This window comes from Actinia tenebrosa, unplaced genomic scaffold (assembly GCF_029948245.1).
Source record: "Actinia tenebrosa isolate PJP-AT-01 unplaced genomic scaffold, QUT_ActTen_1.0 PGA_scaffold4__44_contigs__length_22323623, whole genome shotgun sequence".
Classification (NCBI taxonomy): Eukaryota; Metazoa; Cnidaria; class Anthozoa; order Actiniaria; family Actiniidae; genus Actinia; species Actinia tenebrosa.
The window spans coordinates 14,520,148-14,654,538 of record NW_028292581.1 but is presented as its reverse complement, the minus strand read 5'-3'; the positions used below and the strand labels follow the sequence as shown (position 1 = coordinate 14,654,538).

Sequence of the window (134,391 nt, the reverse complement as noted above, 5' to 3'; positions counted from 1 at the left end):
CACTCCTGGGGTATTTTTGTTATTATGTATATTTAGTTTAAGAGGTTGATGACTTGGGATTTTTCTTGTTGTCTTCACGTCTTATCAGGTTAATTAATATTCACATATTACCTTTTCAATCTAGTCTGCCTTTGTTGACTTATGATGTGGTGCAAAACATGGTGTCAACCCAGGGGAACGTTTTTTCCACAAACTTCAAACAGATTGAATGAGCGTTGTGCAGAAGGGTTTTCTTCTTCACGAACGCCGCAAGAAGCATGAATACCTAGGTTTCCTTACCTCCTTTTGTGATGGCCATGATCAAAATCTATTTAGTCAGCAAGGTTCTTAAAATATTCTTGTTGTTTCGTCTTTTTTCGGAGTGGCTTTGGCAACAGTATTCGCAAAGAAAAATTCAAATACTTAAAGCTCTTTTTCGTAAAAAGCATCACAGAAGTGAAAGAAACATCTTCGAGGACTTCCTTTACCCATATGACTGGTTCATAAAGCTATATCTTTGAGATTTTTTTGGGAAAACGAAGATAAACACTATCGTTTGAACTCTTTCCTCTTGCCACCATTGTGAATCGCTGACCACGGCGTGACGTCATACTGTCATACTGTCATACATTACTCCTTCATTGTTTACCTTGGAGAAACGTCTTTACCTCCTGGTTCGTAGAAACACAAGTAGTTGAATGTACTGATTACATAGATTATTACCCGTACAAGTGAATAATGTAAGCAAAAGGAGTATGAATGCAAATATAATCGCATCTAAGAAACTTAGACTGTTATATATGAGTTTTAATATGGTCTCAAAATTGGAAATAATGATTTTGTTTTCGTCGCGTATTAGTGAATCTGTGACGTTCTCAATACCGTGACAACAAGACATGAATGGGACCTGAGTGCCCTGGGTAGGTTTTGGGCTCTGATTTTTATTTATTTTAGTAGCCCAAATTTTTTGAATAATTGTATAGAAGAACATCAGTCTTCCTCAGGAATAAAGTGCTCGTAAGCCCCAGGTATGTACCAATTTGCATTTTGTCCTTCGAAATTAGGTCGATTTTTTTTTGGGCTTCAAAAGTAGGCCAAAAAATGCTAATTATTTAAAAAAAATTCGGTAAATGAAACCATAACCGCACCAAAATCATAGCAACTATATGTTTTTATGGCTGGACTTTCATTATTCGATTTTAATCTTAGTGTTATTTTTTGGACGATTTTTAATTAGTATATGGTGAAGAGTCCTTGAAAGCCGGCCAAAGAGCCTTCAACCATTTATGGCGCGGTCGCAAATATTCTCGTGATCGGCTAAAAGTTTATTCTGATATAGTCATATTTCTTGACAAAGTTGAGGATTTTTGATTTTTCCATGTTGCACACCCCCAGTCGATATTTACAGACAGCCGCTCTTAGGTTATATAAACTAATATTTACTGTATTCTATAAAACCTCAGATCATTTGGTGGCCATTCAAGCGAATTCGAGAAGAACATTAACATTAACTTCGATCTTAAATCTCACCTCGAAGTTGATCTTTACTGATTTCAGATTCGGAAACAAACAGACCCCAGATCTCAATGCACAAGTCCACATACGAAGACGTGACCATTTCTTAAAGAACATCCTCGTCCAGTCTTGGTATCTCTTCAGGTAGTAATAGTCCACCATCGTTAGCGTATCCCATAAAAATCGCCCTCTTCGAATGTTAAGCCACCAACTTTACCCCTCGAGTGCTGTTGAACTTCATTTTTGAAAAGTAAATTAAAATATTGGAGTTTGGGCTTGCTTTGCTTTTCATCACACACAGGGATCCCAACTTTGGAACATATGCACTGTACCAGTTTTCGTATAGACCCCAATTACCGCCTATGTTTCTTGATTACAGACTCTTTGCACAGGGTTAGCCTCGAGTTTGTGCAGAATATTGCTTACTATCAATCACGTGACTTTTTGGAGTTGACTGTGGGGGCAAACAAGCGGTTGACTGGGGGGCAAATATAGCGGATGCTAAGTCAAAACATATCAAAATAAGTCCTCAAACTATTGTATTTAACTATTTTCCACGACCATCAAACCAGAAAACGAGAGATCAAAAACTTCCAGGATTCTACGGAGCATCAAAAAGATCTATTACCGGAAGTGACGTCTATTGATAGCAACCTATTCACGTGTTCCAAGTCAAGGTCCGTCGAGATACAAATGTTTGTATTGTTGAAGTTAGTGCATTCTTTACTTTTCTGTTGGTATTTTCCTTTTTTTTTTTTTTTTTTTTTTGATATTTCTGTTGGTAGTGGTCAGTGTTGGGGGAACACAAAACACGGGGAAACACAAAACGCTGTCACACCACCAGCTTTTCACAGTCATACGAAATTTCCTAAAGTGGCCGATACGACTTGCCAAAAATTAGGACGGATATGACGTCGTTACTCAGACCAACATGAACTCAATGCTGGGCATTCAAATGTTTGACTATGGGGAAATACACATAAAAATTTGAATGCCCTCTTATTCGAATTCTTAGCGAAACCTACAAAATGTGTAGCAAAATCTATTTACTACATACATTTTTGTATGAGAGGATAGCCTGAGTGAATGTTCGTGGACGGAGCCTTCATAGCCTTCTTCTCTCTCGTCTCGCTCTTCTCTTCTCTTCTCTTTCTTCTCTCTTCTTCTCTTCTCTTCTCTTCTCTTCTACATCCGTCTATTCTTTTACACATGATCTATCCATATCAGACAACACTACGAGCTCCTGGTCATTCTTAAGATTACTTTACAACCCTGCCCAGTGATCAGTATGTCATCAAGGTCTTTAACCTACTGGTTGGATGTATGGAATATTTTAATCACTGTTTTGATAAACTGATACAACTGGAGGGCACGAAACCAGACCCTGCCTTAATATGGAAATTATAAAGATTACAAAAAATATTCCAAGCCTTTAAAAAGTACACGTTATTCTGAAACAGAAAAGAATGGACATTTGCAATGTGTTTATAACTATATGCATAAGGTTTTCAATTTTGTAGAACAATGGTGAACGGCATTTGATTTCAATTTTTTCCTGAGAGGTTAAAGGGGCGGGGAAGGGGGGAATACGACAGCATTTTTAAAAACTAGACCTGTTTCTCCCAGGCCCTATAGCACACGACCAGTCACTGAGCTCTGCAGGCACACACACGCAATACGACTACTGTCTTAGAATATTTTAATATCCAATATTTAATATCCGGACTCCAAGTACCAAAGTAAGAGACCATTGGCCTTGATCTTGAACAGCGAACTTTTCGTCTCAATAACTAAAGCGAGAGTTGGCGACTAATTGGCTGAATTCAATCGAAACTTTGACTGCAGTCAAGACCTTTGAAACTTGCCGACAAAAAGACGATGAAATAGGGCTGTGTAAAAGTGATACCTAGACTAAAAAAGAATTTACTATTTGTAAAGTAGACGCAGATATCTAAGTCACGTCAACGCTTGGTTCTTGTGCTCCGTTGGGAAAGAATTTCCAACATCCAGAATTACTAAAGATTTGAAGATTTCGATAACATTAGAGCAACTTTTCAGCGAGATGAGTGGATGGATGGCTAAAAATACATGGATTTTGTGAGCTGCTGTTTGTTAATTTAGAAATATACGTCCTTGGCGACAACAGACGCACATCTGATACCTCAGGGATGATGAATAAGTGTCAAAACTTTAAGTAGACATCACTGAGAGAACACCACGAGTATTTGCTTCATGCAGTAGAAACTATTATCCGAAAAAAATGGCAGAAATCCCCCAAGAACAGGAAAGTGAAATAAGTTCACAGAGTAATGAAATCGAAATGCGAACCATTGAGCTAGAAGTCGTGCTTTCAAAGATTGTATTCCATGCTTCTTGTAGTGCTGATGACCTAGATTTAGACGTGCCCGGCTGCTCAACAAAACATCTTTCTAGCCCAGCAAAGATAGAATTCATGGAAGAACCAAGCAGCGAGTCTAAATGTCCCAAGACTAGAAAGTTTAAGAATATTGCTCTACCTCACTGGCTCATCAAGCCACACGTTGTCAAGCAGAGGTCTCACGATGAAGGATTGTTTCGCAAACATCTGCAAGGTAAAAAACGAATATTTCGAACAAACTCTGCTCCGAAAACCCTTGGAACTTCTAGTTCATTGAAACTTGGATTAAGAGAACAACAATATAATACAATATTAGAGACGAAAGAAGAGGGACTCGCTACGCCAGAAAACTTTCACGAGCCGCCTAAAAATCCTGTCATGAAAAGACAGCCTACCGAAGATGTTAAGGAGAAATCCAAGAAAAAATCTTGGGGCAGAAGGGCTTCGCTTCCCAGTCATGTTGGTAACAATTTTAATGAGATCGAAGTTAATGAATCAACTCAACAAATAGCAAGTTCACTGACCCCGAAAGCCGAGAGAAAACAATTTAATTCGCAAGACAAATTGGAAAAGGACGTACTAAAAGCTTTGCTGTTTGGGAGGTCAAACACGGGCATTACTACTGAAAACCGAACTGTCAATCCAGAATCAAAGAAATCCCAGTCAACAGACACTAACCATGAAGATGATACAAGCATTGAAGACGGTCAAAATACTGACAGCGATCGCCATAGCAACGTGAAACAAACCCCTCGCTTGCAACTTCACCGCCTCGAGAGCCCGGATTTATTTTTTGTCCCCGTTTCTGAAGAAGAAAGTGATACAACAGTGTCTTTGGACAGGAAGATTTCCAGCTCTGCAGGCGAGCTTTGTACTGCCACTAAAATCGATAGCGAAGTGGTGGAACTGAATGGGCTCATTAAAACACTGATCTGTCAGGATTTGAAAAACTACCTTGAAGGGAAAGCATTCACCTCAGAGTTATGTCAGAAGTGGTGTCTTGACATTAGTCAGAACATCAAGACAGCGGTGCAGAATTTCATCGGTGATAATCATAAACTAGTCTGTAATGTGTATATTGCTGCTTTGCGAGGGAAAGGCATTCATTCTGCAGTGCAATGCTTATGGACTCCTGATCAAGATAACTTTGCGACGGCGAGTTATAAGAACGACAGCTTGTATGCATTTGCAACTATCATCGCTACAAAGTACGAGTAGGAATCATGTCTATCATATAGGTGGCTTTTTCAGAATGCAAACTTGATTTCTTTATTCCTCCCTCCCCTGCGGCGGTGGAGGAGGTAAAGAAAGATCTGCATGATCTCGGGGTGTTCTTTTTTTATCGGCCTTCCCCTTCCTTCCTTCCTTCCTTCCTTCCTTCCTTCCTTCCTTCCTTCCTTCCTTCCTTTTCCTAAATTAATATATTGATTTCTAAATTATGCCATTATGTCATTATTTTTCTTTCTTTTCTTTACTTTCTATGAACTATGATATTCGTCTTTAATCTCTTGTCATGAGATTCTATTCTACTGTTTTGGGTAAAAGTAATTAAAACGAGAGAGGTACAAAAGGCAGAATAATTCACTAAAGCTACAGATAGCCTACAGCCTGCAATAGGCTGCTATATATAGTCATTGATATATATACTTGTAATCATAAAAATGTCGCAGAGACTGAAAACTAAAACTGATTTTTTGCTACATTTTTTGCTCTCGCAGAGCATAGCGGTCGCAATTGTTGCAAGCCAGTCATGTCTTAAGAAAATTTCTCATCCCGGCAGAAAACACATGCACATTCGCACATTTTGTATCAGAAGCCCGATAAAGCTATGCGACGGTAAGAGAATCAAATATGTATGGTCTAAAAGATAACGGTAGAGCTGTTAAGCAAAATAAGACACATTGGCTATTAAAAAAAGATTGATAATCTACTAAAACTATTAATTCTCGTATCGCGAGACGTTTGTAGGCTGTGATAATGTAACCGGCGGCAAGGCACTCAGCTATGAATCAGATTGCAAGTGGTTTTGACAAAAGAATTTATTGAAAAATTCACACAACTTTACAATACATGAAAAAAAAACGGGAACGAGATTACAGGATATCTCTAATGAAAACAAGAAAAATATTTACAATGAGATAAAATAAATTTGTAGCTTATCTAAATAGCTAAAAGTTATGAATAAAATACAGTTTTGCTAGATATAACTAGAAACGGAAATACGTAAATTACGTCACAGGTAATTTGAATATTGCATACTGATTAGCAGTGTTTACAATACGCGAGTGAAAATTACTAGGTTGCAAAGTTTAATGTACAAGTCGGTAAACCGTTTAAAATGAACTAAACCAATGGAAAAAGCAATAGGAAAAATTGACTAGAGGTTAACTATGGCTTTAGGTAAGTATTTTAACCTTTGTTTATGACAAACTAAGAATTACACGGTTTACTGAACACGCGGTCGCGACAATGACCTTGAGTGTAGAGTTTAAGTAGCGAACAAATTAAAGGTTGGAAAGAAAAGGTCTTTTATCCCGCAGTTAAGGCTATTTATCGTAGTAAAAAGGTTAAACAAGCGAGTAAGGCGGTAGCGATCCTATAGTAAACGTTTTAAAGAGTTTAAAAGACAAGATACACTCAGCGTGATTACTAAATTACTACTGCGTGAATAACTTTGTACTAAATTACGCGCTAATGCGACTAGAATTACTACAACATGAAACGAATGCTTAACAAATATGTAGAAAATCTAAGCTATAAAATATAACGACTAGTTAACGATATTAACATAGATTTGTCCTAAATCTATCCTAGGTATAAGTGTAAAAGGCTTCAAAGATTCATACCTTTACATCGTAGAGAATTCCTTGTCTTGATATGTGCAACGTCTTCAAGAACTTTTACTACACTGATTTAAGCTTAGTTTGGGCCTATTTTTATGGAAAAACCTGCATTCTTAAGACCTTACACATCCTATGCAATGTTGCACGCCCTAGGCGCAAACAGGATGTCCCAAACACGAACTTACGTAAACAAGCGCCAAACCTAGGCATGACTCACTGTAATGTAATTACGTACGGAAATTATTTCTTGCTTACGCACTTTCCACGCAAACAGTTAACTAAATAATTACATTCCTATGTGTACACGAGGCATTCCTAATTAAAAATATAGATTTATGACTAAATAATTACTGTCCAAAATAGTGTCTTTTGACTCTGTCACAATAAGATAAGAACCCTTAACAAAACGAGCGTATAGATCTTCTCGTCCATTCCACAGAAGCAAGAGGTCTGATAAATTCCCGAGAGATTGCGACAAGCTCGGATTTATTTGATATTTTCCACTTCAATAAAGATCCCAAAGTTCAAAGCTCTTAGGTCTATGGAATGACAGGAATGGTTGTTAATTGACTGTAGTGGACGTCTGTGCAAGATTAAAACGGCACTTAAGGAGCTAGTTACATGATGGAGTGCTTGAGTGTGACCAGTAGTGTTGATTGTGTGTATAACCTTACCAAAAATACCAGTGATCTTCAACTTAATCACCATGTTTGTTTATAACATTAACTTCTCAGTTTCAAATTGTCTGCTGCTCAGGGCTAGCCTCGATTTTGTGAAGAATATTAAGGTGTTCCAGTGAAGGTCCGTGGAATTTTAAAAGTGTATGAGTTCCTGAGTTTGGGAACTGAATTTGGGGTAAGCCTGTGTAAATGAGTCTGTTATCAAGGAACACAGCGGTTAGCCTTAAAAGGGTCTATTCCTTTGAGAATTTTGTTTTTCGTTCATACACACTAATTTCTTCTCGAACATTTACTGCTACGTACTGGCAAAGGAAATAATACTCAAGGGATTGCGTGAACAGTATTTAATCATGGAAATGGCTGTTTTAATAAACAAATGTTAACACAGTAATACCATTAGCATTTTTAGGTTAAACCAGATTTTTGATGGAGAATATGTTCGTACTTTTAAGTTAATCTGTCCAAAATGTCGTAAATTTAATGCATTCACTATTTTTTCATGTTGATTTCTTGTAGCTTTTATTATACTTATACACTTATTTCAATAAAGTTAGTCACCAAAAACCTAGAAAGCTGAGATCACTGAGCATCATGGGAAACTTTTCATATCAAAAAAGCATATATATACAAAGCTTTTTTTAATACAAACTGCAGCTCGATCGATGATGCTCAGAAGAGGTGAGACTGTAACTGTAAAAGATTCGCAAGTCCATGAACCGTTATCAAGCGGTTGAACGTGTAAAATGGATCTACCAATAATCCTTGTCGGCCTCAGCTTTATAGCTTTTCAGGTGACTAACTTTATTGAAATAAGTGTATACGTATTCGTGTTTTTCGCCCGGGGGGGGGGGGGGGGGTACTACCACCCCAACTTGGGTAGGGGTGTGCCGCCAGGACCTTAAAACCCTGACCCTATCCCAGACCTAAAATTTTGATTTTACATACCCTACCCCAGACTAAAACTAAGAATTATACACCCTATCCCAGACTAAAAGACGGAAAAGACGGTTTTACAATCGATTGCAATCAATATTTACTAACATTTTTGTTGTTCTTGGTCGGCAGAAAGCTTAGCCTATTTGCCAGACAAAAACGACCAAATCGTTAACCCTATCCCAGACTAAAATGATACCCTATCCCAGACAAAATGTCAAAAAATGATACCCTACCCCGGACCCAAAAGCCGAAAAACCATACCCTATAGGGCGGCACATACCAGTATAGCAAATATAGGGGAGTACCCCCCCCCCCCCAGGGTTTTTCGATGGGTTGGGTTTTTCATAGTTAATAGACCTTTCCCGAATTAGCTTGACTGGTCACGAAACAATGGTTTCAAGTCGAGGTTGAACTTGATGAATAAAAGAATCAAGTTCAGTCTCGACTTAAAACCATTGTTTCGTGGTCAGTCAAGCGAATTCGAGATAGGTCTATTCAATTATATTTTAGGGGTTGGGATCTTTGGTGTAAATACCTTAGTAGGGGACTTGCAGTCCTATTGTATTTTACACCTACCTTCGGGTGAATCTTTAAATTATGACATGCATGTCGTCAGAATCAGCATTACATCTAGCTGGTTTGTCACGAGCTTGTGAAAATAGCGCAGCGCATTGATTCTAAAAATAGCTTAAAGATTCGGACAAACATTGCATTCTGTTTAACCGCTACGAGGATTATACGAACCGATTTTATTATTTTTACTTAAAGTTACAATAATAACCCATGTAAACTAAGCTCAACTGCGATCGGCTGTGAAAATAATCTGCTGAAAGTAAACTTAATTGTAAGTTTGTTTGTCCGAATTTCGCCTTTGTCTACGTTTTTATGACGTCACGGTTGCGCTGCGCTATTGACCAACGAAAAATAAAAACCTGTCCAACATTGCAATAAAAATGGAAAACTTATTAGTTATTGTGTTACTTTTATAAACCTCTTATTATCAAGGTTTTTTTTTATTTGGTGGGCTGGAAATTATTAGTTTCAAGAGGAAAAGTGACACCACAGTTTTGCAAATGTTCTCGGTTCTGATTGGCTTATATTTTCTCTCAGATCAGTATTACATGAAAAAACGCTTACTCGCTAAGACAGTCTGAAGGAAGCACGGATGGTCTGCGTTGATAATTTGCTGCCTCTCGCCGCTTAAATTTCGGCCTTTAAAAAATACGCCATGCCGTAAACACCTGCATACGAGAATAGTCCATTTTTATGTTCCATGCATACCGCTAATTTTTAAGATTACAGACTCATTTGAACAGGTTTAGCCTCGTTTATAAGTCAGCTATTCAACAAATAGTATTAAGAGTCCGTGAGATTTCAAATCATTGGTATTGTTTAACTTGCACACATCTCTTTACTTTGACATTGACTTTGGCAAAATATTTACTCTTGAATAATGAGCCTTTAGTCATGTAACACAGCGGTATTTACCAAATAAGAAAAGGGACTATTGGACCCGTGGTTAGAAGTAATCTATACAGTATGAGTGGCCGCGCGTGTTGTATCCGATATACAAATTGAGGCGTAGCCGAGAGTTTGTATATCTGATACAACACGGACACGAATACTGTATAGATTACTTATCAAACGTCTAGGTTAGTTCCTTTGTGTTTCGCTAAAATTTTCAAGATAAAAGTGAATCTGGCCAAGAAAATCCATCTTAAAGTTTATGCAAATGAACAGGATTCTGTATCTGATTTACGAAACTCTTCACGGTCGTGATTTCTGTTGTGTTTTCTTCATGTATTATTAATGAGTTTAATAATATTACATATAGGATGGGTAGTGAGATATCAGCCTGAAGAGGTTCTTAAAGATGTTTTTATTTCATATTTTTGATATGTACACTATATTTGACTTAAGGTTGCTGCCTACTATACTTGAAAAATGAAGCTACTGCGCACGCTCGTTCGTAACGTAGGTGTACATTTTTTGCACTCGTTTTAAACAAACGTTTAGCAAGTCAAAAAGAAGTTGTTGCTGAAAGAGCAGCCATATTGAATTTCATTGATGCTGAGCGTTTCTCCGCCTTTGCGAGCGTGTTTCTGGGCTTGATCCCTAGTGGTCAGTGGAAAACCTGATGGTAAAGGTCTCTATTATCTCGAATAAACGACCTTGTTGGCAATAAATTTACATTAAAAAATAAGCGATTCAAAAACTTTTTCATGTTTGTTTTTTCTATAGTAGGCAGCATTTTTAATTAGTGAAATATTGAACCTGACAGGCCTGATAATAATGGGTACTTGGGTCTGCACCAGAATTTTTTAAGTCATTATAAATTTTTCTAAAAAGAACTCGCTTCCTTTGTCAGGCTAAAATGAATCTTACATTAATCAATACATTAGCTGTAAAACGCTCGCCTCTCATCTCTGAGGTCCAGTGTTCGCATTCCAGTCCCCCGGCCCATGTGAGCTGAGTTGGTTGTTTCTCTTTCTGACTCCGAAGGTTTTTCCGGTCATCCGGTCATCCGGTTTTTTCTCCCTCCTCTCAAATCAACCCTAACTAAGAAGATATAACTAGCTAAAAACTAGTGTGAGCTGCGTCGGTGTTTCTAATGAAACAGTAATGATGAAAAGGTAAATTATACACCGTGAAAAGATGAAAAAACTTACTGACGTTTCGGACGCTAGTCCTTCGTCGGAGTAAAAAAAACCCTAACTAATGCAAATTCAAACTGGTTAGAGCTGTGCTCCGGGATGATACATGGACTGTATAGCGGCTGCCAGAGGCGCCTTCACATGCTTTCAGTTCGACTCCGTAGAGCTGCGCCAAAACGCGGTCTTCCCTGAAGCAGTTCTTAGTATCGTCACACAACGTTCCTTAAAAACGGCTGCGGAGTAGACTATACTAAACGGGGCTCATTGGCCTAAACGCAGTCTTCCCTGCAGCAGCTCTAGTCGTCACACAACGCTCCCAAAGCCGGCTGCGGAGGAGACTATACTAAACGGAGCTCATTGGACGACTAAACGCAGTCATCCCTGCAGCAGGTCTTAGTATCGTCACACAACGCTCCCTAAGAACGGCTGCGGAGGAGACTATACTAAACGTGGCTCATTGGACTAAACGCAGTCTTCCCTACAGCAGTACTAGGTGTCGTCACACAACGCTCCCTAAGAACGGTTGCGGAGGAGACTATATTAAATGTGAAATCTGAATACGAACAGAATGGGCTTGGTTGGTACCTGCATGGCTATATGACCAGATAATGAACCTTCTTCCTCGTGTTGTATTTCAGAAATAATTGAATGCTCTACCGATTCCTTTCGAGATGGCGTAGCTGGGAAATAGGAAAGGGACAATTCCAAAAAGGGCTGCATACTCTAAATCATCTTGGTTTTGTACTTTTTTCAGCTTAATACTGATATAAAGCATCTGATTTGAAATCAGATACTTGATATCAGTAGAAAGTTGAGAAAAATGGATTATATCCTTGCCTTGGCTTTAGACCGGAATTTCCGACGATTAACTGGCAAATGGCATCTTTGATTTCCGACATCTAGATTCTTTTCATGAACCTGTTATTAAGAATATCATAAAAATAATAAAAGTAATAAAGAGATGGAGTCACGTGAAAACTTAGAATTTCGTCAAGTGTATCCGCCCCGACCGGCTCCATCGTCTATTGGCTAAGGATTCTTTGGTAGCCATCTAATTGTAAAGAAGGCTGCACTAAACCATCTTGTCTTTCATTTTCCCTTTTTAACCCATTGTGATACAAAGCATCTGATTTAAAATCCAACACTGACTTAGTATCAATATAGAAGGCGAGAAAGGCGAATCATTTCCTTGTACATGGAAGACGCGCCGGTGATTTCCAAAAATGGCATCCCCTATAAAAGGGTCAGAGATTTACAAATTACACGCTAGAAAATCAATAGATATCTATTGTTCACTGAGCCGAACACTGAACACATGCTATGGAAACGTGAAAATTTTAATAATTTTACTTTTTAATTCGTTGCAAAAAAGAACCATACTTCCAGACATCGAGTGCTGAACCTTCGTATGGCAGCGCGAAGCATCTCCAAGAGCCTGCCCAAAGCCCTTTAGATTTCTCTTTATTAATCTTAGCCCCAGATGCCTTTTCATATTCCTCATAGATGGAGAAGACAGTGCATATTTCATCGTCATCTGTACATAACAGGGTCGTGTAATCAGCGTATTGGGAAATAAGTGCTGGTTCATAATCAGGGTGCGGAAGAACCAAACCTCTTAAATAGATTGACGCACGGATACGACACGCTAAAGATTCGGCAATCAGTACGTAAAGGGGCGCTGACAGTGGACAACCTTGTCTTACACCCCTCGATAAATTTATAAAAGGTGTAAAGAAGCCATTTACCAATACCGAAGACTGAGGTCCAGTATAGAACAAGCGTACCCACGAGCAAAAGGAAGGTCCAAACCCCATGCCTTCAAGGACTCTGAGCATGTAGGACCATTCCACCCTGTCAAAAGCTTTTTCCTGATCCAAAGACAATAAGGCCAGAGGTGAATTAGTTATTTTGCCATATGTAACAGCATCTTGAAGAAGCCTGATGTTTTCACCAATAAATCTGCCAGGTACCGAACAGGTCTGGTCAGGAGATACAACATAAGCGATCACTTTTCGTAGACGGCCCGCGATTGATCTTGAAGCTATCTTGTAGTCTGTACATAATAGGGAGATGGGACGCCAGTTTTTCATCAAAAATCTATCTCCCTTTTTATATGAGAGCGTTATAATCCCTCTCCTCTGAGAAACTGATAGTACACCACACCTAAAGGCATAATTAAGTACAGCTACCAGGTCCTTTCCAATGAGATCCCAAAACTTTAGATAAAATTCTTTGGGAAGACCATCAAAACCAGGCGTTTTACCTGACGGCATCCCCTCAAGAGCCTCAAGACATTCCTTCATGGTCAAAGGACCCTCACACACATCTTTCACTTCTAAAGGAATTCTACGTTCCAAGTTAGAAATAAAATCATCTGCAATGGTTTCATCAGTTTCTTGTGAAGTAAATAAACCCTTGTAAAAAGAGAACCAAGCCTGCCTCAAATTCTCAGGATCAGAAACGTATTGATCATTGCTATCTAGAATAAGATCAATCATTTTGTTGGCCCTATTCTTCTTTCCCATACGGAAGAAAAAGGAAGTGGATCTCTCACCCTCTTCAGTCCATTTGGTACGAGCTCTTATTTCTGCCGCCTTGGCTGCCTCTCGATCAAACAATTCTAATTCATTGAGTACACTATGGTATTGATTTAGAACAGAGAGGTCTCCCCCATCTACCAGAACTTTTAATGATCTTGCTTGAGCTTCCAAGGAATGCCTGGATGCCCGTCGTTTGAAAGATAACTTGGAACAAAACCTACTGGTGGCTTGTTGGATCTTTCTTTTACCTATATCCCACCAAACAAGCAATGACGTACATGACTCTTTCTGAGGTTGCCAGGACTTCCATAAGTCCCTTACGAGCTCCACGTATGCATCATTATCCAAAATACTAACATTGAGTTTCCAAAAATAAGGGCCTCTGGGTGGAACTTCAGGCAATATGAAATCAAGGAAAACAGTAGAGTGATCAGAATGCGGACAAGGTAAAATACTGCACTCAGAAACATGAGGAACAAAACGCAATGGAAGTCCGATCATATCAATGCGGGACGCAGCCATGCCATTAGTACTGATATAAGTAAATTCTTTGGTTCTAGGATGACAGTGCCTCCAAATGTCAATCAAGCGATTTTCATGGAATAAGATGGGAAGGACAGTAACACTGTCATAACTAGCAGGTAGTACAGAATTAAAGGATCGACGATCCAGAATAGGTGTAAAAACCGTATTGAAATCCCCTAAGAGGAGAATGTCAGACGTAGGATCAAGCCTATCATTTACTTGTGTCAAAAAACCATCTCTTTCAGGATTGTGATTGGGAGCATACAGGGAGACGATAGAAACTTTGCAAGAGTCATATTGGACATCTAAATAAGTGAAGCGGCCATTGATACCCGAGTACTGTTTAAGTACAGAAAAAGGAGAGGCACGCTTTAACAAAATTGCAGTACCACCAGAATGCTTTGTGTTGAAATCTCCAAAAGCTAGATAAGGAGAATTATCAAACCAATTATTGAGTTCTTGTTGTGAAATACAGTGAATTTCTTGGATGCTCACAATATCAGGCGGGCGAGATAAGGAAGACAGCCAAAAAATAAATGTTGTTCTTTTCACATACTCTCACAGACCATTTATGTTTATAGTGAGAGCCCTCATTTTAAACAAAAATCAACAAGTATTTATGATAGTTTCAATATTCTGAATAACTGCTTATTAATAAACCATCAATTTCAACATTTTCACTAATCATAACATTATTTGTAACATTATTCATATAACACATGACATTACGTAAACAATTCATACTTCAATACAAATCCTTCAATATATGATTAGAAATATAGATAACTATGTAAATACGCAAGAAAAATTAGGGTTTCTTTTTAGAACGTTGAGTAATAACCTCCTTTGGATCCACAGATCTTTTGAGGTTACGTAAATTAGTAAAGCAAATGTCCATCCCTTCAGCAGGTTTTTCCTTCGTCGTGTTTTGTTTGACCATATGACTAAATGAAGGAGAGGACAAAGATGTTCCCAAGGAAATTGAAGAGTTAGAATCACACGACAGAGATAGTACTTCAACATTTTGAAGAGAATCCTGAGAAGAAGGATTAGGAAAAAGCGGTTGCGAAGAAATAACTTCTGAGGAGGAATCCTTTTGCAAAGAAGAACGCAAATCTGTAGGTTCCTGTACAACTTCAGTGATCACACCTGACTGAGATATATTTTCTGTCAACTCTTGAGACTCCTCTGGGAGAGAAAGAGCAGGATGTTGCGGAAAGTCCTGTCCTTCTGGACGATCTATAGCGTAACGAGGGGGTTCAATAAGATCCTTCGAGCAAGCATAAGAATGGTGACCTTGCGCACCACAGCGGTTGCAGACACCTTTTAGGGGACATCTTGTATTTGAATGTCCCCACCAGTTGCATGAGAAGCAACATAATGGTTGACTACGGTATCTAATATGAGCAATAAACGGGTCCAAAAGAACACTCGTAGGAATATGCTCATTTAATGTCACAAAAAGCCGTCTATCTCCAGTTTCAAAGCCAAATTTGTCTAAATTTCTCACCACTTGATTTACGCTCCCATATTTTTCAAAGTATTCCTTGATGTCGTCATCCTCCACCTCACAAGGGAGGTTTGAAACCGTCACAACTTGTTGAGGTGATTCAACCCCATTGAAAAAGCAAAAACAGCCCCTAATATAGATTCCTTTCGTAAATAACTGTTCCCTTTGTCTATGAGATTCCTCCTTAAACGTTACTCTACAAGAATAACCTGTATTAGACACCTGAACACATTTTATGGCAGTACGCAATTCATTTCCAAGAACTTTTCCAATGGCCGCAATAATTTCATCCCTGGTGACCGGCTGTCTAAGTCTCTGTAATTGACGTGGAAGCCCTAATTCTAATGTATTTGGCCTATGTACAGAAAACATATTTGACCAAAAAATAATATACCAAAAATATTAATAATCAGTGCCCTTGAAGGAAATATTCCTAGGTTGTCGAAGTAGGACAAACCTAGGGAATAATCCAACAGGGGGAGGAGGATACAACTCCAGCTCTTGACTTCAGAAATCTTGATTCTTGAGTCTTGAGAATCTTGAGCCTTGAATCTTGAACTGTGAATCTCAGATCTTGGACTTGAATTTCTACACCGACTTGTAAAGAAAAACTTCACCAACTATCGGCAATCGTGAGCTTACTTGCAAAAGATAATTAACCCCTTGCTATGACCAGCAAACTCAAAAATATTCATTGTGACAATGATGACTTTGAGCGCATACTCACTGATTTCCATGTGGGATGCGATTAGAAAGCTAAACGATACGTGCAATATAGTAAATCAAACTGAAGTCTATTAAGCAAAGGACAATGGCTAGATGTTTTTTTACAAAGATAGAGAAGTTAGTTTAAAAATCGTCGAGAATCTAGCTAAGCTCCTCTGGAACTAAATACCAATAGAGGTTTTGCACCATCACATGACGGCAGCCATGTTATTAGATGGCACGAACAATAAAAAACGTTTTACATGAAAAAGAATTCAATCCCCGAGAGAAAAGGGAATCTATTGTTCTGCCATCTAACCGCAGGCAGTCCAAGCTGTATTGTGGGGCGCCGGCACGTGATTGACCAAAACCTCTATTTAAAAGACAAAAACTTACTTCGCATTCAACGCCGCTCTCCATTTTCTACTTTTCGGGGGAATGCGCGGCAAAGTAGAAGTCGAGAGGGGACTAGTTCTAACCCATGCAGACGCTAAAGTTACGTGACAATCATCGCAATTAAATAAAAAATAAATCATGTCTTTAATTTAATAAAAGAGTATTGATTTTTTATCTGAGTCTGTTACGCAGGTCCCGCCGTTCCGTCAATCCACGGTTTTCTAACACTCACAAAAACATGGTGGAAACAGAGGACATAATATCAAGCCATTAAAGAATGGAGCAATCGCGGTATAATATTGTCCCGTAGATTGCTCCATTTTTTAATGGCTTGATATATTATTACATTAAGATCAAAATACATTATCTTTTAAAACTGCACTAAAAAAAGCAACACTAAAGCATGAAGCCAAATCTTGAAGGATTCGGTTAATAATAATAATAATAATAATAGTAATAATAATAATAATAGTAATAATAATAATAATAGTAATAATAATAATAAATCATTAAATAATAATAATAATAATAATAAAGAATATTTACATTATGTACTTTGTGAAAATTTAAAGAGAAAAAGTTACTATTTACAAAAAACTAGAAAAAAACAAAATGAAAAACAAGCATTATAAAAAAGTCTAAAATTATCTAATATCGGCAAGGTTAGTATTAATGCTAAAGTCCAATAGAAAGTCACTTTCGTTGTTCTTATAAAAAGGAGTGCGGGAGCCTCTAATGCATGTAATTACAGCTTTCAAAATCTCAAACGACAACTTTGTTCTAATATATGTTATTGTGTCAGAATAGCTTTGTCCAGTTTTGTTCGCCAGTTTATCCGCTAGAGTTTTTAGGAAAATTTGGCTTTCCTTGCCCATACCACCATTGGTCCCAAAGATAAGCGGTGTAAATGAACCCATTTCCACTTCCAGAACTCTCTGTTGATATTTTCTTTTCTTTTCTTGCTCTTGTTCGTTGAATATTGATGAGGTGGTTTTCTTCTGGTTGCACTTGGAGTTGACATGCGACACTCGTACGTCAAAAAATGCTGTCACTCCTCGTTGCCAGAATGCCCCCGCTTTGATATCCAGGCGTGCATCTTCGCTTGTAGTCGTGGATTTTAGGTTAAACCGTTCTCCATTCAGTGGAATCAGCCGAGGCTCGGCTTGGACGTTATGGCAGACTTTGCTCAAGAGAGTGGTTAAAAAGTCGCGAACATTGTCATGTCTTTGGGCAATGAAGCCTCCTTTCTTGCAGGATAACGCGTGATTGACGTCGAAAGACGAGCCACATGGACAATTCAAAGGTAGATCACTTAGGGGCATGTTATATCGTAAGCGCAAGGCATCTCTAAATTCTTGCTTGTTGAGGGTTAGGCCTTGGTTGTCATAAGGAATAGTGTTTAACCAGGAACTTGCACCTTTATCTCTTGCTTGATCGATGTAAGTTGCCATTTCTGGATTCATCATACCGTCGATGCGCTCGATTTTCGACTTTGTCATAATTGCTTTCAAACTGCGATATTGACTCTTGAGATCCTCTGAGTCCTCCAAAGGTGTTAAATTTTGATCTTTTATAGACTCGGTGTGTCTAGATGTTATTAACTTCGATGCTGCGAATTGTTGAGGCGAATCTTCTTTTAAGCAAGGAATGCCCAAACCACCCTGATTTGGAGTTAACGTGACAACTTCGTGCAGTGAATCAGTTAGGGGCTCCTCTTGACCAAAAAGGGTAGGTAGGAAAACCTCATGAAGTACCTCTTGAATAGGATTCACAAAGTCTTCAAAGGATTCAATTGTACGCATGCAGAAAGTGAACTTTGATTTGAAGCCTTTCGTAAAGGCAACAAAGGCTGCCTGTGGTTGACTTTTGGCGATTTCAGAGAGAGCCTCAAGTTCTTCCTTCCATTTTGCAACCTTTTCAGTGCAAAATTGCTCCTTGTAACTTAGAGATCCAATCACAGCTCCTAGATGACGTTTACCTTCTGTGGAAATGTTCACACCGTCCCCGAAAGCTCGTTCAGCTGCTAAGGATAATTCGTGGTTCTTTAGAATTAGCCAGCTCTTTGATCCATTCACGTGGTATCCATATTTTATTCCTTCCTTACTAAGGTGTTTGTACCAAGCAGAGAGTGTATCGAGATTTCCTGCTCCTGTAGAATCATCTGCAAACCAGACTTGTTTGACTGTCGGGAAGCTTGATCTTAAATTGCTTATCATCAGAGAGGTGTTGATTGCATACCAAGGCATGGCCAAAGGGTCCCCTTGTGTTGTACCTTCTTGCGATAGGATCTCACCACCTCCAGTTATGAAGAGTCTTGAGGGGCTTCTATAGGTGTTTATTATGTACAATGATATTTCTTGGCACGTGATCTGAATGTTATGCATAGCAACATTTCTATTCATCATGTTGAAAGCGTTGTTTGCATCTACCAGTAGAACCCCATCCGTTTCTTCTTCGGAAAAGATGTCACTCATGGCATGAATGGCTGCTTCCGCTCCAGCGGTGTAGCCTGCACAGACTTGCAGAGGGCCTGCTGCTTCTCTGATATCGTCTTTAAAGAACGCAGAAATTGCTTTCCCGATAATTCGTCTAAGAACTTCTCCCACTCCAATTGGTCGAATTCCAGGATTCTTATCAAGAGGTATTAGCCTGCACGATGTATATCCCTCGAGAAGAGAGGGACTATATGATAATCGTAGCAAGTTCCTGGTCATGATAGCGATTTCTTCTCGTAGATGTTTTCCTTCATTGATGAAACTCTTTGAGCAGAGAATTCTACAATACAATTGAGCATCCATCCCAGAAGGACCAGCAGAGCCTCTTGTTCGCATGGCAGAATTGTAAATCAATTGTTCATCGATTGAATCAAAAATACTTGGAGGGATGAAGTCGATCGGACCATGCAAAAGGCATTCATTCTCCACGCCAGCAGCTGGTGGATGTTTCTTTGTTAGCTCCTCTAGGACATCTGGCGTTAGAGTAAGGAGACCAGATGAACTCTCCTTATCCAGCATCTTTATAGCAGCTGTCAACTTTCCCTGCATGACTAATTTGGCGAATACTTTGGAGATATCCTCTACTGATCTGGCTTTCTTTGACTTGCTAAATCTGCTCTGAATGAATCTTATTTCTTTCATAAGGATTGATAGATCCCCATTTTTCCACAAGGACAGTCTCCTTTCAATTGCCGCGACATGCTCCTTGCTTTTTGACGACGCTGAGGGCTTTTGTAGAATCAGCGATGGTAGTATCATAAAGGCTTTTAAGGCAATGGAGTTTAAATCTGAGACACCGTTGAATTGCTTAATCCAGTACGTCAGCTCAGTTATAAAACTTTTGCCTGCTTTTCCTGATGGAACATTGAAAATATTTCTCTTGAAAAGCGTAATTTCATCATAGATATCAGTTACGTCCTTGCAGAATTGTTCATAGGTTAAGTTTCCCCAGTGTTTTCCTTTAATCTGAGAGGGCAGGACATTGAAATCAGGTAAATTTGGCTGGATTTTGCTTGAGGTGTTTTTTCCATTGTCATGAGGCGTCTCAAGAGATTCTGAAGCTGTAGTATGCAAATTTGTAGATGGTCTTGGTTGACTAGTCGCATATTCACCCTCATCATCTTCAATATTTTCAATGATTCCCGCAATTTCTTGTCTTTCCTGTGTTGAAGTTGTAATATTTGTGGAGTTTTGAGATTTTTCGATTCTTGATGCTTGGTCTCTCAAATTCTGGCATGTCAAACCAAGGTTTTCATAGCCCAATTCTTCCCAAAGCTCCTTCATTACCAGAGTATAGCCTTTCTTTCTGCCATTTTGGTTGAGCGGTTGATCATTCGAAATTATAATATTAAAAATAACAAATCTATATAATATATACTTATTTATCTATAAAAACATATTTGTAAAATAAATTAATAGCTCAAAACACGAGTCCAGCTCTTCACACTGATATAATACTATATTAAAACTATACAATTATTATTAAAATCTAAATATTTCTAAATTTCCGCTACATTGGCGTTAAGATTAAAGTCATTCAAGAATTCATTGTCCATAAAAAAAGGGGTTCTTGTCCCCCTGACACACATGTGTACTGACTTAATTATTTCAAAAGATAATCGAGTTCTAATCCATGTTATAGTACTTGCATATGTGTCCCCTGTTATTATTATTATTATTATTATAGTACACTCAACAAAATTACTCGACTCTGATTGGTCGAGAGGAGTACAATTATAGCGTTAATTGTACTCCGTAGGAGTACCGAATTAAGTCGCTATGGCAACACGGCCAAAACAATGTCAAAACAATTATTTTCTATCATTTTGTACTTAAAAAGCATAAATAAAATTTTAAAGCCGTAAAAACTACTCTTTTTTATGCATTTCAGTTGCACGAAATCACACTCGTAAAACACCCCTAAAGGCTCGTGCAATTACAAGAGCTTTCAAAACATTACTCGTGTCTATTAATTTCCAAATTGTACTCGAGATCGTGCGATTTCCTATACTTATTATTATTATTATTATTATTATTATTTACTAAGCATTATAAACAATTTTAATGCTCTACAATAAAATTGATATATATATAACTATGGATAACTAAAAACTATGAATTTACAAGATTATCTAAATGATAGAAATATTTAACAATGGTTGTCGTAAAATCCTTACCAATGATGACTGGATTTCAGTTGACCATAAACAGATAATTGTTTCAGCTTCTAGGACAAAGGTTTTTGTACTTTTTCAACTCATACGGATACAAAGCATCTCAGATTTAAACTGGGATACTTGGTATCAGTAGAACTGAGAAAGCTACTCACTTCCTCGTAGAATACCATGACAACGTCCAACAATTAAAAGTGGCATCCTCAACTTTCACTCATTTAGATTACTTCCACAAACCTGTTATCAATTAAATATAGAGGGAAAAAATTATCTTAATCTTTCGTACAAAGAGATTCGTACAAACTTTTTATTTCTTTATTAGAGTGCGCGTGTGTGCTGTGTTCTCTCATAAAGCACGCGTTCACAACCAATCAGAACGCGAGATTTATAACTGGTATTTTATAATCAATATTATAAAGAAATTGAGATTTAACGCGCGCTGATTCGCTGGCTACAGTGTTTATATCAGCTGAGGACAGAGACACGATCTCGCAAAATGAAAACCATCAAAATCAAAATATTTTATAAAAACATTTTAAGACGGCTGCTTATGTCTCTGTACTGTGATATAAACACTCTGGAATCTCTAGAGCACTCGAGAAGCAAAATAAATACTCAGCTACGCCTCGTATTCCTAAGCTTGCTTCTCTCTTGCTGTACAGCTCCCACGGTACAGAGACGCGCGCACGCGTTTTATTATTCCTGAATCATTCCTCACTCTGAAAGTACATTAAGGCTTGCGTTGAACCTTATTTGCAAAACAATGTGTTTTAAGAATCTCTTGTGTTTGTGTTATATATAGTGAAAATTCTTAATATTTTACTATTTCGTGTTAAAAATCCTTAATGTAAAATTTTTGCTTTTAAATGGGATAAAAAAATGCCTGCTACAATCGGCTTGTCATAATCAAGTCCAACAACGCCATCTTGTCGCAAACCAGCTAATATTAGCAAACAAGAATGACGTCATAGTTTTAATCAACTCGCATCTCGTCTTTTTGACCAACTCGCATCTCGCTTGTCCCCTAGAAGCTTCCGTAGAATTGACATTGACGTTTTGGTGATTGTTGACTGAGATTTTTGCTGAATAGGCCTAATTTTTGTGAGTGACTGAGATTTTTGCTGAATTGGTATAATTTTTGTGAGTGACTGAGATTTTTGCTGAATTGGCATAATTTTTGTGAGTGACTGAGATTTTTGCTGAATTGACATAATTTTTGTGAGCGACTGAGATTTTTGCTGAATAGGCATAATTTTTGAGAGTGACTGAGATCTTTGCTTAATTGCCTTCACTTGCTTTCAGTTCGACTCCCTAGAGCTGCGCCAAAACGCGGTCTTCCCTGAAGCAGTTCTTAGTATCGTCACACAACGCTCCTTAAAAACGGCTGCGGAGTAGACTATAATAAACGGGGCTCATTGGCCTAAACGCAGTCTTCCCTGCAACAGCTCTAGGTGTCGTCACACAACGCTCCCAAAGCCGGCTGCGGAGGAGAATATACTAGACGGAGCTCATTGGACGACTAAACGCAGTCTTCCCTGCAGCAGGTCTTAGTATCGTCACACAACGCTCCCTAAGAACGGCTGCGGAGGAGACTATACTAAACGTGGCTCATTGGACTAAACGCAGTCTTCCCTGCAGCAGTTCTTAGTGTCGTCACACAACGCTCCCTAAGAACGGCTGCGGATGAGACTATACTAAACGTGGCTCATTGGACTAAACGTGGTCTTCCCTGCAGCAGTCATTAGTTTCTTCACACAACGCTCCCTAAGAAAGGCTGCGGAGGAGACTATACTAAACGTGAAATCTGAATACGTACAGAATGGGCTTGGTTGGTACCTGGATGGCTGACCAGATAATGAACCTTCTTCTTCGTGTTGCATTATAGAAATAATTGAATGCTCTACCGATTCCTTTCATGCAAGATGGCGTAGGGAAATATGAAACTTACGTACTATTCCAAAAAGGGCTGCACACTCTATCATCTTGGTTTTGTACTTTTTTCAGCTTAATACTGCTATGAAGCATCTGATTTAAAATCAGATACTTGATATCAGTAGAAAGTTGAGAAAAATGGATTATATCCTTGCCTTGGCTTTAGACCGGAATTTCCGACGATTAACTGGCAAATGGCTTCTTTGACTTCCGACATCTAGATTCTTTTCATAAACCTGTTATTAAGAATATCATAAAAATAATAAAAGTAATAAAGAGATGGAGTCACGTGAAAACTTAGAATTTCGTCAAGTGTATCCGCCCCGACCGGCTCCATCGTCTATTGGCTAAGGATTCTTTGGTAGCCATCTAATTGTAAAGAGGCCTGCACTAAACCATCTTGTCTTTCATTTCCCCTTCTTAACCCATTGTAATACAAAGCATCTGATTTAAAATCCGACACTGACTTAGTATCAGTATAGAAGGCGAGAAAAGCGAATCATTTCCTTGTACATGGAAGACACGCCGGTGATTTCCAAAAATGGCATCCCCTATAAAAGGGTCAGAGAATTACAAATTACACGCTAGAAAGTCAATAGATATCTATTGTTCACTGAGCCGAACACATGCTATGGAAACGTGAAGATTTTAATAATTTTACTTTTTGATTGGTTACAAAAAAGGACCATACTTCCAGACATCGAGTGCTGAACCTTCGTATGGCAGCGCGAAGCATTTACGGCTACGCCGGAGATTTCGGCCCCGACACCGCTATCCGAAGAATTACAGACTGATCAGGAAGCTTGGCCGAGGCCTAAGGGAGAGGTTAGTCGGCCCCTAGACCGTAGATGATTAGCCCCTTGCTATGACCAGCAAACTCAAAAATATTCATTGTGACAATGATGACTTTGAGCGCATACTCACTCCTTTCCATGTGGGATGCGCTTAGAAAGCTAAACGGTACGTGCAATATAGTAAATCAAACTGAAGTCTATTAAGCAAAGGACAATGGCTAGATGTTTTTTTACAAAGATAGAGAAGTTACTTTAAAAATTGTCGAGAATTTAGTTAAGCTCCTCTGGAACTAAATACCAATAGAGGTTTTGCACCATCACATGACGGCAGCCATGTTATTAGATGGCACGAACAATAGAAAACGTTTTACATGAAAAAGAATTCAATCCCCGAGAGAAAAGGGAATCTATTGTTCTGCCATCTAACCGCAGGCAGTCCAAGCTGTATTGTGGGGCGCCGGCACGTGATTGACCAAAACCTCTATTTAAAAGACAAAAACTTACTTCGCATTCAACGCCGCTCTCCATTTTCTACTTTTCGGGGGAATGCGCGGCAAAGTAGAAGTCGAGAGGGGACTAGTTCTAACCCATGCAGACGCTAAAGTTACGTGACAATCATCGCAATTAAATAAAAAATAAATCATGTCTTTAATTTAATAAAAGAGTATTGATTTTTTATCTGAGTCTGTTACGCAGGTCCCGCCGTTCCGTCAATCCACGGTTTTCTAACACTCACAAAAACATGGTGGAAACAGAGGACATAATATCAAGCCATTAAAGAATGGAGCAATCGCGGTATAATATTGTCCCGTAGATTGCTCCATTTTAAAAATAAAGCATGAAGCCAAATCTTGAAGGATTCGGTTAATAATAATAATAATAATAATAATAATAATAATAATGATAATAATAATAATAATTTACTAAGCATTATAAACAAACTATGAATTTACAAGATAATCTAAATGATAAAAATATTTAACAACGGTTGTTGTAAAATCCTTACCAATGATGACTAGATTTCAGTTGACCATAAACAGATAATCGTTTCAGCTTCTAGAACAAAGGTTTTTGTACTTTTTCAACTCATACGGATACAAAGCATCTCAGATTTAAACTGGGATACTTGGTATCAGTAGAACTGAGAAAGCTACTCATTTCCTCGTAGAATACCATGACAACATCCAACAATTAAAAGTGGCATCCTCAACTTTCACTCATTTAGATTACTTCCACAAACCTGTTATCAATTAAATATTTAAAAAAATTCTCTTAGGCCCTGGCTAAACGAGGAAACATGTTTCCAGAAACATGTTTACCGCGCGCATGTTTCCTCGATGTTTCCCAGTTTAGCCACATGCGAAACATTGTTGTGTGCAACAAATTTTGCTTTCAAGACGCAAAAAATGTTTTTGCTGTGCGGCACAAGACGTATGGAAACATTGTTTCCCGATGTTTCCTGACAGTTTTGCCACTTTTTTTAGGAAACATTTAGGGAAACATGTTTCCTCGTTTAGCCAGGGCCTTAATCTTCGGAAAAATCTTAGTAAAAAGGAGGAAATTCGTACAACTTTCGTGCGACTTTTTTTTTCTCATTGGCCGACTTTTTTTTTAGAGTTGGTTGACGTTTTTTAAGAGTTGGTCGACTTTTCGGACTTTTTTGGTCGCCTTGTGGATCCATACTACTTTTGACAATGTGATGACGCAATTTATCGTCAGTAAGAGGACAGACACATAAAAACTGATGTCTATTTGTCTCGTCTTTTTACCCAACTCACATCTCGCATGTCCCCTACAAGCTTCCGTTGAATTGACGATTGTGATTGACCGAGATATTTGCTGAATTGACATAATTTTTCGCTGAATTGACATAATTTCTGTGATTAACATAGATTTTTGCTGAATTCACATAATTTCTGTGATTAACATAGATTTTTGCTGAATTGACATAATTTCTGTGATTAACAGAGATTTTTGCTGAATTCACATAATTTTTTTGCTGAATTGACATAATTTCTATGGTTAACAGAGAATTTTGCTGAATTGTCAGAATTTTTTGCTGAAGTTCGACGTTTGACATAGCTTTTAATCTTAAAAGCGGGATTTAGTCATATAATTAATCATTATTTGTGATATTTTGTTCTTATGATAAACTTCTTACCGATTCAGTGAGTACTTGGTAGGCTGTTATCAGTTACTTTCTGTTAGTGGACTCTTGAACATTACAGAACAAAAGTAAACTGATCTGGCCAGAAGAAGAAGAAGGTATCCTTTGATCTTTCAAGGTTATCATGTTGGCTTTCACTTCCAGTCCCCGGTCGAAAAAGTCTTTCCATGAGACTTTAATTCCAAAAAATCCTTTTTTTCCGGGAAAAAACGAGAGTTGTTAGACTATGACAAGTTGGACTTGCCTGGCTGGTTGGCGATATTTCTGACTCTCAGAGCGAAAGTTTTCGATTTAATAAAGTTTCGTGTGAATATTTTATTATGTAAACGTCAACGCTGAAAATATAGGGGTTTCCCGTACTGACTTCAAGGAGGCAAACGATATTCTATGCTGATTGAATATTAAATCGTAGTTAACAGTGCTATTTCAGCAAAATCGATGTGCTGCTTGCATGACACTGTACGTCGTTTAGTACGTACAAAAATACTAATGAGCTAGCTTTAATGAAATAAATAACTATGATATATTTATCCGTTATTGAAAATGTTAACCTTAGACATTTTCATCTTCTCAGTATTAGTTTTGGTGCTGGCTCTTTAAGGTAAAATTAATTAATATCATTTTAATTATAACTTAATAATAATTAAAATAAGGAAATATATTCTCGTCACGTATGCAACCGCGTTGTTTCATTGTCCCAACTAATCAGTTAGTAGTTGTGGCCATTTCTATGTTTTTTCGTCGTAAAATCTCGAGATATTTTGGTTGCTTTCAACAGGCATCATAAGGCTTCAAAAACCAACAATTCATGTAACATTTTATGTGATGATTTTCTGTTATTATTAATAATGATCTATTATCTATAAATAACAAGTGCTAACTCAGCACAAAGTCAATTCCCTAGACTCAGAGACCATTTCTCGTCATCCGAATTTTTTAGATCAAATCTTTCCGGCTGTATGTTTACAATGGATGAAGCCCATCGATCTTTGAATTATGATAGCAATAGAAAGCCTAAAGCCAAGCTTGACAGTGAATATACTAATAAAAGTTTTCAAAAACTCATAGTTCCATTTCAACCAAAACAACTCCGCATTTGCATATCAAAAAGATTATTTTCACTTTAGATTTGATGTTGATGTTGCAAGATAATAGTTTTTGTTCGGTTCGGTTAGATTAGATTCTATATACATTGAGAAAAATTTGTTTTCATAAATGTATTCCAAATGGCACAAATTCAATCACTATAAAAACTGTAAAAATATAATGCAATTGTCTTCATTAATTTAATGCGTTGAGATAAAATACTAACAAAATCTGATGTGACGTGAGTGCTCACCCATTACAACCACAGAGCGAGGATTAATCCCATCAAACGGCTGTAGATTAGGAATAAGGTTTTCATTCACAAATTCAAGAAATTTCTCTTCAGTAGTATTCCCGCGGCGGATACTCAAGTGTATTGTTCCTTCCGTGCAGATGACAGGGATTGCCATACCATCTTCGTGTTTGAGCTCGATAGCATCGAAAACTGTATCCAAAGCGTCTCGAGATTCGTTTATCCTGTAATGCAGAAACATTCGTTACAACCTCTGTCAGTATCACAATCCCAGTGCGGAGATCAGTTAAAAAGGTATAACAAAATGAGTTTCTGAAAGGAGAACTTACAAATCCACACTCGTCAAGGAACACAAACATCGCAGGATTGAATTTTGATACCACAGACCAATAGTTTATTCGATCTTCTTCGCATCTTTGATAAGGAATTCTTTTGAGCTATAAACACCGAAAGTGAAATGTATTGAATACAACATTCATGATTACAGATTTCTCATGTCTACAGAGCTCGGATAAAGTTTTTCTGGTTGTTCTAACAATTCTTGCATCAAAACGGCTTGTTCTTGTTGCGAAAGCGAATATGAACCAGCAGGTCTTCCTGGTTTGTCAGCACAAACATTTCGTCTCTCGTAATATCGTCGGGCGAAGCGTCAAATATAAACTATTCCATGACTCCCCGCGCCACTAGTTTATACGTTTTTCGCTTCACGGGTGACAAAGTTTCTCGTAAGCGGTATTATATAGTACATCATTGTTATTAAATGGAATCCTTTTCTAAGTATGATCAAATGTAGTTAGACGGAATGTAGGTTAAGGTTGTTTTAAATAATCCAGTCATGTTGGACTCATCGGATGCCGCTTTCTTTTATTACATTGTCAACCATGTCTTTCATACCTTTACTCCATCTTTATTAGGAATACATTATAAGCTAGTCTAAATTAAGGTTAATTTTGAAAAGTCAGTGCGAAATGAAATCTTATGGTTTTGTGATCGTGAAAGAACTGGCTTCTTTGATCAAGTATTTTTTAACGGGTCAACGAATGACTTAAAAACACTCCGAGAATACTCATGTGCTACCTAAGAATGATTCCGCTCTAATAACTATGTTCATCAAAAAATATTCCAGTAAACTAAGCTTCTTTTGGTTTTTATAAAAGTTGTTTTGTGACGTTATTGTTATTTATAATAAAGTTCCTAACAATTTCTGAGAATTCGGCAGGCCATTATCACAGATACTGTAAATAGAATTTTGAACAGTTAGAAGTTAATCTGGATCAAAGAGAGAGGTATTAATTCTTTTTGATATTTCAAGGTTTTGTTTGCTTTCACTTTCATATTCTGGTTGACGAAGATTATCCATGACTGAACCTTCCTAAAAACAAAACAAAACAAAAAACAAAACAAAACAAAAGAAAAAGGAAAGAAAATAAAATAAACAAGAGTGGTAGACTCATGACAAAGTGAACGTCCCTGGCATGTTCGATATTTATAATTCCCACAGCGAAAGTTTTCGAATTTATAGTTTTTATAAGGATTTTATTTTGTGAATATTATTCCATCCCACTCACTATACGTCATCACTGGTAATCATTCTGGCGTATCGGGGGGTTCCCCGTTAAATAAATTAAGTTTGCAAACACAATATTTTATTCTGATTGAATATTATATCATAATTAACAGTACTATAATAGCAGCATCGATGTACTGCTTGATGACTCGATATTACGAGAAATCTTGCTTTCTTTACTATGTTAAGGAAATCATATCCAATGTAACTGACACTGTCTTTTAGTACGTGGAATCGACGACTGAATTGCTAATTAGACCTTTGCGTTACACTATTTTTGAATTCATAATTCCCACAGCGAAAGTTTTCGAATTTAAAATTTTGATAAAGATTTTATCGTGTGAATATTATTCCATCCTACTCACTATAAGTCATCACTGGTAATCATTCTGGCGTATTGGGGGTTCCCCCGTTAAATAAATCAAGTTTGCAAACACAATATTTTATTCTGATTAAATATTATATCATAGAAAACTCGACCTCGTAGTCTAATTGTTAAATAGATGTGACACTGTCTTCTAATACGTGGAATCGGAAATTTAGACCTTTTGCGCTACACTAATTTTTGAACTTCGTGCAAGCTAAAGCAATAGATGGTAAAAAAGATTGTACGGAATGTGAGTTCCTTTTGTTTTCTATACTAATCAAAGCAAGCGTATTGAACGTCTTGTATCCAACCGGTCTCAACGCAAGCGAATAAGCAAATGAAGCACGGTATGAAAAAGAATGTAACGGCGTTAACTGAGGAAAATTTTACGCACGCATTCATTGAAGAAAATATTGAAAATATTGCACAACAAAGGCAAGAAAAAGTATAACTCTTAAGTTTTTTGTTCGTTTTGTTTTGTTTTGTTTTGTTTTGTTGTTGTTTTTTTTTTTTTTTTTTTTTTTTGTTTGTTTTGTTTTGGTTTTTTTGTTTTGTTTAAAATTCGATTTTTGAAAATACATTATAAATTATGAAATTTTAAACAACTTCAACCATGGTTTAATTCAATAAATCCATTTTTACTTTCAACTGGCAGATGTGGTTGGGAAATAGTTTTAATCGAACATTTTAGTCGTCATGTTTAACGTTTTTGACATACGGAAGGAATTCATTTATAGTGCAATACTAAACTAGACTGTGCAAGCTCAAGCCTCAGGAGGTTTAGTTAAAGCCTCTCGATCCGCCTACTGCGTCGGGACTTCAACAAAACCTCCAACCCCGGCCCGTCACAAAATTTGTATGTCTCAAGTCTTAGGCCCTGTCCACACGTATCCGGAAATTTTTGTATCCGGAATTTTTTCGGATACGAAAATGTTCGCGTCCACATACACGCAGCGTATTCGAATCGTTTTCGAATAGTTTTCACAGTCCACACGTATCCGGTAATTTCATGATCCACCCTGATGCACGCTAGTGCCTAGTCCCTTTGACGAATAGTCTTTCTTATTGAGCATGCGCAAAATCGTGTTTACGTCATCGTATTCGAAAATTTGCGGATACGACCGTCCATACGTATCCGTATTCGGAGCGTATTCGAAAATTTCCACTCTGGAGACCGTTACAAAAATTTCCGGACACGTGTGGACGCAACACGTATCCGCAAAAAAAATTTGCGGATATAATAATTTCTGGATACGTGTGGACGGGGCCTTATAAAATGTATATGTTTATATCGTGACAAATAAACTAAACTAAACTAAACTATAAAAAAATCATCAAAGGAAAAAGCGCGCGCTCGTTCACGACGGCTTGTGTTTGTTTTCTTATTGATGATAAGAATTAACCGATCAGCGTGCAAGAAATTTGTAAGTTATTGTCTCAAAATCACTCTCACGGTAATCATCTAGCTACTGGAACTTGAAAGTGATGAGAGACCCATCCTCTGGCTCATATTCGTCTATTCCTGTAAGGATCTGTGCTCCTGGTGGAGTAGAGAAGATCATCCAGTATTTGTTAGCAGCAGGGTTAATGTGCACCCCACAAATGGACGTTATCGTGTGACCGGCAACGGAAGGACATACTCACTCTCACGGTTATAATTTTCAGGAACTTAAAAGTGATAAGCGAAGCATCATGTGGCTGATATTCATCTATTCCTGAAGGGATCAGTGCATCTGGTTGATTAGAGTAGACCATCCAGCATCTGTTAGTATCAGGGTTATTGTGCACCCCACAAATGGACGTTATCCGGTGACCGGCAACGGAAGGACAGTACTCTAGAGTATTCGTGTAGGCTGGGTCTTTTTTTGCTGCCTGTTGTAGGATCTCGTTCAGATTGGTTCCCTCAAGGACTCTCAGAGTCAGCTCAGGTGGAGATGATGAATAATAACCACTTTTGGTGAAATCAAGACTCACTCTTACGGTTATAATTTTCAGGAACTTGAAAGTGATAAGCGAAGCATCATGTGGCTGATATTCATCTATTCCTGAAGGGATCAGTGCATCTGGTGGATTAGAGTAGACCATCCAGCATCTGTTAGTATCAGGATTATTGTGCACCCCACAGATGGATGTTATCATGTGACCGTGCGGATAGGTTAGTAAAGTGAAATTGTAGCCTGTGTCTTGTTCTGCTGCCCGTTCCAGGATCTGGTGCAAATTGGTTCCCTCAGGGACTGTCAATGTCAGCTCTGGTGGAACTGGTGGGTAGTGACCAGAGGCGACGAATTCAAGCTTTACTCTCACGGTGATCATCTTCTGGAACTAAAAAAAGGTGTTCACCGCGTAAAAAAAACAAAAACAAAAACAAAAACAAAAAAACAACAACAGCAACAAACAAACAAACAAACAAACAAAAACAAGTCTCAAGCGATGCGGCATTTTGTGCATTAGTGCCTGATGTGTCTGGTATATACACAATACTGCATTATCGTTGAAGTGCGACCCCCGAAGTTTGATGTTACGTCCGCCGAACTAGCATTTCAATGACCGCCATCATCGAATTCAAAAGCGACTTTTACATTCCAATAAATGAAAGATACAGAAGGATACAAGCTAGTTAGATTTACATCGGAAGACGAAATACCATAACTTCTGGGCTTCCCCAACTCATCCACTCATTTCTTTATTTATCCACTCATTGATTGATTGATTGATTGATTGATTGGTTGATTGATTGATTCCGGCGATTGAACATTTGCAATAGCTTCTGGTCACCATGGTTACGCAACAGTAAACAACTCTAAAAACTCTGCACTTATTATCATACCTCATTCTGATGAAGACTACCACAGCGTAGACGAAACGTCAAAAACGTTTTCAACACATCGTGCTTCAAACCGTAAAAAACCTTATATATAATTTATATACCATCATTCTTCTTGTTTTTACAATTAGCGTTATTCGATCACAAGTTTTCTGTATAGAGCTTTCGAGCCTAGGATGGAGACACGTTCCTTTTATTTTAGGGTTTTTATGGTTTTCGTGTCTTGCTCAGCAATTCAGGGATACAGTTATTTCAAGGAAGGTTGAATGGGCGCCCGGGGCGATTGGCGATTGCACGACCAAAAGGAACTGTGGGCAACATAGAGGGCGAAACTAGAATAATCGACGTGTTCTAAATGGTTTCGTCGAATACAAACAACACTAAATATGTCAACAATAATCTATGTGTTATTGAAAAAGATTATAATAAGAAACGCCAGTCATTCCAGTCATTCCAGATATTCTTGGATCTTGAAGTGACCGGTCTCCTATCGCTTATCGCCGTTCGCCTCTTCAATCTTTTTTGAAAAGTCGAGTAATCTCTATCAGTTGACATAATTTATTACTTAGTTTGAAGCAAAAATGAAAGCTTTGCATTGACATAATTGCACTGCGGGGCGCTGCTGCATATCCACAATACAGAACAAGGTCGTTCCTGACCAACTGTGTCGTGTGGCGGTTATGCCTGGCTGACTTGGGCTGTATAATATGCTCGAAGTAAGTAGTTTTGAACTACATTTTCCCCCTCAAACTTTGTGAAATACTGTTTCAAAGCAATATTTAATAATTAGAATTATCTAAAATTTGTTTCATTTTGTTGCCCGATGCATTTTACGCTGTTTATTTGAGTGGTGACTACTCGATCACTCTTATACTTATTAATTACACAAGGCTGGCAACTATAGCGGTCACCAGGACTCCAATCCCAATCGCACTCTCCTCAAAACCTACCGGGAAGAATAATCCTACGCTCTTCAAACTCTGGCACATAAAAGGATAATAACTACTAAGTCCTCTGGCAAAGTTTGAAAAAAATCACCCTTATAAAGTGAACGGAAATAATTTTCGAAGTTCGTAATTTAGCTTCCTTCTCGTGATGTGACCGTTATGATGTCTCCTTGGAATTCCAAGAATGCAAGCTGTCACTCGAACCACAACTTACTAGTTATGAATCTTAAAAGTCTTAACATGAATTTTCATAAACTTTCCTGAAACAACCACATTTAGTTATCCTCTCTGGGTGAGTGTTTCAGCAGATTTTATGAAAATTCAGATCGCGGCCGCTAGTTGCCAGTCTTGTGTAATTTTAGTACATATGAGAGTGAGTATTCACCACTATTTAAATAAACAACATAAAATGCCTCGGACGAAAATAAAACATGTTTTAGATGATTCTAAATATTGAACTTTATTCAGTGAAACGGTATTTTACAAAGCTCAAGAGGAAAATCATAAAATTGTAGTTCAAAACTACCTACTATGAACAATTATACGACCAAAGTCACTGAGCCATATATGCCACAGGAACTGAGAGTCTGGGAAGCCTGTGGACGCAGGCTACATTTACTGAAGCCGCTGTTAATCTTTAACATTTAAATAATTGAGAAAAAGCGGTAGAATTGAAGAAGAAGAAGAAGAAGAAGAAGAAGAAGAAGAAGAAGACTTTCAGATGGAAGCCCAAGTAAACACCGGCGACACAAAATGCATGCTGGCAGTTTATCGGGGGAAAAAAAACATCAACCGAAAGGGATAGAACATAGCTGGCGTAACAAAGATTTTCCATACCTTAAACAATTGTCTGTCAGTAGTATTCCGTCTGTAATTTTGGAGGTTGCTTATTAAGCACATTTTCCCCCAATATCCACCAGTCAGAGATTTTGATGTGTCAGGCAAGCCAGGTATATTTTTAGTTGCTAAATTAAAATTTCTTGGAACTGTTGCTTAGTCCTAGCCAATCTAAGGATGTGGTTCCGCTTGCGTTATTTTCTCGAAAACAATTATAGTCAGAATTCACCAGAGAATATATATATATTTACTTTAATTTGCATAACGAATAAAGTAGTGCAAGACAAATAAGACTGATAACTAACCAAATATCGGGTTCAAAGTAAGATTTCAACAGTTTTTCGTCTCTTGGTTCTTGTGTTTGCCCTAAGCGTTTTTCACGTTCTGATAACGTGCAGAACTTGTTTATTGTCACCATTCTTGTCACAATGCCACTTATTTGCCGACCGCATCTTCAGATCTTTATTTGTTAGGTTTTGTTTTATCTATTTTCTGACAAGAAAACCTTTTTATTTTGCTCACGTACTAGTAGAGACGAAATATTTTTGAAATCAGTGCCTACAATGCAAGGCTCTTTGCTAGCAGCAGAGCAATTCAATCTTTTACAAGACTTTATTTTAAAAACTTATCAAAAAAAGTTTCAAACTTTAAGCAGCTTTCGAGCAGATGCTCTTATAATGTTTTATTCATTAGGCGATATACCGGCCACTTAGAATTTTACTATGCCGACGTTTTTCATAACAAAATAAAGTCATAAATTCTTGGAAGACGTACTTGAAATGAACGCATGCGCAAACAATCTGTTTAATTCTTCGAAAACGCAATGGAAAGTACGCATGCGCTAAGGATTTGATTATTTATTTATTATTTCAAGTAGTATTACAAGATTAAAAACATTTTAATGCAGTTTTTTTACTTTTTTTTTTTTTTTTTTTCTTTTTTTAGAGCTGGCAAGATATATAGGTTATTTCCAGGGGAAAACGCGCAGCTAATGATTTTGAAAAAAAAAAAAAAAAAAAAAAAAAAAACCATTCTACAACAGCTACAGCTAGCTTGTACTGAATCGCATTCTGCTTTCATTTTAAAAGATAAACAGGAACTGAAAACGTTTTGAAAGTTTTGCAGTTTATAACTGGATTCCAACTACTCGGTGATATCAGATCGCGTTGTTTCATTCTATCAGAACACGTACTTCAAAGGACGAGTCTACGAAGGAACGAAGAAAGGATAAAGGGAGGGATGAGAAAATCGATTCATTCTATATTATTCTAGGTCGTATGGTAAAATCAAAAATAATTCCGAATGCAGTTAATCACAATGCTTTTCCTTTTAGCTTTTTCTCTTTCAAACTAAGAGGGAAAGTGGTTGTTTCTAGCTAGAGAAAAATCGTGCAAACTAATTGCACAAAGGCAGGGACAAATATAACTCTTAAGATTTTCGGTTTGTTTCGTTTTGTTTTTGAAATAAAACTTCGATTTTCGAAATCACCAAAAATGTTATTAAAAAAAAAAAACCCACACATTTTAAATTATGAAACTTTAAACGACCATAACTGTAGTATTGGGATTCCTGTATGAGATTATGGGTTATGGGAACACATGGTCAGAGAAACTCGTGTGAAGTGCATTAAAGCAGTTTAAACCCAGTTAAATCTGTGTTATCTTTGGTCCCCGGGACACTACATTAACCATGGTTTATTTTCAATAAATCCATTCATTTTGAACTGGCACATGTGGTTGGGAAATATTTTTAATCGAACAATCTAGTCGTCATGTTTAAAGTTTTTTGACATTACGGAAAGAAGTTGTTTATAGTGAAATTCTAATTAAGAAGGCATTGAGTTTTACTGTTGACATGGACCTGCTTTCTTATACTTCAAAGTAATGAAATTTACATCCTCCATCCATCTATTCCTAAGGATTTGTCTTCCTGGTGGAGTTGGGCCTGGTAGAGTCAGCTCGGTGGAACTAGTGGTCACATACAGCGACGACTTTTGGCAACCTCCATTCTCTCAGTGATCAAATGGAACTTGAAAGTGATAAGAGAACCATCCTTTGGCTTATATTCATTTATTCCTGTATGTATCTGTGCTCCTGGTGGAGTAGAGTAGATCATCCAGGATCTTTTATTAGCAGGATCATTGTGCACCCCACAGATGGATGGTATGTTACAGCCTCCTACAGTAAAGTTGTAGCCTGGATCTTTTTCTACTGCCTTTTGTAGGATCTGGTACAAATTGGTTCCCTCAGTGACTGTCAATGTCAGCTCTGGTGGAACTGGTGGGTAGTGACCAGGCGCGACGAATTCAAGCTTTACTCTCACGGTGATCATCTTCTGGAACTAAAAAGTGTCCTTTCATGACTTAATTGTTCACGCTCTACGTTCCCTTGCGTGTAAAAAGAACTCTAAAGTTGGGTCATAAGCGATGAAATATTTTAAAGTAAAAATAGTACAAACCCTAATTTTTATCGAATTCCCGTATCAAACCGTCAGAGAAGACTTATTGTGTTACACAGCCATAGAATGTTGCCGTCGCCCAAGAACCAACCTTAGATTTTTTTAATTCGTACAGTGTGTGAAAATGAATCGATCAAAATAAAACGTATCAAAAACTCGGATTTTGAGGTTTAAAGAAATGTTTTAAACAGTTTTGAAGACAGAAATGAGAGTCCATGGTTCAAGCACTAATGAGTCCATGAGAAAAAATCTCAAGTATATATAAGATGTGATCATATTGGTACATGCAAGGAAAATTTTAACATTCGGTGTGAAAGTAATCTCATCATTTAGCCGCTCTCTCTTTAATTTTAGTAAAATCAAGCGTAGTATTGGCACGTTATCAAAAGCTCGCCATTATGTAAATCTTGACATCTTAAAAAATTGTATTATTCAATGGTTTACCCCTATTTGACATATGGTGTCGTGGTCTGGGGATAAACTTATCAAAGTACTATCAGTCCACTCTTCATTTTACAAAAAAAGTGTGTGCGTCTCATGACATTTGCAGACTTCAAAGCTCACACCAACCCAAATTTTATTAGATTAAAAATATTAAAAATGAATGATCTTATTGAATATCAAACCGCTCTTTTTATGCATGACTATTATTCAAAAAATCCGCCAAAACCGTTTGACACATTTTTTAATCCTGTCAGTCAAAGACACTCTTACAATACTAGATTGGCTTTGACCAACTACGGAAAAGTTAATATCAAGTTTTTAGGTTGTAAATTATGGAATCATTTAGAGAAAGCTTAAAAAGTTTAAGTAAGGAAAACTTTGAACGAAAACTTAAAGATCGCTTTCTTGACTTATATTCAGTCAGCTGATTCATTTGCTTGCTCGCGCGGAGCTCTAAGTCTCACGAATAAAAATCTATAATAAGCAAGATTATGATGTCCATGTGTATGTATGCATGTGTATGTATATATACATATATATATATATATATATATATATATATATATATATATATATATATCTATTTATCTATCAATTTGCTAAATATTATTGTTGATATTCCCTCATCCAAATTATAATTATATATACCTTGATTCATATTCTTCTACTAAATTTTCTACGATTTTTTTTCTATTTTATTTCGCACCTTTACTGTCTGCTTCAATTTTTCTGCAATTTTATATATTTAGCTAAAAGTCTTTTCTTGATAATTTTTCAATCGAGACATTAGTGCGTGGGGGATTATAAAAATCACCGGAGGGTGTGTATAGATATGAAGCTAAAAGTCGATATATGCAAAATGTTTGTAGGTTGAAATGATGCTAAATAAAAATCTTGTCTTGTCTTGTCTTGTTTTGTCAATGGTAGGTCTGAAAAAGGCGCTCGCGTATAAAAATGAAGCAAACTAGAGATGATCTGTTTTTGGAATATGGTAAAGGAAAGATTAATGATTATTTCAAGCTAAAGAAGAAAACGCGTTCTACTAAGTGAACCTTAACTTTTTTCAAACTACATTTTTCGAGTTTTCAGATATTTAAATTTCACCCTTAGTTTGCAAAGAGCATTTTCATGTGCACCGGGTGTTCGGATCTATCTGAAATTCCAGCCATAATACCTTCGAATGTTAAGCTAAATCATATTTAAAACACTCATTAATAATTCATGAGCTTATGGTCCAATTGGAGCCACCATACACGTCACGTGCATGAACCTTTATACCCAATAAAGTCCTCTTCATTAGTATTCAAGCGATTTTATATAAAGACACATGTGATCTTTATATAAAGACCACTCGAATACTATGAGGATGACTTCATCAGGGATGAAGTATGCATCCAAGTTTAGATGAAGACATAGAGCTTCATCAAGGTCGTGGTCAACCCTTATGAGCTTTGACTAACGTAAAACGTGCCTGTCTTTGCCTTGGCACGCAATATCCAACTTGTGGGAGCTTCTATTGAATCTGGTTGCGCATGCCCGTGACGTCAAATCTCTATCGAAGTATAAAAATCCATGTTCGTGACGTGTATGGTGGCTCCAGTTGAACCAAAATCTTATAAATTGTTCATGAGTGTTTTAAGCAGTTCAAAAAACTCGTAGATCGTGTTTTATCAGCTTAGGTTATTCAATGAACGCTTTATGCGAAACTATCGATTTCAGAGAAATTTGCGGGGTTGTTTGGGCTCGGCATCCGACGAAACCTGTTCGAGGCAGACATAACTATATCCTTATTATATTTTCTTGGTGTTCAATTCTGACATTTGTTTTAATATTATTATTTGTCGATTGAATATTGAGAGCAATAGATTGTATTTTGTTTTTCGACATTAGTTTAATAAAATACTGTTACTTATAAATTACAATTTGAAACAAGCATGTAAACACACGCATCGGCACGATCTATATGATGCAGTACAAGCCCGCCTAAAAACAGTTACATTTAGGCCAGCTTTAGGATCGGACATTTAGACTTAAAAACACCGTGAGATCCGAACTAAAAAAATAAATTGCTTGATTATCGTTCATACCTATCTAGTATTGGATTTCGGCTTCTATAATTTTTGCTCTCGTCGTATATTTAGACAATATTGCGTAAATTACCTCTGATCCACTAACTGTGACTCTTCAGCAGATCTAGACCTGATGACTTTATTTTACGCACAGTTCTTTCCTGAGGTATTTGGAAATTGTCTAATTTTAATTGCATCGAAGTATTTCCTTTAGATTCATAAATTGCATTTCGAGGAAGCCCAAGATCAATTTTAACAGCTATTCATTTTGATTATTACGCTCAGCTCCAGCCTTTAAAAGCTTTATTGTAAAAACACTTGGTCCAGTATTATAAGGAGCAGGTGAAATGGCGTAAATGGAACTCCTCTTGAAATATCTTCTTGAAAAATTCTGCTGTCACGATCAGTTTCGGAAAAAATGAATGATCTTAATCAAGATGCTTAAATTGTTAATTCTATTGTCCCCCCACCCCCATTTCCTCGCCACGGCCCTTCATATGATAACCAACACACGCTTGACTAGTAAGAACATTCATTTTCATTTAATTGCTTTCTTATTATTTGGATTTTTATGATGAAAAACCGATTATGTGACAGCAGGAATTTTCAAGGCAATAGAGATTCCATTTACGCCATTCCTACATTTCATTATAGTTGCTGAACCAGCTAATATTTTTACTAAAAAACACCCGAGAGATCCAAACTAGAATAAGAAAACTATATTTTAATTGACACATTTGGTTTGGACGTTCAGGGCCTAATTCGACTACATCTGAAGCTAAATGATATGATATCCTTTATAACGTTTGAAGATTTTGCTCTCTTCATTTAATGTAGTCTAGGTAGGACTTCAACCAACAGTTACCGTCAGCCAATGTTGATTTTTAACTCGGTTTAAATATTTAGTAGTAGTGGTAGAAGAACATTAAAAAAACTAGTACAAGAAGAAGAAGAAGAAGAAGAAGAAGAAGAAGAAGAAGAAGAAGAATCCAAGTACTGAAAGCGGTTGGCAACACACAAAATAAATACCATCGGCAGGTTTTCATCGGCAAATACCCACCAAGGAATATAGAGACAAAACTGGTATAACACTCCCGAGTATAACACTTCCGAGTTGTACCTTTGGTAGATTGCGCATCTATGGAAATTTTGGAGGCATATTTACAGCCTTATATACATTGGCTGCTTAATAAACATATGAAAATCCGAGTTATTGCATGTCATCTTTTAGTTTGTTTTTGCTATTTTCACCAAACAAAGCCTTGATGCGTCATGACAAGCCAGATGTATTTTTAAACTTTCTTGGAACTGTTGCTGGATTTGGGCAATCTGGGGGTGTGTTTTCTTGCCTTTCACTTTAAAAATATTTACAAATGCCAATTTACTGAGAAAAAAAATTTTATTTATTTTTTTGCATTATTTCTCATTTTGTCTCAGTTGTTCTTGTCAAGTTCAACTGAATGTAAAGCTTTTCGAAAACGTTTGTCGTTCGTGATTTCCTTATATTTCTCACACATAAAAACAAATGAAACTGGTACAATTGAATCTCAAAATCTAGTAAAGCTTAAGTTTCCAAGCTTCTCGAAAAGTATGCTTTTTATGAAAGAAATAAAAACCTTTTAATGAAGCTAAGAATTAGAATAAGAAAACTATATTTTAATTGACACATTTGGTTTGGACGTTCATGGTCTTCATTTGACTAGTTTAGTTAATAAATGTTATTCAGCTAGTTTTCTCTCTGATGCTACCAAAGCATTTATTTTCTTAATTTCATTGCGGAAAAATACGGTTCTTATAAAAACATATGTTCTTTATATTGATAACCAAACATCGTTATGTAAAAGAAATATAAGTAAGCTTATGTTTTGCTCACCTTTTCTTAACCAGTTTTCAAGTCTGTCTTATGCCCGTGTTGATTTGTCCATAAAAGTTAGGAACTCTCCGAAATTTTGATTTTAATGAAAAACATCCAAGGTAAATTTCACTAAACTTGACATTTTATTGGATTATCTGTAGTCATCTTTCGTTTTTCAAGTAATTAAAAAGGAATTCAAAGCGTAAAAATGTCGGCACAAAACTCTGTCGAAGAATTTAGCCCCTGGGGTGGTCGGTAGTGGGTTGTGTACAAAGTGGGAAAAAATCGTAATTAGTTTATGATATTCCCGAAAGACAAGCACATCAGTATAAATATGAAACTTGAAATCATTTTAAACATGGTTTATTTTCAACACGGTACATTCAATAATTTTTACTTTCCTAGTACATGGTTGGAAATATATTTTTAAGAGAACTTTAATCATGTTTAACGTTTTTGACAGAACGGAAGAAATGGTACTTATAGTGCATTTCTAACTAATTGAATTTATTGTAAAAATGGGTGTTACCATGGTGACGGTACTTGAATTTTAATAGTCACAGGGGCCTGGTATCTCATACTTAAAAGTGATTAGAGAACCATCAATTGGCTGAAATTCATCTATTCCTGTAGGGGTCCGTCCTCCTGGTGGGGTCGAGTAGATCATCCAGTATTTGTTAGCAGCAGGGTCATTTTCCACCCCACGGATGGATGTTATCATGTGACCGGGAACGGACGGATAATATACTACAGTAAAGTTGTAGCCTGTTTCTTGTTTTGCTGCCTGATTCAGGATCTGGTGCAAATTGGTTTCCTCAGGGACTGTCAATGTCAGCTCTGGTGGAACTGGTGGGTAGTGACCAGGCGCGACAAATTCAAGCTTTACTCTCACGGTGTTCATCTTCTGGAACTAAAAAAGTAGCTTATCATGTTCAGTCCAGCTCCGCATACCTCCCTGAAACGCAATCAAACCCACCAACGCAACCAAAGGTCAAGAAAAAAATAACAAATGACGAAAAGAAAAGGATGCAACACCTTAGCATGTGACCAAGGATAAGAGACAGGATAAGAGACAGAATACGCCATTCTTATGTACACAAAAATTTATCAATAAACTTTTCAAAAAATGAATATTACCAAATATATAATGAAAAATATATCAAAAAATGATCTGAAGATTATTTAAACATAGCAAAATACCTAATTTATAAACAGAACCTCTCGATCAGCTAGAATCAGCTTTCGAAACATTCCGAGTGCAGATAAGTAAGAACCTATTTCATGTCTTATAGTACAATCAACAAAATTACTCGACTCTGATTGGTCGAGAGGAATATAATTATAGCGTTAATTGTATTCCGTAGGAGTACCGAATTAAGTCGCTATGGCGACAAGGCCAAAACAATGTCAAAACAATTATTTTCTATCATTTTCTACTTAAAAAACATATAAATAAAATTTTAAAGCCGTAAGAACCAATCGCCTAAAGGCTCGTGTAATTAATTTCCAAATTGTACTCGAGATCGTGCGATTTCCTATACAAATAGAATGAGTAAGTGAAAAATAGTTATTTCATTCTGATATGACGTAGGAATTCGAAAGAGGATCAAGAGAACTCTAAATTTCCCTCAACCAGAACAATCAAAATAGTTTTACATCGTAATCCAACTCCTAACCCATTTAGTTAGTGAACGACGAAAACCTTTTTCAAATTCTTTCATTGCAATCGACAAAAATAATAGAAATGAATGGAAGAGATAAGTGTTGAACACAATATCTTTCTTGCTACATTACGAAATCTGCAAACTAGGAGAACCAGAAAACCAGAAAACTTCCTAATCGTTGACTAAAGGTGATCCTAAATAACCCCTAAACTTAAGGTTTTGGTTTTTAATTTACTGGGAAGCCGCTTTAGTAGTAGTAGTAGTAGAAGAAGAAAAAGAAGAAGAAGAAGAAGAAGAAGAAGAAGAAGAAGAAGAAGAAGAAGAAGAAGAAGAAGAAGAAGAAGAAGAAGAAAAAGAAGAAGAAGAAGAAGAAGAAGAAGAAGAAGACGGAATATACTCTAGAAATAGGCTGGCGACGCAAATGAATGCTGGCAGTTCACACTCCAAACTCCAAGGGATAGAAATATAGCTGGTATAACATAGATTTTTCATACCTTTAACAGTATAAAGTATGATACCTAGTTGTTATATTCCGTCTGTACCTTTGCCGGATCGCGCATCAATGGTAATTTTGGAGGCTTACTTACATTCTTATATATACTCACTGGTTATATAAACACTTAAAGAGATTATTGCCTAATTATTGCTTATTTATTTGTTTTTGCAATATTTACCAATTAAAGGTTTTGATGAGTCGTGGCAGGCCAGGTATATTTTTAGCCGTAAATCAAAATTTCTTGGAACTGTTGCTCAATCTGAACTAATCTGGATATTTTTTCCCTCAAAATAATATTCATTTTCAGAATTTACCAGGGAATGTGTATATATTTTTTCTTTAAATTGCCACAAGCAACAAGTAGTGCTTGACCACTGATAGTTAACTATCGATCTCAAAAGAAATGTTCAAGTAATTTTCGTTTCTTTGTCCCTGTGTTTGCTTTAAGTGAAGATGGCAAAATATTTTCTTTGGCATTCATATTGTGGTTGACGAAGACTATCCATGAGACCTTCCAGAAAATTAAAAAACTCATAAATTAAACAAAAAAGAAAGAAAAGAAAATAAACAAGAGTGGTGACAAAGTGAACGTCCCTTACATGTTCGATATTTTTTAATTCCCACAGCGAAAGTTTTCAAAGTTAAAGTTTTTATAAAGATTTTGTGTCAATGTTATACCACTCACTATACGTCATCACTGGTAATCATCCTCGCGTATCGGGGGGTTTCCCGTCATATAAATCAAATTCGCAAACACAATATTTCATTCGGATTATATATTATATCGCAGTTACTGTACGGACACTCGAAACCATGAACACTTCTAGGGTTTTTTTTACATTTCTCGAATAATCTAATCCAATTTTTTTGTGCAATTTCAGTCTCCTTGGGTAGTGGTTGTCGTTAAAGTTTTTAAAAATTTACAATATAAAGTGTATCAATTATTTAATAACAGGTACTTCGTCAATGAATGATATTTTTCATTAACGCCATAATAAACTTCATTAGCGTGGAATAGACTTTCAATAACGATATTTGAATATGCACTGTTTGTCAGATGATGCTGTTGAATGCTAATGCAATAGATGCTAAAAACGATTGTACGGAATGTGAATTCCTTTTGTTTTCTGTACTAATCAAAGCAAGCGTATTGAACGTCTTGTACCCCACCGGTCTCAACGCAAGCGAATAAGCAAATAAAGCACGGTATGAGAAAAGAACAGCGTTAAGGAAAACTTTACGCACGCATTCATTTAAAAAAATAAGGACTTCACAGGCCGTACAAACCTTTGTTGTCATCTATTGTTTTATCTTGCACGAACCTCAAAAATAGTGGTAAAACAAATTAAAAAGGTCTAATAAGCTAGCTTAAATTAATGAAATAATTTTGGTATTTTTCGTCTTTGAATAAGTCGACCTTTGAAGTTGACGAACCGGCACTGTGTATATTTTCATCTTAGTTTGGTGCTGTCCTTTTATGACAAAATGGCGGGGTTGTTTTGTTTGTTATCGACTTTAAAATATAATGAAAAATTCCTCGTCACACAAGCATTGTTCAAAACTAAATTCTTCAACTCCAAAAAAAGTATGAATTTCTTTTGCTATTTCTTTCACATGGTGCGATGTATTTACAAATAGCAAATGTTATTTTATTCCCATGGCGAGACCTTCACAACACTCAAGCAAAGAAAACTTCATTTTCACCGGTTATCTGGTTTCGGTTTCCGGATAACCACGAAATGTGAAATTTCTGATTTGTGGCTATAGGTGAAGCTAAATATATATATCCTAAATAACTGCTAACAAAAAAGGAAGAAGAAGAAGATGATGATGAAAATGAAGAAGATGAAGAAGAAGAAGAAGAAGAAGAAGAAGAAGAAGAAGAATCCAAGTACTGAACGCGGCACACACAAAATAAATACCATCGGCAGGTTTTCATTGGCATATAAACACTACTGAATATTTTTTGTTTTTGGTTAATTTTGGCTGAATGATTAAGATATTTCGTTCGACGGCTCGACATGAATTCAGTCGAAGATAGGCGAATATTTTCTTTGACTGCTCTCACTGATAAAATACTAAGTTCACATTGTTTATCAGGGGAAAAAACCCAACCGAAACAAAGATTTTCCATACCTTTAACAGTTGTCTCAGTATTCCGTCTGTACCTTTGGTAGATCACGCATCTATATTAATTGCGGAAGTTGCTTAATAAACACATTTTCTAATTTTTTTTTTATTTTTTATTTTTTATTTCCCCCAATATCCACCAATCAAAGGTTTTGATGCGTCATGGGAAGCCAGATATATTTTTAGCCGCAAAATCAAAATTTCTTGGAACTGTTGCTTGGTCCTAGCCAATCAAGGGATGTCGTTCCGCTTGCGTTAATTATTTTCTCGAAAATAATTATAGTCAAAATTCACCAGGAAATATGTATGCAATTTTATTTTAATTGCATAAAGAATAAAGTAGTGCTCTAGGTGAAGATGGCAAAATATCTTGATATTTTGAGATTATTGTAATATATTCATTGTGGGACAGATATTTTAGAAAGTTTTGTTGACTTTCTTCACTGGGACATCAGACACTAGCTGGATGAAAAATGTTGACGCATCTTCAGATCGTTAATCGTTTGGCTTTGGTTTGGCTCTTTCCTGAGAAGACAACTTTTTTATTTTGCTCACACACTAGTAGAGACGAAATATTTTTGAAATCAGTATGCCTGCAATGCAAGGCTCTTTCCTAGCATGAGACCAAAAATCCTATTAAATTTTTCTTTTCAATGTCTTACAAGACTTTATTTTTAAAAGTTATGCAGCTTTCAAGCAGATGTTCTTATAATGTTTTATTCATACGATATACCGGCTACTTTGAATTTCAATGCCGAAGTTTTTCAAATCAAAAGAAAGTAATAAATTTTCGCAACAAGTTACTGGAATAAACGCATGCGCAAACAATCTGTTAAATTCTTCGAAAACACAATGGAAAGTACGCATGCGCTAAGGATTCGATAATTTCTTTATTCTTCTAAGTCGTATAACAAGATTATAAACATTTTAATGCATTTTTTCCCCCGCATTTTTTAGAGCTGGCAAGAAAGGTTGTTTCCAGTGGAAAACGCACAACCAATTGATGGTTTTCAGCCATTCCCAAGAGAATAAATAACAAAAGACACGGCGGCCATGTCGGAGGGTATAACAAAAGAATTCATTGACAATTCTTTTATTAAGTTCCTCCAACATGGCCGCCGTGAAAACCATCAATAATAACTTTCAGTTTATTAACAACTATTTTGCAAATAATCATTATACAACAGCTAGCTGGCACCGAATCGTTTTCTCCTTTCATTTTGATACAATAACAGGAACGGAAAACTCATTGAAAGCTTTATTGAACGCGCCAGTAATCCGACTAGGGAACTAGAAACCCTTTTAAAACTGCCATCCGAGCGCGGGAGGGGAACTATTTCAAACCCAATATCGAAATACAGCAATTTTTATCACAGCTATACAGAAGTTAAGATGATTCATACATCCCTTTTTATTTATTTACGGTTGTTACATTTTATTCCATTTACAAAACTCACTTTATTTTATACCCACCCCATTGTGCAAAAGCTTATATTTTCTACTATGATAAATGTTCCTATAAATATTTCAATTATTATCGTTGCCTTCTGCCCTAAACATGCGAACACGGTAGCTACGGGCTGTACGCAGAATTTGGATTTTCGGGGTCGGTGTACACTCGTAGAACGAAGCTTGGGATTGGACAAAATAACAAAAACAAAGAAAGCATGGATTATGGTGAACAATGTGTATTGTTCTACATGTGAGCTGCGTTCTTTGTTTTATCTCACTATATATTGTTTGTTCATCCACTCCCAGGCTTCGTTCTGCCAGTTATGGATTACTCGATTTTCGCTGCGTCAATCTAAGGCCCCGTCCACACGTGTCCGAAAACTTTTGTGTCCGTATCCGTCGCAAATTTTACGAAAACGGATACGTGTGGACGGTGAAAACGATTCGAGTACGCTGCGTGTGGACGCAAACATTTTCGTATCTGCAAAAAATAATTTGCGGATACAAAAGTTTCCGGATACGTGTGGACGGGGCCTAATCAGTCAGTACCTTTCATATTTTTGACTGGCGCCAGCGAAAAACCAAATTTCAGCGTGCAGGTCGCAGGTACAGAGTTTGCGTGGTTATGGAAATGACATTTATCGTTTTGTTTCAGTGATCATGGGATCGTAGTTGTTAAAGGGACAATACTCCCCTTCACAGTTCCCTGCGCCATCTTGAAAGGTAACCGTACCTTTGTATCGAAGCGAGACGAACGGTTAGCTTGCAATGATAGAGACATGTGAATAATTGTTCAAGGTGTTAAAAAAGGATGAATACTCCAGTTTCGAATTCTCTTTTCTACAGGGTTAGCCCTGATTTCGTGTGAAATTACTTCGAATATTCATGTTTTCCAGTCAAGGTCTATGAAAAAATGTCAAAGTGCGCGTTATTCTTGAGGTTGTGCATTCTTTACTTTACCGTTTGGAATTTGTGAATATTTAAATTCGACACTGAAATGAGGTATTTGAACGGTAATTCGAAAAGAGACTGTCTACTATTGCTGGAAGATAATGGAAAGCCTTTCCAATGTTACAACATACCAGGCTGTGTAAGTGAGTACAGTATGTTTCCCACTAACACGATAACCATTCTAGAATGGTTATCGTGTCAGTGGGAAACATACTGTCTTATGGAAAATCAGTATTATGTCCTTTGAGGCCGTGCTCGTGCTGCTAGTCAGTACCTTATGTTTCACTCAGGAGCCTGAATATTTCTATCATTCGTATTAAAAAAAACTGTTAACTACAAATATTACTAAACTCAAAATAGTTATTAAACGATTTTGTGCAACTTTTGAAGCGTACATATAACACGTGACTTATACCACGTGACTTATACCACGTGACCGATAACACGTGACATATTTCATGTGTCCTATACCACTTGGGCCATACCATGTGGCTTATGCTATGTGACCTTGTACCACGTGACCTACGCCACGTGACTTGTGCCACGTGACCTATTTCACCTGAACTACACCGCGTGACCTATACAGCGTGGCATAATCATGTGACTCGGACAGAAGTCAAATAGTAGGGTTAGACGAGATTCGTTTCAGAAGTGATTTCCTTTTGAATTTGGTGGGCGCGATTGGTGCGTCGGGAACATCTGAGTAGGATAACATGAGTTGTAGACTACCAGCGGGCATCCCGTCTATCAAGAAGAGAATAACAGAAACAAATGTGAATGGAAGTACGATGAGTAAACAAAAAGATACATAAATCCTTTATTTTCGTTTCGTTTCGTTTTGTTTTGTTTTGTTTTGTTTTGTTTTGTTTTGTTTTGTTTTGTTTTGTTTTGTTTTGTTTTGTTTTGTTTTGTTTTGTTTTGTTTTGTTTTGTTTTGTTTTGTTTTGTTTTGTTTTGTTTTGTTTTGTTTTGTTTTGTTTTGTTTTGATTTGTTTTGTTTTGTTTTGTTTTGTTTTGTTTTGTTTGTGATCAAGTGCTGGCGGCCATGTTTAAAGAAGCCTTCAAAATTTATTATCGAACCCTGAAACAACCTCAGAGCTGAACTAAGTCAGGGCACAGCTAATTCACAGATTGAGCCTTACAACAACGTCAGGGATGATCTAAGTCCGGGCACGGCTCACACATTTAACCCTGAAACAACCTCTGAGCTGATCTAACAGCGTAGTCACACTAGGGCCATTTAGTTCGATTCGATTAGTTCGCACACGATTTATACTGTTTAAACTTACATTTAGATCGATCACAAGTGATCTAAACTAGAGCGACTAGAGAGGTGATTTATTTTAGATCGGTCTAAACTCTAAACCGATCTAGCTACTATTGTGAACGATAACGTTTCATAATAAATCGATCTATCGCCAGTACTTTTGAAACGTTAATTGTCCGTCAAAGTTGTTTCGTGACCAGTCAAGCGAATTCGGGATAGGCCTATTACAAAAATGGCTAAAAGAGGACAAACTTCGAGTCTTGTAAAAAAAAAAAACTTAGCTTCTTGATGTTTGTAGTGAATCCAAAATTAAAGCAATGATAGAAGACTGGACTCAAAGAAATATTGAGGCATTTCAAAAGGACTTGTACGCTAGCGAAATTTAAGAATGTCCTCGTTGACACATTGTCAGTATATATAGACAAAATAGACACTATTAGAACCTAGACAGTGAATAGTCATCTATTGTGTATATATAAGCAAAATAGACACATGCTATGGAAAAATGATTCTGGGATTTTTACGTTTTGATTCATTTAAAAAAAGGACCATACTTCCAGACATCGAGTGCTGAACCGTCGTATGGCAGCGCGAAGCATTTACGGCTACGCCGGAGATTTCGACCCCGACACCGCTATCCGGAGATTTACAGACTGATCAGGAAGCTCGGCCGAAGCCTAAGGGAGAGGTTAGTCGGCCCCTAGACCGTAGATGATTAACCCCTTGCTATGACCAGCAAACTCAAGAATCTTAATGGTGACGCTGATGGCTTTGAATGCATTACTCACTCCTTTCCATGTGGGATGCGTTTAGTAAAACTAAACGGAACGTGCATCATAGTGAATTTGACCTATTCCAAAAATTATCTGCTATGGAAACATGATTTTGGGGCTTGAAAAGTTCTTAAAAAGTCCAAGAATTATCTGTTTGAGATTTAGCCCGAATCCTGATTATGGTACTCGGTTTTGACACCAAATGTGTTTTTTGTACGTTTATGGTAGTTTATAGTGTGAACGCTCTCGAAAACTGAGCTCGGGGCACAGGGCACGGCTAACTCACAGATGTAATCCTGAAACAACGTCTGGGCTGCTCTAATTAAAGTCAGGGTATGGCTAATTCACAGATTGAACCCTGAAACAACCTCTGGGCTGATCTAAGTCATGGCACCGCTTATTCACAGATTGAACCCTGAAACAACCTCTGGGCTCATCAAAGTCAGGGCAAGGCTAACTCACCGATCGAATTGGAATTTAGCGTGTTAGATTGACTTACCATATTCAAAATTGAGCCACTTAGTTACGGAGCACTTCTCTGAAAAAGAGAAACAGTCGTATATACCTCTACAGTTTGGGTAAAATATTTCATTATTTTGTGCGGCAAGTTTGGCGTAGTGGTTTACCTCTTGCCTCTCACCGCTGTGGTTCTAGTTCAAGCCCGACTCAGACTCAGGATCATATGTGAGTTGAGTTTGTATGATGTGTTGTTCTCTCCCTTGCCACGAGGGTCTTCTCGCGGTTCTCCGATTTCCTCCCTCCGTAAAAATCAACATGTGAGTTGAGGGTTGTGTGTTGTAAATAGTAAATGTAGTGGTAGTGCGTGTGGTGCAAACCTCACGGAAGAGCCCCGCACGGGGAGTGATGGTTGTAAAATATAAGTTTTGAGTTTTGAATATGAGTTTTTATCATTTCAGACCACGTGACATTCTCTTAAGAATAACATTTTTTGCTTGAGTTGTATCCATTTTCATGGGTACATGTTTTCTCATAGACCTTTTTTGAGATAGCGAACATGGTGCATTGTGGTCTAACTTGGGTACACTCATCATTTGTTCATCATACCTCGTATGGCTTTGTTTGTACCAAAGCTAGACCACAATGCATTTCGTTTATCGAACTCAGAAAAAGCTATGCATAACCGTAAAATGAAGAAATCATACTGTAGGGAATGCCACGTGGTATGTTATGGGAGACTATTACGCCCGAGCTAATGAGGTCTATCCTTGATTCACGAGAATATTGCTTTTCGAGTGCTCTACAGCTCTCAGAGTGTTAATTTCACAGTACTTAAAAAGACATGCGCAGCCGTTATATTGGTTTCATTTAAGAAATTGAACGATCTTGCACGACCGTGTCTCTGTGCTCTGAGAACACGGTAGTCAGCCAATCACCGCGCGTGTGATAACTCAAATATTTTATAATGTATTTTATAGAATGGGAGAGAAAAAAGTTGACCGATCTTGAGCGAGCTTGTCTCTGTGCTCCGAGAAAACGGTACTCAGCCAATCAGCGCGCGCGTAATAACTCAAATATCTCATAATGTATTTTGTAGAATGGGAGAGAAATACAAAATGACTAACCCTCGGTGCCGCTCGATGACTTTGTTTTCTTTAAGTGATGACCTGAATGATGAAAGACAGAAGAAGAGCATGTGATTAGAAACCATGACTGTAGCTGGAGAAGGAAACAATATGAAGAAAGAAGGAGTGAAGGAAATGTGAGGATTGAAAACAAAGATGCATCCAAGAAAAGAGAAAGAAGCTTAAGACAGAAAAACAAAGAAAGTAATAAGAAACAAGGTTGGAGGAAGGAAAAGAAAGGAAAGGAAAGGAGGATAGAGAAAGAAAAAAATAAAGGTTGTAACTACCGACTTCGCAGGATATCGAAAACCGCAGTAAATAAAGCCGTTGACTCACCTTTGAAAAACTCTTTTATCGTCATTTTACTTATTCCCTGTGTCTTCTTCTTTGCGTCTCTCAGCTCGAACACCAAAACTGCTTCATTCGAAATGGATTGACCACCTGACGTCTGTATTGGGGATAATAAGGTTAAAACGATTGTCAAACGTATACGGGACTGAATCTAGAGAGGAGGGGTGGGGTTGCTAGGTACCAAACACCTCTGGAAGTGAAATGACCTGAAAAGGACGCGAATTTTGTAGCCCGTACCTGGAAAATATGGTTCCATTTAACCAAGCCTCCTTCAGGAGCGAGCGGTGGAGTGGTAAGGATTTGAACTTGTTCATACTTTATGGTTCCTTTTCTGCCCTTACGAGGTCTGCAAGGGAAGTGAAAAATTTTTCTTAAAGAAAGATATGTATTTATTTTATTTTATACATACATCTCGAACACATTTTGAAAAATATAAATTCAAGAGTTTGTGACAAAATGCAAGAAATTCGCAAGAAGTCGGTTTTCGCGCTCCGTCATTGCTAAGGAAGTGTTTTTTGTCTTACATCTCTGCTCTTCCTTTGATGTGAACTTCTCCCCAGCCTGAAAAGCAAACAAAGAAGCCGTTATTAATACTTATCAATGGTAGCTCCAAGAAGACACCGAATAAGAACTAACGCGACCCAACCATAGAGGCACCATCACGTGCCCACGCCCATAATACTGCTTGGACTGCCTGTGGTTAGATGGAAGAACAATAAAATCCCTTTGCTCTCGGGAATTGAATTATTTATTATATGAAACGATTATATGTTCCTGCCATGTCTGCCATCTAAAATGGCTGCCGTCACGTGATGGTGCAAAAACTCTATTAAATTAATTATCCTTTCTCAAGCGACAGCCATATCATCGGAGTAGATTTTTTGGTTGTAATTTATTTCTATTTCTATATCTGCTTCCGTTATTTTATTCATATTATGTAATTTATAGTTAATGTATATAGTTATTGATATATTATTTTCTTCGTAAAGCACTTATGAGCTTTAATAGGAATTAGCGCTACATAAATTTCACATATTATTGAGTATTTTTTCAAAACCTCCTCTTTTCGCTACTAGTGGTTTATCGCTTATACACCACTGGTAGCTTAGCCAATCAGAGCGCAGGATTTGTGAAAGACCATTAGTAGGTTTAGACTGATACAGATTACTTCGGTGGCTTGAATTACCTTTGATATCAGACGCTTGGATGATTTCCCCCGATACACTATAGTAGACCGGTGGTCCTTCCTCATTGGCGTAGGCTGTAATCAATACACAATATCAACGATCATTGGATTGGACCATATAATCACGTGACTGTTACTATTTGGGAATCAATTGAGATTGCGAGTGCATTTTGAAGAAATGTTGCTGGATTAGTAATGCTGAATTTGCATTGAACATAATGGTAGTTAATGTTTGTAAATAAACAAAAAAAAGTTCTAGCTTTCAAAAAAAAGCTATCAAAATGTTTAGAATCAAGATTATTGATATTGCAAGCTTACTCTCAATATTATCCAATGCCATATCAAGAGCGTCTTTTTCTTCGGGTTGTGCTTCTGATGACTCGCCAAATCCTGAGTCACCTGCTTCTCCTTCTCCTTGTGCCTGGTTGACCTCATCCACATCTTGACCGACGTCAGGAACCTGAAACCATGGTTCATTTATTCATAAGTCATTGATTAATACATTTCATCCATCCATCCATCCATCCATCTATCCATCCATCCATCCATCCATCCATCCATCCATCCATTCATCCCTCCCTTCCTCCCTTCCTCCCTGCATCCATTCATCCATCCATATACCCATCCCTCCCTCCCTCCCTCCCTCCCTCCCTCCATCCATCCCTCCATCCATCCATCATTGACCCATTTCCAAAACAATATCGAATAAGCTTGAATATTATTATGTTACTCATTCGTCATTTACATTTGCATATAATTCAATTGGTTTGTTTCGTGACTACCTGTTCCCCAGGTTTACATTTCTTTAGTCTTATCTGAATTTCTCCCGTATCAACATCTTTCAGTTTGTACCATTCAGGAATAGTTTTCTGAAGTAAATAAGAATAATCACGGGAATCAATACAGCAGCTATTTCTATACACAAATCAGTTGTTTAACAAACATTTAAACACATTCATAAAATGCGATTTGAATTTTTAGTTTTGCATATGTTTGAGGACAAAATCAGGGATGTCATTTTACAGTGGAAATGGGCGCCGAGGGAGGAAAACCAGAAAAACTCTGTAAAAACATTTTAAAAAATTAATCTGGTCTGTAAGATGGCAATTATTTTAGCCTAATTCCTTATGTTTGTAAAATTGGGACAAAAAAAGTTAGATTAAAATTGCAATTAGTAAAGGACCTTTGAGAGTTCTTCAATCTCTTCTGGAGAAAATGTTACAGATCCCATGAAGTCGTTCTGAAAAACGTCTTTGTCGAACATATCCTTTAATAAGAAAATAAAGGAAAAATATATATAAAAAGGCGGGAAAATAGGAAATGAAAAAATTAGCATAATGGAATTGGAAATTAACAGTGGTTCCATTGAGTGACTTTTCGTCCTTCGAATATGAATAAAAAATACGATAGAAAAATACGAGCAGTTCTAGAGAAAAGAAAAATGGGAAGGGAAAAGATAGGTGGAAAAATCAAAAAATCAAAAAGAAAAAGAACCTATATATATATATATGGATGGATAAATAGATGAAGGAAAGAAGGAAAGAAGGAAAGAAGGAAAGAAGGAAAGAAGGAAAGAAGGAAAGAAGGAAAGAAGGAAGGACGGCAGGAACGAAGGAAGCAAGCAAGCAAGCAAGGAAAAAAGTGAGCAAGCAAGAAAACCAACAAACAGGAAGGCTAAGGAAAGATGGAGGGAGGTAGAGAGAAATGGCCATGATCGCGTAAATAATTGGATAAATATAATAATGATGAACGTATCTATTAAAAACTTTGTTCACTAATTAGCTATAGTACCAGCCCCAGTACCAGTTGTTACTTACAACAATCAGCTTGTCATTTCCCTGTGGCATGGCAATAGATACAGACTCGTTCCACACAGGAGCAAGGCTCTCGTATACTACTTTTGTCTTGAATTTCTTGGAGTTATTAACACGCACGACACAAAATGGATCACTGAGCCCTAGAATAACAAAGGTTCGATGTTAAAAGGTAATTATATACAAGGTCATAGGTTAATGTTTCTGTAGATACTCGAGAAGGGTAATACTGTGGTATTGGGATTTGTTGTTCCGCTTCGCCCGTCATCAGAACCATCAGAACTAGCCTCACCATCATCATCACCATCACCATCATCATCATTATTAGCATCATCATCACCACCATCATCATTACCATTATCATCACCATCATCATCACCATCATCACCATCATCATCGTCATCATCTTTTATTTTAGAGCATGCTAATTATTTTGGCAGCTTTAGCTGATGTGGCCCCACTCACACTCACTACCACTATATTTACTGTTTTATGCACACAACGCTCGACTCACATGTTGATTTTTAAGGAGGTTGAAAAACCGGAGAACCCGTAGAATAAACTCTGGTGGCAAAGGAGCCGCAAAGCAACGCATCAAACAGCAAATTCAATTCACAGATGACGGTGTCCACAGGACTCAAACCAGTGGCCCGAACTTTGGAAAACAGTGTTGAAAGACGACGCATTGTAAGACAGGAGAGGAACACGTCCGTACATGCTCTAAGTCTCTATTCAAATCAGCGAACAACTTCGTCTTCGTGCGATTTTTTAAATCTTAAATTTTTTAAAAATTTTCCAATTTTCTTAAAATGGACTTTGCCTACAAATTGTCAAACCTTGAAGTCTCAAAATCATTTTAGACTTACAAAAAATAGTCACGAAATATCTTGTGAGGTCTCCACTTTCGGACTAGTCTGTCGCTCAGGGTTTAGCCTCAATTTTGTGTTGGATATTCGTGTGTTCCATTCTAGTGCGCAACGTCCATGGAACTGATTTCAAAGTGTTGGTATGGTTGAAGTGTTGTGCATTCTTTACTTTACCTTTGGTATTTGTAAAATTCTGATATTAGAGAGTTTTAGATTAACTTTTTTTTCTCCCCGCAAACGGCAAACGTGACCACGTTTTCATAGTTTTCGTGTATTTTACTTTACTTTTACAAACCTTCTCACCAAGCGCAAATACTCTTTTGTTTTTCTACTACTTGGACTTTTTTGCGATTCTTTTTCAGTAATTTAAAAGAATTTTTTACTGGTCAACTGACGTTTCACGTTTGCCGTGAACGTAAATCTAAAACTCTCTATTGATAAGAGGCTAACCCTTAGAAAATCTTTGTAATAAGCTGTGTACAAGAGAAAATTGTTTATTCAAGAAAAAAAATTTTTTCTCAAGAGTCGAACGAACGAAGTTCTTAAGTATTACTGTGAAAATAATAATAAAACTGCATAAGAAATTTATTTTTTATCAAAACTCTTTCTTTGAAAGAAAATGAATGCTATAAAAATTCTAAATTTCTTAAGAGAGGGAAAACAAGAGAAACAATGAGAAAACACTCGAAGCACAGGGGAGAACTAACAATTACAGTTTCGGTCGACAATCTTAAATAAATTTAAGCCTACAATATTCTTATCTCGAGGTACCTACCATTGCTATCCATGGATACAAGATTTTTAGCTTGTAGTAGAGTAACCACGAGTACTCCTCGCTCTGTGAACGAAAACGAACAATTTTGAAAAATATATATCTTTCAGCCATTGCAGCCAAGTTGGTTTTAGTATTACAGTGAATATTCTTGATTTGAAGCCAAACAATATTTATTTGAATCCCATATAGAACGGAGAGGAAAAGACTTTTTTCTGAATATTTTCCCTCCTCAGTTATTTTTTATTCCATTTTCTCCTTCTTCCCTATTTTTTACGAATTTCTCCCTCCTCAATCAAACGAATGATTTTTTCTCCACCCTCTCTAGACGTTTCCGTTGTTTCTCTCTGTCCCTTGAGTCTTTTTTAGCCGTTTCTCTCTGTGATCTTCTCCCTGACTCGTTAATTCCTCTCCTCTCCATAATTAACTCAAACAAACTCTTAGCAAGCTGACCTTTGATGAGCATCATTTCTTCGATTTGCCTTTTCGTTTTCATGCTACTCTTCAGCGTGTGTTTCTTGGCGTGTTCCTAAAATCACAAAATCTTAAAGATACTCTATTCTGGAATCAACAGTAGTGGCTTAAATACTGCCCGGTCTCCCGAAGATAAGGCTCCTTTAAATACGCATTAAAATATTTCTCACTCAGAAGAAATAATCCATGATATTGGCGCTGTTGAGCATTGGGATGGTAGTGAGTTCAATGGTTTTGAAAATAGCAAAGACATTTATCATGGTTAATGTGAGGACATGTCTTGGGGTATTTATTACTTACAAGATCTTTTAACATTACTTACGTTGATATCTTCAATGACGTCTCCGTTCTCGATGGAAGTCAAGTCGCCCTCTTTGGCTATGGAAATATTGGTGATAAGGGTTTAGAATAGGAAAAGAAACGAAAGCAATAATAATACAATAGACTAAGAGAAAAATAAGAAGAGAAGAAAAGGAAAGAAAAAAAAGAAATTATAACGAAAGAGGAAAGAAAAAAATAATCATAAAGAATTACGAGAGAACAGAAAAGAAGAAAAGAAAATAGAACGGGACCAAGTACCAGCTTTGTGAAGAAAACAAATCCCTTGAATATTTTGCCTTTTTCCAATTTTACAATATTTTATAATATGCTTTCTATCTCCTCATGAGTTGCCACTTTTTAAAATGGTATACACGCCTTTAAGATAGCATGAGTTTGAGCAGTTTACTCTAAAGTCATGCCATTGATTTTTCTTTGGAAAATTCAAGATGTACGAAAGAGCAATTAGCTCTTCTCCGTCTAGGAAATACGAACGCAAGGTCGAAAATAGGACGTAAAGACAGCAAAGCTAGAGTAAACATCAAGACGAAAGGAAAGCTTGATAGTTTTTGAGAGGATTAATACACATTGCTGGGATTAAATGAACAATGGACACTAGAACAAGTCAGAATACGATGAACTGAATTAGGGATTTAATATTAGATAGATGTTGAACTAATGAGGTATATGGGAAACACAAAACGGTTCAGAAAAGAGAACAAAAGGGAAAAGGAAAAAAGGAAAGAAGGAAAGAAGGAAAGAAAAAGTGAACAATTAAGGGAGAAAAATGATATCGGGCAAAAAAATGAGAATAAAACATTTTAAGCCAACAAATAAAAAAGAAAAAGAAAAGAAAAGAAAAATATAAGTAAAAGCAAATTATGAGAAATTCCCCCTTCTAAGGTAAGTGGGATTCTAGCAGTCCGCGACGAAAAAGAAAATAAGAATTTTTTTTAAAACAATTCAGAAAAAATGTTAAACGATAGACGATTTCCAAGATGCGTGAGGACTTTCATAAATATAGCAGGCGCAGACATTAAAACGAAGCATCTTCGGGCAGTGTGATTAAAAAAAAAGATGGAAAACATAGAGTTAAGTCTATTTCTAAAACCCTTGAAGAGAACATATACCCATTCGTTGTCATAATTTGTAGTTTTTTATGTGTTTTCCAAAGCCCGCGCAACAATTTTGTCCGAAAATGCCTCGTTTTCGAATCTGAGCATGCGATCTTTTGTCAGCGCTCTCATATCTCGAAAAAGATCTATTCAAACCTTAGTAGGAACAGCGCGGTCACATTTTGTAATACGAAAAAAAATAAAATAAAAGATTTTTAAACCGGCATATAATACAGGTAGCCCAGTAGTTTAATTTGATACACTGCCCACTTGACTTGCTGACGGATGGTAATAACCCACCACAGGGAACCCAGCTAGGATACACTACCCACATGAGGTGCTAACGGATGGTAATAGCCCTCCACAGGAATCCCAGCTAGGATATACTACCTACCTGATTTGCTGACGGATGTTACTGGTCTGAACACAGCTGAAACCAGGATCGTGCCTGCGTCCATGAATGAATCCTCTGACCGCTTCTTACCGAAGACCTTGTACTTCAGGTTTAACTTTTTCTTGATTTTCGCTGGCTCCTCCTTTGAACGTAATACAATTTAATATTTCAAAAAAAAAAAAAATAGAGTTAAAGAATATTTGTTACCTTCCTGGACCTTTCTTTTTCAGACCATGTTTCATTGCCTAGAGTATCATTTCTTTGTTTAACGGTTGCAAAACGCATAGCTTCATGGGACTATTGTAGTGGACGCTTTATTACTTATATGGCGGGTTTTTTTGTTTGTTTTTGTTTTTATTTTTGTTTTTGTTTTGTTTGTTTTGATTTGTTTGTTGTTGTTTTTTTTGTTATTTGTTGTTGTTTTTTTTTTGGTTTTTGGTGTTGTTTTTTTTTTTTTGTTTTTTTGTTTTTTTGTTTGCTTCCTTATAGTGAAAAGTGAAAGGAAGAAAAGTGATAGGAAACATTAATTGTCTTGTTAAATCTCAGATTTCTTTCGTTTCTTGATGCAAAAAATGTCAACTGACTGATGAAGCGTCCCTCCAAAGAGCCCCATAATGCATAACATTTGTACAACTTCCGAACGACTAACCTTGACTATGTGTTTTTAAAACAATTTGTGTACCTTTGATAAGTTGAAAGAACAAGATCCCATGAAGTCGTCAGACAGTCCCTGCCAATTGCGATCACGGTCGTAAACCAGAAAAAATAGGTTTGTCTGGAAAAGAATAAAGTAAAGAACAGAGTTAAAGGAATTTCATGAACGAATGCAAGAGTCTAAGCTGTAAATTTCAGAGCGAAGTTTTACGTATTAACTTTTCCCATTGTTCTAAACTCATGTAAGATTTGTCTAATCGCTTAGACTATTTGTTGTTATTTTGTTAGGTGTTTTTATCTGAGTTAACAGTCCCAGAATGCATTGATGTGACAGACTAACAATAAAGTCTGTTGAAGGTTTTATGAATTTCTTTACCTTAGTAATATCCTTGACAAAGAACTCTGTTGTAGAGTCCCACACTGGATTAACGGTTCCTTGCACATGCGCAGTAGTTTTGATCTGTTTGTTAAAGCATACCACATACACAGTTGAGAGGCAATACGTTTGTAATATTCAACAGAACCATTAAACATCCTATGATTATTTTACCCTACACTCCCCCCGCCGCAAGTGTTAGACCGTTGTAGAAGCCCCACAAAAAGTTTGGTGTTACCCATTTATACACCTGGGGTAGACTGAGGCAATCACCGAAAGCAAAGCATCTAGTCAATTCAAGCTATGGCGGATATAAATGAAGCTTTTGACATTAAATTTTGCAAGTTTTGCATCAAAGAACTACATTAATCATGAAGTATTATACATAGAAGTATTGGAGAATAGTCCTCTTTACAGCTCCCTGCGCTATCTTGAAAAGTAGCCGTGCCTTTGCATCGGAAGCGAGACGAACGGTGAGCTTGCGATAATAGAGACATTCGAATCATTGTCCAAGGTCTCAAAATTGTCTCTTTCATTGCAAGGTCAATTCTTGTCTCGCTTCGATGCATAGATAGCGCAGGGAACTGTGCAGGGGACAATAATTATAAAAATGAGTATAAAAGATGAAAAATCTAAGTTCTTAGATCACTTTGTAAAAGAGCTCGAGCATAACCCACTTTTTCTTTGTTTGCGGTTATGATACAGTAAGGATCGCTGTAGCCATCTGCATCCATAGACAAGAGCTGTGCTCCACTGTGCAACACGACTAGGAGAACACCAGCAACTGGAAAAAAGACAATAATAGACTTAATTAAATGAACCCGAGAATGGGGGCAGTATTTTCCTGTCATTGTAGGACTTGTATGGAGATTCATCATTCAGCTGATTGGTATCAAGCAATAGAATACACACTGGTCGATAGTACTGCACATGACGGACAGTGTCTGCCTGTCATTGCACAGTATATTATAATGTGGTTCATGAGATTCGTTCAGCTGATTGATACCAAACAATAGAATTTTGGTTGATAGCACACGCGGGCAGTGTCTGCCTGTCATGACGAGCTGGTTATAAGATTCATGAGATTCATTCAGCTGATTGATACTAAGCAATAGAATACTTTCTGGTAGATAGCCTGTGGTGGACAGTGTTTGCCTGTCATTATATATTGACTGTTAATGAGACTCATTTGGCTGATTGATACCAAGCAATAGACGGTGTTTGTCTGTCATGATATGGCTAGTAATGAGATTCAATCAGCTGTGATTAGTACGAAACAATATAATGGAATACTCTTAGATTAATAGTGTGCACATGACGGGCAGAGTTACCTTCATTAACAGGATCATTCATGTTGTATTTTTCAAGAAATTCTTTTTCATTTGTTCGACTGCTGACGTCGATGTGATCTAGTGCTGTATATTCCATTGTTACCTCGAGCCGCGATCCTTTGATACCTTCCTTCTCAAGCACCGTGTCACTAGTCACGAAGATACACAATGGCGTCATTAATTATTAATATCTCGCCAGTTCATTCTAGAAGCTAAGACAAGCTAGAATCGACTATAACCATCTGTTTATCTAGGATTCTTTCTGCCTGCCTGGGATCCAAGGTGGGAACTTTACGAATAAAAACGGTCTTCAATGAAGCTCATTCACCTTCTTCCTGTCAGTCTCTTTCTCCATCTCCTTCTCCTTCTCCTTTCCATCCTTAACCTAACCCCCGCATTAGGTAAATCCGGTAATACTCATAATCAGTCATTGTGATTTTAATGTGCCAACCATTAAAACATTAAGTTTTGTTGTATCGGCCGACAGGTTATTCGTGAGAACTTTGAATTTCTATCGAAAATTTAATAATTAAAAACATTTACTTACACTTTCTTCTTTTTCTCGAGGTTAAGACTATTCAAAAAGATCTTGTACTTGGCCAGCACGTACTTGGTACCAAACACTCGCTTACCTCGAACTTCAATAGTCATCTGCCAAAGAAAAGGTATTACATGTAATGATTTGCCACAGACAGGCTTTGCACTAACACGTGAAGGCAGTTATGACAGGAGGCAGGAACAATTGAATCCGGTCCAATCTCATTTACACTAAAAAAAAAATTCCTCTTCCCAGGGTAAAAGACTCGTTTGCTGTGCCTCCTGTCATGGCTGACATCACGTGATGGTGCAAAGCCTCTATAGACCTCTTTCTCATTCGATGTGAACCGCTGATTTTGATGACGTTTGCTGGGTTTGACTTGACTTCACTTCCTGTCCCTTGCGGAAAGTTCATAAATTGAATCGCAAGTTTTCAATAGAATTCTTTCTTGTTGACAGTACATGGTGTTCAGTGTTTGACACCATTTGAAGCAGATAATGCAGAGATTCAAAATCAGCTGATTGAATCCAAGTCAAGTAACCTAAATATAAGGAGCATGTGCCTGGTACGTCATAACCACCATCTTAACTAGTTTAACGATAACAAAGCATTCTAATAATATTTTTGTATCAGTAGCTTTGCTTAAAAAAAATTTTTTTTTAATTGATTCGTTGACACGTTAAACAAGACACCCAATCCCAGCTCGTTGCTCATAATCACTTGATTGAAAGAAGAGATAACTTAGGCCCCCGTCAACACGTTATCCGGAAATTTTTGTATCCGCAAATTTTTTTTTGCGGATACGAAAATGTTTGCGTCCACACGCAGCGTATTCGAATCGTTTTCAAATTGTTTTTACTGTCCACACGTATCCGCAAATTTCTCGATCCGCCCTGATGCACGCTAGTGCCTAGTCCCTTTGACGGATAGTTTTTCTTATTGAGCATGCGCAAAATTTGCGGATGCGGCCGTCCACACGTATCCGTATTCGGAGTGTATTCGAAAATTTCCACTCTGGAGACCGTTTTCGGAAATTTGCGGACACAGATACAAAAATTTCCGGACACGTGTGGACGGGGCCTTAGTGTGAGCTGCGTCGGTGTTTCTAATGAAACATTAATGATAAAAGGGTAAATTTTACACCGTGAAAAGATGAAAAAACTTACTGACGTTTCGGACGCTAGTCCTCATTAACTCCGACGAAGGACCGCTAGTCGTTTTCAATACGTCAGTAAGTTTTTTCATCTTTTGACGGTGTAAAATTTACCCTTTTATCATTACTGAATCACTTGATTGTAGAGCTGAACGTGACATTATAAAATCAAATCAAAAAGAACTTTCAAGAGCCTGCTTACTTGCTCGTTGGCCAAGTCGTAGGTAAGAAACGAGAAAGAACCCTCCCATGTTGTTCCACCCTGAATCTTCTCCGAGTTGATTTCGTCCTGGTCCGCCAACTTGAACGATGTGAAGATTTGGTCATCTATGTATCAGATTATTACCGTTATTACTATCATCAACATTATCATTATTATCAAGCAGCACCATCAACATTTGCATCATGCATCGTCATCCCAAGGGGGATAGTAATATTTTTCACTTATGTTTTAGTGCGAAGCTTCCAACATACACGCCGCAACATTCTCTTAGGTGTTTACATCAAAATATACAACATTTTGTTTTCGAAACATGCAGGGATATTACAGCGCAACACACAAAAGCATGACCACATTTAATGTACTTCTATGCACGAGCTTTTTCCTGCCAAACGAGCGTTTACACGTCTTATTTGGTAAAACCAGCTAGTTTCGCATCGAAATATCGAAATGTGTCGGATTAACGTACAAGCCCTTGCATAGAAGTGTGCTTTCATACTTTTGCGTTGCGCTGTAAGTCCAGTAATCATATGCCAAATTAAATAGGTGAGAGTAAGTGCATTACTATAGCTACCTCTCCTTCGATTCCCAGAATTAAGCAGACTTACCTGTAAATTTTTGAGGTAAACCTCCCTTTACAGTCAGCGTCAGCACTCCATTAGCTGAAGTAAAACCCAACCAAGGAACAAAGTTATGTATCGTTCAAGTTAACAAAAAATGATGAAATAACTGGTGTACTTACCATAAGTAGATTTTCTTGGAGTGTTGAGTAGTTCCTCAGTGTCAACACTGTTTAGAGGAATCTCGATCCTCCCAGGATCCACGAGAGCTAAAAACAATGTAGGGATGAAATGTTATTCTAATAAAAGGGATGGTGGAAGGAAGCAAGGAAGCAAGGAAGCAAGGAAGCAAGGAAGCAAGGAAGCAAGGAAGCAAGGAAGCAAGGAAGCAAGGAAGCAAGGAAGCAAGGAAGCAAGGAAGCAAGGAAGCAAGGAAGCAAGGAAGCAAGGAAGCAAGGAAGCAAGGAAGCAAAGAAGCATTACCGTAGGTCAGACTGTCTATGACTAGTGCATTGATGAAATCTTTTAACATTGGGATGTCCATTACTTGTACAGCACGCATCATACACACATCAAAGCTGACTTCAGGTCTAGAATGACAATCACAAAGTAAAAATACTCGACTAACTTAAACCTACAGCAAGAGATAAACGATGATAAGGTTTGTTTAGCTTAATGTTGCCAAGCAATAAAATATACTCTCTGATTGATTGATAGGGCATGACAGGCATGCGTGCACTTCGCTAAAGCCTGGTAATGTGATTTATTCATATGATTGATACCAGGTACCAAGCAATACAATACTCTCTTGTTGATAGGACATGTCGGGTAGTGTTTGCCCTTCAGTGAATGCCAGTAATGAGATTCATTAATATCTGATTTATACCAAGCAATAGCATATTGTTAAACATAGTATATACAAGGTACGAATAAATTATTATTATTATTTACTCTATTTCTGTCAAACTTACTTTTCCAGGAACGTTACAGCGACACTTTTCATGTGCGGGAAGGGAATCATGTGATCCATCTCGAATACAATCTGCGCTCGGCCAGATAGATTTACATCCTCCAAGCTGACATCAACATCCGCTCCAAGCCTGAAAATGGAACATCAAATAGGAAATCTTAGTTTTCTTTGTTCTTCGCTCATTATTTATCGCCTAGAGGAGAGGGGATCGGATAAATTTATGTTGCAACATCATAAAGATATACTGATCCTACCCAAGAGGCACTATATTTGTTTAAGATGGTTTTTGCCCTACTCTTAAGGTTGGTAATGCTATTCATGAGGTTATTCTGTTGATTAATACCTAACAAATGCTGGGTTGCACTAACGACGGTCATTTCTTGTTTCGTGTAAAATTATTCATAAGCGCAATCAAAAATTTATTTTCAATAGAATTCTTTCTGGCTGACACAGCACATTGGTGTTTGACCACCATTTGGTGCAGTTAATGAGATTACGGCAAGGACGTAGTTTAACATCTGAATTAAACCAGCGATACTATAAACGAGTGATTCATTTTTTCTTTGCTCAACTTAATAAATTGACGTCAGATTTTTAGGTGTCTTTCCTCTTATCTACGATAAATTGCGTCATCTCATTTTCAAAGTAGAGTGGATCCTGAATACTACTTTGACAATGTAATGACGAAATCTATCGTCAATAGGAGGACGTACAGAAATATAAAAAGCTGATGTCATTTTTTTGCAGTTTTCCTACAATCTCTAGTTTAATTTTTAGTGGTCAATACAACCAACACGCGCTCGTTGACGACAGCTTATTTGTCTCTTTCTCTATTGACGATAAAAATTAGCCAATCAGCGCGCGAGAAATTTGTAGGTTATTGTAAAAAGTGTTACTTACATTTTCCCGCCAAGTCGCACGTTAATAACAATTTTAGTGTCAGGCGCCTGAAGACACAAGTCCATGTTCAACACAAGCAAGTGGCGTTGCCGTTTCTGCATGTCGTCTGGTGGTTTGAAGATGTTCTGGTCTGTTGCTGGCATATTGGATGAGTCACCCTCATCAATGTTCTCGAATACTTTGACATGCTTAAGAAAGGGAGTCTTCTTACCGAATGTGAACTCAATCAATTCCATGCTTTCTTTTAATAAAAAATATTTTAAAAAATAAAACAAAAATAGATTAATAATAATAATGTTTGCCACTGACTTCATGGGTTGGGTTATTATAGAACAGTTTTCGTATGAATGCGAAAAAATTGGTGCCGTGTATGCGTGCCTTGCCGCGACCGTGACGTTTATTTTCTATGATTTAGATTGGCGGATTCCTTCTTTTTCTTTTTCTTTCTTTCTTTCTTTCTTTCTTTCTTGGCTGTCTTCTCCAAGAACTAACAAAAAGGAGATTACACTATTTCCTCTGTCGCCATTTTTTAAAGATAAAACTCAAAGTAAGAAAAAACATGCGCGCGCACAAACAACAACGAAAAAAAAAATAAAAAATAAAAAACAAAAAACAAAAAACAAAAAACAAAAACAAAACAAAACAAAAAAAAAGCAATGTAAAGAACAAGCAATAAATCAAATCAAAACAAGCAAATAAAACGCACAAACAAACATTGCAAATTTGGTCTTATTTTTTGTCATGTCATCCAACATGGCGGCCACGTCTTTCTATACTTTAATTCTCATGGGAAGGGATCCACATCTGGAATTACCAATCTCACTTGCTCGTTATTTACATACCTATAAACGAGGGCCTGCTGTAGTCTAGGACGGGATTGAGGCTTGCACGAATGAGCTGGCATAATGAAGTTTCACTGAAATTCCACCTGTTAGTTAAATACAACACTATTAGCTCGACATTTCCAAAAAACTAAACATTTATGTTTCTAATAACTACAAAATAATTAAATGATTTAGTAGATTTTAGGAAAGTATAGATTCCAGCATGAAAGTCTTACTCACGTGTATTTGATTGGACAAACAGTTTAAACGTGGTTATTTTCCAGCCAATCAGAATTCTCAAGTAAGCCATTTGAATGCTACTCGAGGTGTTGATCCAAAATTACTTCAATGTGAATGAAAACATTTTTTTTTTCAACATTTCTAAATATATATATATATATTTTCACATTTTTTGTTGGAAATGTTATCTCTTCGAAGAAAAACGTTTTTAAATGTGCACTTGAAATTTTTAGTAAATAAAAAGGACAAAAACAAAACAATATGTTGCGAAAATTGTTTAATTTTAAAGTAGACGTTATGTTAAACAAAATATAAGTACTTTACGGAATACACTTATACAATGTACTCACATACTAAATAATGATGAAATTATGAGTTCAATATATACGATGCAGACAAAAAGCTTAGTTTATAAGTGGGGCCGTCACCAAATCAGTGAATAAAAAGATGTAAGATAGAATTAGAGTGCTACACCCTTTTAGTCATGTTTTATACTGCAAACGATTAATGACTTGCAAGTGCAGCTCGACACGGGAATCGAAATAAATTTTCGAAATGTTGAAAGAAATTTCGTAAACTTACGACAGCTAGCTATAGCGCTAGCAGCAGTTCAATTTTGAAGTAAATTATTCGTAAAATGCATTTGAAAAACAACTAAACGATATTTTTGAAACGTTTGTGATATGACAGCTTGATAGTTCCATAACTTACCATCGATTTAAGATAAAATTGAGCCACTCCGTAGACTCCTCGTTTCTAAGAGCTTTTTTCCGATGCACATAAAGTTCTGCTTCACGGACTCTTTCGTCAATTATTTTCGTATTTTTGCGATACCAAACCGTGAAACACAAAGGTATTAAGAAGAAACACCATAGATACGAGAAGCCAAATGCTCCCAGAAACCATGACAATGAAATTAGAGCTATTACAAACAATGACAGGCGGAACTGGGTGTCTTGCCTCTGTCTTCTTGCCTTTGCTTCTACTTCTTCTGCAGTTCCAGTCGCCATTATGCAAGCTTTTTCCTGGCACAACCGTATGCTGTTACGTTGTTAATCGAGAGAGGAAGCGCGAACCGTTTACAGGTAAACAAAACAAGTTGTCACAAAGCGGCTTTTCCTGTCTCTTTGTCACGTCCTTGAGCGCCAAAATTTTCAATTCATAATTAATAATGAAAATCTACCTGTTTATTTGTATTTATATTATCATAAAACAGCGGGTATGATGAAAATAATATAACAACTGACTTTCTTTCTAAGAATTTGTGTTGCAATGATTTACTCAGTAGCCCTCGGCTGGGGACTCGAATTTTCAAGATAATTATTTTCAGTCGTTTATCTGGTAGAAAAGCTTTTTTAAGAATGCGGAGACGAACTATTTTTGCCCTTTTTGTAACGGTAATTTCAGTTCAATGTGTTATCGATCCCATATGACATACAATACGATTTCTCGAGCTAAATAATTAGACAGAGGTTTAATAATATTTCTTTTTTAAAAAAAGGTAGAATAAGTGAATTCTTAAAATAAAAATTCATTCGTCTGGGATCCCTGTGCTTACCGGAAATCCAAAGCTTAAGTCCCATAATGCAACTTTGATTGTTCAACATGCAAATGAGTTTGACCGACAGTTTGACCGGCTTTAGTTCCGGAACTGAGAACAGTAAAAGAGCGAGTCGATCAGTGAACGAGAAAGAGAGTTCTGTTCAAAATTCTTCTACCAAAACAATGGACAAACCTTTGACAGATAAGGAGATCCGAGACTTAAGAGAATGTTTTTTGTTGTACGACAAAGTTGGAGACGATCATATTGATTCGAAGCCAACTAGGCGATGTTCTACGTGGTCTCGGGCAAAATCCCACAAATGCTGAGATCAAAAAAAATATTGCCGAGCTGGATCCAAAGGGGAACAAAAGAATCTCCTTCGAAGAATTTCTGCCTATCTTTCAGTCATTTCGAGGGAAAAAAAACAAATTTACTAGCGAGGATTTTGTGGAGAGCTTAAAAATGTTTGACATCGATGGCTCTGGGATGATCAACGAAGGCGAGTTGAGGCATCTGTTGACGAGTTTGGGCGAGAAAATGACCGATGAAGAAGTAGATGTTCTCATTCAAGGGTTAGAAGACAAGCAAGGACAAATTGACTGTGAACAATTCATTGGAAGTGTTCTTTCTGGATAAATATCATTCACCAGAGAGTGACAAAGCTTTCAAATATTAAAGCCGAACTATCAAAATGAAACCAGTGGCTGAACTGTGACAGCAATGCTGAAGATATCTTGAATTTGACAGCTCCTTCAAATTTAGAAAATAAGCTAAGAAAAGTTAAAATTCTAAAAGAGAAAATTTCCTACTGGACTCATTTATTTTCTTATGGCTTAGAAAAAATTGTATTTAAAAGAGCATGGGAAAATCAGCTTTCTCGTATCGAATTTCAAAATATTAATTATTTGATCTACATATTAAGCTCATAAAGTTAGTTATTCAAGAGGCAACCTTTGATTTGAGGCAACCTTTTTTCTGTGCAGTATAATTCGGAAAATCTTCAAATAAAACCTATAATTTAGAATTCGGTTTTCTTGATGCAAAAGAAAGGAGTTGAATGACTATAATTTTAATGACTTTTTCATGTTTTATTCACGGTGTATTCAAAACAGAACGCGAAATGACACGGCGCTATTCAGGTTGATTTCTTTCAGTTTTACTTCTTTGATACTCAAGGACTTCAAGTCAACGCTGTAATTTTTTAACCTCTAGATTCCTTTTAATTCTTGAATTAAGAATTATTTTTTTGGCGTTAGTTAATAAAATCGTTGTAAAATATTTCCATTTTAGCCGGCTGCTCAGAATAATAAATGTAATAGAGTGCTTTGTTTAGATTGTGTTGAAATAAAAACCCTTTATTTGCATAATCTTTAGTCTTTATCGTAAAAAATCTCAAAAGCCTCGTGGTCTAAATGAATTTCTGGATAATTCTCTGTCATAGTATGAAGAGGAAGTGAAAGTCTGTATTGTCTAACTGAATTCAAATTTCAAAATCTGTTTTGTCTTGCAAATCTAGAAATAATGTTTTAATTAAAATGAAAAAAATAATATAAAGGCTTGTTTGTTTATTTACTTCTAGTGAATTTTTTGTGACTGTTGAATATGAAAAGGAGAAATTCTAGCTATGTTAGGTAAGGTGTTTTTTTTAAACAGCTCAGAGATATTTCTGAGCACCACAGGTTTATATTAGCGTAGTTTTTGCTATTTAGTGCCACCCTCGTTACTGGTAAATAAAGGATTTGCAATTGTGCATTATGATTGTGTATAGTCATTGCTATTATTATCATTATAATTATTAAGATAATAATTATTTTTATGTTTAGTTTTGAAATCATAAGATAACAATTAAACTAATCACACGGAAGGAAAATTGAGTGAAATGTAAAAAAAAATGGAGCGGAAAGAGATATAGAATGGAATGAAATGGAATAATATCAGAATAGTATGTGAACAGAACAACATCGTAAATTAAAGAATGGATGTAATAGAACAGTACAAAATAAGATGAATAGAATGAAAAAATGGAATACCTTGGAGTAGAAGGGGATGGAAGTAGAATAATATGAATAGAATGATAGAATAGAATAATTAGAGTAGAAGGGGATGGAATTAGAATAATATGAATAGAATGATAGAATAGAATAATTAGAAATTAAATTGAATAGAATAGAATAGATAGGCATAGTATGGAGGAGAAGGGAATGGAATAAGAACAAATTACAATGGAACCAAATGAAATAAAAGAAAAGAATGGAATGAAATGAAATGAAAGAACAAAAAAGAAAATGAGTGAGACTGGAAAATATTAGAATGAATCTGGTAAGTTTTAAGAAATATTTTTTCATGACACAATGCTTCAATGAATCCATAAAAAATTGAATTCAATAATAATAATCATCATCATATCATGAAAAAAGTAAAAATATTCATAAATAAAATAAAAATTCAAACGCCTTTGATTATGATTTCGGGAAAAGATAGCGTGTGGTTCTGGAGCCGGGATTTTTTCTGCGTTTCTTAAAATCAAGTTTATGAAGAAATACCGGTGTAAGTGTTGAAACATCAATAAAGATTTAAAAGAAAATTAAAGAAGTATCAGTTTTTCAGTTACTATAGACTTTATTCAAAGATTTTCAGGTATAAAAACTAACAATACGCACAACGTACTTACATTATTTGCAGTCACGTGACAAAAGAGGAATCGATTTCGAAGTGAGATCCCGTTTGCTTTAACGTTAGTTATTAAATATTTTTAATGTTGGCAAGATTTGTCAGATATTTAATTACACCAAAAAATTAGATGATTACGTAATGTCGAGTCCAACTCCTCCCTTGTTGTTTGTGTGACTGCGATGAACATATTTTAAAGTGTTTTAATACTAGTATAGAGGTTTTGCACCATCACGTGCCGGCGCCAAAATCCAGCTTGGACTGCCTGTGGTTGGATGGCAGAACAATAACGCCCCTTTGCGCTTGGGAATTGAATTTTTTCTTATGTAAAACGATTGTATTGTTCCTGCCATCTAACATGGCTGCCGTCACTTGATGGTGCAAAACCTTTATTCATAATTTTACTATATAAGGACTTTGAGTATGTCGCCTTCAAGTTCTCTGACATTTTTTTAGCTTACTTCTGAATTGAAGTTATCTTAGTTCTTTTATATTGATAGCTGAAGACTCTGCCCTTTAAAGGGAATACCCTGAATTCTTGCGAAATGAAGGAGCGACGACTTTTTCCCGCCTCTAAACCTCGCCTGTAACATTTCACATTAAAAAAAGTATGCATTTTAAATCAGAGCAATCATCAGATCATTTTTAATACAAAATGTTCAGAAAAAGTCTCAAAGTACGTCATTTACGTTATCGATTGCATGGCCGAACTATTTACTGCGATTTACATGCGAACTCTTTGTTTGGTTTTTCGTCGCTGCTTTCAATCAAACTAAAATCATATTATTGACTGGAATATGATATATACCTTTTTTGTCCTTGCATGCTTGCCGCAATTAAGTACATAATATTGTCATTTTTTGTCGACAAGTCAGTGTAGATGCGATTCTCATTGCTGTTTTACTTCCTTCTAAAATCGTTTCAATTTTTGTTTTTACGCTTTTCTTTATCGCCGAGCGAGTATCCACGTTTTCCAATATTAGGACTTTGTCGGCTTAAAGCAGGCGAAGAATTCTTCCTCTCAACGTTCCCAACACTGTTATGCTTCTTGACTTTCTGTGACTTTTTTTCGTCTTTGCCGCTATCGCTTGCCGAATCGAACCACGCTTCCAACAATTCTTTCGCATCATCATCATCGTTTTCTTTCTCCACGGCGCGAATCACATCACTCTCACTTACACTTCGTTGTTTTTTGCCTCTCCACGATCGAAATCTCTTCCTGACTCCTTTCATTTTCCAATGACGAGAGACTTCTTTTAGCTCAGTCTTTCCACCAAGTAGCTCCTCAATGTCGTCAAAATGGTCGTCCTGTACACTAGAATTTTCATCGTCTCTTTTAGGACTTCCAAAGGAATGGTTATCAGTACTTTTCTTGTTCTTCGCCGAGTTTACAACTGTGAGTAACTTCGGACGTGTTTTGCTTTCTCTACTCGCTTTAGCCTCTAATGAACAAGACGTCGAATCAAAGACTTCTTTATTATTGACGAGGACAGACATTTCTTCGTTTGTCAAGATGAGTTCTTCGTGGCTCGAGACGGAAGATCTTGCGGAGTGAGCTCGTGAAGATTTTGAAACCCCAGGTGAGCCATTCCCTAAATCCTCTGGATGTTCATCTTCTACTTGTTTGGCTTCATCGTTATTCGTAAGTTTGCTAGAAGGAGGACGAGTGCCAGCTGAAGATTTCTTTGAAAAGGCAGTGATACCAAACACTCGTCGCTTCTTTAGCATAACTTTCCATCCTTCACAGAAATAAAAACAAGAATTAAAAGATTCAATCGCGTATGAAATTATGAATTCACCAAAGATTTTTCACTGAAAAATAGATAAATATGTGATTAAGAAACACTCGAAGGGAACTTTGTATAAAAGAATTGCATGTGAAAAGAGTTCTTAATTTTACAAGGATGGAACACGCCATTGTGATGCCATAAAAGGTTATGAGATATAAAGAGAAACATAATTTGTAGTGAAAAATAAAATATTTAGAGTACGCGATTTTAGTTTTTGTGGTGGAAAAATGTCCTTAATGGAAAGGGCTTTTTTTAAGGTGTAGCTTCACGTAACCTGTCGCTGCACTTAATTGCAGGTTAGCCTCAGCCTGCGCTGATCAGACAGACAGACAGACAGACTTTTTTATTCGAAAGCAAGTATCAGAATATACATAGACATTTTACCCGAATAATAAACGTATGAAGGCTATAATTGTTGATTTATAGTAATTTCTATTATGTTATGATAAATTCATCTATTTAACCTATCTAGTATAGTTACTATTTAGTGCCTAGTTTGGGTAAAAAATCACATACTATATTAATTCTGTATTGTATGTGATCTTTTTATAAAGCAGTTGTGGACATATTTTGCTACTGCTATCATTTTGGGTAGACTCATAAATAGCAGAAACAACTCGTTCTCATTTAACAAAAGAGAATCATTGTTTATGCTTTTTATGTTCTTGAAGAGTTCTTCCCTTAGATTTGAGTATAGTGTACAGTGAAGAAGGAAGTGTCTCTCATCTTCTACGCTATCTGGGCAATGGAAACACCTCCTTTCTTCTTGTTTTTTTTTGTTTTTTTTTTGTATTCCCTTGAATTTTTTCCCTTTTCGATTTCAAAGTCGTACGTGATTACTAATTACTTTCGATTAAATAATTTTCAAACGAGTAATCTGTTTTTACCAGATGATATGTCCTTAATTAGTTTTTGAGCCTGAGGGGCCTCTTTTTTTTTTTATCGTTGAAGAGTTCCCCTCGCCAGATTTGAATTTCTATATCCGTTAATCTATTTTAATTATTTTAAATGGATTCTGACTTGAACGATGATTGCAGTTTACGTCAAGCCAGATATTCCCTAAGCCGCTTCGGATCTAATGCAGATTTTACTTTACTAGACCAGTTATTGTTGTTTGTTGCTAATGACTCTCTATATACAATTGCTGACATTTTTTTGGCGGTTCTCGAATTTCGTTATATATGTTTAAACCAAAACTTAACTGATCTTAATTTTGCATTTAAATTTATGGGAAGTTGACCTAATTCGGCTAGACAAGCAAAATTTTATATGAACTGACTCAATTGGATTACCAGTCTTCATATTGTCTGTGAAGAAGGATCGGCTTTACTAAAACTAAGAGTCAAATATAGTTTTAGTGTTAATGTAGGGTCGTGGTTAAAAAACATCCCATCTCTTTTTTCAGCTTAAACAAAGCTTTTAAGGCTGATTTAGTTAAGTTCCAGTTGTTGTGCAATCGAGAAATTCCCGAAAGCACTTTAGGTTAGACCTAGATACTTGTCTAGCCGAACGTTTTCAAGGATATGTTCCCTATAGCGAAAGGTATAATTGATTAGACGTCGTCCTGCTTTATTAAAGATCAAAACTTTTGTCTTCTAAATGTTCACTGTAACCCATTACTATTGGAATATAAATTTAGCTGGTTGAGTTATGAGTGTAAATCCTTTGGGTTTTTGCTTAGTAATACTAAGTCGGTGTATAGAAGACAATATAGAGGCGATCCATACATTAGAATTGGATCAGCACTTTCAGATTGCTTTAGAATATCTGGTATGCGGTGTTGCCCCCACCCCCCACCCTGCATCCTACGTGCACAACAGGACCGCCAAGCAAACACAGGCTACTGGTTAGCCTCGATATTGTGCAGAATGTTCTGATGTGTTTCAGCGAAGGTTCCATGGAATTTCAAAGTGTTTGTATAAATAAATAAATCAAATATTTTTCATTTATACACGGTAGGCATTAAAGCTAAGAGCTTGTGGGGCCTGTGTATCCTCCATACAAACTCCTTACTACATCAGTGTATTGTTAAAGTTATGCATTCTTTACTTTACCGTTGTTACATGTGAATATTTTGATATGAATGATTGTAAATATTTTGAAATGAGGCTAACTATTCTCTTGAGTCAATGAAATCAAAAAAACCGAGGTATTAATTCGACGATGTAAAGGAAATCTTCAAAAAATGTTAACTATAAATAGATATCGTGAAAATGTTTATAGAAAAAAGTTAAATTCGATGCGAATTAGGCCTTTTATAACATCAAAAAAACATACCTGATTTGCGATTCTGGTCCTGATCAAGATCTTCTGGTTTGACCGATTCTGCAATCATAAAAAAATAACGCATACTTTATCAGCGAATAGCTAAATTATCGATATTGTAGTTTTGTTAATTCGCACGTTTTCAACTCAGGGGACGCAGCGAATCATTTTGTCTTGCCTTAGGTTTTCCTAGTTTTGTGATTCCAAAGTTTTTCTTTAGAAATCATTCTAACTTGTGAAATTACTGTCTCATAGTATCATGCGCGTAATATCTTCCCATCACAGAACACGTGTTATTCTCTAGAGTATAATTTCTTTTTCTAACGGTTGCATATGAGAAGAGGCCATGTATAGATACAACTCAAACAAAAAATCTTATTATATCGGACACGTTTTCTGAAATAGACAAAAACATAAAAGAGTCTATTTAGCTTAACTTAGAATAATTTTCGTTTATATTTTTATTAATCTCAGGGTTTTTCGAGGTTTTGTAACGTTTTTCTTAATGACTCAAGAATTGCGATGGCGGTTTCGTTTTCGTGCGGAGAATTCAGAAAATATTAACGAATCACACACTTGACACATATTCTCCACTCTTCCTCGTAAATATTAGATGAAGATGATAAAAATGAGTGACTTTTTTAAAGCTTTTCTTAGATGAATTTTTAACTAAACATGAAATTCAAACTTTAGGCATTTATTTAGCAATGGTTTTATACTGGCTATAAACGCGACTGTAAACTTCCACTAAAAAAGAGGTAAATTCAACATTACTTTCAACAAACGAATGAGATATCTTTGTATACATGTTATGAGTTAAAGAATGAAACCTAAAATAAACCTTACAGAAACCTATACCTTATTTTTTGGTGGGATTATATATTTAAATATGGTCCTTGGACTGACTAGGAAACTTACTTTCTGTCATATTTTCTCTTGTTTCTGAATCAAGAATATTTTCACAGTCTTCTTCAAGGAGGTCAGAAAAACGAGCTGCCGCCATAGCTAACGATTTTGAAGATATGCATACGCTATTGCGCATGCGCCAATTTTTATTTTTCGTAATTTAGTTATTTATTGATGTGACAACCAATGAAAAAATGAAGAATGAATGACACAGTTAAAATTAAATAATTCCTTTATGTAACATGTTGAAATATGCATTACTAATTTGCTTTTACAATTAATTTTGAGTATGAGCATGTAATTAATTATACATATATGAGTGTCAATATGAATATGTCGAAAATGGTCTATTTTGGCTTGTTTTTCACAGCAGTTTTAATAACAAGGCATTTTAAAATTCACTCAGCCTTCTGATTGCCGAAAAGCGCACTTGTGTTTACCAGGACCCCTCCCCTCTCCCCTTCGAAGAAATGTCAGATTTTCTATTCCTATTTGCAAACACTGGAAGCAAATAACTAACACGACGAAACAGTAGGCCGTTTGTAGTCAATGGTCACGTGTCTGTACTGGAGAGCAAAATGTTTGTTTTTATACTAAATTGGTGATTCTCCTTAGCTATTTGAAAAGAACTGAATGAAACGATGTTCAACCAGTGTGTTACGAAATGCAGTTTTATTACGATCTCTCGAAACAGGTTGTACAGAGTGTGTTTACTCTCCAGTATATTTCACCCATGGGAATCGAAATTTTCATTTATTTGCTCTCATGAATTAATCAGCACGTGATTACTGAACTGTTTCAAAGGGCCTATTAAGTACAAATTTAAAACAAAACAAAACAACAAACAAAATAATAAAAAAGTTTTAAAAAACTCCAAAAGATCACCTGGGAAAAAAATTCACACACAAAAAAATGTTACCTACCTGGCTCACCATCTATTATCTTGTTGTTATTCAGCTCTACCTTGCTGCATTCCTGTAAAATGACAATAATATTTCATTTTATTAGCTTCACCCATGAATCAAAAAATACAAAGATTACGAAAATGAAAAAGGAGAGGATGATCGCGTTTGCTGATATGCTAGACTACACGCTCCGCCATCTTGGAAATTAAGCATGTCCGGTAATTCTTATCACCTGGAGTATCTTCGTCTATGTTGTTAGCTAGTTATTTAAGAGCGAAAGTGACTCGAAAGTTTGTGGCAGTGGCAGTGGTAGTGGTGGTAGGTAGTGGTAGTGGTAGTGGTAGTGGTAGTGGCTAGTGGCGTGCAGTGGTAGTGTAGTGGCAGTGGTAGTGGCAGTGGTAGTGGCAGTGGCAGTGGCAGTGGCAGTGGTAGTGGCAGTGGTAGTGGCAGTGGTAGTGGCAGTGGTAGTGGCAGTGGTAGTGGCAGTGGTAGTGGCAGTGGTAGTGGTAGTGGTAGTGCAGTGGCAGTGGCAGTGGCAGTGGTAGTGGCAGTGGTAGTGGCAGTGGTAGTGGCAGTGGTAGTGGCAGTGGTAGTGCAGTGGTAGTGGTGGTGGTAGTGGTAGTGGTAGTGGCAGTGGCAGTGTTAGTTATAGTGGCAGTCTTACCTCAGGTGTGATATATTCAAAGCTCAGTTGAACCTCTCCGCTTTTGGTGTTGCTTAACTTGAACCAGTGCTTCGTTTCCTGCTCCTGCACAGCAAAAACCATGAACAATACATTATATGATCATGTAGGGTGGGGGGTGGGGAATGAGCTATAGTTTTTTTTAAAGATAAGGTAATCGCACTAGTCTATCAGGGTAAAATCCATCAATCTGTGAGTTAGCCGTGCCCTGACTTAGATCAGCCCAGACGTTGTTTCAGGGTTTGATCTGTGAGTTAGCCGTGCTCTGACTTAGATCAGCCCAGACGTTGTTTCAGGGTTCTATCTGTGAGTTAGCCGTGCTCTGACTTAGATCAGCCCAGACGTTGTTTCAGGGTTCTATCTGTGAGTTAGCCGTGCTCTGACTTAGATCAGCCCAGACGTTGTTTCAGGGTTCTATCTGTGAGTTAGCCGTGCCCTGACTTAGATCAGCCCAGAGGTTGTTTCATGGTTCAATCTGTGAGTTAGCCGTGCCCTCACTTAGTTCAGCCCAGAGGTTGTTTCAGGGTGCGATCTGTGAGTTAGCCGAGCTCTGACTTAGATCAGCCCAGACGTTGTTTCAGGGTTCTATCTGTGAGTTAGCCGAGCTCTGACTTAGATTAGCCCAGAGGTCGTTTCAGGGTGCGATCTGTGAGTTAGCCGAGCTCTGACTTAGATCAGCCCAGAGGTTGTTTCAGGGTTCTATTTGTGAGTTAGCCGTGCTCTAACTTAGATCAGCCCAGACGTTGTTTCAGGGTTCTATCTGTGAGTTAGCCGAGCTCTGACTTAGATCAGCCCAGAGGTTGTTTGAGGGTTCTATCTGTGAGTTAGCCGTGCTCTGACTTAGATCAGCCCAGAGGTTATTTGAGGGCTCGATCTGTGAGTTAGCCATGCCCTGACTTAGTTCAGCCCAGAGGTCGTTTGAGGATTCAACTCGTGAGTTAGCCGTTAGCTTAGATACTATCTAAAAAATTCGATAAAAATTTAGCCAGCCGGCCAGCCGAACTGGCGGTTCTTGGATACATCACACACCTTAGTCAGTTCCTTCAGCTGTGAGGCGCTGAACACAGAACTTCCCATCTTCTCCTGTGATAAGGCATCTTTGTCCCACACATCCTGAGGAAACAAAACAATTTAGCTATCGAACGGACGGACGGACAGCCGGACGGACGGACGGACGGACGGACGGACGAACAAACGAACGATAAGAGAACGAACGAACGATTGAACGAACGAACGAATTGACACCGTTTGATGCTATTTTTAGAATCACATTTGCCATCGTTTGTTTTTCTGCACGCGCGTACTGCGCTCGCTCTATACTGCTTGCACACATTTTTTTTGAAAAACACAATTAAGAAAACAAGAGCACAACAGGGTAGAGCGTGCAGAAAAACAAACGATCAAATGAATGATTCTAAAAATAACATTAAAGATTCTAAAAATAACATCAAAGAGTGGTCACGATGGGGCGCGGGGATTCCTTCTCTTAGTTCATTTTCTCTTGGTTCCCTACTCACCAGTATGATTTGCTCGCTATCGCTTGGCATCGATATTGTTGCTGTTTCACTCCACACAGGATTGAGGGTCTTGCTTTGGACTTTGCTTCGAAACTTTTCTGTGCCGTCGTCGGTTCGCAAGGTAACGAACGGATCGCTTTTACCTTGAACGAACAAGCAAAACTTAGCAATGCAAAGTACCACACCATGGAAGTGTGAGTGTTGTGTTTACCTGCTACCTACCATCTATATAATTACTTATAATAACTGATAAAGGTACGTCAACATCATTTTACTGGACCAAATGAGTGGGGTTGCACAGTACCCACCACATCTGGAGGTAAAATGTTTAAAAAATCTTTAAAACGAAAAGTTAAATCGCAAGGAATAAATTGACTGTTTGCATGTATGGCTAAACAACAAATATGTAGTATAGAAAGAGTCTTTACAGTCACCCAGTATCGAATATTTCAACAGGTATCTCGGGGATGGGAGGCAAGGGGGTAGATGGTCTTAATCTGTGCCATTGTTTTGACCTCGCTATATATACTACAACTACCAGAGTCCCTTGCGCACGTATTATAGGTTAATAAGTTACAGTTGCCAATAGACGTATTTTACGACACTCTCATAATCACTCAGCCCAGACAGCGAGGTATAAGATATCTGGGTTTTTAGCTTTCTTCCTTCAAAATTTCCAACATTCTTTTTCATTGATTGATGCGTTGGTCGCGCAATAGTCCCTTTTCTTATTCGGGAAATACCACTGTGTTTTACGACTACAGACGCATTCCCACAGGTTTATCCTCGTTTAACAGTAAATCATTTGCAAAAGTCAACTGTAAAGAATGTAAAGAATGTGCAAGTTGAACAATACCAATGTTTTGAAACCTCACAGACTTTTATTGGTATCTGTGAATAGCTGACTTATAAACGAGGCTAAGCCTGTGCAAATGAGTCTGGGGTCTTCAAAAACAGCCGTATGCATCGTACGCGAAAGTGATGGGTATTATTTGTTAAGTATATTGGTTGACAGGCCATGTATGACGTCACGACTGTCGCGCCTTTAGCACGAGATGTGTTGGGCAATTAAGAGAATCGTTTTGCAGTTCACTCGAGTTGTTGTTGCTTTACTCGTTTTCTAAGAACCTATATTATTGTCTTCAATACAAGACATTATTATATTAAATTGTTGTCCGTAATTAGTAAGACTACTATTTCAGTATATTGTTTGTTACCTGTAAGGTCCATGGCTACTAGGTTACGACCACGGTGGATGCTGATGCAAAGAGCTCCGCGTTCTGCTCAGGAAGAAAACATAATGTAACCAAGTTGAAAACTGGTTGAAAACAAACTGGTTGAAAACATACTGGTTAAAGGTTTATTCGAGTTTGTTGCGTTACGTTTGTACTAGCCATATTTGGAATGATGATGTAATTGATCACGCAACAGTATTCGTCTGAAGAATAAATCAGTTCTGCTCCAGATTTTGTGGTGTTTAGTTGTGTTTTTATTTAGTTCAATTTTATTTTCCTGCGACCTATCTTGGAAAAGACCTGCAATGAGTTTCATCACTCTTGCCGTTTAACATCCACTTGGTCACAATGACATCAAACTTTAGAAAAAAATCTAATAAATAAGAACTATTATAAAATGGCGGTTTGTGTGGTCGGGAGCTGAATTGAAGAAAGCTTCCAGCACCTTTTCATTCTCTATATCCTCTTACCTGCCATGAGCAATGCTTCCATGAATTTCAAATCCACTTTTAGAGATTTCTTTAAATGCAAAAAATGAAGATTAGGAGCACATCAACTAGAAAGAGTGACTGACAACAAACACCTAGTCCAGATTGTACGTATTTATTGTCTTACGCTCGCAATCTTAGTTTAGTACAAACTTCCTTATATATAAACTCATTGTGAAAAATCTCATTCCTATGCATCTTTGCGCGCCCGCGCGCGTTGATTTGGATCAGAACGAACATAACTGTAAACAGAAATAAAAGTGGATCCATTTCTGGAGTAAAAGACACAAGGCAATGTACCAGATTCACATTAGATATGCATACCGCTGTTTTTGAAGACTACAGACTCATTTGCACAGGCTTAGCATTAAAAGTCTGTGGGATTCTTTACATAAAAGTTGACATTTGCAAATGATTAACTCTTAAGCGAAGCTAAGCCTGCGGAGATGAGTCTTAAGTCTTAATACACAGCGGACTATAGACAGAGGGACGGAATTTAAGACAGCGAGGCAGACAAATTAACAGACTTCTGTCTAATTCGAAAATAGGAGGGATGGGAAAAAAGAAAGAACGAAAGACCAGACAGACAAAGGACGAATAGACTGACAGCTGACAGACAGATGACAGACCTGTGCAAATGAGTCTATAATCTAGGAACACAGCGGTAATTTGGAATTCGAAACTGGTCTATTCATCGGATCATCAACCGTCTTACCTCATCTACTGGTTGTCCCTCTGGAAAGCCACCAGGTACTTGAGGCTTCCCTAAAGTTAAAAAGATAAAGCAAACCTACTTAAAATCAGCTCAGCTACCATTTCACTGTTACGATAAGGTCGTACTGTGTACGTGCAGTACCGTATGTTGCCTACTCATATACGAAAACACTCTAGTTGTTACGGCATGTCGTACCGTGTACGTGCTGTAAGTCAGTACCGTACGTTGCCTACTTATACGAAAACACTCTAGTTGTTACGGCATGTCGTACCGTGTACGTGCTGTAAGTCAGTACTGTACGTTGCCTACTTATACCAAAACACTCTAGTTGTTACGGCATGTCGTACCGTGTACGTGCTGTAAGTCGGTATCGTAAATGTGCTACTCGTGCAATAGCTTCTCTTTTGCACCATCTGGACACAATCACGATAGGATCATTATGTAACGCACGGTTTTCGCGGTAATGTACTTACAGGATTTGCGTATTGATGCAACAGGCCTGAAGACCACAGACACGCACAGTTTTCCTGATGTTTTCATTGAACTTTTAAGCTTGTAAAGGAGATGAAGTTCCTTCCTCAAAATCACAGGCGAATCCTACACGGGACACAATGAAAACAAAATGGCTCAGGATGAATGTAATTGTAATAATAGCCTATATCTAGCTTGGACGTAATGTTTTCTCTTTTTAGAACACGTGTCATTCTCTAGAGTACCATGTCTTCGTTTGCGGTTGCGCATAAGAAGACACAACCGTCAAACAAAAAGTCAAATTCTTTTCAAACCTTTGACAATTTCAGATTGCAAGAGCCAAGGAAGTCGTCGTCATCATCTTTTACTCTCAACGCATTCTCGTCTTTGTCGTGAACCAGGAAAGACAACGTCACCTGAAATGGGGTTGATTACGTCACACTCGACAACCAATCAGCACGCGAGTTATTCTTATCATAGCTAGCAATCTGATTGGACTAACATTTATTGAAAGATGAACTCTGATAATTTTCCCCTGGTGTATGAGATAGTATGGGATGATAGGATAGCATAGAATGGAATGGAATAGAATGGAAGGGAAGGGAAGGGAATGGAATTGAATTGAATTGAAGGGATAAAATTGGATTAACTGATGCTTTTAGATAGGATGGAAGGCGAGGAGTCATTTCATATTAGATTTAGGTGCACGAAGGATTACGAAAGAGGCTACGATAACTACGACATGTTGTGGAAAATTTCGCAGTAATCTAGCTAAACAAACCAACCTGAGAAACATTAGCCACAGGAAATTCTGCCATTGAGTTCCAAACAGGATCAAGAGTTTCCTTGACGACATCTGTTTTGTTGACCTGGAGATGAACAAATAAACAGATGGTAAAGAGAATAGAATAGAAGTTAGAATAGAATAGAACTTTATTTGTGCCCTCTGATTTGCAAATTGATTATTAATTATTTTGAAGATTACAATAAAAATTTGAGGAACCACTTGCTACCTAAAAATAGCAATGCTAATCAAGTTAGGTAGCAAATTAGTCATTTGGTACTGTTTGATAATTGTTACAAGAATAAGTATAGAAATAGGAAAATCCAAAAACAAATGTAATTAGATTGGAGTAAATAATAATAATAATAATAATAATAATAATAATAATAATAATAAAGAAAGAGAAAACCATAAAGGAAAAGAAGGAAGAAACCATGGGCAAAGAGTAAAGTGCATCAGAGTAACTAGTAAGTTTTTAAAATTTGATTTATTAGTTTTTTAAAACTTGAACGTTTAGTTCTTTTTAATTCATCTTTGATCTTGTTTTAATAAAATAATTGGGATACTACGCGCGCTATGATTGGTCGAAAACCATGTTTGATGAGAGTATCAAAACATGCTACCGTCATTTTTAATCTATCGCGCGCGCTCATTGGTCAGTTTGAATAAGACTGCACGTAGGGAGAATTTACTTAGACTTTGCTTTTTTCCGATCTTTTCGCGCTGTTTTTGATCTGTTAACCAAGTAATGGCACCGATAGAGACAGATAGACAAATGAACAGGCAGGCAGGCAGACAGACAGACAAACAAGCAGGAAGGCTGACAGACAGGTATTAAAAAAGGTATTTATCATCGTTGGCAAGGTCAAAGCCCTTCTGGTCTTCATGCGTGAACTAGGATCTTTGACTTACTAGCGATCGGTTGGCGTACACCAAGCAGTAAGGGTCACTCAAGCCGTTCTTGTCCATAGGAATCAAGCTCACACCGCTGTGTACGACCACAAGAATAACACCAGAAACTACAATGCAAAATTTGTATAGTTTAATCGTAGAAGATCTTTTTAAAAGGGGTTTTCTTTTACGAAAAACATAACCTTCAAATTTTATCGATACCGCCCGAAATACTGACTTCTTAGCTGATCTAAGCCAGGGCATGGCTAACTTAAAGAATGAACCCTGAAATAGCCTCTGGATTGATCTAAGTCAGGGCACGGCTAACTCATAGATCGAACCCTGAAAAAACCTCTGGGCTGATCTAAGTCAGGGCATGCCTAACTTGACTGAAGACTGAACCCTGAAACAACCTCTGAGCTGATCTAGGTCAGGGCACGGCTAACTCACAGATCGAACTCTGAAACAACCTCTGAGCTGATCTAAGTCAGGTCATGGCTAACTCACAGATCGAACTCTGAAACAACCTCTAAGCTAATCTAAGTCAGGGCTAATTCACTGATCGAATTTGAAATTAAGCGTGTTAGGTTTTCAGTAGGGAATAAACCTGTAAACCCCTCGAATCAAGAGAGATATCTCATAGACTCTACTGTCTTACATGTGGTGACGAGTCGCCAATCTGACCCCAGGGTTGAGATCGATACGAGTGTACTACTGCTTAAGCACCATTGATTTCTTACTAATTTACCTTCCTCCTTTGCTTCTGGGACAGTTAGAATATTTTCTTTTATATTCTTCACAACTTCTTCCCTTTTTTCGTCCGTGTTCAGTTCCTCTTCAGCAGGAATGCTGACCAAAGGTAACGCGTTGTAGGTGAAGTTCACTTTAAGTGTCGAGCCCTTGGAGCTTTCTTTTTCAAAAATCTTCTCTCTGAAGAAACAAAACGGTTACAGCATCTTTTTAAATTTTTGTTACGTCGTGATATGAGGAGTCGTTGCCGAGTCTTCGAAATGGCTATATTGACCCATAGGCCATAAGGGCGGGAGGCTAATTGTTTTAGTCAAATCAAACTAGTGGGTCAAATATTCAGATGCAAACAATTTTGAATTAAAGTTAAATTTAAGGTTTTGGTCGGCCCTTATCGCTACTAGTAGGCTATAACTTATAGCCTAGTTGTACCTCATCCAATCAGAGCCCAGCATTGACGATAGACCGCTTGTTGGATTTGACTAATTGCTACGTATATAAGACACACGATGCTCACACTACCGCACAGCATTTACGGCTTGTTCTACGGAATTAAATCGTCGTCGCGGTGAAGTGAATGTGGACGTCAATCATGACGTTACCATGACATTCAATAGGCACGTGCCAGAGGAACACTTTGATTGACGACACGTCCAACAAACCTATTTTGTCGAGAAGACAAACTGCACGATTCTGCGAATGCTATTTCATTGAGAACAGCTGTAATATTCTAAACACGTGTTGGTATTTACGGAGGGAGGAATTTGGAGAACCAAGAAAGAATCCTTTGTTTCAAGCAGGAAAAACCTACAATATGAAACAAACCCTCACATGTGCGGGCACGTGGCATTCGTAGGAATCGGATCCATGCCTCGGCCCGACCAGTAGGACTCACATTGGTGACAGGCGAAAAAACGTCAGCTATTACGCCAACCTTAAACCAGTTAATTTAACAGGGTATTATCATAGGTTATAAAGTGGTACGTAAATATTTGAGGTTATCGACATACTGTTCGGGATTGGTATCCAGGTAAAGTCGAGCAAGTGGCATGTCATACTGCGTAACTGTGTACTTGGTCCCAAGCTTGCGCTTTCCTTTAATCTTGATCGTCAGCTGATAAAGAAAGAAAATCCAGTGATGGCGATAAACGAGGGAGCAAGAGAAAACACCTTAAGACCGATTTACAAGGTAAAACTTTTCCATGCACTAGTATCGCACACAAAAGACTTAGGACATGTTTTAGCGGTTAACTACACGCGCGCAACCCTTAGCTAACGACACCATAAACTCCTGCGCAATCCACCTTTTCGACGCTAGCCGTCACGGGGTATAAATTGTTTTAGATTGTGTTACGGTCACCAAGAAGTTCGGACATTGTTCTCGGATTTCCGTACAAATTACTGACTCTAAATGAACTATTTACTTGGTTAATGTTTAGTTAGTTCTCTAAATACAAGTAAATGATCATTTTTCTAGCTTGATTGAAGCTTTTCTTACTGCTGTTAAGATAGCTAACTAACGAAATCTACCTAAATTTTCTTTTTAAACTCAGTGAATTTGTATGGAAATCCGAGAACTATGTCCGAAAAGTTGAATTCTCTGCATCTTTACTGAAATACTCCTTGTGACGGCAATTATACGACAGCTCGCCATCTCTTACTAGCTTATCTGTTTCTTTAAAGTGTATATGACACGAAAACATTTCATCGTTTAAAATGTATAGTTTGTTAATAATAATAAATATGTCGTAATAAAATTTGTTTCAAAAGCTTATTTCTTGAGATATGTTAGAAAATTAAGCCCAATTTGTGACGTCATTTTGTTGACACGTACTCTAGATTCGGTAGTAATGCACTAAATATAAATTGTAATTCGTATAAAATAACAACAAAAGGCATATTCTATTCAGCTTTTATTTGATAGCTTACGTAGTACTCTTCAAATGTTGGGAAACTGAAAAGTGTACTACCTGAAATTAAGATTCTACATTCAAACATATTTCGTGTATTTGCAACTAAATCTGGAGACTTGTAAACAAAATGACGTCACAACGCGTGCTAAATTTTCTTGAATTTCTAGAGAAGTACGTTTTTGGAACAAATTTAACCGTGATATTCTTATTAGTGCCAATAAACTACACATTTTTAACATTAGAATTTTTTCGTGTCATATGCACTTTAAAGAAGTAAAGGTTTTGACCTTTTTCTCCATATTTAAAAAAAAATAACGCTTCGTTTCTAATTCGGCATTGCTTTTTGATTATTACAAAATTATGAAATTACTATTTAATCAAATAACAACTATTAGACGATAAACGTTTTGTCCCCTTTTATCATTTGCATCAAGTAAACATAAACTACTAATTTAGACGCCGTAGACGCCATCTTGGAAATATAGCCCTAAAATAGTCCCACAATGCACTGCAATGCCAACCCGATCTAGTTTCTCCCTCATCCTCCTAATAACTAATAATTTATCGTACCCTGTCATAATGAAGATTATGCACCAGCAAGGACACGTGATCACTCCAAAGACCGTCTGACGTCACATCCTTGGTATTGATCTTCTGGTTGCCAAGCGACACCACGCACCAGTACGGATCATCTAAATGAAAAAACACATTTTAGTAAGAACATGCATAATAGGTCAATTACGAGCCTTGTATGAAACGACTGAAGAAGATTGCCAATGTGCCTTTCACAACTTCAAGTCGCGTAAAATATGAGCCAGCTCAACTAGAAACCGTCGACAGCTGTTTCGGCCTGTATTGGGACTCGTCAGCACGGTATATCTAGTGAGCGGGTAGAATCCCACGAAAAGTAGTCCATAATAGATGAGGCAGTAAGCCATGTGGGATGGGCCTGGAAATCATATAAGAACATGCGTATTGCGTAAATGCGTCTCATTTATTCAAGTAATGATTTATGCACCTATAATTTCCTAAAAATGTTGTCATAGCCAAAGGTGATAGAGGTATTTGGGATTCAAAAGCAGGTCATTCCAAGATCCAAGAATAGCTAGGAATGACTTGTTCCTCTTTTCATTGTTCACGGAGGTAGAGGACGAAACCATTTAAACACCTCCATTATTCGTCTTATTTGTATCCCCATACTCCTCACCTTTGACAGTATTAGAACTAACCTGTTGGACGCTCATCCATTCCTCCGCTGATGGAAAGTGTTAGAACACCACAAGCTACGTGAAAAAAGTAAAATTGAGAAACATACTCAATAATTTAATTTTATTTGATTTCTAGTACAGTGGACTGAAAAACTAGTATTTATTTCGCCCGCACATGACCGCACATGTGCATGTACGATCAAAAGAGGAATATAGGATTCTAGTAAGATAAAATTTGTTGAAGCTGCACATTCTCTTACCGAATTCCGATCCTCTTGCGACTTCATCTGGGTCGTCACATAACGGAATGTAAATCCTGTCAGGATCCACTAATGCTAGTAAAAACAAATATGCAGAAGGGTTTTTACGTATCGTATGAATATAACTGCATGGATTTTAATATTGTGATGAGAGCAACTATTAAAAACGTTTCTACCTTTGTGCACCTTTCTATATGCATTAGAATGGTTTTCTAGATCACTTGAGCACTTCAAGAGTTTTGATAATTGCAGCACTATAGAATGGTTTACTGAACGTACATAGCTTGTGTGCATCTGATTGCAGCACTGAAATGGTTTACTGGACGTACATAGCTTGTGTGCATCTGATTGCAGCACTGAAATGGTTTACTGGACGTGCATAATGTGCGCAGCGATCCTAAAACTTTCATCTTAGCAGTAATACTTACAAAGTTTGAGAGTGTCGTTTACCATCTGACTGACCCATTGTCTCACTAGGGGAACATCCATGAGTTGGACCGCTTTAAGCATTCGGATGTCGAACAATACCTGAGGTCTGAAAATTTATAAAGCTACATTGTTTGCCCCGTGTTTGTTGTTAATAACCTCCTAATCGGCTCGATCGGTCGTAATGTTTTCACATTTCAGGCCACGTGTCATTCCCTTGAGAATAAGATTCTTTGTTTGAATTGTATCTATATTCATGCATGTCTTCTCGTGTGCAACCGAAGCGCAACCTGTTAAACAAAGAAATGGTACTCTAGGGAATGACACCTGGTCTGAAATGGGAAAACAAAATTGCTCATATCTCTTAAGCTACGCCATAGCTATTAACACGTTGGAAATAATTCTTCATAACTAAAAGAAACGACCCTCAAATGATGTAGTATTTCCACAATCAACTAGCAACTATAGCTAACTAAACAATCAATTCTAAAAATATCGTATGAAGGCCTGTATTCCCTGTGAATCCTTTAGGTCTTGGAATGCCTTACTTCACTTAACTTCTAACTCCCTTGACGGCTAGAGCTTTTATAAATGTGAAGTCAATCTTATGGAAGACGACTTCCGGGTCCAAAACGAAAAAGCAATCTTATAAAGATGTTTCTTACTTTTTCTTCATGACAAAGTTTGTTGTCCAAAGTTCTAATTATTTCGATTATGGAGATTAAATCATTGAGAACATGTTTTGCAATATTTTAGCGGTTTTTACGAGCAGTTGGACACGGAAACATGTCACGACTTCAGAGCTCTAGAGAAGTAAACACCTACTCTTGTAAGAAGCAAAATGACAGCGATGCCAGGTGAGGGAAAGGAATGTTTCGGTTGAACTGTAGAACCACTTGCATCTTGCCATTGATGTGGAAGTCTTCTACTGCGATATCTGTCTCCGTTGCAAGACGACTGAAACAGATAAGTATAGGAATTCGCACGATCTCGAGTACAATTCGGAATTTATTAAAGTTTTCAAAATTGGCCAACTGCACGAGTCTTTAGGCGAGAAACAAAACATCACGAATATCTATAAATTCCGAATTGTACGAGAAGATTGTGTGATTTTTTGTTTATAATACACTCAAAAAAATGGAGCAACTTAATAGGGACTCTACAGAGTACAATTTGGGATTTAATTGTACTCCTCTTGTCCAATCAGAATCGAATAATTTTGTTACTGTATTATAAGATGTGGAATTGTCGCATTGGTACGTAAGAGGCAGCGAACGCCAATATATAATGAATTTCGGGTAAGATAAGTAAATGATGAAAACGATAAAAACAATATGAATTACCTAATATGCTCATCAAATGCGCAAATACGTTATGTTAGGTGGTCTTAATTGAAGTCGTGCATTGTTTGCTTTACCGTTGGTATTTGTGAATTTTTTTGATGCACTATTAAATAAGACTAACCCTGAGGAGTGAGCCTGTAATCAAGGAACAAATCAATATTGTCCGAATACAAAAAGGTCTCGTAATAAACGTGCAATGAGAACGCGCCACACATAGTTTTTAGACGATCTAATTAGCCCCCTTCACAGTTCCCTGCGCTATCTTGAAAGATAGCCGCGTCTTTGCATCAAAGCGAGACGAACGGTGAGCTTGCAATATGATAGAGACTTGGACAATAGACCTTAATCGTGGTGTGACAATGTTTTCCCAACTCAGCGTGACAAACCTCCAGGGAATTCATTTTCGTTTGTTTTTACTCTTCGAAAAATTCATCAGTATCCCAAAGGATACGAAAGGAATAACGATGATATCCCGACGAGTTTCAAAACAATAGTCTTCATTCCTTTAGAGGTTTGTCACGCTGAATTGGGAAAACATTGTCGCACCACGAATAAGGTCTATTAAGTTCTATTCACGTCTCTTTTATTGCAAGCTCCTTTCAAGATGGCACAGAGAACTGTGAAGGGGACTATAGAGCGTTTTCACGTGACGTCACAGCGGCCATTATGGGGTACCAAAACAATACATTTTCTATCCTCCGGGAATTGAACTCTATTTTTATGCAAATACTGTGCAGAAAGTTTCTATTGTTTATGGCTGCCTTCTCACGTGAGTGAAAACGCTCTATTGTTAACAGAGCCAGCAAACCAGCTTTGCTGAACTGGGCACCTCCGTATAGATATTGTTGATAAATAAGTAAATAAATATTGTTACCCATAATCTCCCTTTCTTCAATCGTTACATACCCTTTATTTCCCAGTCTTATTCGCAGCACAAAACGTGCATCTGGTGACGCCAGCCCAATATCCAGGTCGAGAACCACTCGGTACGTCTGCCTGGTCATGAGATCCTCTGGTGGCTGCCTCATACTAAAGGCTGTAGCGCGCAGCTTTTGGAGGTCATCGAAGCTGTCATAAGCCTTGACATGTTTGATGTACGGTGTTCGTGTACCAAGCGTGAAGTCGCTTACCTCTATTGAACCTGAAAGTCAGTAGGGTTTTTAGGTTGTGACGTATTTCCGGGTCCAAAATCACACAAAAGATCGCTAAAATCTTACCACAACTTGAAACATTTGTATTTGGCGCTTTTACATGGCAAAACAAATTTATACAATAAAAAATATTCCCTGAATATGTCATTGAAGGTGCGAGCTAACTGGATTAACCTAAAAAACAACACCACCACCACCAACAACAACGACGACGACAACATCAACAAGAAAAATAGCAACAGAATAGCAACAACAACAACAACAACAACAACAATATCAACAGCAACAACCTCTTACCAATAAAGGATGGAAGATTAGCCTCAAGCAAGGGATCAAGACTGTTTTTAATCAGCAGTAAAAGAGATTCGTCGCTATGAATTATCCTGAAAAAAGAAAGCACAAATAGACCTTATTCGAATTCGTAAATATTAGCGCTCTATTATCCTTGATTCCATCAGTGTTAGCCTGATTTCAGTGTCAAAAATATTCACAAATACCAACAGTAAAGTAAAGAATGCACACTCAACAATCACAAAGACTTTCGGAAATTTTCACGGACCTTCACTGGAATACATGAATATTCATCGACTTAACTCGAGGCTAGCTAGCCCTGAGCAACAGAGAGAATTCGAAACCAGAGTTTTCCGTGGCCTTGGATGACAAGCAGATAAATTAATAAAAGAACAGAATAATTTTTTTTTGAAAATTGACATACGTTTCCGGAAGAGATATAACTAGCTAAAAACTAGTGTGAGCTGCGTCGGTGTTTCTAATGAACCAATCAATTGACCAATCAGTGATCTTTATCTAATTATGTTTCTCACGCCTTCCACGTTTACATTTGTTGCAGTTTTCCGCCCGCAATCACTGAGTCACGTGATCATACTAAAACTAATCGATAAACATCAAATAATTTAATAGACACTTTGCCAAAATGGCGCGGCCGAAAATTCAAATTAGTTAAATTAAAAACCTCTACCAGACCTAGAAACAGCACCTTTACTTTAGCAGTCCTACAAAGATTCATTATGGTAGGCGTCATGTCGGCCGAGACACCTTAAGTTGAATTTACGGTCGCTATTTTGGCAAAGAGCCTATTAAAAAATTGTCAAAATGTTGCCTTTATGCAAGTAGAACATCTAGGAACTTCCATGCAGAATTTCTCAAGAGGTTCGCTTAATGGCCTAATAAATTATTTATTTTTTAATTTAAATTAAAAGCGGTTCAGTTCAAAAGCTGATATCTCTTAAAACAGTCGCTACGACTGAATGGCTCCTATCATTTAGTTGATAAATAAGAGTGAAAAAAAGGTTTTACGATAATTAGAAAAGAGATTTCAAAGACAGTCCCACAATGGAAACGTCAATTTTTCGATTTTAGGGAAGAATATTTTAGAGGAGCAAAGGGCACGATTTTTTGAAGCTAAAAATCACCGGCTGCAGCAAGGTGATGTAGCTTGGACTGCAAGTAATAATATATTCGAGAAAACAGCTTGGATATTTATGTTTTATTCATAAACTTCTAATTGTTTTGGAGTAGAGGAGATACGATCGATGACCTGTCCTGAATATCAAGAAATTCGCCGTTTAATTCAGCTAGTTTTAATTTACTTCACAATTGGAGGTCAAATTAAAGTCGATGAATACTATTTTGTTGGTGCTGAATGCAGAGGAGCTTGAACATAGACAGACCGCCTTCATAATATTTTTGATTACAATTCAGTGACAGCTCGAAAATGCATGTTGATCGTACTGTGACGTCATAGGCTGCTTGCTTTATTGAAATCAGCTGCAAATTGTATTGCTCGAAGAATAAACTCTTGCTTCAATAATGTACAAAAAGGAAAAAATATACAATTTAGAACTATGCGATTTTTTTATATTCTACTCACCATCTATTTAGAATAAAATTCAGCCATTCGACCGTTTCGGTGTCCTGGAATGCCTTGTCTCTACGAGCTTCTATATCAGCATCTTTACATACAACTTCCAGAAGCCATGCAATTTTGCTTCGCCACCAAATAAAAACAAGTATAATTAAAGCAAATAGCCAAAAAAATCCAAATTCAAAACGTCCAAGAAGCCATGCCAAGGAAATAAAAATTAAAATACAAGCTATAGCTCTTGTGTATTGTCGGTCTCTGAAGCTTTTACTTTCTTCCAAAACGCTGCTTTGCTCCGACTTTAAATTTTGGTTCTTCTTAATTTCTTCTTTCTCTTTCGGTTGCATTATAATTTTTTCACATTTGTTGTTCTGCATTTATGTGAAGAAGAAAGAATTAAAGAGTGAAGCTAAACTCTGTTGTACTCAGGGTTCATTCGCTTCGTAGCCAGAAAGAACTAGATTCATGTTGTGATCATTGAGCTTTGTCTGTAGTCTTCGATTCGTGACCAAATTAACTCATTTTTCATACAAGTTTTTTGTTTTGTTTTCCACCTTCATAGGTCATGAATGATTAAGCCGATCGTATGGTGTGAATCATATATCGTGAACTTTGGTTATAGCGGTTCTTACGACGAAGATTGTGAGATGAGATCAAACTTTAAATGAGCTAAAAGAATTAGTATTCAATTCTAAAATAAAAAGCGGGAATTAATGAAAACTCTTAAAAATACAATTACTGGAAGATCGCATATCATAATACTCAAAAACAAAAATGCAAAATGATTGAAATGTTTATAAGAATATATAATTAACAAAATTTGAACTTTTTCTCTCGAAACGTCTGGTCTGGTTTTTTCGATTTCAATTTCTATCAGAGTTTTCTGGTGGAGGACTGATTGACAAGTTTTTATAGCTTGTTAGATGTCTTCATCATTTTTTTAAACTGACTTTTTTATTTTGGTTGGACTGTTAAAATGTAAAAGAAATTAAATTCAGCGGAATATTTTAATATTTTTTAGATTAATATATATATAATTATGTTATAGTATAATAGGCCGTTTTCTCAAAGTCGTGTGCGCATCCAAATGTAAGGAACTCGACGGGCCACGGATACCAGAACAAGAGTATTATCATGCATTGATATGAATTTTTTTATGATAAGAATTCATAAAATCGATTATTCTCCTCTTTATATATAAAACTGTCTTCTCAATCTTACTGAATTTGCATTTTCCAGTTTTGTGGCCCGTCAAGTTGGTTGCGCACGCAGCCTTGAGAAAGTCTATTTTAGGCTTAAATATAGAGTTTCTCGAGCAATGATTGGTCGACAACCTAGCCCCCAGGGCCCTCTTCAACCTGAGAGTGCCCTGGGGACGAGGTTGATTGGTTGAGCGACCGCTGATTCTAAGATGTTAATCACTTCTGGAGCGGGGATTATGAGTTTTTCCAAAGTTTTCCAGATCGGAAGTAATACTAAGACGTTTTTATCCTGAATTTTGACTTCATTCAAGTCTAAAATTATACTAAAACAATTAGTATAGGTAATAGGACTACATGTCTGTCCACTTTTGAAAAAATTGAATTCAAAAAATTCCTCTGACTGCCAAATTGGACTCGGCCTATTTTTTCATCCAACTATTTCCAATTTGGAAAGGATGTAGTCCTATTACCTATACTAATTTCAAAAACTCACAGGACAGAAGAATAATTGCCATAACTTGAAATTGAATGTTAAAATCAGTAAAACTGTGAAGTTTGAAGGAAGTAAGTTTACCCGATCGCGAAGATATAAATTTTCAAAAATCAAAATGTATCTTGTATGAAAACATTCGTCGAAGGCATCTCTTGCCTACGAGCAAAGGTTTTTCTTAGAAAATTCACACTTTTCAAAAATGATATTTTCGCGAGTTCTGAACTTATATTTCCTAAAACTTCGGTTTTACTAATGTAAAAAATCAACTTCATACAAGTTCGTTTTAATATTGTAGCACAATCACTCATAGAACAACCATCTGCAATAAAATGTATTTATTAAAGCCATTTTTATAAATTAAGTATAAATTATTACATATAAGAGATGATTTATATTTCAAAATAAATATACTGTTATCACCTATAACTTTTTTTGATAAATATCACAATGTTGTTAATATTTCAATTCCATTTTGCGTTAAATAAAGAAAACATCTTACTCCTTTTACGACTGAATTAATAATAAATAAAGTTTTCGTACGAATATTACGAGAAAAAAACTGCTAGTGTTCACTCATCACACATCAGACGTTTAATGGAGTGTAAGTGATGTAAAATGAAGAAAAATGTAATGAAAGGTTCTGTTATTTAAACTTTTTATGACATTAGAGATAATAAATATTGATAGTGTTTTCAATTTAATATTTTAGCAAATCACGCAGCTGTTAAAATTTATCGAGCAAAAAAGGGCCGCAAAAAAGGCAATTGTGTATGTAACTTGAATATATAATACCTAATAAAAAGGTCGTACGAGGCTGGTACTTGAATATTTGCCTTGCTTTAGACACTATTGAACGCGAGCATCTGCTAAAATGTTCACCGTACGACAGGGTTTGAAGTTTGAAAGATTGGCCATTCCATGCTTTCTTCTCGCAAACGGCAGATGTGACCACGTTTTTGTCACTTTTCTCGGTTTAAATCCCTTTTATTAACTAATCTCACCACAAAAGATAAATGTCCTTTATTTATTTATTTATTTATTATTTTTAGCTTGAGATTTCTTTGGTGGTTTTTCAAAATTTCCGATTTGTTTTTCGATTTTCGAAGTCAGAAGCTGAGAGTTTAGAATGAGAGCACTAAAAACCTAGTTGAAAAACTGACTTTCGACCTATTTCCCCCAACTAATTATAATTTTCATTTTGGTTAATTTATATCAACTGCACGATAATCCATCACTTCCACGTTCTTCTTCGCTTCTACTTGTTCTCTGCGCATGTCTAGAGCTACACGAAACCGTTGGCCGGATTTTTTCACCAGTTAGGTGACACTTGATTCCAGTAGACCCGGCTCCACAATCGCAGAAAAATCTAAAAGAAAACGAATAGATAAAATTTTATAAGGAATATTCAATATCCAAATTTTACGAAAGATTTATAGACCAAACTTCGTGACAGTGGAAATTCATTGTACGCATATAACGTGACGTGACGTTATATCGAACGTTTTGATTGGATGAGCCGTAATCTTGTGCGCTGTGATTGGTCCAAGGAATGTCGTCGATTCCATACCGTAACGTTCTGTTTCACAGTCATACTATTAACATAAATAATGCCACTGGACTGTGTTTTAGGATGTTTGCACGTGACGTTATCGTCGCCATGTTGGAGGTAAAAGCAAAAGATTTTTATTAGGCTCCTTACCTGTCATGTCTGACGAAGCTAACGTTGTGTCCTTGATGGCATTTGTTCACACAGCTGACACAGATAGCAAAGCCGTCAGACGTCCCACACGTATTACACCTAAGATGGAACAACGCATTATTATCATTGAGTTGTATGTTTTATTATCAAAATATTGTGATTACATGGCTTCACATGGCTCAGTGCTCAACGAGATGAGCCGACCAGAGAGATCATGGGAATCGAGGATGGTGTAGGGGTAGAGCACTTGCTTTCCATTTTTGGACTCGGCTTTACATGTGATCAAATTATGTTGGGTCTTCCTTGAGGATTTTTCTCCAGGTTATCTGGTTTCCGTCCCTCGCTCCATAAAAACGCAACACGCTGAATTCCAGTTCGACCTTTTATTATCTGTTACTTTTATTTAAACACGAGTTACGTACTGCGCATGCTCAAAATCTTATTTCCGCAGATTTATATTCAAGCTGAATCAAATAATCAGCCAGAAGTAAGGATATGAATTTGAGTCAAATCAACGTTAATCCTAGACCTCTTGCATGTCACGTCAAAGCAGCTCGATCTGGGGGACAAAACAAAAGAATTCCAATCTCCTGAGAATTGGAACCTATTGTATTGTCCCCAAAATTGAGCTGCATTCCAAAGTACTGCAAGGGGTCTATGTTTGCCAAGGGTATCAAGGATACTTACTTGTAGAAATCGTGCATTGGGTAGCAGGAATTACCAGAAACTTGAAAAAGGCACAGCCCAACATCTACAGCATCCTTGACTTCACCTCTATTGCCGTAGACTTTATTATCTGACACACAAACAACAGAAAACATATAAATAAATAAATAACCCCTCATTCTACTTGGACGTACTCAATCTCTTTGCAATCGCTTTCGGAACTTTCCTTCGTGATATCTGACTAAGAAAGTTTGATAGAAAAGCCAACTCACTGATCCAAACTATGGTGTCAACATGAATGATTGACGCTAGTCTATTGCAAACTACACGACTCGATTTGTGTCTGGGGTGGCCGCGTAGTAATGCAAACGGCGGTAAGCATGGAAACGAGTGTAAATGTTTTCTAAATACGTACTTTTAAGCTTTGGTTTGACGCCAGTGGCGAGACAAATGCCATCAAAACGATTGTTAAAAACTTCGTTGTCTTCCAGCACACCTCCTATGAGAAAAGAAATCAATTAGATCAAACAAGGTAAAACTATTTCCTTTGTTTCCAAATATCAAATTAGAACTGACTTAAGATTCTATGGTTTCCTTTTTGACGTCAAACAAGGCTATCGTATAATTGATTTTCTATGTACCAGGAAGTTTTTGGTAAACAACAGCCCCAATAAACACCTTGCATGTGACGTCAAAGCAGCTCAGTTTGGAGGACAAAACAAAAACAATTTCAATCTTCTGAGAATTGAAAACCTATTATTTTGCCCTCCGAACAAGCCTGAAGCAAGATGACGTTTTACCCCCGTCTCTAGACCATAATCCTTTTCCCACTGCTTTTGTTTTTTAATTATGACTATTGTTCCTGTATTCTCTAAGGAATCAAAAATTTTAATATGAAAGAATTTTAAAAACTATTATGGTATAGAGTCGGGGGTAAAACGTCATCTCGCTTCAGGCTTATTGAGCTTCATTCTGACGTGCTACAAGGGGTCTATTACATTGCTTCATAGCACGCGCCTCGAATCGTCCTTCGCAAGGAAGTAAAGTTTTGACGGACGTCAATCAAGGCGTTTCCATGACATTCCATAAGCACGTGCCCTTGAAAAATGTGTATTCCGACAATGTCATGTAAACACTTTCATTGTCCAACAAAACCCTATTTTAACGCAACAGCAAATTGCACGACTTCTCGCGTGTGAATGGGAAGCAATGTTTGTTATTTTGAGAAAAGTGGTTTTTCTATTACCAGGTCGAAATGACATGAGAATGCCTTGTTTTACGAAAATAAATAGGCTTAAAATAAATGTAAAAGACTATCTGTACTTGTGTACGTTAATATGATCATCTTTGTGCCGCTAGTAAAATCTACACAGACTTAAAAGATCCAAGGTGATCTTGCACAAGTTAAGACAAGCACAAAGAACAAACCTGCATTGTTCGTGATCTCAATTCCAGCGGCGCCTCCGTCGTAAACTCTGTTGTTTCTGAGCACAGGGAAGCTCGAGGTACTAATCAGCACACCTGACGAAAGAAATGAAACATTAAAGCTATTTTCTTTCTTGTGAGACCTTAGAAGAATACAGTAGATAGCTAGACTAACCTTTGAATTCAAAAAGTAAAATAAGTAAAATTCTCGTGAAAAACTAAAGTATTGTATTACACACACAGTTGTAACTAGAGACCGCTAGTCATTAACATTTCAAAAACTCGGACTATTACCTGTTAAGTTGTTTCTAAAAATTTCATTTTCTTCTAAAACACCTGGAGAGCAAACGAAGAGGTTTATGATTTTAGTATTGGCAATAAATGAATATAGCAAAAGACAGGGCAGACAGACAGGCATGTAGGGAAGGAGGCAGGAAAGAAAAGAAAGGGAGTGGAAAGGGAGTGGAAGAGAAGGAAAGAGTAATGTAAAAAGAAAAAAATTGAAGGAAGGGAAAGGCATGAAAGAAAAGAAAGGAAAAGGTTGAAGATGCAGTAGTACTAATCAATGAATATATCAGACAGAGCAGACAGGCAGGCAGGTAGGATAGGTGGCAGGAAAGAAAAGGAGCGAAGGTAAAGGCAAAGGCAAGGGCAAGGGCAAGGGCAAGGGCAAGGGCAGAGGCAGAGGCAGAGGCAGAGGCAGAGGCAGAGGCAGAGGCAGAGGCAGAGGCAGAGGCAGAGGCAGAGGCAGAGGCAGAGGCAGAGGCAGAGGCAGAGGCAGAGGCAGAGGCAGAGGCAGAGGCAGAGGCAGAGGCAGAGGCAAAGGCAAGGACAGGACTATGGAATGTTAGACATTTTCTAAGAAAATCTCTTTTCAGTCCTACCACATGTGACCCACGAATGTAAGAAACCTACCTTTTCCACCGTTAAAGATACAGACACCCCCTTCACGTCCATCATGAATCTTATTCTTCCTCAGTACAGGATTGCTGTCAGTCTTGATCCACACACCGGCCATTGCGTTATCGAAAATTTCGTTCTCCTCGAGTAAACCCATTCCTGTAATCAAGCACATCAAAGAACATTTATTAGAATAAAACAAACATACACAAACAAACATAAAATCTCATAATGGATGGGAAAGATGAAATGATTTTTTTTTCGTATTTATTTTGTCCACTCATGCTTTGCGCGCCGCAATCACCTCTCAGCTTGCGTACATAATGTACCGGTGGCTCAATCGCAAGCATATTCACCTTCGTTGTAGACGAGAACACCACCGTTTTGTCCTCCCCATATTTTGTTTCGTCGAATTAAGGGATTGCTGTTTGAACTGAAACGAAAAATACATCAAAATGCTTATTAAATAGACCTCTAAAACAAAGAATCTTATTCTCAAGAGAATGCGCACTTGATCATTTCATCATGAAAAATGCGCGTTATAAGTATTAAAATTATTATCATTATTATAATGACAAATGGTCTGTAATAAAAAAACAACACCATTGTTGAATAAAATTGAATAAACCTAACGATGGCTATAGGCCCCTTGCACTGAGTCCCTAGAGGAATTGTTCTGGGGGACGAAAACAATGGATTTTCTTTTGCATAAGAAAAGACGGCCTATTGTTTGTCCCCCAGAACAATTCCTCTAGGAATTCAATGCAAGGGGTCCTATAGACTCCTTGCATGTGACGTCAAAGCAGCTCAATTCTGAGTACCAAACAAATAAATTTCAATCTCCTGAGAATTGGAAACCCTGGAATTATGTCCTCCTAAATCGAGCTTCATTCTGATCGAGCTACAAGGGTATATTAGGAATTTAGCATATACCAACCTGTGTACTTCCTAAGAACGCGCGCGCTCATTGCTTAATTGGAGGTGAATATTATACGATATTCACCTCTGAATCTCGGAATATTGAGTCGGCAACAAAATGGCATCTGCCGGCAATCGTTTTGCTACAATTTCAATTACTCGCGTCTCGGTAAATATTCCCCGATATTCACTTCGCCTTCGGCGAATAATTGCTAAATGTCAAGCGTGGATAACATATAAAAAACCAATATTTTTCCTTAAAGTCTTACCGTATCTGTATTCCAGAGTATTTATGGTTGAATATCTCGTTTTCTTCTAGCGTTCCACATCCCCCGTCATAGAAATACACCCCAACCTAACACAAATAACAATATTCAGGTCAATAACAATAGTTGCCACTAGCAACAAAATAAAATTGTTTTAGAACCTTAATAGTCCTCTTCACAGTTCCCTGCGCCATCTTGAAACGTAGCCGTGCCTTTTCATCGAAGCGAGACGAACGGTGAGCTTGCAATGATAGAGACACGTGAATAATTGTCCAAGGCTGTTTAAAAAAGGTCTCTATCATTGCAAGCTCACCGTTCGTCTGGCTTCGATGCAAAGGCACGGCTACCTTTCAAGATGGCGCAGGTAACTGTGAAGGAGACTATTGAAAAAATACTTTTTATAGTTAATTTATTAAATTATTGAAATTTAATAAATTATTAATGAAATATTTATTTATAAATTCATAAACATAACTTAATAAATTATTATTTATAGATTTAATAATTAAATTTCTTTCATTAAAAAAACCCATTTTTATAATTGAGAAGGTTTACGTGAGCTTAGTTTTATAATAGTGAATCAGTTATTTAGGCATAGCAGTTTTCCAAGTTTAATTAATGTCTTTAATTAAAGGTGTTTATTTTTGGTTTTATGTAAAAGTTAATATGTTTAGTTTTAGTTTATGACAGGTTTATGTTGGTTTATATGATTGTGGTTTATTATATTGGTGATGGATTTAGTGTGATGTGGGTAAGTAGTGGTACGTTTAACACCGTAAAGTAAAAATAGAAGAAAAAGAGATTGAAAGAGATTGAGAAAGAGATTGAAAGAGGAAGAAAGGAAAGAGAGAGGGAAAGAGAGAGAGAGAGAGAAAGGGAGGAAGGGAGGGAGGGACGGCAAGGGAGGGGAAAAGGAGAAGGAAGGACAAGAGGAAAGAGGATTCGGGAAGAGGAAGGACAAGAGGAAACCTCAAGGATATTCTCATGTTTTCCCTCCCTTTTTTTTTACTTAACGGTGTAAAAATTCCCATCCATCTCTTTACCCCCATTTTACACAGACACAGTTCAAACTAGTTTAACTTCTAGTCGTCTAATGTTATCTTGAACTAACGTTTTATGATTTAGCTTTTAGTTTGAAGTCCAGTCGAGTCTCTGTAGCTCTTTAGATTCTGAAAAGTAATTTAGAACAGATTAAGTTGCGTGCGGGTTGAAGGAGAAAAGCAGATGAAAGAGTATACTGAACCACGAGATCCTGGACTAGTAATTCCTGTCACGTGATTATATGGTAATGAGATGACGTATAGACAAAGAAATTAGCATGCCGTGGTCACGTGTGCGGTGTAGCAGATTTTGTAAGAGAAATAAACAAAGGATTTGGCTGTCAAGTGGTTTTCTGTGGTTTGCATGTTAAAGGCTCGTGATTGGCTGGTCACGATTTGGTTGCTTGCTTTTGATTGGATTAAAACAGAAGCCATATAAGAAATATCACGCTTGTCATGTTATTACTTCAAGGGAGTATTAGATTTAGAAATAAATACGGCGTAGTGAAGTTAGAGTCAATTAGTGCATTCTTTACTTTACCGTTGTTATTTGTGAATATTTAGACACTGATACGAGGCTAAGCCTGAGTAAATGAGTCTGTAATCAAGGAAGACAGCGGTAATTTGGATCTCGGTCTATTGAAGAAACAGCAGTATTTTGACAAAAGTGACGAAAGGGCACATTAGAAAATTAGTCCTCTACACTCTTCTTTTTCTTTGTTTTACTGCGATTGGCAAATTACACGACCTTTTTGACAATCTAATGATGTCCTTTCGATGGACGGCAGCGAAAAATGTTTATATATTAAGTACAATTTAGGTGATAACTAAATTTATTTTAAACGAGTCTAGCAAAGGAGTGACAGGCTGGCTTACCTTAGATGAGTAAATTGTTTATATTTAGGCAAAATGATTTATTCAGTTTATTATATTTTTAAAATTAATGTTTAAAATTTGGTTTATTGAGACACGAAAGTTAGTGGAACTTTTAGCTTGTGTGTTAAGTTTTTTCCCACTTTAGACAACGTGTACATTCTCTTGAGGATAAGATTATTTGTTTCAGTTGTATCCATATTCATGTGTCTTCTCAAGAGCAACCGTTAAACAAAGAAATGATATTCTAGGGAATGAAAAGTGGTCTGATATGGGAAAAAATTACGTCCAAGCTAGAAAGGTCTGCTGGTTTAAAAAGTCAGAGCCGATTTTTTTCCACAAAGTACAGTAATTGCGTTCTGATATTACTTATTGCTATTGCTTCCTCTGTTATTGTCGATCATAGTGATTTTAGTTCCTCTTCTACTAAATGACCACCATCACACACTCCCTACCCTCCCCCCAGTAATTAAACAAATGAATGCTAACTATGACGACTGTTCAGCGGGGAGGAAGGGGAGGGGGGAATTTCCCGCTTCTTCTCCCCCTTTTTTTTCAGTTAGGAAAGAGAGGGCTACTTTTCACCGCAAATCCAGAAAGAACGAAAAGGAAAAAGGAAAAGGAAAGGAAAACGTGTAACGAAAGAAAAGAAAAGAAAGAAAAAATGAATGAAAAACGAATGAAAAAGAAAGAAAGGAAAGAGAAGGGAAGGAAAGGGAAATGACCTATATGGTACTACATGGATATATTTTATATTAATTCCTTGATGTCCCCCATGGAGTTAAGTTTGCCTTAAAAGAAAAAAGAAAAAAAGTCGTCAAACCTGTTTTCCGCTGTGTATTCGGTTGTATCTGAGCGTTGGAGAACTCCCTGCAAAATACAAAAATATCGTTACATATTTTCACTAAAGTGACACTGGTATCTGGTCACAAGTGCTGAAAATGTATTTTCTTTAAAAGAATTGCACATAAACAGGCTGAATTGCACTGTGCACGTACGAGAGCTTAAATGCGCACCAACCGTCAAACTACTGACTCGCAAAACGTAAACGTGGCATGAAATGAGAACAATATTAACCCAAGCTTGAGGTCTGAGAGATGAGGCGGTAAGCCGTGTGGGATGGGCTCGGAAATCATATAAGAACATGCGTAATGGTAAATACAAGGCTCGTAATTCCCTATTACGCATGTTCTTACAGGCTTGAGGTCTGTTTACTACAGTCAAAAAATGGGAGGGGAGGAAGGGGGCATTTTCAATAAGGTGTAACACGTTTTGCTTTTTTAGTTCATATTTATTCCTTTTCGAGTTAGATATTATTTTCCTTACCTGTCGTGATCCAAACTCCCGCTAATGTGTTACTAAAGATTTCATTTTCTTCTATCAAACCCTGGCCACCCTCATGCTGCAATAAAAAAAAAGAACAGACACTCGATAAAAACTCTCTGGCCTTAAAACAATTGTTTCAAATCGAGGCATTGGGGTCAATACAAAAAAACCGTCTAAAATGCAACGATTGTTTGAAGGCTATAAAGTGTAACTCTAATATGTTCTATTAGCAAGGTTGAGGAAAAAACCTGGGTCGGCTTGGCATTGAGTGTATTTTGGGGCTGTCTCAAGGGACATATTTCCAAAACGGCGTCTCTTTCGCCCCCTAGAACTACCCCAAAATGCACTGCAATGCCAAGTATACTTAGCTTTTTCCTTATTCTTGCAATGGCTATAGACCTCAACATGATGACGTTTTCGTACGCTGGAGTCGAGAGTGTAAGGAAGCCTGTCAAAAACAGAGCTTGGGCTTCCTGTGATCTCATAGGTCGATCTCTTGTCACTATTAAAGTTTTTCACTACTTACGATATATATTCCTCCATGTAAACCACTGTGTATTCTATTACATCGAACGATTGGGTTACTCTTGGTTCGAATTTGGATACCAGCCAGAGCATTATCTATGAAAAGGAGATATAGATATTAGAAGCAAGTTCAACAACGATATGGTTCAAAATAGGGACATGATCTTATTGATTTAGATGCATGGTGGGTATGCCAAATACCTCCGCCCCCACCCCACCCCTCCCAGAGTCCTGTTGAAATGTTCAATACTTGGTGACTGTAAAGACTAGAGAATTTTAAATTGACTTTTTTTCTCCCCGCAAACGGCAAACGTGAGCACGTTTTCATAGTTTTCCTGTATTTTACTTTACCTTTTACAAACCTTCTCACCAAGCGCAAATACTCTTTTGTTTTTCTACTACTTGGACTTTTTTTGCGATTCTTTTTCAGTAATTTAAAAGAATTTTTTACTGGTTAACTGACGTTTCACGTTTGCCGTGAACGAAAAATCTAAAACTCTCTACTATCTCTATACACAAACACGTTATTTAGCATACATGTAAACAGACAATACATATATGTTATTTACCGGCCAGGAGGTCCGGATAGGGAAAAACTGTGCCCGAGGTCTTGAATATACGGACCGAGGCCGCTAGGCCGAGGTCCGTGTTCAAAACCGAGGGCACAGTTTTTCCCTATCCGGACCGACTATAGGACGGTAAATAACTTATTTATTTTTTTCCCGTATTTTTTTTACTTGTTTTGGTAATCGTTTTGTGTTGTCGTTTAGCGGCAAAGGATACCGGACCGCGCGCGCGGGCAGATACTTACAAAATACCGCCCGCTCAAACAGCCAATCAGAACGCACGATTTTTTAGGATACCGGACCGGAAAAAAATAAATTCATTTCTGTGATTTCAATTTTAGTTTTGGAGATATTTGAGGACAAAGGATATAATTTCAGAGGTGGTGGGTACCCGCCCACCCCTCCCTTGTAAATCGAGTCCCATATGATAATATATTTTGACCTTGACCATGTTAACCTCCCCTCTGACCAGTTTTTGACTTGCTGGTTCTTTCAATGGTTCTTTTTATTTCATGACAAGACAAATTTCAGAACTAACTTACCGTGAATATTATTACTCTCTATAAGACCTCTTCCTTCTCCAAACACATAAATTCCTACCAATCAATAAAGGGCACGTGTGAAATATTGAGAAAATCAAGATAAACTTTTGAAAATGAATATACACCGTTCTCATGATGGCTGACGAGTCACCCAGTCATTAGCAAGACTGCTCATTCAGAAGAACAAAACAAAAGGTCAATTTCTATACTTTTCTTCTATAAACGCCTTTCATGTACTTTTATATCTTTTATTCTCTACTTTCACATCCCCATAATACTTTGCGTACTTTGGGGGGATAACCAGAGGGTAAAAACCCACTTATTTTGCTGAAGGCTGGTCAGACAATGTTGAAAATACCTTGTTTGGTATCCAAAAATAAAATGAAAAGTAAAAAAAAAAAAAAAAAACAGAAAAAAACAGAAAAAGATAGAAGCTTGAAGACGTTTAAGGTAAATTTTAAACGTTTTTTCGTAAGTCAATACATTTTCTGTAAGACTAAAACTCTTGATGATCCGTATCAGTATTGCACAGATAAAAGCAGGTATAGTATAAATTCAATTAAGAAACCTTTCAATTTAGGGACAGTTTTTTGATTGGTTACCCCCAAAGCCGCAAGGCATTATGGGGATGTGAAAGTAGAGAATTGTGAACTAATGACCGGGGGAACTCGTTTTCGTGCACTTGACAGCCATTATGAGAACACGTGACGTCTATAGCTTTTTCCAAATTAACATAATTTCGAAACCATTCCTACCTCCTTGTTGGCCATCAAAAATTTCATTATTCCTGAAAATATACAACAACAACAAAATCGTTATCTTACTTAGTCATACGGGGAGTCGTTTCCGGATCTCCATAGCTTTCTCCGTAGCCAGAGGCTAATGCTAAAATGTACGACACACGCCACCACAATTCTTATCTCAAATGTTTTTTTTTTGTGGAAGTAAGAAAACTGAAAAACGCCCTTGTTGTATAGAAGAGAAAAACCCTGCGGTCGTCACATGTGCATTGAGTTTGTTTGATGTGTTGTTCTCTCCTATGCTACGAGGGTCTTCTTCGGGTTCTCCGGTTTCCTCCCTCCGTAAAAATCAACATGCGAGTTGAGCAATGTGTGCATAGAATATTAAATGTAGTGGTAGTGCGTGTGATTGAAAAGTGTCCCAAATTAGTGCGAAAGAACTAGAACGACTAGACACTTAAATAAACTTTTTTATTTTTTATTTTTTGCCCCTCCCTCTTCCTCCGACACCCCTTCCCGCCTGCAAACATGTTACAAGTGGTACAGGATTTTTAATTTATTTTGAAAATAAATATATACATAAAAAGGAAGAAGTATTTACTTTATTGTTGGGTTGCTTTGTGATGTGATCCAGATTCCTGCGTACTTGTTTGAGTGGATCTTATTCTCTAGAAATTCTCCTCGAGCCTTGAAAAGAACGTTAAGTGTTAGATAAAAACATCCATCCTCTCCACTTAATACAAGGGATGAATGCAAAAAGGAGTGAAAGAAACTGGAGATAACGTGAACAATGAATGCAAATATTAATGATCAAATTCACCATTTTCCATACATCGGTTCACTGGTCAAAAACAAAGTGTTCAGTCGAGGTTGCAAGGTTCAAATTTGAATAATCCTTTGAAAGTACCTTGGGGCGTCGCTTGGGCGCTTTGTGTTTGACCAGTGAACGAATGTATGGAAAATGGTGAATGAATAAATCACTGAATAGGGTCAACTCTAGCCTCGGTGAATGAGTGAATGAATGTCTGAATGAAAGAAAGAATAAATGGATCAATGGAAATGGGTTAGTAAATAGGAATGTATGGAAGGATAAATGGGATGAATGGATGGATGGGATTGCATGGAATGAATGATGGATAGATGGGACGGGATGGGATGGGATGAATGATGGATAGATGGGATAGGATGGGATGAATGATGGATAGATGGGATGGGATGGGATGAATGATGGATAGATGGGATGGGATGGGATGAATGATGGATAGATGGGATGGGATGGGATGGAATGTACCCGTTTACTTACATCATCATGACAATAAATGCCTCCCGTCATTCCATGGTGTATGATACACCCAACAACAGTAGGATTGGCCCACGAACGTACTTCAAACCCTGCTATACGGTTATGGTGGACGTCATTTTTCTCGTAGTAACCCTATGGATTAAGCATTCGATTATTTTAATCCAGAATAAACCTCTTTCTATCGGGGGTAATGCTTTCCCATTTTCAGATCACGTGTCATTCCCTTGAGAATAAGATTCGTTTTTTGAGTTGTTTCCATATTCCTGTGTCTTCTCATGTGCAACCGTTAAACAAAGAAATGATACTCTGGAGAATGACACGTGGTCTGCAATGGAAAATTACGCCTAAGCTGAATAGATATATTCTTCATTGTTCAACAGTGAATAATTCGGTCCAATAAGGTCTCTATCATTGCAAGCTCGCCGTTCGTCTCGCTTCGACGCAAAGGCACGGCTACCTTTCAAGATGGCGCAGGGAACTGCGAAAAGGACTATTCAGTTTCTAAACCTTTCGAAACAGATCGCCTGCAACCGCCATGGCTATTGTTTTCTTGTGGTACAGTATCAGGATATCTTCGAGATCCCTTTACGCGGGAAAAAGTTTCGCGCTGCCTTTTCAATATTATTATATGAAAGTATACATTTCCTGAAAACTAAATAAACGCTGTTTTTAAAAGTCAATTTAGAGTTGTCTGTTTTGGAACACCAAAAAAGGTTTTTTTATTGGGTTTCTCCAATAAAAATTGCGCAAAATTGAGAAATAAAAATTGCGTCTTTAAAACTTCTGTAAAATTTATCTATATAAGTGTAAAGATACTGACCATTCCTTGATCGAAGATAAAAAATCCAACATCTCTTCCATGGTGGATGTGGTTACGTCTCATGATGGGATTGGCGTGACTTCGAACCCAAACTCCTGCTAGCTTTGTGTTAGTTATCTCACAGTCTTCGTACAATCCCTAAATGAAAGAAATTGGTATTAGATGTTTTGAAGCGTGCACGTGAGCGCACACGCACATGAGCACTCATGCACGTGATCACTCATGCACGTGATCAAGCACGCGCTTTCTGCTTTTCTTTACGCGTCTTTAGTGCTTTCTACGAATCGATAAAGAAAGTCCAAGAATTGAACCTGAGATCCCAAATGTGAGTGCACTACTAATGCCCATAGGCAATTTTTGGGGCAATTAGAGGTGCGACTTTTAAGGTATTTTGAAATATTTAATAAATGTTGCCTTAGACTATTAAAGATCAAACGTCGAACTTTACACGGGCTGAACCTAATGGAATCAAAGAAGACCGTCTCCATTGTTTCGATTTTTTCGGTTCGGCTCATGTGAAGCTCGACGTTTGACCTGAGCCTTAGGCTTCTAAAAAGACATTTTTCCAGGAAATCTTGGTGCCCGGAATTAAGTTAATCCTTTAACATTCTTGAACATGACCAAAATCGCTGCAAAAAACCCACCTCAACTCGCTGCAAAAATCCCCTTGACACTTCCCTTCCCTTGATTTCCTTATAGATAGATATCTACGGGAATGTAACATACCTGAGCGTTATCGGTCACAAATATTCCTACATTTTCTGAATCAGAAATGTTGCAGTTGGATACGACAGGCCGGGTGCCCTTACCATGAACGTATACTGTTGCTCCAGCTATGGGATACAGAGGTAAAAAGAAGGTTAATAGAGAGTTTTAGATTTACGTTCACGGCAAACGTGAAACGTCAGTTGACCATTTAAAAATTATTCTAAGTAGCTTAAAAAGAATCGCAAAAAAGTCCAAATAGTAGAAAAACAAAAGAATATTTGTCTTTGGTGAGAAGTTTTGTAAAAGGTAAAGTAAAATACAGGAAAACGATGAAAACGTGGTCACGTTTGCCGTTTGCGGGGAGAAAAAAAAGTCAATCTAAAACTCTCTAATATTTGCTTTATTTTCTCCCTCTGTGCTCTGTTTTAAGGCTATTTAAAACCATTGCAGGCAGCACACCAACTAACCAAGCTCTCTTGTTTCTTAAAACAAGTGTGTGGGGTCACTGACAATGCCACTTACCATGCGACAGGCTTGTTAGCTTGCAGTGAAATACTAGAGGGCTGCACTCTCCACTGATTTCTATACAGCCATTCTTACTGTACTGGGATGATGGGTTGACAGTGTGCTATGGAAATATACGAAATAACAAATGAATGAATGAATAAATGAATGGATGGATGAATAAATGGGTGCATTGGTGAGTGATTGAATGAAAAAATGATCCAAATGATCCATCAAAGCATCAATCTGTCCACCGATCCCTACTTCATATTTATCCTTCCATTTATCCCATGCATGCATCCATTCATTCACCCATCCTTCCATCCATTTGTCCATCATCCATCCCTCTTTTCATTCCATCCCTTTGTATCCATCCATCTCTCTTCCATTTCATCCTTCCCATCCACTCTTCTTATCCATTCACTATCCCATCGATTTGTACACCAATCTTTCTCTAATTCCAATCCATCATTCTCATCCATTTTTCCATCCATCCATCCCTCTTTTCATCCCATCCATTTGTATCCATCCTTCTCTCTTCCCATTTCATCCTTCCCATCCATTCTTCTTATCCATTCACTATCCTCCCATCCATTTGTACACAAATCTTTCTCTCTTTCCAATTCATCATTCCCATCCATTTTTCCATCCATCCATCTCTCTTTCATTCCTAACTATCCACGATTTCTTCATTACCTAATCCATCCCTCTGCCTTCCTTTTTTCCAACAAGGTAGCAACAAGCCAAAACTCATGGTATAATCATCCTGATTCAATATTATTCATTACATTGGAAATGTAACAATACGCTGGGACCATAGAGGTGTTCTATTAATTCGTGCACTCATTTACCTTGACAGTAACATGCTCTAAGAGTGCTTCTCTTGCACCCATTTCAAAGCTGACTGTTGTGGTCAAACAGCTCTCTATCTGCACTGCACTAACATCACCAAATGCTACCCCAATGATCGCTACAGGTTTGCCGATGATCAAAGATTCTTGGTAAACACCAGCATGAACCATGATAAAGCTTTTGTCAGGGGCAGAATTGATGGCTTCTTGTATTGACTGGTGATGCTGAAAAAAAATTAAAATAAGGAATAGCACACAGAATCAGTATAATACAACAATTAATTAATTATTAATAATGGATATATATTGCTTTTTTCCCATTATTTTACACTACATCATTCCTGGAATCGGCATCGCATGCAAGCAGAGTCTAAGGCTACTCCCTAGCTTGTTTTTTTACCCCTTGATGAGAGATAACACTGCTTAAACTGACTTAGATCTGCACAAAGGATGTTTGAGGACTTGATCTGTTGAGTTAGCCAGTGAGCTAACTTAGAACATGCAACCCAGAGGTGAATTCAGGGTTGGATCTAAAAGTTAGCTGTGCCCTGACTTAGATTAGCCCTGAGGTTGTTTCAGGGTTTAATCTGTGAGTTAGCCATGCCCTGACTTAGAGCAGCCCAGAGGTGGCCGGTTTCAAGGTTGGATCTGTGAGTTGGCCATGCCCTGACCTTGATCAGCCCAGAGGTTGTTTCAAGGTTGGATCTGTGAGTTAGCCATGCCCTGACTTTGAATAGTCAAAAGGTGGTTTTTTGCTAATACCTTATTATTATTCTTTCTATACATTTTACTTGTTGTCTTCTCATGATAGACATGGTGTACATTGCGTAGCATTTTGAAGCTCTCCTTCCAACATGACACTGATTCAGGCTCTTTTGTAACTATCAATCCATCTTTTGTTTTTACGAATGGCTTATCCATGTCAAATACTCTAAAGTAAAGCTGTTTCCTGATGAATTAAAAAAATAAATGGTCATAAGAAGAGATAGCTTGCTAAAAACTAGTGCGAGCTGCGTCGGTGTTTCTAATGAAACAGTTATGATAAGAGGGTCAATTATACACCGTGAAAAGATCAAAAAACTTACTGGCCCTCTAACTGGGATTCTACAGTACCAAATTAGAGATCAATATAATTATTCATGCTCATGAAAGAGGATTTGACTTACCACAGAGATTCATCTCGGCATATAGCTGCAAATCTGGAACAAACTTGGGCCACTCTACAAAGATCAGTAGCTTGAAGAAATGAGAATATCTGGAGTAACAGTTCATCTGGAGCAGCTTTGACGTAGCACTGGCCTGAAGGAATAAATCACCTTACCTTAGACAATGAATTAAAATTAAAATGTGACTATAATATATATAAATACTGGCTGAGTAGGTAAACTTTCAAGACTAATGGACAACTTTGACAATGTGGCGGCCATCTTGAATTACAGGGCATTGTTGGTCATCCAGGGGGCAAACGTACAAAGCTTTGTGATTGATGTCGATTGACATTAACAGTTCACAACAAAACAATTTAGCAAGAGATGAATTAAAGGAATCATGCATTCTAATTGGCTGTGTGAGCAGGTGGTATTTTCTTATCTCTGACCACAGTCCGATATTCTGGAATATTGGATAAAAGCTATAAAACAAAAAGAATAGGACGTTTGCTTGCATATGATGGCGTCATTGACCTCTACTACCAGACACACTTGCACACTTTCTTTTGTTGAGCTAATTAGCACCAATTGTCTTACTATTCTCATGAGGAGATACAAATTTAAATAAGAGAGAAAATTGGTGAAGCATTATGGTAGTGAGTCAAATGACACTATCATGCAAACGTCCTATTGCAAAACAAGCAAAAAACGAATAGGGAAAAAGGAAATAACTTATGACCCTGAGGTCTTTAAAATAAAAAATGTGGAAATCCCCCCCCCCCCAATAATATCCAGTTCTCCCAGATGGATCATAAATAAGTACATAAATATCTTTCATTTGTCTAGTCGTTCTAGCACTTTCGCACTAATTGGGGACACTTAATCGCTCACACACACTACCACTTCATTCAATATTCTATGCACACATCGCTCAACTCACATGTTGATTTTTATGGAGGGAGGAAACCGTAGAACCCAGAGAAAAACCCTTGTGGCAAGGGAGAGAACGTAACACATCAAACAAACTCAATTCACATGGCGACCGCATGGCTCGAACCAGCGACCTGACCCATTGGACTCAGCAGTGAAAGACGACACATTAGCCACTGAAAGCCACCCATGCTACCCTACATCTTTCATTTTTTCCATTTTCTCCTCTCTCTTCTCCTCTATTTCTATAATTATTTTAAGTGGTATTTCAGGGCACAAAACTAATGCTCACAAGATGCAAGCGAAATTTTGTATTTAGTGAGTAATTATTTATTCCTGCCCTGCATTTTATTAAAGTCAATGCAACAATGAATAAAAGAATGTTAACTTAAAATGCTGGTATATATTTAACGCTTATTTACTGGGACTGAGGGAAACAGTATGTTTTGTGGCCCTGAGACCGCTGATGTTTCACGAGGCCAAGCCGAGGAAAACATCAGCGGTCAAGGGACCACAAAACATACTGCTTTCCCTGAGGTTCCAGTAAATAAGTGCTTTATTATCATACCAAGTGTCAAAGAGAACAAAACAAAAATGGAGAAATGAATAAGATTTTAAATGTTTTTAATACACAACTCCGAAGACTCCATGTTTAATCTGATGTTTTCTGAATTTTGCAAACGAGCTCTCAAATGTGTTGCTTTCTGGTTTCCGGTTTTTATATTTTTTCGATCCATGACTTCCAGTTTTGTTATTCCCGGTCCATAACATAATATTCCCCTTCCAGAATGGTCGCAGGAAACAGTTGAATTTCTTCATGTTCACGTGACACACTCTCGACCGATAGAAATTGAGGAAAATGGAACTTTGACACTTGGTATATAATAAAGGATATTATATGCTTTAAGGGTTAAATGATGGGGTTTTTTTTCTGCAGTACTCCTTATTAAATAATAATAAGGCAGACAAACAAAACAGAAGCCAAAATAAAAATTTGCATTTTTAAAATGCTTGTAACTTATATGCTTTTTAATAAAACAATATAAGCAAATAGCTTAAGTCTGCTGGTGCAGTGATATATAACCATGGATTTCTTTATTATTAATATCCCTTTATATAGTGTAAGCCTTTTAATGTCAAAAAAAGAAACATATATAAATACATATTGATCTTTTGTGTTGTTTGTTTTTTGTCAATATCAAGAAATGTTCCCTCATTTCGTATATCATTATAATTATTCCTTTGTCTGGGATCATGAATCCTTAATTTTTCAGGCCAAATTCAATGGTATAAGATGGAGAATAACTAGAGCCGTTAGATATTTCAAACCATTTAGTATTCTAACAACATGGAAACAAAAAAATACCTATTTTGTCATTTAGAATTCAAACTACTTAATCCAGGGAGTGGTTGTGTATTAGGTTATTGTCCTTGTAATTTGCAAATATGCTTTACACCTGCTTTTATGATTTTTGCATAGCTTAAAACAGTTAAAAAGACAGATTTAGTGGTTGGGATATGTTTTCCAGCAATTAACACCCTAAAACCATGTGTGATAAAACACTATAAGAGAGAAACTCGGCCTTTTTGTAAGTCTTTTTTGGGGTAAACATCTTTTTTTCAGGAGATAGAATTCTTTGTTTGATATTAGTATATTGATTATCGAGAAAAGAGGATTAAAAAGCTTGATTTCAAGGGCGTGACCGGCTTCATAAAAAAATGAAAACCTTAACATGTGTAGTAACATTCGTTTAGACAAGTTTCAACGCGAAAAACGTGTGGCCATATGAAAGTTAATGTACCGTAACATTACCAAACAAACCAAGTGTGTGGTCGTCTTTCACCATCTTTCGTTCTTCTCCAAGCTTAAACCCATAATTTCATTACAGAATAATTTATCGCTATTTTAGTAACGAATTGTGGGATGATTTTTAAGGTCTCATCTTTTTAAATCTCATAACTTCTAGCTACCGCTACGTATTTTTAGGAAAGAAAAGAAGTCAGCAAATCGTGACTTCGGCACGTGGCCTCCATTGAATTGAGTTGCAACAAAAGAAGTGAAAAACAAAGATGACTAAACTATGTCTGATTTTTAAAACTCGCATCGTTTTAGCTCCTCAAACCCTGTCTGCATGTAGAAAAATAAATATGCTTACCATTTAGCAAGGGTTTGCAGTTGAAAAGCGTCGTAATCTTACGTAGTTTACACGAAGAGCCTTCCAAAGGTTTTTGAAAGTTGACAGTTTTGTAAAGATGTGGCTGAACTTTTTCCCTAGAAAAAATAAGAAAAACTATCGTAAGATCTAAAGATTGACAACAATAAAATAAAATTCTAAACAATATTTTTCTAAGAATAACTGTAAGATCTACAAAAAAATTAATCAATAATAAAGAAAAAATAATATACACGCAGAATTTTTAATTGGCCGGCTTGCAAATGTTTTGGATATTTTTAGGATTCAATATTGAGCGTAGAAATCTTACTTACATTCCAGATTTTCGTAGATTTTTAGAAGTTTTCCTTGTTTTTCTTACTTTCCCCTGTTGAACCTTAGATACGCTTTCTTTTTTCTCCGATACTGGATAAAAACACAAAAATTGAATCAGGTATAGATACTTCCGTTTTGAGCCAACAAAGGGCAGCAAAGTTCGTTGCGAAGAACACCTGAAAGAAAACTCGAAAATGTTCCCGAAAACATCAACTTACCATGGCTACACTTCAGTGCCTTTGAAGACAAGGATCTTAACTTGGTGTTTCGGTAGAAATCGGTGCAAAGACGGGATTTTTTGGGGCAAGACATGGCAAAAAAAGGAGATCAAAGTCTGTTCAGTCCAGCTGTTAGTTGGCTTTTATCTTCGATGTTTTCATTCGACATAAACTGACGAAAACCCTTTCATCGTTTTTCGACCAATCAGATTTACAGGAGAAAACAATGAGTCAAGGTTTGAGCCAATCAGCGTTAAGGACAATGTCAGAGCAAAAGCCGCAAAATTCGAACTGCACAGGTGTTCAAAAGGTTTTTTCTCCTTTAAATTTAAGAGTCACTTTATTTCTTCTCATATTCCATTAATTTGACCAAAATTTAAATCTCTCGGAGTAAAAAATGAAATACATAAATGCAAAAACTATCTAAAAATGAAAGAGACTTTTTTTGACACTTTTTTGAAAGATTTAGAATGCTTAATGTAGTCAAAATATATGAGCAAAAAAAAAAAAAAAAAAAAAAATCACGAAATAATTCAAATGTATTCATAGTTCAAAAAGTTTTTAAACTTAAGTGCCTTTAAAAATATCACTTTCTTCTGTATTTAATACAACAATATAGACTTAAAAAGTGCATATTTATTGACATATTATCTGTCATTGTCAAAATAATTTTAACAAAAACTGAGACATTTTTCACAAAGGAAGCCAAAATGCGTAGTTAAAAAATGAGAAAATTTCGAGGAATTGTTTTTTTTAAATTATTGGAATAAGTCTTAGTGCTCTATAAAACAAACTTCCCCTAGTGCTTTAAGTACTGATAAGGTTTACTTCAAGCTTTACTTAAAATGTAAATTCAAAACAGGAAATGAAAAAAAATTCAATATGAATACATCAAATGAATATAGATTTTCACAAATTTCTGTTTATAAATCCAAAGTAAAATGTAAAAAAAAAAAAAAAGAATAGTGGCTACAAATTAGCTTTAAGAGAATGGCTTTGTGCTCTAAATGAATATAAATAAAAAATCAGAACTGGAGTTTTAATAAATGCTTTAATTCTTTATAATTATTGTACAGTAAATTAATTTATATTCTGGATAAATTATTGGTTACGAGTAGTAGTATAGGGAATGGGGGTTCCAGCGCAATCTCAACACGGGGTAAGACCCGCGTCAAAAATCCACCTACGGACGACCCCCACTCCAAGTGTGGTTGAGGGTAACAGCGCACTTAAATATGTTAGTCTATATATGGAGTGCGAAGAATGTAAAGAGTTCGTTAACGACTTTTGCATAATTTGTCTAAGACCTAAAGTTATCGTACCTAAGCCAGAACCCTTTTGGTGTTGTGGTAAGAAAATGCAAATAGAAGACGACACGTCAGCACAGTGTTACGAGTGTGGTAAGAATATTCGTAATGCCGTACCAAATGCTACCAGAGAGCAGTATTACGCCAATGGAGGTCGTAAGAAAACGCCATATAAGAGATTAAAATACTTCAGGGACTGGATGAGTCATATCCAAGGTTTACATCCGATATATTTAAGCGACGAAGTAAAGAAGAAAATCATAGACCATTTAGAAGAGCCAACCCTACAAAGTCTACGGAAAACGTTGAAAAAATTAAAGCTAGGGAAATATTACAAAGCTATTCCCTATCTTTTGTCTGAAATTACCGGTAAGTCTATTCCTGAGGTTTCTGATATGACAAAAGCCGAGTGGATGTTTTGTCGGCTGGATAAGGATATTCCTTATTACCCTGACGTAATTTACGAAATATTTTACAAAATAGACCCCAACCACCCCCTGTTAGGATGGATTCCGAGGCGACAATAACATATTACGCGTAATTCATACGATGAATTTATATTACGCGTAATAATTTGCCAAATAAGGTTATGCAAATAATTCATATTACGCGTAATAATTCGCCAAATAATTCATATTACGCGTAATAATTCGCCAAATAATTCATATTACGCGTAATAATTCACTGAATTTATATTACGCGTAATAATTCACTGAATTTATATTACGCGTAATAATTCACTGAATTTATATTACACGTAATTTCTAGACTGACGTTCGATATGTAAATAGAATCCCGTCACGCTCTTTTCAAAGCAGATGTTTACTGAGCAAGCTTTCTTTGAAGCTCTTCTTTCGCTTCTTGGTAGATCTTTTTGCGAGATTCCTCGGAAAGATCTTTTACGACTGTTTTTTTGTTCCTTATGTCCGACTTTAATTTCTCGTATTTGTCTTCTTCGGTCAGAATAAGCGAGAATTCTACGTCGTCTATCTTTCTGTCACGCAAAGCCTTTGAGACAAGGTCGGTAATAGTATTTACTTTAGCCCTAGACAGAGCTATTGTCGTGTCATGCTTGGATATTTTCGTGGATAGCTTTTTCATAATACCCGTAGCAACAGCAGAAATAATACCACAGGTTGCCCCAACGCCGGCCAAAGGAACTCCAACAATTATTCCCGGCCCAGTAAGCGAAGTAGCAACGCCAGAGCCCGTTAACACAACAGATATGGATCCTTAAGTTATCGCAATCTTATGTAGCGTACTCCGGGCTCTGACGTACTTTTTTCGGACTTTTTCGTAGTGTTTTGTCTGCCCTTCCAAGTAAGCCAGGATTAAGTTCGCTTTGTTGAGCCTAAAGTTTTCAGCGTTTAATTCGTTAGGACCTGTATCCTTAGTGGTAGCGTGATAATTGGGAACATCTGGGTACAACTGAGGTGCTGATGGTATAACATCCATTATATATACTAATGTACGACGCTTTTGGGAATGATATTGAGGAGCAGCCACATCACGACAACAGGGATTATGCCAACTGGAGAGCATTTAGGAAGATGTTTCCGCATGCAGACCCTAGTAAGTTTGAAAGAAGACCCGATGGGATTTACTATGAAGGCTCCAGAATGTACAGCAATGCGGACTTGGAGCCAAAGAACCCAAAACCCGAGCATAAAGAAAGGCAGCCTAATTTTCCAGAGAATTTATTACCGGCAACGGAGGATTACCCATTTTACGATAACAAAGGTGGCGCAAATGACTTTGCTAAGATGGTTACCTCCTTAGAAATCCCCGTGGGCCCTACGACTTTCAAAATAAAAGTCAGAGACATCTTTAGAGAAACTGCCATGAAACATACCTCAGGGAAAGAATCCAGAGAATGGTTATCAGGTCCCAACATGCGGTATTGGCCGCAGCAGTTAAACTTTGCTGTCTGGGCTGCTACTAAAGGATGCGGTATAGCCGCGGACATGTTCCATATTCCTTTCCTGCGATTTCATGTGGCTTTTACTATTCGTAGGATATTGTTTGAGTTAGGAGCACCGCTTCCTAGTGACACTATCTTTAAGCCGAAGGATAACAAATATGACAAAGTCGCATGGGAGCGATTAAGGAATGAGTTTAAGCTTACCAACCCTGATTTTCGCAACAAAGAGGGTGCCGCCCATGGTTTAGGAGAGACTTACACCTATGCTTCGTATGTTGGCGCCAGCATAGAAACTCCGGGTATGGGGTATCCTAGCAGATGGGAATTCTCCGACTTAGGGGGTAAAGCGTCAAAAGGTGACTTGATTTACTTCATAGAAAGCAAAGAGAAATATCCTTGGGCGCCTTTCTTTGCCGCAAAGGGCATTGGTCTAAAGAATCTCGCAAGGATTAATCGAAGCATCGAAGCCTTTGTTTACTGCATTCTAGGGGCCCAGGTTAGCACTCGCAGCCCCATCGTAGATGCCTCCGGTGCGTCGCAGGAAACGCAACAAGTATTCCTTGTCCTCTTCGAAAGCGCTGTTATCGAGAATGAGATCTCTAAGTCGGTGCAGAGATATCAACTTGCAGTGCAGCAGTCTAAAGTGCGACTGGATTACGCTTTGTCACCTGGTTGTTGGCTAATGCCAAGTAATTTGGTCATCAACGCCGATTCCGTCGTGGGTTACAACAACAAACTTCAACGAGCTACTAAGGATATGAAGTTTGGGGTGAATGACGTGAACTCTGACACTCTTAGGAACATTCCCCATTTCGTGGAGAAGCCAAAGAAGGAGCACGTAGAAAAACCATCAAAGAAGGCGCATGTAGAAAAGCCACCAAAGAAACCAGTAAAGAAGGTTACCGAGGAATATGACCATAACTTACTAAAAGCCGGTCTAGCAGCTGCAAGCATTGGTCTGAGCTATTATATATGGCGATGAACAACCCCTACGTAGCTGGAGTAGATTGCGTCTATACGACTTACACAGGCGAGAAAAAATACAACCAGGCATCTTGGGTTGATGTCACGGGCATGGCTGTAGACTTGAACTACTCAGGGAAGAAGTTAATCCTTTGTAGTATTTGCATTGGCACGAGCAGTCACGCCAACGTGGGCTTCAGGTTCCTGGATGACAATGGCATACTGCAACCTATGAGAAATAAGACAAACCACAGGGAGCCTACGCATTTCTCCGTAGAGCCCAACCCCGGCAGCGCCGAAAACATCTCGGTTTGGACTTTCCACATGGTTGCTGATTGCCACGGGAAGGTAAAGCTGCAAATGAGAGTAGACGACACGGGCGTAGTAACGATAAATAGCATACATGACCAAAGAGATCGACCTTATAATCACGCTACCATTAGCACTCTTACGGTGCTTAGCCTTTAGAAGCAAATTTATTTGCTGAAATATATGAATCCACACGCGAAGGAAGATTGGTTTCTCCATTACCTGGAGGAAAAGGAGTACGTGGGCGACAAGTGGCAAGACGCCGGATTGTGGGTGGAGGTTGGAGGCCTGGGATTGATCATGTGCACTATTTGTATTTCGGCGGGGTACTCATGCAATGCCGGTTTTAGGATCGTTGATGAGAATAACCACCCATTACCGCCATACAGGGTAAAAAGTAATACCAGACATCCAGTTCATTTTTCGTCGGAGCCCGTTCCTCCGCAAGCGGAAGACATAACGCCGGTAACTTTCCATATGATAGCTAATTGTCAATATGCAAAGCTTCAAGTTCGCCCCAGCGATGGTAACGGCCGCATACGAATAAATGCCGCCCCGACTGTTAACCCTTCGACGGATGCTACTTGGAATCATAAGCCCATTAGCACCATGAGCGTGCTGCCGCTAGTTCCGCATTATCAAGGCGGCGCGAATACTATCTTTACTTATCCCCAGTCGAGAACACCTCGGGCGCCCGACGACGATAAGCCACCAGTAATACACGAGGATAAGATTAACCCTTCATCTTCTTCAGGAGTACCACTCCAATAGCTACGACTAATATCCAAATGTTATTCCCCACAAACTTTAGCAGTTCGCCGCCGGCCCTAAGTGCCAGGCCAAGAACGCTACCCAGCAGCCCAGGAAGACCGGCTGCCATCTTTTTTCCCAAGTCCGTCAGCCCATTGCCTAATTTCTTTACGCCCGCGCCTGTAGCCTTAAGCGCGGACAAGATCACGCCTACTACGCTTGAAATAGCGACCGCAAATGCCAGCGGAAGACCATACTTCAAAAGGGCTCTTTTTACCTTTTCCTTGGTGGTAAGCCCCAACTCCTTTTCCAGGTTTTCCTTTTGCGCCTGTAATTCCGCAAGGCGCACCTCTAGATCTTCTGATTCCCTTTGGGTAGCCTCCCTTTCCTCTTCGGGACGAGTCTGGTCCGCAACTACTTCTCGCTGCCGCTCTATTTGCCCCTCCAGGTCCTCAAGGGCCTGATCTCTTTGCCGGATTTGTTCCTCCTTAGTATTGATTTCAGCCATTAACCGTCGCCGTTCCACTAAAGAGCCGGCTATGGTGGTTTGTAGGTCCTTAGCGTCGTCTCTTGTTAAGTCCAACTCCTGCAGGGCAAGGTTAAGAGCCCTTTGGGTTTGGTTTCTTTCGCGACGAATTTTGGTTCTTTGGTCTACCAACTCCCTTATTTCTTGATCTTTGAATTCGACCTCCCTTTCGTGTGCGTCGGCAAGCCGCTGGTTTTGCTTCATGTATTCTTCCTCCCTTTCTTCCAGCGTTTCCCGCAGCGCTTCCGTTGAGGTGCCAGAGCTTTGAGCTTCTTCTAAGTCCCTTTGTGCTTTATCTCTTTCGCGCAGGGTTTTATCCAACTGGTTTCTCATTTCTTTCATTCTTTCATCTTGATGGGCGGACTTCTTTTCAGCATCAGCGAGTAGTTGACCTTGCTTTGCGTACTCTGCGTCTCTTTTTTCTAACTCCCTTTGCAGCTCCTCGGCGCGCTTTTCGATTTCAACCCTTTCGGTTAGGGCTCTCAACCTTTCTAGCATGCTTCTAGTAGCACGCTGAAAGCCTCTTAATCTCAAGACGTCACCCCTAACGTTGCCCTCCTCATCAAAGAGGTTTTGCGGTTTTGTCCAGCGGTCTTTGTCGGGAAATCTTAAGTCTTGGACGCTTATGAGGACTTTGTTTCCCTTTTCCGTGAGCCTTACCTCGTCAGCATCAAAGTTGTCGTAGCGCAGCTCTAGCTCCTGCTTTGCCCACTCTACGGTTTCCCGCGCGGCTGCTTCATCTATGTTTTGAAGTTCCAAGTACTCGGGGACGGGGCTGCCGCGGTTCCTTGATTGCCACATGCGATTCAAGGCTGCCTTGAAGCTTTTCCACCTATTGCCATACTTGCTTATCAAGGCCATGTCGTAGACTAGGGGCTTGGTATCCGCGTCCTTAATCCATGCGTCGTATTCTTCATCGTTAATATCGACTTGGCCTTCTTCGGTAAGGGGGTCAAAATCCGTTCCTTCTACTTCCATTATATATGATAAGCTCAAAGTTAAATCCCAACGTATTACCTAAGCAGGTTGGCGGACTGAAAGCGGAACGCACCTTTCACCGGGTCACCTTTACCCCTTCTAGCGCTAAGCCAGGGGAAACCCTGTACGTAGGCGTGCCCCGCCTAACAGATAACCTAGTCTTAGTCACCCGGCACCCTGGCTTTAAGGTTCGACTTAGCGGTGCAGTCAAGCCCCACAGATGAAAGGATTATCGTTAACAACGTGGGTCGCAACATTGTTTCTAAGATGCGCGTAAAGTTCGCCGGGGAATCCTTGCTGGACTTAAATAGGTACGATCTGTATACCACGTACAAAGACTTATGGTTGACAGCCTTTGACCGCGCGCAAAGGATAGAACAAGGAATTGGTAGTGTCATTCTACGTAAGGTTCGCACACCTACGAAAACGCAACCTACTGACGGCAGCGGAGAAACCGCAGTGGCAGACGCAAAGCGAATAAAGACCGCCTATGGTAGTAAGTATGTCATACCATTAGACTTTGAAGTGATTACGAATCACGGTGTGTATTACCCAAGACAGTTATCCGAACTGCAGTTTGAAGTAACTTTAGCAGATGCTAATAACATTATTGGTGGGCTAAGCACTGCACTTACCACAACAACCCCATACTCTATTACCAACTTAGAATTACAGTACGAGACCGTGTACAGCGAAGAGCTGGCCCGTAGCGCTGGCATGGAATACAGCTCCGGCAAGGCATTCCTTTACGACCACGTAGTGATGTATAAGACGTTCAGCTTCCTGGATAAGACGGATGAGGTTATCAACCAAAGCATTAACCTCCCGCGAAGAAGTCTCACGGGGTTAATGCTGGTGTTTGCCAAACCCTACGAAGCCGGTAAGCGCGACTCCGAGGCCTTTCACAACCCCAACATTACTAACGTGGGGGTCAACATAAACGGCGTTCCAAACAAGGTCTACTCCCAGGGGATAAAGCCCGTAGACGTGTACAGAGAGGCCATGCGCAAGTTTGGCGACCAAATTAGCCCCGAGGAATTCTTTAAGGATAAGTATGCGCTGTGGATTGACATGCGCACCATTAACGACGAAGACCTACATGGTCAAGGCCTCCGTCTAGTAAATACGCAGGATGGCATAACATTGGAAATCAAACGCACCAAGAATGCCTCCGCGGGCGACGGTGATAAAATAAACTGCTACGTCTTCGTCGTGTCTGACGCGCAACTGAGCGTAGAAATGAATCAGCTAAAGAGCGTTGCATATTAATGTTAAAATATTTCTTAAATATACAATGCTTCGCGTATTTGAAAGCAACGGTACGAAACTGCAAGTCGTGCAAGGCGATAAATTGTACTTCAAAGCAAAGGAAGTAGCGGCCGCATTGGGTTACGAGCGCCCAAAAGATGCGATTAAGGTGCACGTTCGCGATAAATACAAGGTAAGGCTTAGCGAACTTAGAATGGAGGTGAATCGCCTCCCTTCCAATTCACACCCACATTCCCTGTATGTGAACGAATCCGGGTTGTATCAGTTGATATTCTCCTCGAAGATGGCAAAGGCAGAAGAATTCCAAGATTGGGTCCTCGAAGAAGTCCTACCCGCGTTGAGAAAGACGGGTAAATATGCGATGGACAAACGCTTCGACAGCCCGAATAAATTAGTTTTTAAGATAGAAAATGAAGCTGACCTGCATGCAAAGGTAGTCGATTACATGCGTAGGTTTTACCCTGAATTCATCATAGCACCAGGCCTTGGCGAGCTGCAGGATTCAGACAGCAAGCGAATAACCTGCTGGCGAAAAGGCTACCAAGCCGGCCAGCCAGACCTTTTAATCCTTAACGCCCACAAGAAATACCGCGGGTTGTGTATTGAGTTGAAAACCCCAAAAGGAAACGGCGTCTTATCCGCGAAGCAATCCAAAAAAATTGCGCAGCTTGATGTAAATGGTTACCTAACGATGGTTAGCAACGATTACGACATTATCTGCCGTGCCCTGATGGATTACGCGGATGGCATTCGTATTCCCTGTAAGGGCTGTGTAAAGCGGTTTAAGTCCTACGCCACTTTGAAAACGCACCTAAAGATATTCCATAGGTATAATGAAGCTCAGCTTGACTCACTGGCGTGATCTTGTCCACGGTAAAGCATACGAAATAAAAAATTACGTCGTCTTCGAAGACATCGACCGTTTACGGTTAGTCCTCAAAGACTTAGAAGGCGAGGAATATTCCCTTTGGGCGCCGGATTGCGTGCGGTACGTAATTCAGGGCGAGGAATTCACCCACTTACGCAGCTATGGTAAGGTAAATGGCCGATGGAAGTTTGACATTGAAAGAACAGTCACTCCATCTCCTCTTTGTAGTTAAGCGCGTCTGCTAAAGTCCGCTGCGCTTTAGGATCCGCGGAGCACCAATGCCCCACAAAGGATCCTTCGGAGAATACCCTGTCGCAATGAAGGCAGGTGTATTTTTTACGCGGCTTGGGTATCGGCGGCTTACAAGGGGTAATGCAGTCGGCAGGTAGTTCGCAAGTAATACAGTCCATATATATAAAGGGCGATTAGGAATCCTCCTAAGAAGGCGGCTGCGTAGGCTAGCATATACCTTTAAAAGGGGTTCTTATCTTTATTTATTATTATTAGATTATGCAAGCGCCCTTAAAAGGGGTCTTTATTTTTATTTATTATTATTCGTTATCCTTAATAATAATGAATAAAAATAAGGATGGGATTTGAGACTCTTTGCGCAAACCCTACCTTACTATTAAAGGCCCCAAGAAATGCTATTTCAAAAGTGTCTCAGAATGTTAACAATAAGGTTAAATCTTTGTTAAGTATGTGTGGAAACTATTTCAAAGAGTGTCTCAGAATGTTGACGTTTAGGTTAAATCTTTGTTAAGACACCCTGGAAACTATTTCAAAGAGTGTCTCAGAATGTTGATGTTTAGGTTAAATCTTTGTTAAGACACCACGGAAACTATTTCAAAAGTGTCTCAGAATGTTGACGTTTAGGTTAAATCTTTGTTAAGACAGTTGAAGATATGTTCCTCTTCTCTAACACAACCACAACGATCGCACTCTTGCCTCCAATACTCCCTTTTAGTCCACGGAACGCCTTCGGCGCGTTCGAAAGAGGGGAAAGTACGGACTATCTTCTTATGGTAATCTATGCGATTCCTTAAGTAATCCTCTTTATGCGGGCAGCGACACATCAAATCCGCACATTGGTAGCAATCCACGCCTTCCAAGTCGTAAGCGCGGGAGAGAAACCTATAATCATGCGTTCTCCGGTGCGTCTGTAAACGTTGACGACTACTAAGTATCTTATTACAGAAACTACACTGTCTGGTTCGATTACAGACGCCCCTTTTCAGATGCTGCTGCATTTCGAAGGGGTTGTGGAATTCCTTATTACAGTCCTTACAAAGCCCACAAATGCGTTTATCCTGATGTTGTTGCATCTTTTGAACGGTGCTGAATTCCTTACCGCAATCCTTACAAGCGCGGCTAAGGGGTTTCTTTGTACAAACGCCGCGACGAACGTGGTATTGGAGTCTTTGTTTGGTGCTGAACACCTTCTTACACAACAAGCAGTCCATATATACTTAACAATATCTTAGCCTCCATTTAACATCCTTAACAAAGATTTAACCTAAACGTCAACATTCTGAGACACTCTTTGAAATAGTTTCCGGGGTGTCTTAACAAAGATTTAACCTAAACGTCAACATTCTGAGGCATTCTTTGAAATAGTTTCCACATATACTTAACAAAGATTTAACCTAAACGTCAACATTCTGAGACACTCTTTGAAATAGTTTCCAGGCATCCTTAACAAAGATTTAACCTTATTGTTAACATTCTACAGGGGATATCGCATGAAGTCCTTAACGGACTCCTTAGCCCACGTTGCCATAGTTATCAGCGCACCAAACCGTTCTGCGCGCTTCAGACCGCACATTTCATCGTACAATTCCTGCACGCGCTCTTTCAGCCGATCGATCTCCTCCCTTTGCATTTCTATGGTGTCTCTTTTATCTTTTGCGTCGGTGGCAATCCTTCTTACTGCGTCCACTGGGTCCATCGTATATATAATGGATCCGAACCATATTCCCTGCAATGCTCTGATAGTAGGACCCACCGGCTGCGGAAAGACCCAGTTCGTCGTGGAGCAGCTATTAGGACCCTTTAGATACCGCTTCGACTACATCGTGCTATTATGCCCCACCTACGTGAATAACCGCACCTGGACGGGCATAGGAGTGAAAGATGACGACTTCTTCGTAGATATCTTAGACCCTAACGAGTTATCCAGCCATTTGAAGTTCTGGCATAAGCAATTCCCTAAAGATACACAGACTTTACTCATACTGGATGACATTGCCTGCGGGGACGACGTAAAAAAGCGCACCTCCGAGCTCGTTAAGCTCGCCTTCAGCGGTAGACACGACAATATCAGCGTTTGGTTGCTTTCCCAGCAGCTTACCAGTGTCTCTAAGCCCTTCAGGGAAAACATAGGCTCTCTCGTAGTATTTTATACTCCAAGTAAGTCTGACCTGGAAACCATCTTAAGCGACTACGGCGGTGAGATAAGCAAGGAACAGTTACACGAATACATGCGGCATTTAAAAACGCACCAACATTCCAAGATGATCTTCTCTTTGAGGTTTCCGTATTCCATTAACATATATGGACATTGAGCAGCTCTTAGATGAAGTCCCCGCGCAGTTAGACGAAAGTAACCTTAAGGAACAACTTAACATCCTTGTGTCTTCGGGGAAGTGTAAAGAAATGATAGGCAAGGAACTTACCCATGAGCAAGTTAATAAGTTGTCAGAAGAGGAAGTTAAGAAGTTCCATAAGAGGTACGAGGCCGCCCTTGCAAGTAAGACCACGGACGCCGTAGCAGACTCCGCTATCCGACTTGCGACTAAATTGCTTGGACTTGCACTGCCCATAGACGACGTGGAGCAACTGCGGAAGGACATAAGCGAGGACTATGTCATCGCCCAAGAACTTAAGATAACCTGCGGGTGGTTGTCTTTGAAGTGCGGTAAGTTAATGGCAGTCGCCTCTGCGGCACTTCACGTAGCTCATCATGTCGACTTGAAGGAGGTACTAGGTTCCTTTGGAACATCTTGGAAGGACTTCAAGAAGGATAGAGAAGTCGAAAAGGTCTTCCAGGCGGCACTTGCTGAGGTACCTGATCAAGTCGCCTCAAGTACTTAGTCAAGTCGTTGTCAAGTCATTGCCAAGTCATTGTCAAGTCGTTGTCAAGTCACCTCAAGTACTTAGTCAAGTCGTTGTCAAGTCGCCTCAAGTACTTAGTCAAGTCGTTGTCAAGTCGCCTCAAGTACTTAGTCAAGTCGTTGTCAAGTCACCTCAAGTACTTAGTCAAGTCGTTGTCAAGTCGCCTCAAGTACTTAGTCAAGTCGTTGTCAAGTCGTCCGTAAGTCATTGTCAAGTCGTCATCAAGTTACTTGTCAAGTCCTTCAAGTCCCTTAATATAAGATGAGTGGCACCGAAGAACAACCACCCGTAGAAGATACCAAGATTACCAAGGCTAAATCTCCAGGCAGAGTCGCTGCCGGAAAGAAGCTCGCGGAGATGAATAAAAAGAACAAGGCAAAAAAGGAGGAAAAGGTGGAGGAAAAAGAAGAGGAATCCTTTTGGAATCCTGGGTACGTCATCGGCGCGTTAGGAGTCGCTATAGCAGCAGGCAGCCTTTACTTACAATGGCGGGCTACGAAGCCAAAAGTAGAACCACCAACATATCACGCACCTGTGGAGCCGGCTGTTAGAAAAAGTAAGATCCCTGAAATGGAGTAAATTTATCACCACGTGCCGTGGCGACCTAGATTTTCCTTCTCGCTTTGTAATATAATGTCGACCGCGTTGTTGAAAACTGTTGAAGAAGCAGCTATTATTACTTCCATCGTTGCGGGTATTGGTTGGGTAGGTAAGAAAGTGCTCAAAGAAGACTTTACTGAAGACCCAAGCAAGAGCTTCGCTAATTTTGCTAAGATGACCGCTGCCGTAGGCGGGGCTATCATGGTAAAGGATTACCTACGGAAGGAAAAGTACCTGCCTAACATATAAATGGCTAGCGTGGTCGTAGGTGGAGTTATTGCAGCTTTAGCATTCACTGGAGCTAATTATGGTGGTCAGTATTTGGATAGATTAGTTAGAGGTGATCGCAGCGGAGATTTGGCCGCCGAAAGGAAAAGGCATGATTTAGCGCTGGAGAAATATCAGCGGGACGTGGCAGCTTGGAATGAAAAAAGACAAGCTTACAGGGATTGGTTGGACAAGAACTACCAAGACAAAATGCAGGCGGATAAGAACTTCGAAAACACAGACTACGCCTTTAAGCTCTATGCGCAAGCACACCCCGCGGCATTAACGGGGTTAAAAAGGCCTCAGTTTAAGGATTACTATCAGCCTTCTAAGAAACAAAAAGACAATGAATTGGTCTTTGTAGGAGTCGCAGGGCTGGCGGGAGGCGTAGCTTTGGCGTATCTAATATAATGATCGTCTTTTTGGAAAGCGACAAGAATGACTTTACCACTTACTTGAATCCTCCCATCAAAGCCCATAAGGTCCGGCTGGTTAGTTGCTCTTTGTACAATTCTTGGTATAACCTGATTAGGGGCATAGTCACTGAGCATACAGGAGGATCTAACTATCAAGCCGTATTGCTGCCCGATGGACATTATACGCCAATCACACTGGCCAAGGAATTAGCAAAACACGGTTATACTCTCACCACAGGATTGCCGCACGAAATGACCCTCAAACATAATATGTCAAATTATTCAATGACTTTTGGAAAGTCTGACCCATTGGGATCTTTATTATGTGCCTCGGGCAAGACAATTACCAACACAGCCATACCTGTGAAATGGAAAGTCGCATCCTCTTACGAAGTCTATTGCGATTTAGTCCATAGTTACAACAATGGAGAAAAGTCTTCTCTTATGTCCAAGTTTCTACCCAAAGGTAATCCATTTGACCTGGTAGAATACACTCCCATTTCTTTGAGCTATGACTTGTCTAATTTGGTAGAAAGCATAAACATCACCATTAAGGTGGACGGAAAGACGGTGGATTTTAACGGACGCAAGATCAATCTTGTCCTATCCTTCGCTTGAATCAAATTCATATAATGGGCCGCGTAGAGGATAAACTCAAGAGGATTTACTATGGGCCTGAAGGCTATTGGAAAGGAGCGTCGGCCATCAAGAAACTCGCGACCGCGGCCAGGGTATCAGAAGAAACGGCTAAGAACTGGTTGAAAAAACAAACCATCTGGCAGGTTTATCTTCCCGTGCCGAAGTACATTCCCAGGCCCAGCTTTACCGTAAATACCCCCAATGAAGTTCATCAGGCGGATTTGCTTTTCTTGCCGCACGATAAGGTGAGAAAAAAGACCTATAGATACGCTTTGACCGTAGTTGATATCGCAAGCAGATACAAGGACGCCGAACCCATAACCAGCAAGGATTCTGGGGAAGTCGCAGAAGCCCTAGGTAGGATTTATAAGCGCGTCTTGAAATGGCCCAAGCTGCTGCAAGTGGATGCGGGGACAGAGTTCATGGGCGTGGTTACTAAGACCCTGAAAGACCACGACACTAAGATTAGGAGAGCTGAAGCTGAGTACCACAGGGGTCAGAGCATCGTCGAAAGATTTAATAAGACCCTGGCTGAGCGCCTCTTTGGGTACCAGTATTGGAAAGAGCTGGAAGATCCCTCCAAACGCAACAGGGAATGGACTCAGAGGCTCCCCCAGGTCGTCGCGGCTTTGAGCAACGAGGCGGCCAGGGCTACGGGGATAAAACCCAAGGATGCCATAAAAAAGAAACACGTGGAACACAAGTCCTACGTCAGAAGTTCAAGGGCGGTCTTCCCCCATGAAAAAAAATTAGGTAATGTCACAGTCCGATATCTCTACGGACCGGGTGAATTAGAAGGAGGATCCAAAAGAGCTACGGATCCTAATTGGTCTTTGGAAACTTACCAGATCCGAAGCATAATAGCTAAGAAGGGTCAGCCCATCTTGTATTATCTTCACGATGGCCCCACACGTGGGTTCGTCATGGAAGAACTGCTTATCGTGTGATGTCCGAATGCTATCGTATGCACTCCGTCATCACACATCCATCGCTTACCGTCAAATGCAGACAGTGACACCTTCTCCTGCGTGACGTTATGTATCTGATGACCATAGCTGCGCAGGCTGTTCATCTTATGCCGCTGTTCCTTGCGTGTTTGTAATACGTTGAGGTAGGACTCGTGCGTAATGTCCTTCTTAACCACGTACTTTTTTACGCCTTTAGCTTTCTTTTCTACGCCGTCTAACTTTAGCACGCTGTACATCTTTGGTTTCAGACCCACGTACTCTACTATGGGTTTTCCTAACATTTCGTCTTTCATCTTCCCAATTACCTTCTTATTCTTCGCAGAGTAAAGGAAGTGCTCCTTCGGGTAACCGCTGGTGTCGTACTCATCTATGTCGGGGAGGCAGTCTTTGTAAACGTCTTCCGTTTGCACTTCTAGAATTAGGGAGTCGGTGTCTGTGTACAGGAGGCGACAGCGGTCTCCGTACTTTGGCTTAAGCTTATCGTAGTAGAACTCATACATAAGCAGCTTCGATAGATCCAGCACCGTAAAGCCTGTGTAAACGGGCTTGTTTAGTAAGAGGTTTGCCCTTTTCATGTGAATCACGTAGAAGTTCAGCATTTCTACGTATCTAACGAAGCCTGGCTGTGACACGTATGCTTCTGCTTCCTCTTTGGTGCTGACTATTTTTACGCTTACGCGCTTGCGGATGTTCTCCATTGTCTTTCCGAACACGCTGTTGTTCATCAGTTTGAAGAGGTTTTTCTCGAAGTCATTTTTCGCTGCGGTACGCTTTTGCGTGTTAAAGTCAATGTAGGGGCGCATCCAGGGTTCCTGCGTGAATTTTAGGACTCTGTGGATCTTCTCTACGCGCATTCCGTGTCCCACGTAGAACTGCAGGTTGCGGTAATGTACCACATACTTCTTCTTATCCATCAGGTTCATAGTTAGTTTCCTGTACGGTTTGTAACCAGGGCACATTTGCTTTTGCAGCGGACTTAGCTGCTTAAATGGTATCTCTATCGCTTCTGGTGCTAAGGGGAACTCATTGTGTTCGTCGTGCAGGCGCTCTGGGTACTCCAGATCCACTTCTAAGACGTAACCCTTGTCCTTCCTCCTTTCCTACCTGCATGTAGAAGTCTATCGGCTTCACTGGATCCCATTCGAAGTCTCTCACAGGTAGGTACTGTGACATTGCCCAACCATAAAGGTTATTCGCATCCAGGTAGTAAATGTATGTGGTTGGTTTCTCTGGGTCGTGCTCTACTAAGGGGTTGTTTGCGCGGGCGTAACGTCGGCTGGGTCCGCATACGCCGCCACGAATACCGTCTTCCATAAACCGATACATGTCGTACTCCGTTAGGAGATCCAACTGCGCATTTGTTTTCTTTAACGAAGCACTCCAGCTGAGCCCAGGAGCCGTGTAGAAATTAGCGGGATCCAATCCGTAATATTCCATAGTCATCTTTCTGAAGCTTTGGAAAACATCTGCAAGCAGCACTACGTCAGACCTTAGGTAGATGTCGTGGTAGTCCCCCATGTTCTCACAGGAGTACTTTTCCCACACGTCTAACGCATGCTGGTACTCCTCGTCCTTTATACCGGACTCGTTTAGGGTGCTGTAGAAGCGATCTTTGGGTGGTAGGGGTTCTTTGAATCGATCCCAGGAGTCCATGTATTCGTATGGGTACACTCCTTTCCTTTCCGCGCCGTATTGGCTGGAAATGGGGAACTCCGTGTTGTATTTAACCAAGTTTGCTAAGGAGTCCGCCATGAACTGCTGCGAGTCTAAGAACTTCAGCTTGCCCACAGTTACGGACATGTACCTTTCTTTGTTGTTGGGTATGCACTTTACTTCGGAGCCGTCTGTTCCTTGTAGTAGCAAATGGGAGTCGTAACCCCTTAAATTGTGAAAGAATACGGGTATTTCCATTTCTGGATCTACTTTGAAGTTTATATTGCATTTCCAATGAGCCGCTCCTCTGTATTTACCCGTGATGTGGCAGTGATCCCTAACCTTATCCACATAGAAATCCTCAACGAATGCTTTATGACAATGAATGCAGTGGGTGGAAGGCTTTCCCGGCTTTTCCCCCTTCTTAGCATACTTCCCGCATTTAAAATGAGCTTCTCCTAAATACTTTCCATCTTCATCCCACGCTTTCTTGGCTCGTCTTCCAAACTGGAGAAGCGTATGTTGACAAATGTGGCATTTCTTTGCCTTGGTAAAAGCATCCTGGTTCTCTTTGGTAAATACCATCTTCTTTGGGCGTCTTAATTGTTCTCTTATCTCTTCCTCCTCTTCTCGCAATGCTTCTAGAAACTCATTAGCTGCGTTCTTACCTCGGTAAATCACAGGAGGGTTGGCCTTACCATCTGATCTGACTACTATGTAACCAAAGGAGCAGATCTCGTGTAATCCCACCTTATTCGTGGCACCACTTTTCTGCTCTTCCTTAGTTATCAACGCTTCAAAGTCTGCATATATCACGTAAGGCACCTGCATCTGCTTTTGATGGTCTGCGTATGAAAGCTCTTTGTTGGTGGGTATCTGGATCCGTTGCGCCACTTCTTCGACTCCGCGGCAGATCTCATCGTGTTTCTTTAGGGTATTTAAGGATGTAAATGACAGCAAGCAGCAGTCGCAGAAGTACTTTTTGCCTTTGTGCTTAGTATGTCTGTAGAATAGTCTGCTAATGTGTTTAACCCATGAGTAGTGTCCGCCGTGGTAGAATAAATGTACGCGCTCTCCTTTACTTTTTGACAGAACTAACGGTACTATCGTCTGCTCTCTGACTCCGTAAACGTTAATTGCTAGATCGTTTATTTCCTCAAATATGGGGATGTCTATCAACTGCATGGGAAATTCCACACCATCCCACTCTAAATCATCTGTGGGATACTTACTTGTCCTACAGGGATCCTTCTCTGCTGGATACAGTGCAGACCTGATTGCCCACATAAAGCATCGATTGTCTTCATTCTTCACGTTTACAATAGCCTTCTTCCTTTCTACCCACGTTGGTAGCGGTACGTAACTCCCCCCTCGTATGGGTACGTACCTGGCCATACTTATCTCTATTCCTTCAACCTCCTCTACTGTCCAACCCGATCCTTCTTTCGTGTAGTTAGACAGCGACTCCATTATTGCTTCTAAGGCTTCACTGAGTGACCTATCCAGATTCGTGGATTCTAATATCACTAACGACTTTGATCGCAACATTGCTGTCGTCATTACCTCGTCTTTTGACAAACTTACTTCTACCATTATGCTCGCTTTCAGGGCTCCTAATTCTTCTATACCTTTTCGGAGAGTCCTTTTAACCTTCCTTTCTGACTGACGCCAAAACTGTCTAACGTCAATCTCACCGTTACCGGGTATTGACACCGTGCTGAAGTTGCTTTGGGATTCCATCTATATAATAGGAAATATTTTATACCTAATACCAAGCACTTTTTAGGTCGTCGTAGTCGTACTCACAGTCCTGACAATGCCAAAACAATTTAACCTTAGTCTCAAACTTCTTACCACATCCACAATCATAACTGCTCATACACTTCGTCTTCATTTCCAAATGCTTTTTCAAATCCGCTTCTTTCTTAAAAGTTCTCTTACATTCTTCGCACTCCATATATAGACTAACATATTTAAGTGCGCTGTTACCCTCAACCACACTTGGAGTGGGGGTCGTCCGTAGGTGGATTTTTGACGCGGGTCTTACCCCGTGTTGAGATTGCGCTGGAACCCCCATTCCCTATACTACTCGAGTCATCATTTTATCTGCAAATCTATTTTTATTGCTACTTCCGACATTTAATCAGATAATAAAGAATATTACATATATTAAAGTAAGTTATTCCTTTATTAACTTCATTATGGTATGTGAAGATATTAAAAATACAAATTCCATAGATAAGTCTTTAAACTGCAGTGATTTTAAACCTAAATCTCCCAATTTTTTTAAAAACCTTTAAAAATGAAAATTATGCAAATGCAGAAGGAAGAAAAAGCTAGACTTTAAATTTATTATCAAACTTGTAACAACCTCTGGGCTGATCAGAGTTGGGGCACGTCTAGCTCAAAGATCAAACCCTGAAACAACCTCTGGGCTGATCTTCTGGCACATATGTATAACTCACAGATCAAATTGGATTTTCTAGGTTTTGCAGAGGGCAGAAAAACCAGAGAATCTGGAGAAAACCCTTGAATCAAGTGAAAGACCTAAAAAACTCTACTCACACGTGCTGACAGGTCCAGAGATCAAACCTGAGACCCCAGAAGTATAGTATACCAGTTGCAGCTATACTGTAGAAGGTTCCTAGATTTCAAAGTTATATTTTTACATATCTTTTACTGACAGAGGAATGCATTTGATGATATCAATTTCATTTTTTGAGAGGCATTTTGAATTGAAAGTTTTAAGGTATCGAGAAAAGGATGGGATGTGCTGATAATGAGCTGTCTTTCACCTCCCTTTATTGAATTTAATATTTAAAGGCCGAGATAAAGTTTTCTATAAAATAAGAAAATGAAAAAAACACAGCAAAAATACTCAGTAAAAAAGATGAAAATTTTTTGCACATCTTTGTTTTTTTCTTAATGTCTTATTCTCGTTATATGGTCCCCTAGTCTGGTAGAAACAGTCATGCTACGAGGTTGGCGAGTTCATACCTCCATTAATTTCTTTGCATACAATTTCAAAGTGATTCAATGCAGTCGTAATTCAATGTGACTTATGCCAAAAATGGTTCACCTTTAATCCATCTGAACTGGGTTTCCTGTAGGATAAATACTTCTGGTGTCTTGCAGATCTGTTGTAGCCAATTTACTCCACCTTTCTTTATCCTCACCTAAAATATCAAATATTTGATCTAAAAGTTTGTCAATTTTTGTTTTCATACATGAGTCATCTAGATTCTTGAATGTTTCATCGTTTTGAATCAAATCTACACATTTGTGAATCGCAGATATATCATATCTACAATAATCTTCAACAGAATATTCTTCCTTTGATGTTTCTAACTGCTTGATGCTTTCTTTCCATTCTTCAAAAGCTGTTACATAGTTTATATCTTTTTCTGTAGTATGTTGTTGTTGTTGAATGAAGTCCAGTCTTGGCTTAGCTATTGTGACTAAGTAGTTTATGAAGTCACTGTAATCCATTCCAGCCATTGATTTTAACATGAGCTGCAGTAAAATAAGGAAATAAATAAACACTTTTTGAAGTGTTAAAAATTAAAATTAAATAATTAATTAAATAAGGTCGACATGTTT

At 38.1% G+C, this 134,391-nt stretch overlaps 8 protein-coding genes across 8 annotated transcripts; 3 read left to right on the top strand and 5 right to left on the bottom strand.

Annotated features, from left to right (window-relative positions):
* The first annotated feature begins 3,348 nt into the window (after window positions 1-3,348).
* Window positions 3,349-7,074, top strand: LOC116290761 (uncharacterized). The gene has a single exon (XM_031697865.2). The coding sequence runs from the start codon at window positions 3,755-3,757 to the stop codon at window positions 5,087-5,089; it is 1,335 nt and encodes a 444-aa protein (XP_031553725.1). The 5' UTR covers window positions 3,349-3,754; the 3' UTR covers window positions 5,090-7,074.
* Window positions 7,075-17,210: 10,136 nt separating this feature from the next.
* Window positions 17,211-21,139, bottom strand: LOC148907180 (uncharacterized). The gene has a single exon (XM_089036985.1). It carries the CDS (start codon window positions 20,437-20,439, stop codon window positions 17,305-17,307), a length of 3,135 nt encoding a protein of 1,044 aa, XP_088893111.1. The 5' UTR covers window positions 20,440-21,139; the 3' UTR covers window positions 17,211-17,304.
* A 9,014-nt stretch (window positions 21,140-30,153) lies between these two features.
* On the bottom strand, window positions 30,154-32,390 carry LOC148907179 (uncharacterized). Its single transcript, XM_089036926.1, has 2 exons — window positions 32,323-32,390; window positions 30,154-31,817 (listed from the first exon to the last, which is right to left on the bottom strand). Exon 2 carries the CDS (start codon window positions 31,806-31,808, stop codon window positions 31,080-31,082), a length of 729 nt encoding a protein of 242 aa, XP_088893052.1. The 5' UTR covers window positions 31,809-31,817; window positions 32,323-32,390; the 3' UTR covers window positions 30,154-31,079.
* A 14,215-nt stretch (window positions 32,391-46,605) lies between these two features.
* Window positions 46,606-67,379, bottom strand: LOC116306078 (uncharacterized). The gene is made up of 28 exons (XM_031716112.2): window positions 67,011-67,379; window positions 66,078-66,163; window positions 65,236-65,476; window positions 64,337-64,465; window positions 63,849-63,955; window positions 63,548-63,634; window positions 63,414-63,467; window positions 62,788-62,912; window positions 61,442-61,545; window positions 60,895-61,043; window positions 60,241-60,347; window positions 59,564-59,647; window positions 59,216-59,308; window positions 58,534-58,675; window positions 57,029-57,084; window positions 56,686-56,761; window positions 56,236-56,298; window positions 54,598-54,737; window positions 53,964-54,047; window positions 53,563-53,649; window positions 53,099-53,240; window positions 52,781-52,855; window positions 52,119-52,155; window positions 51,832-51,940; window positions 51,580-51,691; window positions 51,244-51,285; window positions 50,160-50,198; window positions 46,606-48,365 (listed from the first exon to the last, which is right to left on the bottom strand). The coding sequence occupies exons 1-28, from the start codon at window positions 67,307-67,309 to the stop codon at window positions 48,238-48,240; spliced, it is 2,997 nt and encodes a 998-aa protein (XP_031571972.2). The 5' UTR covers window positions 67,310-67,379; the 3' UTR covers window positions 46,606-48,237.
* Window positions 67,380-67,916: 537 nt separating this feature from the next.
* Window positions 67,917-69,209, top strand: LOC116306084 (myosin-2 essential light chain). The gene is given in 2 exon segments (XM_031716117.2): window positions 67,917-68,114; window positions 68,116-69,209. Coding segments are annotated over 2 exon segments (453 nt in total). The 5' UTR covers window positions 67,917-68,024; the 3' UTR covers window positions 68,479-69,209.
* A 1,232-nt stretch (window positions 69,210-70,441) lies between these two features.
* LOC116306079 (uncharacterized) lies at window positions 70,442-92,585 on the bottom strand. Its single transcript, XM_031716113.2, has 23 exons — window positions 92,101-92,585; window positions 90,507-90,592; window positions 89,965-90,199; window positions 88,541-88,672; window positions 87,718-87,824; window positions 87,290-87,364; window positions 87,051-87,104; window positions 86,392-86,513; window positions 84,919-85,022; window positions 83,910-84,091; window positions 83,183-83,289; window positions 82,272-82,355; window positions 81,801-81,902; window positions 81,489-81,612; window positions 81,016-81,065; window positions 80,283-80,331; window positions 79,795-79,857; window positions 78,578-78,720; window positions 78,090-78,173; window positions 77,043-77,126; window positions 76,397-76,448; window positions 74,580-74,627; window positions 70,442-72,251 (listed from the first exon to the last, which is right to left on the bottom strand). Exons 1-23 carry the CDS (start codon window positions 92,466-92,468, stop codon window positions 71,434-71,436), a joined length of 3,273 nt encoding a protein of 1,090 aa, XP_031571973.2. The 5' UTR covers window positions 92,469-92,585; the 3' UTR covers window positions 70,442-71,433.
* A 1,521-nt stretch (window positions 92,586-94,106) lies between these two features.
* Window positions 94,107-114,389, bottom strand: LOC116306080 (uncharacterized). The gene is made up of 25 exons (XM_031716114.2): window positions 114,244-114,389; window positions 114,025-114,115; window positions 113,693-113,808; window positions 110,625-110,757; window positions 110,221-110,407; window positions 109,459-109,683; window positions 108,626-108,731; window positions 108,122-108,228; window positions 107,396-107,533; window positions 106,576-106,707; window positions 105,874-105,959; window positions 105,288-105,319; window positions 104,533-104,586; window positions 103,426-103,520; window positions 102,900-102,975; window positions 102,397-102,443; window positions 99,664-99,749; window positions 98,833-98,909; window positions 98,492-98,635; window positions 97,871-97,912; window positions 97,580-97,672; window positions 96,567-96,650; window positions 96,173-96,281; window positions 95,486-95,584; window positions 94,107-95,152 (listed from the first exon to the last, which is right to left on the bottom strand). Exons 1-25 carry the CDS (start codon window positions 114,335-114,337, stop codon window positions 94,999-95,001), a joined length of 2,607 nt encoding a protein of 868 aa, XP_031571974.2. The 5' UTR covers window positions 114,338-114,389; the 3' UTR covers window positions 94,107-94,998.
* Window positions 114,390-116,347: 1,958 nt separating this feature from the next.
* On the top strand, window positions 116,348-119,537 carry LOC148907178 (uncharacterized). The gene is made up of 2 exons (XM_089037235.1): window positions 116,348-116,570; window positions 116,930-119,537. The coding sequence occupies exon 2, from the start codon at window positions 117,017-117,019 to the stop codon at window positions 118,451-118,453; it is 1,437 nt and encodes a 478-aa protein (XP_088893361.1). The 5' UTR covers window positions 116,348-116,570; window positions 116,930-117,016; the 3' UTR covers window positions 118,454-119,537.
* The last annotated feature ends 14,854 nt before the right edge of the window (window positions 119,538-134,391 follow it).

What these genes read in the sequence shown, in the direction of transcription:
- LOC116290761 (XM_031697865.2), top strand. Translation starts at nt 3,755, where the DNA reads ATGGCAGAAATCCCCCAAGAACAGGAAAGTGAAATAAGTTCACAGAGT.
- LOC148907180 (XM_089036985.1), bottom strand. Translation starts at nt 20,439, where the DNA reads ATGAAGGAGCTTTGGGAAGAATTGGGCTATGAAAACCTTGGTTTGACA.
- LOC148907179 (XM_089036926.1), bottom strand. Translation starts at nt 31,808, where the DNA reads ATGATCACCGTGAGAGTAAAGCTTGAATTCGTCGCCTCTGGTCACTAC.
- LOC116306078 (XM_031716112.2), bottom strand. Translation starts at nt 67,309, where the DNA reads ATGGCGACTGGAACTGCAGAAGAAGTAGAAGCAAAGGCAAGAAGACAG. An exon ending in ACGACTTGGCCAACGAGCAA is followed by an intron (nt 61,546 to 62,787) that starts GTAAGCAGGCTC and finishes TTTCTTTGGCAG; the next exon opens with ATGACTATTGAAGTTCGAGG. An exon ending in AATGGAACCATATTTTCCAG is followed by an intron (nt 51,692 to 51,831) that starts GTACGGGCTACA and finishes TCCCCAATACAG; the next exon opens with ACGTCAGGTGGTCAATCCAT.
- LOC116306079 (XM_031716113.2), bottom strand. Translation starts at nt 92,468, where the DNA reads ATGCAGAACAACAAATGTGAAAAAATTATAATGCAACCGAAAGAGAAA. An exon ending in AAACGACACTCTCAAACTTT is followed by an intron (nt 87,365 to 87,717) that starts GTAAGTATTACT and finishes TGTTTTTACTAG; the next exon opens with CATTAGTGGATCCTGACAGG. An exon ending in GCAATCTGAAATTGTCAAAG is followed by an intron (nt 81,613 to 81,800) that starts GTTTGAAAAGAA and finishes TGTCCCGTGTAG; the next exon opens with GATTCGCCTGTGATTTTGAG.
- LOC116306080 (XM_031716114.2), bottom strand. Translation starts at nt 114,337, where the DNA reads ATGTCTTGCCCCAAAAAATCCCGTCTTTGCACCGATTTCTACCGAAAC. An exon ending in GGGAGTTTGGATCACGACAG is followed by an intron (nt 102,444 to 102,899) that starts GTAAGGAAAATA and finishes TGTATTTTGCAG; the next exon opens with GGAGTTCTCCAACGCTCAGA. An exon ending in AGCTTCGTCAGACATGACAG is followed by an intron (nt 95,153 to 95,485) that starts GTAAGGAGCCTA and finishes GTTTTCTTTTAG; the next exon opens with ATTTTTCTGCGATTGTGGAG.
- LOC148907178 (XM_089037235.1), top strand. Translation starts at nt 117,017, where the DNA reads ATGTACGACGCTTTTGGGAATGATATTGAGGAGCAGCCACATCACGAC.